General features: G+C 43.9%; 2 protein-coding genes and 1 pseudogene across 6 annotated transcripts; 1 reads left to right on the plus strand and 2 right to left on the minus strand.

Moving 5' to 3' along the window:
• Positions 1-24,561: 24,561 nt before the first annotated feature.
• On the plus strand, positions 24,562-115,455 carry ABCA1 (ATP binding cassette subfamily A member 1). 3 transcript variants are annotated; one of them, XM_051777408.1, is made up of 50 exons: positions 24,562-24,660; positions 39,709-39,853; positions 45,962-46,055; positions 49,812-49,953; positions 50,819-50,940; positions 68,643-68,764; positions 72,875-73,066; positions 80,101-80,187; positions 84,681-84,921; positions 85,494-85,633; positions 85,872-85,988; positions 88,893-89,081; positions 89,933-90,138; positions 90,231-90,407; positions 90,938-91,160; positions 91,517-91,738; positions 92,336-92,540; positions 93,078-93,191; positions 93,660-93,831; positions 94,373-94,504; positions 95,031-95,170; positions 96,166-96,303; positions 96,846-97,066; positions 97,422-97,494; positions 98,016-98,218; positions 98,696-98,744; positions 99,413-99,526; positions 99,851-100,002; positions 100,484-100,608; positions 100,985-101,083; positions 102,100-102,289; positions 102,434-102,528; positions 102,904-102,936; positions 103,505-103,610; positions 104,320-104,394; positions 104,774-104,943; positions 105,864-106,041; positions 106,577-106,692; positions 106,780-106,924; positions 108,285-108,408; positions 109,020-109,149; positions 109,285-109,405; positions 109,577-109,639; positions 110,082-110,188; positions 110,621-110,762; positions 111,978-112,112; positions 112,823-112,926; positions 113,054-113,146; positions 113,329-113,572; positions 113,774-115,455. In XM_051777408.1, the coding sequence occupies exons 2-50, from the start codon at positions 39,788-39,790 to the stop codon at positions 113,912-113,914; spliced, it is 6,789 nt and encodes a 2,262-aa protein (XP_051633368.1). In that variant the 5' UTR covers positions 24,562-24,660; positions 39,709-39,787; the 3' UTR covers positions 113,915-115,455. The 3 variants fall into 3 exon arrangements, with proteins under 3 accessions (XP_051633368.1, XP_051633367.1, XP_051633369.1); XM_051777407.1 differs by lacking the exon at positions 24,562-24,660 and adding an exon at positions 33,096-33,950; XM_051777409.1 differs by lacking the exon at positions 24,562-24,660 and adding an exon at positions 33,144-33,950 and having other exon boundaries at positions 99,854-100,002.
• Positions 115,418-116,126, minus strand: LOC127466553 (nudC domain-containing protein 2-like; annotated as a pseudogene). Its single transcript, XR_007902778.1, has one exon. The product of XR_007902778.1 is annotated as a nudC domain-containing protein 2-like (transcript).
• Positions 116,127-120,456: 4,330 nt separating this feature from the next.
• Positions 120,457-129,545, minus strand: NIPSNAP3A (nipsnap homolog 3A). 2 transcript variants are annotated; one of them, XM_051777434.1, is made up of 6 exons: positions 129,381-129,545; positions 127,101-127,302; positions 123,294-123,455; positions 122,025-122,174; positions 121,552-121,638; positions 120,457-121,440 (listed from the first exon to the last, which is right to left on the minus strand). In XM_051777434.1, the coding sequence occupies exons 1-6, from the start codon at positions 129,453-129,455 to the stop codon at positions 121,364-121,366; spliced, it is 753 nt and encodes a 250-aa protein (XP_051633394.1). In that variant the 5' UTR covers positions 129,456-129,545; the 3' UTR covers positions 120,457-121,363. The 2 variants fall into 2 exon arrangements, with proteins under 2 accessions (XP_051633394.1, XP_051633395.1); XM_051777435.1 differs by lacking the exon at positions 129,381-129,545 and adding an exon at positions 127,422-129,262.
• Positions 129,546-142,344: the final 12,799 nt, after the last annotated feature.

The following is a 142,344-nucleotide window of genomic DNA, read 5'->3' on the forward strand; positions in this document are numbered from 1 at the left end:
ACAGATTTCCCATTGCAGTTCAATCCCCACTGAGCAACAGACAGCTGCACAGTTGGAGGCATGTGGAAAAGCTGTACCCTCGCTTCCCATGATGCAGTGAGCAGAGTTCAACAGGGGATGAGGATCTGGGCCTAAAATCTAGCACTTTCAAGTTGTCAGATGTGAACTGAAGCCTGAATAACATTTCCATTTTGTGAGTCTCTTGCACACTTACCTTCCTTTCTCGTGCTTTTTCAAATATTCTTCTGTGGCTTCCTGGCTCAGTTGTCAACACGGAGGACAGGAGGCACGTGAGTGTAGATCACCCTTACAGTCAAGGGGCCTTTTAAGAGTCAAAAGAGCGAGAGAAGTCATAGCAGGAAGAGGTTAGTTTGACAGAAGGCAAAATCAGCAGCACAACACTTAAGCAGCTGCAGTGAGGTGTGATCCATCTCAAGGTCCTGAAAACAAAGCTCTGCTTTAACTAAACATACTTAATGGAGGGTCTGATTTTAATGGGAGAGATCAGGCCAGGCTTTCGGTGTGCATGAGGGATAACAGATCCTAACAGTAAAGTCAGGCAGCAACTTTACTGATATCCAACTGGTGAAGTTCAATTCCTAATAACTGAGATTTTCAACAGTAACTTGGGCCAGATCAACTTGTCTCTCACTGGCCTCAGTAAACATTTAACCATGCATTTAGGAAGCAAAGCAAGGTGGACACTTGGAGAATTGGCTGCCCAACTTTTTTTTGTAAAATCAACACTGAATCAGCATCCTGAAATGAAATGCTAAAATGTCTGCCATTTACCACTTCGGACTGAATTTAACATGGCCTGTTCCAGTGTTAGGAAAATGCATTGTAAACACTTGAAGCCAGAACTTATTTTCAAATTGTACTGTGAGGAATCTAGTATTTCTGAAGGTGCTGTAAAACAGAAATGGTAAGCTTTTAGGAATGCCATTGTCCGACTGCCTGGACAAACATGAGGGGTTTTGAAATAATACATTCTTCTCTGCACACTTTGAAGGTTCATACCAACTTTATCTTTCCTTCTCTACTGAAATATACTTGCGGCCTCTCTGTGCTGTTCTCTGGGGCAGTTGTGTTTTGTTTCAGCATGTTCAAGTCGTGGGAGAGCAGTTTGTTCTCTGAGGTTAAATACTTTTAATACTATTTTAATATTATTTATGTTCCTTAGGACTGGGCCACGCAGTATCTGGAACAATTGTTTGTGAAGCATTTGTGGAGAATACCAGTAGACCTAGGAAAGAGTAAAGCCAAGTGTACAGGGAGCTTTCATTTTAGAAGAAACATGGCCATTTCAGTCTTGGAAAAAATGTAGACAATCTCTCTACACTTAAAACAGAAAACAGAAGAAATTCGCACCGATGTAACTGAAACACAGGTTTAGCAACCCATTGTATTGAGCAATGGTATGATGTTTCCTACGGTCACCACACCTACTCAGTTTAAGACAGTTAAATCAAGCAATAGTCTCACATTCAGTCAAATGCGCATTTTGAGGTGAAATCTGCCACAGGAGCTCTTTTACATTATGTTTACAAAAGGCAGAAGAGGTGATCTAGGAAGAACCCACCAAGGTTTTCACTCATATAGCTTTATCATAGAATCATAGAATTGATTGGGTTGTAAAAGACCTCCGAGATCATCGAGTCCAACCCTTGGTCCAAATTCAGTCCATTTACTAGATCATGGCACTCAGTGCCACGTCCAATCTGCGTTTAAAAATCTCCAGGGATGGTGAATCCACCACCTCTCTGGGCAGCCCATTATGTACAGCTGTAAAGCACCTGCAGACTTTCTGGCACTGCAGGGTTTTTTGGTTGTAATAATCACCATTGCCTATCTCCCAATATACTCAACCTCGAGAAATACTAAACACCAGTGCTCTTTGTGCTCTGTAAACTGTAGTACAATTTGAAGCTTGCAATAGCTGCAGCATGTTATTCACAGTTTGTAGGAATTAAATTCCAGAGGAGGCAGAGGAGATGAACACAGACTGTGACACAGACTGTGCAGTGCTGCAAGCCTCTCTATTACAGCATCTGTGCCGTGCCATTCTTGACATTAAACACCCTCCTTCTAACGTTTTCCAGAACAAATGCCCCCCTGCAGCGCTGCGCGAAGGAAGAAAGCTAGAAAGCTGGGGATTTATTGGCTTCCCCGTGGGACTCCAGGTTCCTCGTGCGGCTGTTTATAAAACAGGCAGCTTCCCAGCTGGAGCGCGCCGGTCCTGCCGCGGGCAGATGGAGCATCGCACCGGTCACACCTCTGCTGGCTGGCCCTGCGGCGGCACGGCAGCTGGCCCGGGGCAACCCTCGGCCCACGATGGTTTTCGGTCCTTAACCACAGTCCACCCGGAAGCTGCTTAGGACCATAAAGTCTAGCACCTGTAGATGCTGCTGATACACATAATCATATGTAGACACACTATACATGTATATGAGGGTTGATGACTCTTTTCACACGCTGGAAACTAACACTGCGGTCAGAGCCTGTCTGGCTCGGCAGCAGCGTGAATTACCCAAACCTCCTTAAAGGAGATCATAAACAACTAAAAAGTAAGCCTAAAGTGAAGCCATTTCTGTTCTTGTCTTCGTCACCTTCGAGACGAAAATCTGTTCCCACGCCGATAATTTGTTAAAGCTACTGAACACAGCCTTGCTGTTGGCAAATAAGGGTCCACAAGGAGTAACCCGTGCGGGAAAGGCGGCGGCAGCTGGTGCCAGGCTCGGTGCGGTGCGCGGCCGCCCGCGGGCTGGGTCTGGGGCTGGGGCTGGGTTTGTTTTGAACGGCAGCAGCACATGCGACCAAAGCTCGACTTGTGTCTGTGTGGGACGTGGCAGCACCCAACAATCGGGCAGCCCGGACCAGAGAGCGGCTCTGCCGGGGAGCGGGGCGTTGGTAGGCAGTGGGTGGAAGCAGAGCAGCGCTTCCCTCTGCACCCCTCACCCCCCCCGCCAGCAGCTCGGGGAAGGCTGGGGGCAGGAAAGGGAACGGGGGAGAGGGGGCGGCCCCCCCTTCCTTCTTGCCAGCACACGCACGTACCAACTTTTTTTTCCCGGTGGACGAAGCTGATTTAAAAGTGATTTCCAACCTATTTTTAATTCTATAAAGTATGCATTTTAATTGAAATAGGCCGTTGCATGTCCTCTGCGTTTGCTCTGAGAGAAAAAGCAGAATGGTGTGTAATTAAAACTGGATTTTGATTGACGGAACGTCACGATGAGCTAAATGATACCACCAGGATGTCATTCCGAGCAATACGGACTGAGCAGAAATGGACAGAAGCAGGGGGCACTCGCTGCTTTCTGCCACGTTACCAGCACCCCCACGCCCTTCTCCGCCTGTACTCTCCCCCGGTTCTGTCTATACTCCCCCCATCCCCGCGTTTCCTGCCCCATCCCGGGCAGCCCCCCCGTGCCCGGCCGGGCGGGGCGGGGGAAGCGCTTCCCGCGGCTGCGCGCGGCCCTTCCCGAGGGCGATGACTCCCGGTTACTCCTCACCTACTTGGCGGCGGCGCTGCCGGCGGGGTTACTGCCGGTCATCCCGCCCCGCTCCCGCTGCCCGCTCCCTCGGGCACAGCGCTCCCGGCACCTCGGCCTTTTCCCCCCCTCCGGGAGGTGTCAGTGCCGGCCGGGCAGCGGGAGCCGCTGCGCCCTGTGTTTGTCAGCTCCCCCTCCCCTCCTCACACCAACACCGCCGCCGCCGCCGCCTCCTGTTTCGCAGCCGAAGGGTTTTATGTGCTTTGCAGGGCTCTCGCACTGCGGATGCTCCAGAGCTTGCTCATCCCGAGCGCTGGCGAGGGCCGCGCGTGTTTTCGGCGCTCGCCCAGGGTGTCGGAGCGCGGGGTTACTGCCGGTCACAGCCCTCCGCGGGGAACGGGGGAAGGGGGGGGGAGTGGGTGTGTTTGTGTTGTGCCTCCGAACGCGTAAACCCTACTTCTGCCTTGCCTTTAAACGCCGCTGGCGAAATTGTAACGCGAGCCGGTCCTGCGCCACAATTACCTCGCGAGTAGGTAATTTTCAGTAGTCCCAGCGGTGACGCTGCCTCTGAATGAGTCTTCTGTTGGGCACAAAGATTAGACCAGTACTGTATGGATTTTAGCATGAAAGGCTTACTTCTGCTGAGAATTTTGATCTTGGATCAACCGTAAGTGCTCAAAAGGGACTTACAAAACGCCCAGGCCAACACGAAACCATTCTTTCTGAGCTGGAAGTCTTAAATGGAGAAAACAGTGTGTGTGGGGGGGGAATTCTGAGGTCTTTTTTAGCAGCAAACTGAAATCTTTGCTCGCTCTGTAAGAGCTGGGTATCTCTACAGTGTTAAAACCACAGTGGTCAGGCATGCACAGCAATTTTTAAAAGAGCTAAAATAAGTATGTTGTAGATGTGACATGTGAATCCTGCAGCTGGGTTGAATTCTGTGCTTGGAGAGGCTTAAATACATACTCCCTCTATGTAAAATTTACTCAGTCTCAATTTGGTCTCTTGTATTAATTCCATAAATTTACTCTGTGATCATCAGAAAAATCAGGTGAGGAGTTTGTTCCTCAGTGTTGTGTGTAGTTACAACGCCACTGTTCCTACATTTCAAGGACAGTGCTGTAAAGGGTAGTAAAGATGACCCTAAGTGGCCTCTGAACTGAAGACTTGGATTATCCCTGGGGACTCCTAGCTCAGTTTCAGGAATGAGTGTAGATATTTCTGACACTGTAATCACTTTTTTCTTTTTAGCTGTCTTAACAAAAGGGTAAGCTCTCAAAGCACTACACAAAAGTCCTCCTTTGGTTTAGAAGAGGCCAAAACTGAAAGAAATTTAACACACTAAAAATTTGTAATATGATACACATCCAGAGTTTTTGTATATGGCTCCATGAGAGGAATGTAAGTACAGCTGAACACTCATTAAACAGATGCAAAAGAGATGAACAAATTTTTTTATTCTTTCATGAGCACAGATTGCTCCTATTTAGATACTTAAGCTGTGGCATACACTCACACAAACCACGACAGCAATGTAAAATTAGGCAATAAAAAATTTAGGAAGAATGTCTCCTTACTTTTAGAAGCAGCTTTGTGATTTGTTATAGAATTAAATGCTTCCATTGTTTTCCCTCCCCCTTGTGCTTTTGGGGTTTTTTTTTAAATGTTTTTCACTGGAATCCCACCCATTGTCCCCTTACAGGTTTTCTTCTCTCCACTTCTAAAGCATTGATAGGCTTTTCTCTCTGTCTCTCCCTCCTAGTACTCTGTTGATACCAGGCTGCTAAATAAAGTTGTTTACTGGTCATCCCAATGCTGCAAAAAGGCACAAATAATTTGAGGGGGAAATATTTAGATTTGCTGTAGGAAATGGAGGGAGGTGGTAGGAAACTAACCATATTATCACTTTTACAGCCTTTGAAGTTATTTTCCCTTCCCCCTCCCGTTGCATTGCCCACAGCTGTTGATGTAGATTTTCCACCTGCATTTGTTTTCTTTCTCTTCAGGGATATTTAAGAGAAACTGCACAATTGCTGTTTACTAACTGCTGAACCGTCTGGGGGCCCATTCAGCATAAAAGTGAATCTTCAGACTTCCTCATGAATACAAAGTTTACCAAAGTAACTTTTTTTCATTTAACATTCCCTAGTGGGATGATGAGTGTATCTTATTTACAATTATTCACACGATTTTATTGTCTCATGAATTTTGTATTAGCTGTGGACTTCCCTGCACACCAGTGAAGAAACAGTTTTTATACTTTAAAAGAAGCATTAGCATACTTGGCAGGACAGAATTACGAGCTTAAATGGGTGTAGATAAAACAATCTTTTGAAGAGTAGCATAGCAGAGCTAGTATTGCAGTCCCTTCCAAAAGATTCTGCCTTTTCCATGGACTGTCTTCTGGATCTGTTCTTGTGAGTGCTTACACTTTTTGTGCTTCTTTTCCATTCTTCCTTGTCATCTGTCCTTACTGTAGAAACCTATGTCCCTCCTTGTGTCACTTCAACGGTGACTCAGAGTTGCAGCCAGAAATCTCAGACTGCAGCACTGGAAAATGTTGTGCTTCAGGCAAGGGCAACTCCTCATCTGTCTCACAGTGATCATTTTTAAGAAGCAGATAGACACACAGCATTTTCAAACAGCATTCCTGTCCTACTGTATTTCATGATGGTTTTACATTTCTAATTTGGGTGGCTTAAACTGTAGGAGAGCTGTTCTTGAAAAGGATACTTTCTACCCCAGGGTAGAAAGCTCATGCACCTATGGTATTTCTGACAAGACTGGATGTGTCTCCTCAGCTTGGAAACTCAGCCAGTTGAGCTGGAATTCTATTGTAAACTGTATTGTCTTTAAAATTAGCACAGATTTCCAATTCAGTTTCCTTGCAAGTGTAATTGGAGCCCTTTTTAATGGAATATTCATTATCTGGCCTACAAAGGCAAGAACTCCAATTATATCTCATGTTGAAGTCCTGCACAGTAATCTCAGAAGTTAGGATCCTTAAGTGTTCATTTTCACCTTCCCTCTTGGAATTAGGAATTTAGCATTAGGAACTAGGATGACACACTTCTATCTCAAATGTGGGAATTGTTTGGTCAGAGTTTTTTCCCCATTAGCAGGGATATCCTGATTAGCCTCTTTAGGCCTAAATTAAGACTTCAGCCATGTAATTGTGATTTCATAAATAAATTCATAAATTTCTGAAATTATTTAATGAAATACATGAGGCTGGGTATGGAAATAAAGAGACAATTTTTTATGAGGCGTTCACAGATTGCAAGTGCAGTGCTTCAGGTATGTGAAAAATGCTAATATGCTGCAATAACTGTCTTCATATTTGGTGTTCATACAGTGCCTGATTACTAGATGGAAGTCTTATCCATTACGAGAGTACAAACAATAAAACGTGTTGTGAGAATTATCATGTGTGATAAATGAAATGATAAATGCTTTTGCATTAGGCTGGAGGTAAAATGATAAAGGAAAATGTCATGAAAAATCAAAAAGAGTATAAGTGTAAGTTAATTATGTTGTAACATAAGCTTTCCTCAGAAAAATGGAGTTCTCTGTTTCTTTGTTTTCAAATGGGCATCCAACATATGATGAAACTAAGTGGTGAACATTTCTCTATATGTGCAAGAAATCTGAATATTTTTCATCAGCTGAGCTCCCTTTAAATTTTCTTTAAATGCTCACTGTGTCTCACAGTGTACACCCAGATGCTTCAGACTGAGAGCCTGCAAACATACATGTGTTGGCATTTGATTGAAAGAGCAGAGCTTTCAAACAATGTCTTTTAGTCATGCCCAGCTACTGTTCGAGGTTTGTCAGCACAATCATTAGCACTGCACAGGTCTGAAATAACAGTGAACTGCGGAAGCTTGGCTATGAAAGTGTTGTACCTTTTAAATAATTATTCTATTAATACTGTGCAGCTTTTCTTTTTTCATGCCAAAATGGTAACAAACACTGATGAGCACAATGAACAAGCTAAATTCTCTGGCACGAACTGTTCCTTACAGCTTACAGATCTACGCTGTCTAAACAGCCTTGTGCTTTGAACAAAAGCCCTCCTATTGGAGAAGTAACTCCCTTTGACTTCAAAAACTCTGTTGAACTCAATAATCTCTTCCTGTTCTATGGCTGAGGAATTGAGAGGTTTAATACTGAAGGAAAACAAAACAAAACAAATCTCTAGCATAACACTTTAAAAACACGTAGTTCAGTATCAAAAGAAATGGTGGGGATGAGCCCTGTACTTAGGGAAGCAAACACATTCATTTTTATTACAGTAAAAGCAAGATTATTGCTTTACATCATATACTCGCTGTTTAACTTTTCCTTCAGAGCCTGTAACATGCACTGGGCACTATGTAAATAACAACTCCTTCTGTGGAAAAGAAGTGCTGTTCTCTTTTTATATGTAGTTACCTGCTAGCAATAACTTCAAGCCTTTGCCTGGGTCTGAGACCTAGCTTTACAACCCTGGCAGATTGAGAAGACTAATTATTAAACAGACAATAAATGAAGCCATCTAGGACTTAGAAATGCTTGGGGTATGCCTGGTAATTTTCTTTCTTCTGATTGCCATTAAAAAGTATAAATTGGACATTTTAGTGTTGAACTGAATAAAACTCTGAATCATTTGGCTGAACCCCTGCTCTTCGAATTCATCCCAGAGCCTGCAATACAACATAAACTTCATCAAGCAGTCTCGAGCCTTATCTTTGTTTCCTTGATTTCAGTCATCTTGACACCAGTGCTCATCACTGTTTGCCATATCTCACCAGGATTTGTATTAGTTCAGCTATTCCTAAAGGAAATAGTGGATAGATGAAATGGAGGCAGAGTGCTCGTCCCACAGAAGCACCGTTTGAATTTTTCAGATGTGTGGGTTTAATGTGTCCTCCTCCTTTTTCTATTCAGTTGTCAAGGAAGGGGGCTACACATTTTTTTCTGCCTTTACCTTACTTCATTGTATGACATATAAATCTTAAATGTGGTGCTTGATATAATTCAAATGCAGGATGTGGATCTTGCCCAGGAGAATTGTCTTATGTGCTGATGTGAGTGCCATTAAAAGAAAGGTGCAATATATAAATTTTTCCAGGCCTGATATTAATAATAACTAAGATATGAACCCCATGAAAATGGATGCAAGGAGTCAGTATTTGGCTGCTGAACTGCACACACACTTGTGACCCTATTTGATAAACAATGCAGGAGTTCTCTTTTCATGAGTGATTTTTGGCATTCTCGTCTGAATTGGCCTCTAACATGCTAAGAAGTGTTGCAGTGAAGTACAGGAGCAGCCTTCACAGCTGTGTCCCCCTTGGAGTCATTGGGAGCTCTGCAGAATGCAGGGCAAAATCCTTTTCCTGGAAAGAAAAAAAAAAGGGAAGAGTGTTGTGGAGATGTTTTGGTACCAGTATAACTTGTCTTAACTGAACATGTCTGATGCTTTCTCTGCTGATTTCTCCACCTAAAGAGGGATATTGACTTCTGGCTGGGGATATGGGAATAGTGGTTACAAAGGTTATCTGGATGATTCTTCACTGCCAGAAGGATTTATTTCTGTTTCAGTAGTAGCCATACACACTTTAAAAGAGAAATTCTGTCCAGTTTTATGTCCTAGGGACACTTGAATTAAGTGATGCCCAAACTTTTGGTGGCAGTTATGTTTTCCATGACATTTTTTGCTCCTTACATACACCAAAGAAAAGCAATTAATTTCCTTTGCTTTGCATGTCTTTGCCTATTGTAGGAAGCACTCAACACACTTCTGCTCAGGCACTGTCAGAAAAACAACAAAAAAGGCTGCCAAAAATAAGCAAAACATCCTACACAAGAACAGCAGCATCTTCAACTTTGTCTGCTCTGGTGGAGCCTTTACTGTGCTCTGAGTACTGTAGTGCACACATGAAATCCCTGGGAGAAGGAAAAAAGGACCTACAACTACAAACTCCCAATGGCACCTCCTCCACCTTCAAAAGCAATGGCCTTTTGCAAGGTTGAAAATTTTATGTGCAGATCCAGTAAAAGGGAGATAATGTCCTTTCACTTCTTTATGTAAGTTATTTGCAAGTTTCTCTTCACATTATTTTTAATAATTTCCCTTGTTTAGCCCAGGCAAAGTGTGTGGGGGTTTGTGAGTAGTAAGGGTGTAGGGGAGTGAGAGTCTTTGTAAAGGATAGACCTAAAACCCATCTTCTCTTACACAGTGTTGAGGGATCTGCACTATGCATGGGGCTCAACCTGTACATAGCTTTCCTGGAAGAAGAAATCAGATTGTGTTCATTCTAACTTATGCCAGGCAAATTGCTCTGTCTTCTTGCATCTGAGTGCACATGCAAATCCCAGAATCACAGGGGCTCTGTATGAGGCTCTTTAAGACTTTGTATTAGTCACAATCTAGTGTTGACAAGGGTGCTCAAGCTGTATCCTTTATTGCTTACAGATCACTCAGAAAGGCAGCCCTGTGTGCAACATGTTTATGAAATCTGAGTCTACACACTTGAAGCCATCAGACCATTGTCCTCATGATTCCAAATCTCTATTTTAAAAAGCAATAATTGAGGCCCTTATATATATATAAAAATAGGATTAATGTAACTCAAAGTGTTTTTTATCTATTTCAAGTTGACCACCTCAGCAGCTTAGCTAGGATTGGAACGAGCCTCTTCACTTGTGGTGTCTACACAGTGACCAAAAAAGTGAAGTCAAAGTTCATGCTAATTTGGCATATCCATGTCTCAGTAATGTATGTGTTTCTCTGGGTAAGAATCTTCCCTGTAACCCATACAACCAGAAGAGGGATATGCTCAGACCATGCTGCCACGTCTTGAAATTATCCCCTTCCCACTGAGTATAGCTCTTATTCTGCAGTGTTGCTTCAGGAAGATTTAACTGCCTACCTTAGTGTTTAGGCAGAAAGGAGAGGATGTCAAATTGGACAGAGGGAGAGAGTAGGGGAGGAGAGGGGAGGAAGAGAGAGAGGAGAGCTAATGGGAACAGTTAAGCTGAAAATAGAAGAGCCAGACAGGTAAGAAGTGTTTGGCTGACAAAGAACTCCTGATAGGAGTTTTAGGAAAGAGAAAGACAGAAGGACAAAGGATTTTGCAGCACAGCATGGAAGAGGAAATGAAGCATCAGGAAAGTTTCTTTTGAAAAGGTAATAGTTCTGTTAACAACTGTCTGACTAACAGCGGAATCCACCTCAAGTGTACCTGTTTGTGTGTGATTTAGCAAGAGCCTTTGCCCAGGCTGCTTAGGAGTTAACTTTCAAGCAGTTAACCTGCCATCTGTTTGGCAAGCTGCAGAGGCATATCAAGAATGGATTGCTATTGGTAATAAACACACCTTTGCAGGAACGTTATGGTTTTCTTCTAGCTTTGTTCATCACGGTTTGTTTTTTTTTGTTTGTTTTTTTTGTTTGTTTGTTTGTTTTTTTTTTGTTTTTGTTTTTTGTTTTTTTTTTTTTTTTTTTTTTTTTTTTAAAACGGTATATTTCAGTATGTTCAGCTTATTTGTCTTGACTAGGTCTCACAAGTCTGATCTACACTGAACTGTATAGTCTTCAGGGATTAAATCCCAAGCATATATTCTCTTAAAGCTTGAATGAGCAGTAGTTTATTTTGTACGTACTGAATATGCCCACAGAAGAATAGTCCTCAGCTGTAAATTAAATTTCTTCGTTACTAAGAAGTAGCTTCCTTTTGTAGATAAGCTCTAAGTCAGTTTGTGTTTAAACCAGCGATATAATGGTCTGTGAAGATGGAGGAATGTCTGCCAGTAATTAAGACATATTTGCAGCATGTCCCAGCAATTCAGCAATTTGCTGACTTGAAAAAGCAAACTTCCCGTGTAACTAAGCCAGGCTTTTGCAGTGGTCTGGAATGGTGTGATGGAGCTGAGGGCACTGGAGGTACACCCTTGTTTATCCTTTCACAGAGTCCGGCTCTGTGTGCTGCAATTAACTAGTGAGGGATGTTTGTGTAGGCTGGGGACAGGGACAAATGAAGTTCATTTCGTAGGGAAGAAGGCAGGAGGGTGAGGTCTGAACTGGCATAGACACTAAATCACATTAGTTATTCTGTAAAGTTAATTCACTCTGTCCACTTGTTGATATTTGCTTTTGTACTACATTTTTCCTCAGAATAAATATGGATTAGATGGTTTAGAAACCAGTCTTGTCAAAGATAAAACAGATAAAGCAGTGTGCTCCAAGTAGATTTTCACCCGTGGATAATTTGAATAGTTGCAATAACACCAATGGATGAGGATTCATCCATTTATTTAAAGCTCATTAAAGATGTAAGTAATTAACTAAGCTTGTGAAAATTTAAAAAGCACAAACTTTGCTATAAGAGACTCAGTTTTGCCCATCACTGATGTCAGGCAGCCACAGACACGCAGGATTTGGATGCCATTTTTATGTGGCAGAAGGAATCTTTTCACTTAGTTTGGTTTGACAGAAAAGTTTGTAAAGATTTTCCCTTTAATATGTGTATGTGAGGCCCAGGTTTTCTAACGCAGATCCGTATAAACCAGTTGTGGTCTTGTAGCTGATGAAACTTAGCTACTTAGCAGAGTAACAGTTCTTGATCCATAAATGTATGAAAGGCTAAATGAAGTTTACCAGCAGTTTACGAAATGAACTGGTTTTGTAGGAAAGATAAGGGCTGATTTTTTCGTTTCCATGAGTGGGGCTTCTCCTTTATTTTGTGTTTATGTACAGCTGAGCACAACTCTGCTTGGGCTGTAGCTGGTCTCCCCCGATATCACAGAATCACTCCTCTGATTCAGAACAGCAGGGGGGAACTTGACTCAGAGGTGAGTGACAGTGATTTGTGGTATTGCCAGGAGTGGGGTAGCATTGTGTGCTGCTCCACAGCCTCTCTGTCTCCTGCACCATTATCCGGATGCAGTGTTGCATTCAGTCTCTGCTTCGTGGCCATACACGGATCCAAGTCAGCTGGTGCATCTTAAAGAAAGGAGAAAAGCCTGCCATCTGCTCTGCACCGCTGCTGCCAAACCCCTACAGGATGCTAACGGCAAGGCAAAGCTTGGCTGCCGGCAGATTCCATCCGTCCAAGAGGTGCCAGGGAGCGCAGGGGGAAAAAAACATGCAAATGCAAAAACTGGCTGTCTGCAAATCAGTCCCAGGACAAAAAAAAGGCTGGAAGAACCAGGTTTTGAGATTCTCAGGAAAGCATAGGTAAGATAAATGTATGTGAGATTTGCATGCAGTTGTGAGAACTCGGTGTGTGTAAAGGAACACGTAGTTAAGTGCAATGTATATTACTATTGATATTTGAAGACACAGGTTAAAACTAGAGCTTTATTGCTGTTTCTCACAAAACTAGCCTTGCTTTTTCTTCGCCACAGTTTTCTTCAGCAAATGATTTAGGCATGCAAGACCACATGTTCTCAAATCTTGGACACAATGCCAGGAAATTGGTCAGTGAGGATGGTCTCTAAAATTGTAATCTAAGTGGCAAAGAGGTATGTTTAACTTCTATTGCTTGCTATACCAAACAGGTGAATTCCATCTTTTTTTGTGCATGGTAGGCAAACTATCAAAACAGCAAGAGCATCTATGTACAGCGTGGGGTCATTCAAGCCTCCAGAATCAGTTCCTGTTGGTGTGGGAGCCAGTAACTCCTGTACTGCTGGAAAATTTTGACCTGAAACGCAGAGGCTTGCATAAAGCTCTGGTAGCAGTGACAGCATGCAGTAGATTTACTTGGACATTCCCAAGGTGGCAAATACTGTGCGAAAGGAGGAGGTGCCTCAAAACTCCTGACTGCTGGTCCTCCTCCAAGCACTTACAGCATAGTAGTTTGGGGTTTTTTTTACTACATGTTTTTCTGTGAGAACAGGGCGTCCAGCCATGGCACTGTAGTTGGTTTGACACCTTCTCCACCTCCTCTGTGGCAGTCTGTGCAGCTCAGCGTGTTTGTGATATAGCAGTGTGCAGGTGTATTTTATATTATGCTCTCTTCCTTTGTAGGGATAGTAACATGGAAAAACAGGGTGGGAAGATCCCTTAAGAAGTAATTTTTTTTTTTCCCATCATGTTTTCCCAAATTAGGATCAACTAAACTTGAACTTTTCCTGACAGAATAGCTGGTCAGATTTTCTGAGAGTACAGGGTGAAAAATTGCCATGGGTTGACACACTGAGGGAATGAAAGATCCATCAATGTAAAACGTAATAGCATAAATCAAGATGGATTCCTGCATCTTATTGTCATTCTATGGTAGGTTGCAGTCCATTTTTCAGTATATAAGAAGGGTTATAATCCAGCTGTAGCCTTCAGGGACACACCTGCACTAGGGCAAAGATGCTCAATGCATAGGGGATGCTCAGTTCTCTTTGAAAAATGACCCAAAGAAACTCTGGTAAAAACCAGAACTTTTTCTTTTTTTTTCCTCTGGAAGTAATTTGTTCTTGTGTAGTCAGGGTCACACTGCATCTACCAATCACTGCTGTTTCTATTTGTCCACATGCAACAAGTTAATGAAGAACAAGGTAATCAGACAGAACTGATAGCAGACATTGGTAATTGTTCTCTGAAAGCTCTCATTTGTGGTTGACACAAAAAAAAAAAAAAAAAAAAAAAAGAAAAGTTTGTGCTGCTTAATGCATTTCCTGTTTGCTGTCTCATATTTGTTTCCAGCTCTTCTTAGCTTTTCTTTTTTTATTAAATCCCATTGAAACTGGCAGCAAGGGCAATGGAAGGAAAGGACAAAGAAGGTGGAGAAGGTGAAGTCCTTTTTATACTTGAGTTTAGGGTAAGAAAATTTTTTTTTTTTTATTCTGTAGACAGCAGATATTTTTTTCATTCTTTGCTCGAAAACCCGTCTTCCGTTTTTAAAGGCTGATTCTGGGGACAGGAAAACCTCAGTGAATTTCCCAGTTAGTTCTACAATCCAGTAGCTCCATCCATGCAGTCTGAGAGTTCCCAGCTGTAATATCCTACAGCTCACATTGCTACATATGATCATATACACAGGAACCTGTTCAGGGCACAGTATCACCTTATTTACGTGCTTATATGTCTAAACTGTAATTGCACAGGGAGGAATTTTGCATAAGCTTCCTGCTATCAGGGATTTATTTATCATGAATACTGGAGCATGTATAATCATTTATCATTAATATTATCAATCAATATCTTTAATATCAATATCAGTCAATATCATTAATATTATCTTTAAAGAGCACTCTAATCAATGTTCAGAAGTAAAAGATGAAAGCAGTTGAGACTTTGTGGCTCCAGAGCTGTCACTCTAGAGTGTCCCAAAGAAATTCTAGCAATTGTTAGTAGCTTCAAAAATACTCTTCTGTGAGAAGTTCACAGAGTCGTTCATTGGAAATGAAAACAACCTAGGAAAACGAAACCCGAATGTCCAAACTTAAACATTTCCAAAGCAGTCTTGGAAAGCAAGAATGAAATTCTAAACCTGTACCTCTGAGTGTCTTTGTTGAAGTGGCAGAAATTGGGACCAACACTTCTCGCTTAACTGAGGACTAAAATCACTGGGCAGCATTTAAAATCCAGCCTTAATTTAATTTTCGGAGTCAGTGAACTACTTTACCTTTATGCACTAAAGGGACTGCAGAACTTGCAAATGACCTGCATAGACTCTTTCTGTCCTGAGAGAAACATACTAAGCCCAATGAGTGGCAGGTTGAATCTGAAAAGGATTGAACTTCTCCAGCAGAAAACGTTCATGTATGATAAACATTTATTGTAAACGAGAACCCTTCTGTATGTTTACAGGAATTGATGTAGTTTCTTGTCTTATTGAGACCAAAATGTCATAATGGAATGGGGGAAAAAAAATCAATTAACCACATGGGCCTGGTTCAACGTGAAATATTCTCTATGAAGAAACTCTAGATCTGAAGCTGAGCTACTGAAGTAACACCCATTTAATCAGATCAACACATGTTTAGAAGGAATAAAATCCTGCAGGAATGGATGAGACCCAAAGTCCAACTAATTTATTTGTAAGAGCGATCACAACCACATGTGTTACATGTGTGTGAACGCTGAAATTATATTAAAAGCTATATTAACTATATATTAAATATATAGTTAATATATTTATTAATATATATTAATATATATAACTAATATATAGTTATATTAACTATAATATATTAACTATATTAACTCCTATCTCCCTAAGATTAGCACAACGTATGCTGTATGAAGCACTAAAAGCAGTAATGGAAAAAAATGTTTTTACAGAAATGAGATTTACAGGTTTCCTATATAGTTTTCTTGACCATAGCTTCTTATGAGGTAACACTGTTACTGGCACCTGGACTCCAAGAATTTGTCAAGGTAATATTTCATTGATTTTAACGAAGAAAGTGAAATATGCCAAAACCTAAAGTGCATGTTTAGCTTTATATGATAGCATAGAAATAAAACTTGTTTTGCATCTATCTGTATCCCCTGCATCCCCTCCTCTTAACATTATATACCCAGTTTTCTTGTGCCTTCCCTTTTTTTATATATCTCTTTCGAGAACAGTTTTGGGACGACTGCTAGGAATCATTTTCACTGCAGATTTCTTCCTGGCAGGCTGCAGTGATTCAGTAGCTGCCCCATCATCAAAGAGAAGTCCTGGAAATCGTGGTCAAAAAGGTTGTCCCTGATCATGTCTTCCATTAGAAAGATATGAAAGTCAACACTGATGGGAAGAAACCTGGACAGAGATCACAGGATACAGCAATTGTAATAAAATTCTTTCCTGAATGTGCAATAAAAAGGTGGACCAGTTTTTACAGCTATCAAGAAAATCAAATAAGTATCTCATTGCCGTATAATTCTGATGGGGCTAATGCTGAAGACAATGCTTTCCTCAAGGAAAAGAAAATGTTTTAATGGCTACCTGGGAAAGGCCTGATCTAGTGGATCCTGACTTGGGGAAAAAAAAATGACCAGAGTGTTTTTTCCCTTTTAAGGTAGTAGAGTCAGTAAAGCCAGCTAATTCCTGTACATTTATGTGTAATACTCTGATGCTTAAGAAATTGAGGAAACAGCTAACAGGAGAAATAAGAAGGCCCAGAATTATTACTTTTTGTGGAAGGCCTGTCTTGCATGTGCAGGAGCATGTGCAGCAGGATAGAATGCCTGTGTAGACTTGAGGACAGAGAAATGGAGGTTGGTTTTATTGTCCTTCTCCAAACCGGGGCAAGGTGGGAATACGCTGAAGTGGAAGCACCCAAGTCAGAAGAAGGTCTTCTAAGCTGGAAGGAAACAGAAAGAACCTCTTCCAAAGGAGAGGAAGGATCTGGATACTGAAGTCAGTGAGCTTTGATGCTGAACAAGCAAGAGACGGTATTTCACACTTGGGCATGTCATGTGGGGATAAAGAGGGAAACTGGCCAAAAATTATATGGGCATAGCTTAAGTACTGAAGCCTCTGTGGAAGTGCAAAGGTAGATTGTGAATCCCCAGAGAGATTGCTGATATCTTGACCAGTGGCTGCACAGACTCTGGCAACAACACTGGAGGATGGTTAAAGGCAGCAACAGGATTAGTGTCTCCAACTACCTAATGAGATAACACAGCAATGGATGGGAAGGGATGAAGGTGCATCAGGGAAGGTTAAACTCAACTTTGTCCTTTAGCTGCAGGTGCTGGGGCAATAATTAACAGACAGATAGATACAGACACAGAAAGATACCTGTTCTTCAGATTAACACAAAATGAGCAGAAGCAGGAACTGGTCCACCCTGAAGCCAAGAAGGGGATGGTGTCTGCAGAGCAAGCTGGCTACAGCCTAGATCCAGCCCCGGATGCCTGCAAGCAGCTAAAGAATGTAGAGGTCAAACTTGCTGCCTTGATAAAAGCGCTGGAAATATTAGAAAGTGAAGATAGTTCAACAGGGCAAAATGTAACAGCTGGCAGAACTCAAAAGCTGACTAATTTTTTATGTAGAAGGACAGTGCAAAGAAAACCCCAAACTCAGAAACCAAGTGAGAGGAAAACAAGTTAGGCTTTACAAAGGAGACTGCAGTGTCTCTAAGTGTGGAAATTTGGCTGGCTAAGCAGCTCTGGAAAGATTTGGTTTTGAATAGGCATCCTTCATTCTGCAGTATGAATTTGTCTTGATGTTTGGGGAAACTAAGGATTTGAAGAGACATCTCTAATATTCACTTTCTTAAGGTGCTTCTCCAGCTACATAAAGAGAACAAAAGCAAAACTTGGTCTCAATCCTGTCTCTGGAAAAGGCCACTCCTGGAAAAGGAATTGTAAAAGAGGTGTTTCTTGCCTCCTGTAAAGCAAGTCCTTGTATGACAGCATGGATGTAGAAAAGCTCACTAATGCAGAGTATCCATGAGCTCAGTAGAGGCCAGGATGGGAAAAGAGAAGGAAGTGGTTCCGACAACCACAACAAAAAGTGTGACTCTTTCTTTGAGGGCACTGTAGCTTAGCTGGACAAGAGCCTATATCCTCCCTTCTCATAAAAGTGGGCACAGGTTTCACAGAGAGGTTGCAGAGTCCTTCTCTGGAGGTTTTCAGAAGTCATCTGAACACAGTCCTGAATGACATGCTCTAGGACACCCTGCTTGAGCAAGGGAGGTTGGACTAGATGACCTCCAGTAGTCTCCCAAGCTGACCCACTCTACAATTGTGTGAGATGCTGTCAGGAGAAGGAAGGACTGAGGCAGTCTTCAAGCCCCATGCTGGAGGTTTCATGGATACAGTGTGATCTGGGGGAAGCTGCTGGAGAGCCTAAAAGCACAGCTTTGCTTGTATGAAGGCCACAGCTCTCCACTGACTGCGTATTGCAGTGAGGCTGAGTAAATGAAACCTTTCAGGGCCTGAGGATGGCTTGCTCTGAGTCTAACCTTTGAGAGGGGAGGTGAGGGACAGCATACTTTCCTCCATGGCCTCTGGTCATGCTGACCCTGAAGCAGGCAATAAACTTGTAGAGTAGTTCCGTCCTCTTTTTCCTTCTGGTTCACGGGCTGGTTTTGAACACTTGATGGTGCATTTCCTTCCCTTCTGCAGTGTCATTATCTAGTGAAGGAAAATCATCACTTCCTAAAACTTATCCCCTTGCCACTAAGATTTGCACTAAATGTTGTTGTCTGCACTTCTAAAACTGTGGGTTAAAGAAGTTTTGTTAATCAGGGACTGGCTGTATTTACATTTAAATCTACAGCCAGCATATGCAGTCTAAGTCCCAGGTGCACATCTCCACTGACTTAATGGAGCTACTCAAATATATGCTGTCTTTGTAAAAGGCTGAAGCTTTTGTAGTAACAAGCCCATTGTAGAAGTCCTTACTCAGGCAAAAGTCGCATTGAGTTTCCTGAGGACTGACTGAATAAGGACCTTAAACAGGCAATTTTTGATCTTTATTTAAAAAAAAAAAAGTTTAAGAAACTAGAGTACTGCAACTGATGTGGTTGTGGTATTGGGCTGACCACAAGGAAATTTTGGTAATTAACCATGTTGTGCCAAAGTTGTTGATAGAATTTCTTGTGAAAATAAGCTTAATTGGTAGCAGAAGGGTTCAGAAATAACAACTGAATCAGAGTATACATACTGCGAGTTATTCAGTTATTACCGTTAGCAAAAATGGGGGGAAGAAGTGAGTTTGCATCCCAGTCATGGATTTTGTTATCTTTTAAAGATCCTGCGACTGGCAGTGTCTGTCATTTTCAAGCTGTGTAAAAATGTGCTGTTTGTATTTCTGGAGCTTGATAAATCCCATTTGTATATTTTTTCATATATCCTCATCTAATTAAGATTGCATTTAAAAACTTTGCAAAGCCAGCAGTTGGAAGCTCTAATAAACATTAAGAAGGTAGAAATATGTATAATAGCTATTTCTAATTCACAGTATCATATATTATTCAAATTGACGTAAGATCAGTCTAATTGAAGTTAAATAGATTAATAATAGTCAATGTTGCATCAAGTAATGATGCCTAGGGAATGACTGAAGTTGCAAATTGGAAGCGTGTGCTTTTAATTACCAATTGTCTAGTTCCACCAGGAGGTGAACATTATGTACATTTTGAAAAACCATAGCTCATTGTTTAAAAAACATATTTGTAAATCCATCCAAGGAACAAAAATTACTCCTAACTCAGTGCTGTTTCTTTTCAAATTAGGCAACCTACATCATTAAATTTTCTACTCTGTGAAGTTTTTTTTATGGATGCATCTTAAAGAGAGGATTCCAAATGTTTTCTTTGTTCTAAATAGCAAATCTTGACAACACTCTCAGGCACATGGTGTGGTTCTTGGGGTGTCCTGCACAGGGACAGGAGTTGGAGTCGATGATCCTGATGGGTCCCTTCCAACTCAGCATATTCTGTGAGTCTATGATTTCAAATTACATCTCAAGGGCTGAATTTGGAGAAGCTTACATCCTGGTTGGTCCATGAAGGTTTGTCCATCAGTACCTGAAATGAGGTTAGACAAAAGCAAATTGCATCCTTTTATTTGGCTTTCTTTGCATTTGATGAGGTTCTGTGTGTCCTAAGCTTCATTTCTGTATTGTGATGAAGTTTTGCTTCCCTATCCCATGCACGGGGGGGGGGGGTGTTACTAGGATATGCATTTATCAAGGGAGATGAAGTGCAGAATTTTTGAAGCATGGCCTTTGTTCACATTGAATTTCAATATTCTGCATATCTACCCATCCAGTCCCATGGCTTGCACAGAAACCTTGGCTCATGCAGGCCAGTCTATCCCTGTAAAAGTTGTCTGGCAATGCATATGTAATGCACACCAAAATATTTCTGCTGAAGTCCTGTTTTAGGCTAATTTTTAGGAGATAGACAATTGCACAGAGGAAGGTTGAAATGTTAAAAATACATTCATGCTGCAGGTCGTTATAAAGAATACCTCTGGGGAATCTGAGAAAGGAAAAAAATTCATATAAAATTAAAATTGCTATCTTATATAAACTTCCAGTATTTTAACTGCAATTTTCTTGGCCCTTAAAACTATAGGTTAGATCCATGGTTGGGAAAATCAGCTTATTTCAGGCAAAGTAAAGGAATTTTTACCACCTACGTATTTGGCTGCATGTATATTTTACATCCAAAAAATAGTAATTTTGTTAACAGTGAGCTTCACAGCACCCCGGTTTATATAGATAACTGCAAATGCAATTTTAATTATATTTAATGTTAAGTGTTTGTGAGAAATTACAAGAAACTACAAGAAGTTACGAGAAATTACAATTAGCTTGTAACCATGGTCTCTCTTCTTAAAACAACATCCATCATTTGGCAACTAACCCTCATGAGAGATGGCTTTAAAATCACTCTTCTTAAACACAAGATAAGATTAAGAAGTGCTACTCAGAACTGCTTAAATCGTGGCTTGCTTGCGTCTGAGCTACAATATATTTATCCTTTATTTAAAGGACTTAGAAGTATCTTATTAATGACTGCAGCCAGTCTGAAGTCTGTGTTTATCTTGAAAGATGGAGATGATGAGCACAAACACTTCTGTCCCCAGCAGACACTGGGACAGGCTTGCAATGTTCTTTGATTGGAGAGCAGTAACTTCCCAGATCCACTTCTTCACATGGCACAGATAAACACTTCAAAGCTTCCCCACTGCAGGGCACAGTGGAGGATGTATTCAAACCTTTTGTTTGTTTCCAGGTGTAATAACTCAGCAACAGCAACTCTGTTACCTATTTTTGTCTGTAAATAGAAGGATGGGAAGAAAAGTGAGGGTGGCAGGTTGGAGTAAGCAGTGTGATGTAGTCACTTGTTCTCACTGGGCTGTAAACAAGGCTAGAGTGACTAACACTCCCATTTAAAGTAATATAAATTGAAGCTAGGATGTTCAATGAGAGCTTGGGTTTCTAAAAAATAGTAACAATGCAATTATTTCTTATTAAAAACTAGGAGGCTCCTTCCTGGAAGACTTATGAAAGCTGTCACCATCCTCTGACTCAGATATTTCAAGTCAATGGAAAGTAAACCAAGACAGAACAGATGCTCGAAATACAGATTAACCTTTAATGTGTGTCCCAAGATAAAACAGTGAAGGGTCTTGAAGCTATGGTTTTACAAGAATGATAAGCAATAGAAAAGAGGTGAGAAAAACTCTTTGAAAAGTAATTTTCTGAATGGAAGGATTGCTAATCTGCCCTTTCCTGCTTTCTGAACTTGATCCAAACTAGGTCATCTAGAGCTAAAAAGAGCTTGGATTTCCAGAGGAAATACCTCAACAACTGGCTGCAAAATGTGTATTAAACTGTGGCTTTCTTTATTGCTGAGACCTGCCATAGATATCTTTGGTTTATACTAAGGTGTTTCTTGATGTGCTTGTCTAAGCCCATGGTCTTCTTGTGTCTCCACACTAAGAACCATCAATCTTGCAGGGTTAACAATGCTGTGTTTTGCCTTTGTAGAAGTTACAAGTACAAAGAAACAACTTCCTCCTCACTTCCTCCTGTGAGAACACAGCGTGTTTTCCTATTTTCAGTTCCACCCCTTCATTCCACTACATGATGTCTTTTCCATGAACAGCAATTTACGTGTCCTCTGACCCCTCAGTATCTGTGCAGCTAACAGTCCATTTGCAGCTCTGTAGCTCTTCCCTTCCACCCAGCCTTGGACCTTAGTGTGGGCTGCTTGTTCATACTTGCAAAAGGCCATTGTAGCGAAGGAATGGGTTGAAGAGGAAGACTAGCCTTCGGAAAAGAAGAAGGGATCAGGCCTTATCTGAAAGTGCATGCCATGGGAACTGCGCACTGTGTGTGACTGGCAGGCTTTTACTTCTGGGAACTGCAAGGGAGGAGGCCATGAACTCCTCTGTGAGGATTTCCCACCATCCTACAGGTATTTTAACGGAATAAATTAAATCAAATGCTCCATTTGCTTCTCATGACCAGCTGTATGTTAGCTGTCTTATTGGAAAATGTTGTTCAAATGCTTTAACAGCTGGCACCAACTTCCAGAATTTAAAAAACCCAGCCTTTTGATGATATTGCAAAAAGTCACACTTTTCTTAGAGGAACCTAGGTTTAAATAGACACCAGCGGCAGGGCAATTTTCAGCTCTTCTGCGTTAACCTAGCTCTGTTTCCACTGAAATTAAATCACCAATTCTTTTTAAAATCCCATCCAGTATAAACTGCTCTCTTTCGAACTCCCTTTTGTGTGAACCGAGCCATAACACTCTGCTTATTGTAAATTAAATGTGCTCTTTCTCCCTGAGTAACCATGCTGAAATTCTTTATTTTAGAATTTAAAACTGCAATCCAGTAAATGTTTGGAAATGTGTAAAGACGGAAAACTCTAGTATATGGTGAAGAACACACAGCTGCATTTATACATTAAAGACCTAATTTTTATTTCAGCTTTACAGCCAAGTGAAGGTACAAAAGAGGCAATCGGCTGCAGTCAGTGTTGTTATGTAGCAGCTACACTGGGGAGACCATGATCAGGATCAGGAGCCTTTTCATTTGTTCAGCCCTGAGCCCATCTGTGAGATGCTGACACACAGGGACTAAGGGAAGAAGCTGGGATCACTGACAAAATGGATGAGCCGGCTTTTTTCAGTGTAGAAGGGTCTGCATTATTAATTTGAATATTTATTGCTGTCTGTGATACTCCAGTGCATTATTTCAGATTACAATCAGTCTGAACTCTCTGCTTTCAGGTGTTTGTATTTCTGTGCCACTCAAAGAATACCGTGGTGGCAGTCTGAGCATGGAAATAAAAGCCAGGAAACTCGAAGATACGGTTCCCTCAGTAACCATGTATCATCAAGATGGCTCATAATAAGGCAAAGCATTAACAATATGAACGATAACATCAACCCCTTCACTGCAGAAGAGCAATGGCAGTGCATTATGTCTGTAGAGTGAACCATAATTTAGAGTTGCCTGTCTTTCGTGCATTATTTCTTTTCAGTCACAGAGCATTTTATGCACTGAAAATGCACTGCTACACTTTCACAGGCTGCACTGCATGATTTTACAGTGTTCCTGCCATGTAACAAGCAAAAAATTTGGAAGGGTGATGTTTCTAGGGGAGGGCCCCATTTGGGAGGACACCTTCAGCCATCAGACACAGGCCATTTTTCCAGTAGATAAAACACATTATTATTTATGGATTTTGTATCTGGAGAAAGTCAGGTTGGTCACTGTGAACTGTTAAAAATAAATTAAGATTTGTTTTTATTAAAGTTGTGATTAGTTGTCAGTTTCTCCAGGAACTGGCACAACTAAATCCAGCATTATTTCTGGGTACCTATCCAAGTGTTGGCTTTTACATTTCCTTGCCTTTCCATTGCCGTAAGTGACAGGGAGGACAGCACATCTGGTCCTGTTGAATGTGTTCATTACTGACTGACTCCTTTCAGGCCAACACACTTGGTGCACTCAGTGTGCTCTGTAGCTGTACAGCGGAGGTTGTACCTGTGCTCAGCTTGTGCCGACTCAGCCCCGAGGGTGCGGGGAGCAGTGCGGGCCTGGCGCCGTGGGCGGCTGGAGTACAGTGACCTCGCTGGTAACTCCGCGACCGGGTTCCTGCTCTTCCTTTTTACGGTTCTCAGGAAGAGTCGGCCGAGGGGTGCGTGCAGGAGCCAGATGCGAAGGGCTGGGATGCTTCTCACGCACCTGGGACGGCGGAGTTTCACTCAAAGCAGCGAGTGCAGCTACACCACGGACCCCTGGCTCGCCGTGCGAGGACGGAGCGGACATACCCAGCCACGAAGTTTGTTTTTGGCTGCACGGTGCACGCCCACATGCAAATCGCCGCGTCCCCGCCCCCTCCAACAGCAGCCGCAGAGCAGGGAAAATAAAATAAAAAAAAAAAAAAAAAGAAAAAAGGCGTGGGGGGGGGGGGTGGGGAGGGGGACAGGAGAGGGGGGGAAAGAAGGACAAAGAAGAAGGGGAAGAGCAGACAGAAAAGGCGAAAAGGAAAGAAGACCTCAGAGGGTGGGGAAAAGCACGGCTCCTGGGCGGCCCCGAGCAGGGAAGGGGCGGGCGGCGCTCCGAGGAGGGGAGAGCGGCCGCCCTATAAGAGGCACTGCGGGGCGGGGGTGCCTGGCAGCGGCAGCGGGGCCGGAGCGCGGTCGGGGCCGGAGGGGTGCGAGGAGGAGGAGGCGGCGGCGGCTCCCTCGGGACCGACGGCGGCTGCCGGCCGGGGAGGTAGGAGGTGGGGGAGCCTTGCGGGACGGGGGGGAAACGCGTCGCGGGCGGCTGACGGGGAGGCTTCCCTCTTGTCCCCGCTCCGCCCGGAGCCAGCGGCACAAAGCGAGAGGAAAAAAAAAAAAACAACGAGTAGGATGGTTGGGGTGGGTTTTTTTATTGTTTTGGTTGGGGGGGGGAGGAGGTATATTGTTTTGAGGGTTTGTTTTTTTTTGTCTTCCGACGTGGTGGCACTCGCTGTGCCCAGCGTGTCGGGAGCGCGGCTCGGAGGATGGTTTTTCGGCGTAGCGGCGGATCGGAAAGGGGCTGATAGTGCATGTGTGCGAGTTGTGCGTGCTTTTTTCTTATCCTGAGCCAGGCGACTCTGACTTGGCAGCACTCGCTCACCTTACTGCCACCTCTCCCTGCCCCGGTGGGCTCTAGAAGATAACGGGAGGGTTTTCATCCCCTTCACCCCTACGTGAATCCTATAAAGTCGCGGGGGTGGGATAAGGGGACGGCCGTGGGATGAGGGGGCGTGTAAAAATAATAAAAAAAATATCTATCTGGCCGCTTTTACGATGGGCAGGAGGCTCAGTTGCATGCAACAAATCATGCTGCTGCGTGCCAGACTGTTGTGAAGTCTGGACTGCTACACTGCAATCTATTATCAGGCTGTTGTTACAAAAGACTGGAGCTGCACGGCAGCCCAGATGCTTAAAACGTGCCTGGAAAGATACTCTGATTCTAAATTCAAAGTTCATATTAAACGTCATTTTTGCTTGTTTTTAACCAGGGGTGCCCCATCTCCCCCAGCTGTTGACCTTGGATATTTTAAAGGCTGTACAAATAACATATTTGAAGGATATGGATTAACACATTAAAATGTATTTTGGAGGTGCTTTTGGAAATGAGTTGGTGCTTGTACTGCAGAAAACAGCAGTGTCTTGGGGATGTTCCATTGGCAACAGATGGTCAAGCCTGCTGTCGAAAGGGTATTGTAATTGAGCAGTCTTGCTCAGTTTTGAAAGGGGGTCATGGTAGTAAACATTCTGTGCAAATGCTTTTTGTTCTTCGCCCTTGTGGCACAGCTTGCCTCCCTAACAAGTGGGAATGACAGTGTATGCTCAGACTTTCCCGTAACACAAATCAGTGTGTGATGCCCCAGCTGGCCATTAAGCTAAATGGGTAGTACCTGGGACTCTGCGGTGTCTTACTGATGTAATAGATAAAAATAGGGTTGGTGGGTCTTCACAGTTCATGCTGCCAATTTAAAGTTCAGTTTATGTAAGAGTTGTGTGATAGAGTCTGTATCTGGTATGGTCTGGACAAGTAAGGAGTTTGGTGCCTTCACTCATGACATGGAGCACCTTGTTTCCCATGTAATCATAGCTTGGTAGGGCTGATTATGGTAAAAATTAAAGTCAGCTCTTAACAAAAAAAGTGTGGGTCACATGAAACACAAGTGTTGCATGATAGAATTTAAGTTGAAACTGTGAAGTTGAGAATACTTAGCATTAAATAATAAAGTCTGATTGTTTTTTGTTTGTTTTTTTTTTTTTATGCTCACTTTAGGTGTTCTAAGGTGTTACCAACTGGCCTCTGGACTGCAAGAGATGACAGCTTGCTGTAATTTGGGGTTAGAATGGGATAATTCAACAGCTAGCCCAAACTATTCACAATAACTGTCCCCTGACAAGTTGCTGCAGAAGGACATGTAGCTGTGTGATAGGTGAAATAAACACCTTGGGTGCAGCTATATATAAGGTTCTGGCATTTCCAGGAGTCATGGTAGTCTTCTGGATGTTTGTTCAAAATTTCTTCTGAATAGAGCTGCTTAGCAGTGCAAGCAGGTACATCGAATGTTTCTTAGTGGTCTCTTCATTGAGGCACATTTATAAATCAGTTTGCCACAGGCAACGGCTGGCAAACCTTTTTTGTACTGCTAAATATTTTTCAAACCCAAGTCTCATTCAGTGGTGTGATCAGAGGCTTGATCTGGCACCAAATTCGGCATGTACCATCATGGTGTATATAAAGAGTAGCTCCTGGCCAAATGCTGAACTACAGAAGATGGAACACCACGAGCTTAAAAAAGGGTCAGTGAACTTATTTTGGCCTTTGTTCCTGGAGTGGCCTTTTTTCTGGCATTCCTTAGGCTGAACTTCTCCCTGGCTGTGTGTGGGTAGACCAGGCTTCTGTGATTCAGGAATAAGCCTTAGTGGCTTTGGGAAAGTGACAGCAGGTCTTCTGTGCAGGATCTGGGTTGGAGCATTCTCACCTGTTAATCAAGTGTAATACATTTCAGAAAGCAAGTCCTCCCTTGCCTTCACCTCTGCCAGCCTGGTATCTCACCAACGAGTTCACCTGGCAGAATCAGACCCACAAAGACAGAGCAGGAGGAGGATTGGTACTAACTCATCCATATGTGGCTAAATATGATCAGCTCTGCTAGTGTTTGTTATGTGCATTGCACCATGCAGGCACAATATTTCTTAGGGTGTGGTGTCTTCAGAACTTTAATCCAGAGTAATTGAAGGTTACCAGTGAACTAGTACTGGACCTGCTTTATTTTCCCTGGTCTACTTGTTCTTTTTTTCTCTCCCCGTCTATTTCATCCTTTGTGCTGGCACTGGAGTTCACCAGCCCAGGGTGAGTAATTGAGAACAAACTCTTCTTTTTGTTTGGTGATTTTTTTTATTTTTTTTTTTTTCCCCAGCATCCTGTGCTCAACATCTTCTCTTGGCTTTGTGAGCACTGGTGCCTGCACAAAGATGATGACAGAAGGGGAGCAGAAAGGGAACCAGACTACCACTTTGTTTAAGAAACCTTGAAACAAGCACCCATGATGTTTATATAGATCTTCTAGGCTGGGCAACATACCAAATCTTGGAATGAGTCCAGAGGCCATGGCTGACTAAACACCAGCATGTTTTGATTAGGCTGGTTATTCCTGATGATTCCTGTGAGAGGGGCTAGAGTAAGAACCTAATGTTTAGTAAAATACATTTCATACATAAAATATATTTTTCTTGATCATCTGAGGCTGCTAGGGACTTTGCCCACTTTCTCCATGTCTGATGTGTTAGAAATTAAATCTCTCTGTGATTATCTCATATTTATGCCAGCTGAGGATTTTAATTATGAATAGTTGAAAGTGTTTTGTGTAATTGATGAGCATGCACGTCTGCAGTTACTTGTATTATGAGTATAGACAAAAATATACTGTGGTCAGGCTCTGCTTGTAGTGTTCAAAAGATGATCACCACGAAAAAAGAAGTTTCACATTCTGAAGCGGCATGTTTTGCTTCTGTTGATTGTACAAAAATCATACAGATCCACTCAGAAGAACTACCATGACTAAAACTACTGAATGGACTACCTGGCATACACTGTTTTCTTTTTTAAAATTGGTGGCAGCAAAGCTAGTCCTGTCTTTTTTAGCATTTGTAGTTGGGAGGAAAAGCATGTGAGCTCGACTCAGACTGAGAGCAAGACAGAGTAGGATGGAAAACTGTAGGATGCAGCCTTCCTGACACAGCAGGCTAACATGGTAGGAAAAATGGGAGCATTCAGGTCTTTATTCATTGGGTTATTAGCAAAAAAGCTTAATCATAGATAATAAAGATGCCTGCTGGTTTGAATGGCATAAATATTCACATACAAGCTGACCTTTTTCCTCTTCTGTTATTTTCTGGAGGAGTGTTGCCTAGCAGAGCTCTGTCTTATTCAGTGAGATTGGTTTGTCTTATGCTGACTTTGTTAGAGAACAATTGGAGTTAGACAGGAAAAAGGAGAGCAAAAGAGCCTTTACAAGACTGTTCTGGTTTGGGCTAGATAGCAAGGTTATTCTCTGTGAAAGAACAAAGTCCAAGCCTTTGACCGCACAGTTCAGAGATAATTCTGGGGATCTGGTTTCCTTTGTAGCAAATTTAGCCAGGGCTGTGTGGACGAGGATAGAGGTGGCCAAGACCTGTTACCACTCTGCTTGCTTGACTCTCTGAAACACTTTGCAGTTTTCCTAGCCCAATTCCAAGTGGAATGGTTGTTCCTGGGAGCAAGCAAGCAAACCGTGCAACAGATATTTATTAGCGCAGTAGTTTGTTGTTAGCTTAGTAAAATTCAAAATTAAGCCACGTGGAAGGTCTCAGAGCAGCAGTTTTGGTGGTGTAGGTGACAAGAGCAGGGCTGGGGACCAGGAGAACCTGGATCTCAGACCTGTACCCATCTTTTAATGACTTGATGCATTTCCTCTTATCTGCTTTCAGCATTATTATAATAATGGCATGACCAAAGTTTATACTCTCTATGGTAGAAGTGAAAGCATGTTTGTTTTGTTTTTTCTCACCAGCAGCAGGTAATACTTCTTAAAGACTATGGGCCGTGTTGCTAATGTCAGCAACCTGGGTTTAAGTCCAAGGTTTTCAGAGTTATGACTGCTTATTTACAGGTGGATTTTTTTTGTGCCTTAAAATGAAACAAGCAAGTTACCATAAGTGTTCTTTTTGGCTGAGAGTTGTATTTATGAGGAATATATTGATATTTTGGGGATCTATTGGTGGGGTTTTTTTCTCTTCCCCTTATCTTAATTATGCTCCCATAACAAGAATTTGGCTATGACTGACAGTAGAAGCAGAGTATGGACCAAATTTGGATGGATGAAAAAAAAATCTAAATTCTCCTCATCCAAACAATAAAGCAGCACTGACTTTTTCTGAGTGCAGATGCATGGGCATTTCATTCTGGTTCAGTACAGGAGTCAAAATTCAAAACCTACTCCTCCCCTGAATGCAGTGTTCCTATTTAATAAACTAAATTGATCCCTCAATTGTATTTTTGTTCTTCCAAAGGTGCTTTTAATCTAATTTATTTGTTTTAAAGTATTTTAGATATTTAATTATTCTTTACCTTATTAAATCAGAGTAGCAATTCTTACTGTGTTGTTTCCCAGCTCTCTCAAACTTGTATTTAAATATTCATTGTAAAGTAAGCAAAAGGAGTTTTTCCTACTGTCTTTGGAGAGATCTGGACTTGCTTCCTTCTTCTAGCAGACTGATACCATCACCTGTACACCCTCTGTTTTCAGGCTTTTTCAGATGTTATTTTTCCCAGTACTTTTTTCATTCTCCTGGTTACCAAGTCTCCCTGTTCTTGTGACATAGTCTTAATATTCCACATCACTATATGTATCCTCCCAGTTGTGTTTATATATAAACCCAGACACAATTGCAAAACTAGGTTGTCTGACAGAGCGTGCTTTGGTTCCAGTGGAACTTTCCCAGCACAGTTAAGGATATTTAAACTCAACATAAAAAATATGTTTTGAATCCTGTATCCATTTAAAAACTTGCAAAGCTTCTTTTTGCTCACCTAGCTCTCCTGCAAGGTTATTTCTTTTCCCTTTAGCATTTCATGCTACTTCTGCACTTGCCTGAAGTGTTTTCTGTTCCAAGCCATTTGGCTGAAATTTAGTCGAACACCTCTGTGAGTGGTCTGTTGAACCTTTGGGAGAAAACTGATGGAACTCTGTCCTGAATCTTTCTGCGTCTTGAAACGTACCTTAGGACACGAACAAATTCTGTCATCCTTCTTTCCTGGATATGTGTGTGTGTGATGTTAAATTAGGCGTGCACCAGCCTGCTCTGTGTGCCTGCTAAGTGCCATGCTGGCCCTAGGGACTGAGGCTCCAGCAGCGGGGTATGGGCTGTACGGCTGGAGCTGGAGAGTAGAAAGTGTGTGGAACAGCTGTTTGCTCCGTGGATCAGGCAAAACGGGAAGATTGGCACACACGTCCTGGCAGTGTGCCCAGCTAACTGCGCTGTGCCACACCTGACACAGCAGGTATTCAGGCTGCCTTATCATGTGCCCGCTATTTTCATATTCTTCTATGAATAACTTTAGAGATAAGTGGTTATTAAAGTCTGCATGGGTTGCCGAGATTGATCAGAAATTCGTTCCTTGTCATAGCTGACACTCACTGCTTTTGAAAGTACTTGGACATCTCTTTATCACTTCAATGAATTACCAGCTTCTGTATCAGCACTGTTGGATGGTAGCCATGTGGGAGCCGAGGTCCTGTTGTGGCCCTATCTGTTGTAGGCTTTGTAGACTCAACTCTGCTCAAGCTGACAGTGGCTGCTAAATACTGACTTTGCCAGTTTATTGCTTTCTTTTGTCAGTGTCATTTCCTTGCATTGTGCTAGAGGCTTTTTCTTGGCTGCTGTTTTTCTGCATCGTGCAGGGTTATTTTTGTTTCATTTACTGTTACTTAAAGCTGGGGCACAGATATCAGTGCAACTGTGTAGATATCCAGCTTAACAGACAGCTTATTCTTTATGCTTATGAATCTCAAGGGTACCACTGGGATGTTTATGACATTATAGGCCATGTTGTTTTCTGCTCTGTTACTGAATACATGCACTGTTTTTTGGCATGATGTTCCCAGATAGCAAAGATGGAAAGGAAAGTAAAGGTACAACTTCTTTTGATGTTTCAGGACAGGCATACAGCTCAAACTGCAGCTCAAACTGCAGCTTAATCTTGTACTGGACACAGTTTGTGTCCTTCTCTTCTCCCGAGATGAAGGAACAAGTTACAAACACAAGATGCAGGAGAAGACACTCCTTTCCAAAACAGTCCTAAAGAATGTGATGGGAAAGCTGCAAGACTTGATATCTTTGCTCAGTAGAAGATAGAAGTGATGCTCCAGCGACTCTGCAGTAGGATGGTGGAGCACCTGTCAGCACTGCACTTTGTTAAACCAGATCTGTGGCTGATTAGTGTAAATGACTCAGTGACCAGGAAGGGGTGTGGAAGGGGTGGTGGTCAAAAGTGTTTCTGTCCTAACGCCATCCGAGCTTGTGGATTTCTTTTGGGAAAAGCTGCTTTCTTGGGGAAGCTGTGCCTTTTCCCCTTTGAGGTTGCTGCCAAGCAGAAAAGTACCTTTTGCAATGTGAAATTCTTTACCCTTTCTCCTAGTTGCAGATGTAATGTCCTTAAACAGGATGTGCCAACAGCTGGAAAAAGTGACTGAGGCTGTGTAACACAGCTTTTTGCAGAGTGTGTACTGACAATACTATACTTGCTCAGAGATCAAAGCTTAATGGCATGAATTGTGCTCGGATGTCGCAATTATTATTTTAGCAGGATGTTCTGTTATTTCTAAAGCCCACTAGAAAAGAGCCATTCTTTGAGAGCCCAGGGAAAAAAAAAATCATCTGCTAATATGGACTATGGATTTTTGGACATTGGCCGTGATAAAGTAAATCACATTTTGTGTTTGTTTTTGCCAAGGAATGGACTAGATTTTTGCCTTTTTATTTATTTTTTTTTTTCCTCCCGTGGGGAAAGTAGAGGACATTCAGTGTAATGTTTAAAGTTGAAATGCTTCACGTATTTCACAACCTTCCAATTTTTTTAGCTATTCGAAGCTATTTTTTTTTTTTTGGTAAAATAGATGACTGGATTTCATCTTGCGTCTTATACTTGACACTTAAGCAATTCCTCTTGCCTAAGTGCATGCCACATCCCCTTGCATGTGCATTCCTTTAGGTCAGTCCAGCTGTGGTGCATGCAAACTAGACACCTTCCACTGTGTTGGGGCTGTGCTTGTTTTCATCAACGAGCCTTTTAAGCATGCTAGAAGTAATGAGAACCGGCTGTTTTGGTGATTCTGGGAAGCTGAGCTGTGACAGGTTCTTCAGAATGACTTGGCGTGCTGTGTCAAAAGGAAACGTTATAGAACAGCAACCATTTTTGAAAATATGTATCCGTGTAAATGTGTAAGGAGGCACTGAGGACTCTGGAAAAGGTAGTCAGGCTTGTATTTATGGAGTACTTTAACTGGTGCTGACTCTGGAGGGAATTGTCCCATATGGCTTGTTTCTGATTGGTAAGGGTAGGCCCACCAGTGTCCCAGAAATACATCTTGGGAGTCTGGCTTTGACAGGAGAGGCAGGTTAAGTACTCTGAAGAGTTTAGGGCCAGGAATGTCAGTGCTTGTTGTGTTAAATCTAGGCGAGGTCTTTAAAAAAATATCATCTGCTCATGTGTTCATAGTGGAGCATTCAAAAGGTCTCAGCACACAAAATACTGACTTGTGAAAAATCAGTTTTCTCAGTTCTCATGCCAAGGCTAAATACCTTTAGAAACCACTTGCCATTTTGCCTAAAGAGTTGGGAAGTCAGGTTCCTGCTCCTAACGTGGCATTATGTTAAGTCCAAGTCTTGTCTGAGCGAGATCCAAGCTCACTTCAATGTGTGGTACCTCATCCAGCAAGCGGAACCCGATATAGGGCTTGTTTTTTGTCTCTAGTTGCTTTAGTAAAGCAGTTCAAGCAGGTTGTGAATAAGTATTTTATTGTCGGCCTGTTGCTAAAATTATTTCTTTTCCACTGATTGCTTCCAATTTTCTGTGAGGTTGGAGCCCCCTTAAATAATGAAGTAATTTACTTAGTGTTTTATAGCTGTGTGCGTGCTGCCTTAAGGATCCTGTGGATGAGTGGGAGGCTCTGTGTCTTGGACCAGAGGTGGCAGGTTGCTGGAAGTGTTCCATGAGACTCTTCCATCAGCTTCCTGATATTTTGGCTTTGTTCTTTAAATCGTGGTTTTATGAAATTTGACAGGCTCCTCAAGGAGGGAAAATGAGTTCAACTGGTTGTGAATTTATCACAAAGATGGATCCTTAAAATTGTGCCTGTCATACAAATCACTGTTATTTAGAGGGCTGATGTGGATGGCCATGTTGAAAGCAATATATTAGTTGCCTTCAGTATTGGTAAGCACTGGAGAACAAGGCCAGCTTACTACCTAACCTAAGAGCAGATAGTCAGTGTGTGAACTGAAGTAAACTAGTTGGGGATCTTGCCAAGAATTGCCACTAAAATGCTGTTGTTTGTTGTCCTAATTCTTGCCTGCTGACCCAGGAGCTCTCCAGTCACATTCTTAGGAACAAGGAGTTGGTGTAAACTCTGTGACATGACCTAGGTGATTTTTGAAGAGGAAAGCACTTCTCTGTGAATGACTCTTTAAACGGAATAGGAAACTTTGTGTCCTGTATTCATTTGGCAAATAGGAGAGAAATGTCCTCTGTGAGGAGATTATGAAAGACCTGCTTTTAGTGTTTGTGTGGCTCCACTGATAATGATCCTGTGTCCCAGGCAGAAGGCTCTAGGTTCAAAGCTCACACCTCCACTGCTGATCCTGCATTGGTTGTGATTGCTACAGAGTCCAGCCGTGCTTAACACAGGAGATGGACGTGTGAGATCTGCAGGTTTTATTCTAATCTCTGCTTTTGTGTGCTTGTGGCCCCAGGTGAGTTGCTTGAACTCTGTGCTGCTAATGCTTTATATGGCACCTCTTTGTAACCTAGTTCAGGCTCTTCGGCTTAAAACATTAAAAGGTCAATACTGTCATTTATATGAAACTATCATTATTTAGGTGGCAGTTTCCTCTCTTTCCAAGAGCCCCAGTAGGTGCCGTTAAGTTTTTTGACTGCTCGAAAGTTTTAGAGATGGGAATGTCAGATTTGTTCCTTTGGGTTTTGCAAGCTTTGTGTGAGTTTTGATCACGATGGACATTACTTCTGGTTCTTTATGCATTTCCTTTTTTTTTTTCCTATGGATATTAGCTCCAACTAGATGATTAGCAACAGGATAAAAAATTATTTGCATTTGTCCACAGCTGTTCTTTATCTGGCCTAATCTTAACAGAATGTGGATTAATACTGTTTTTTCCTCTTCCTTTAGTCTCATTTGAAGTTGCATCTATGCAAAGTACTTTCTGGGAATTGAGGAAGTAACAATGAAAACATCTTCCCAATACTTATGCCTTGAGAGCTTTTTATGGCCTTGCACAGTTTTAAGTTCTACAAAGTGGATGCAGTTGTGTAAGAGTAATTCTCTTGGTTACAGCTGCTGTGCTGGAAGAAGGGAAATCCTGGTGTTTGGCAGAGAAGTGGCCAAGACACTAGACCTTGATTTGGGAGATGGGGATTTGATTCTGGACTCTTGGCTTAATCTGTACCTCTGTTACACTAATCCCCATCCAGGCTGCTAGTTTCTTTGGTGATTTGTCTTATGAGAGTCAGAATGTCAGTTCATAAGGGAGACAATTCCATCCTGTCTTGGTGTATACAGCCCTCGTGGGGACCTGATCTCAACTGATGGCATATGGATCACTGGACTTTGCAGAATTCACATGGCTCATGATCCTGTTTCCTTCACAAAACATCCTGACACTACCTAAAAGAAATCGAATGATAAGACATCTATCAGCATTCACAAAGAGGACTGTATTTCTGCTGAAGTATGATGTTTGTGCCTTAGTTGCTTCTTTTCTTTGAAAGTGGGTCTCATTAGACAAGATCTGTTGGAGTTAAGCAGATGTACAACTTTTTGTCTGGGGCAGAAAACCTGAAGTACCAGGTCATGTCTGCTTGTGGCAGAGGAAAGCACTGGCTCTAGGAGCTCAAACCTGTGCTGTGTCCAGCAAATAATGCCTATTTTGCCCTCATAAAGGCAAAAATCATATGTAGGCATCAGATTGGCACTCTCCATGGCCGCTTGATCTGTGGAGAGTTGCCAGTGGTGGTAGTTTCTGTGATGTGGAAAATCTGAGAGGACAGAGGCTGCTAACTGATTTCACAGAGGCCACTGAACCTTCTTCGACTAATAAAAGCTTTTTAACTCTGCTGACAAGGACTTAGTTAAAGTTGTCCATAGTCTCTTGCCAGAATCATGAAATGTTCCAGTCTCAAAGTTCATTAAGATCGTTTTGTTCCCTCTTGAAATAATGATTTTTAAAAAAAAAAAAAATTTTTTCTCCAGGGGAAAGAGTTTTTTGCCCCCCCCCCCCCCAAGAAAGCAAACAGCTGCATTGTTTGCAGAAAGCTGCTTTTGAAGGCCATTTTATGTTTACTTAGTTCAGACACCAGGCATGGGGGTGGAGAACGGATTCTCTGCCACTTGAGGTTTTTCCTCTCTAAATCTACAGCTGTAAAAATACATTTCTTTGTATTTAAGGTGGATTAGATCTGGAGACTCTTGGTGTAGCAGCTAATGGACTTTTCCACAGCCATTTTATTTCTAAGTGGTGGATAGCACTGCTCTAGAAATAAAGGGTTGGCCAAAGACTGTGTTTCTCTGTCATTGTTTTCAGAGGTTGCCCTGCAGCCTAAATTTCTTTTGAGAGCAATTTTCTGAATTGCACACTGAGTTGAAATAGGTCTGGAGGCTGTGCAGGTTTTTTGCAGCAGGGCAAAATGTCGTGTGCAGGGAGTTTTCTGCAAAGGCAGACCATGGGACAAGTGTGTGGAATCATTGCTTTAATTGTGCCAGTCCGTGTTGTACTGTGGTACTTTAGACCGCAGAAAAGTGTGGGGATGATTTCTTGAAGCTTTTCTTACCTTAGACAGAAACAGTATTTCTGCTTCAGATAGTTCTGGGTGAGCGTCAGGAGTGATCACTGATAGTTACTGTTGGCTCAAAATTTTATGTAGGTGAGGCACAAAAGAATGAACTGGAAACAAGCTGTGTTTTGGCACTGCAGTGCTAACTGGCAAGTTGGATTTCCCAGCGGTGTTGAACTTATCAGGCTGGTCTGAAACGGAGATCAAGATGGACTTCAGCTCTAACTGAGCTGGAAGTGTTGAGTCTGTCACTTTTTTCTGCATTTCTGTCTTACAGTTCTTGCCTGTTGTGAGCTGGATGAACATCTGAAAGGGTGCTAACCCATTTTGCTCTGATATTCTTAGTTTGCAGAGCGCTTTCTGATGGATTAGTAATTCAGTGGACCTAGTTAACTTGTGTCAGCAGTGAACCAAATATGTCAGCCTTTGTGGATGAAAATCAGAGGCGGCTCTAGGCATTAACAAACCTGTGTTACCCAGTTTGTAACAGATACTGGGGCACACAGTGTCATTGCAGCTGTCATCCAGCATGGCTGGAAGAAGAACTGGATATGCTTCAGGTTCAGGTGTTGTGCTCTTGGTGGTTAGTCCAGTGTTAGGCTCCATGGCCTGGTTTAATGCAGGGACTTAGCTGGTATGCCTCCAACTGGGCAGTCCTTAAAAGTCAGTATTTTTACATCATATGAAACCTTCATCCAGGCAAACTGGTCTTATTTGAAGGCCAGGACATTTGCTTTGTTCTCAGTAAAGTCTAGCCCAACTCCAGAGAGCTGAAGTTCAAGCAGAGGCGGCACAGCTGAGTCTTCCTGGCTGTGCAGGCTTCTGCTCATCAGCTGAGACAAGCTGATTGATCAAATACTTGCCCTCTCTCACTGCAGTCTGCTAGTGTGATGGGAATGCTACAACCTCTATAAAGCAGTATTTCCGTGTTCTGGATCCCGTGGGCTGACTGCGACTGCGAGGGATAAATATTTGGATTTTCACTGATAGGCATTAAATCGACTGCCCTGACATTTGCTCAAACATCCCACAGACCGCTTCAACTTTTATTTTGCCTCTGTGCAGAGTATTAAGGTGCAGGAGTAGGGCCTAGTTCCACTGAGGAGAATGCCAAAGGCCTCTTTGACTCCCAGTGGGATCCTTCTCATACTCTTCCTGTGGCACGTCATACGCAGGGATTTTGGTGTTTGTCTTTAGTTGTTGGAAAGCATTGGAAGTCAGAAGTCAGCTTATTGCAGAGAGTTAACAATATTGGGAGGCTGGGGTTGAAATATAGAGTGGGTACTCTGAAACACACTTCTGAAGATTAAAAAAAAACCCTGTTACATAAATACCACTGATTGTAGAAGGCCGTACAGTGGCTTCCTGTCCTCTACTCCTGTATGCCAAACTTTTGCAGTGGCCACAGGATCAGATGCAGGAAGAAAGGATTATGTCTCGTGGCATGTTGGACAGCACAGCAAACCAGTACCAGCACCCTTGTGGAAAAATGCTTGAAAAGATTAATTCTCCCAGGGTTTTGTAAAGTGATTTTGCACCAAGTTAGTGGTTGCAGCGTGCCTGTGTACTATGTGAGTAGCAATCCAGGTTTCTCAGTAGTGTGAGTAAAAGTGTTGCCAAATCCCCCAAATCCTAAGCAGAAATGGGACAGTGGAGGAGGTACAAAGAAGAGGTGATAATATTCCCTGCTTGGTTCTGTTGCTAGGTTACATGTTAATTGCAGCTTGAAGTGTGTAGCACTGACATGCAGAGGAGGTGCTGCAGCCCTTCCAAACCTGTAAGCAAAGGTGTGCTTTGGGTCCACGAGCATGTGTGCAGTCATCACCAGCCAGGGTTTGTCCTCTGAGATTTCCCCACAAAGAGCAGGGTCTTTTTCCCTGCTGTGGGCTGTCAAGTGCCTCACTCTAAGCATGTCTGAGAATTCTATCAGCCAGATGTGCATGCAGCTGGAACGTGTTACTGTCAGGGTGCTCCAGCCAGCAGCAAGCACTGTGCAGGGAAGGATGGCTCTCCTGCCAGATTAGTTTTGGGCATCCCTCTGTGAAGAAGCATCTGTAGAGGTCATGTCAGTGAGTTACAGCAGCACGTAGCAGAAGTTAATGAGCCCATGCTGACTGTGCCCTCAGCTGCCTGCGTGCTGACATGAGGTTCAATTTGTAGGGTTTTGTAGGCATCTGTTATTGTTCTTTGGTTCTCTGTGCTGGCATTAGGAAGCACTGTTGTCTTGTTGTGATACTATAGTGTAATTATCTGTAGAACTCAGTGTAATGGGTTTAATTTATTTTGTTAGTCATGTTAAGGAAATATTTTTGTGACACGGGCCTGTATTATTAAGGGAAGTTTTCATCCCACAAGTCATTGTAATAATGGAATTTACTTTTGGATGAGACTTAAAGATCACAAATTGTTCATCAAAGCTCAAAGCTCCCATCCAGAATTGCCATTTAACATATAATCTTAACTCCAGTGTAGGGCTGGTCAGAGCATTTCCCGAGGAAGTGTTACGTTCCTAGTACATTTATGAACTTTGGGAACCTTCTCAAAGCAGTTTGCAGTCAGGGAGGCAACTCTGAATCATAGCACTAGGGTACTGGTATGTGGGACACCAAAATCAAAAGGATGTGTGTTCCCAGTTTAACAGGTGTTTGAAGGAATGATTCTCTTGCTGTGTTTTTGGATCAACCGCTAGTTGTCTTGTTAACACAGAGTCTGTCAACAGAGTATATTCAGGTACATAAATCAGAATTAATTTAATGTGGATTAACTGAATTCTCATGTGAACACTTAGTCAGAATTAAACTACTCTTGATTTGAAGTGGTCTTAAACTCAGAAGTAAATTAAACTATGCCAAAATGATTCTGGAAAGAAAGGTTTAATGACATTTAACTAATGTGTTATAAGCTCACCTTTCCGTATGATTGAGTTTTCCTGGAAGGAAACTGTGTACCCAAGCCTATGCCATGCTATTATTAATAGCTACCAAAGAGATTAATGTATTTTTTAACCCTTTATACTCTCATACTCTAACAAGATACATGCTTAATGCACCTAATTCTCAGTAGTGCTGGAGGCCAGGTGTTCACAAAAGCTGAACACTGACTCAACAGCAATTTTCCATTCATTTTATCCAGATATTAACAAGTCTGGGGTCATTCTTAGTCAATTATCTCCAAGGAAATGAGCATTTCTGCCTTGCTTGTTAAATGCAAAACACTTTCTCCTACAAGTGGTGGTGTTGGCTGGACTTCAAAACAAAGGCTTTGCTAATTTGGCAGCGGGCTTTTCACCGTTATAAAAGTAAATATGGAAAGAAGCATTTAGAAAAAGGGTTGAAATGTATGATTCTGTCTCATTCAGAGGGGTCTTTAAATCAGCTTTCAAATAGTAGTATTTTTCTTATTCTGGGCTATTCTTGCTTTTGGAAGAAAATTGTCTTGCAGAGTGGTGCTTTGGAGCTCTGAGGTAAGAGACAGCATGTCTAGATCTAAGCCTGCTGAGACCCATGAGATTTGGCTGGAGTGCACAGGAGAAGAAGGCAGCGGGGAGTGCCATGTGGGGGCTCTAAGGTCACAGAGTGCAACCTCTTGTCTTTCCCTGTCTTGTTGCCTTTTCTCTTGTGACTCCCTTTCAGCATTTTTCCTGTTTTTGTTTTCTATCCTTAGTTAATGCCTGGCCACAAACATCTGTGCTGTGTACTGCTGCTGCTGCACAAAGGAAGCTTCTAGGCTTTATTTAGAGAAGATGGCTTTCTGGACGCAGCTGGGATTGCTGCTATGGAAGAACTTCACCTACAGAAGAAGACAGACTGTAAGTATTAACCAAAGGGTGTTTTGAGACCTTAAGCTGTAGCCTTTTAGCTTACTTTTCAAGCAAAGTGGGGAAACATCCTGTATTTTACTTACTGTCTTTCCTCTGAAGGTCCCTGGCTGAGCCAACTGGTCTGGCTTTGGAAAGACCCAGTTCAAACTGAAGAGAGTGATGGGTGTACAAAAACCAGAGGGCTTGAAGGAGCTCAAGACTTCTGTCCTGAATTCCAGTGTGGGAGAGTGCTGGAGTACTGAACCACTCATGTCAGATCAGGCAGAGAGGGTATATGACTGCTGTGTGCAGCAAGGAAGATGTGAAATAAAAACCTGTGCTGTGACCCACTCCACTCTGGGCGAGGCATTCCCAGGCTGTGGGGATGTACCGATGAGTCTAAAAGCTTTGGAATATTGCAAGCTGCAACAACAGCAGCAAAATTCTGCCATTTCCTAATGGCAGAAATGGTGGAGACAATAGCAGGCATCCCCACTTACTTTTTAACCAGGGAGAGAATCCCAAACCCGTTATGTAACTTTACAACAGGAGATATAGATTGAGTCAGGGCATGAAGCATGTTCTTGTATTGGCATGGGGATAAGCCTAGGCAACTGATATTTTTCTACTAAGGTGTGTTCTGAGTAGTTTTAAGTGCTAGCCTCACCATCTGTTAACTGTGTGGAAATGTACCTGTTCAGATAGGCAGTACCTAAGAAGAGCTTCTCCTTGCAATAACAAGGGCACTGGAGTGTGAATCCAGCATGGTGTTCTTAAAATTCTTTTGCCTTTAGGTTAATGAGACCTCATAGAATGCTGTAACTCTTGCAGACAGCTAAAAGCCAGAGAAGACATGCTACTGGACATAGGCATTTAGGGAATAGCTGTGTTGGATAAGGGCACGTCCTGTGCAATAGGCTTGTTCAGAGGATCCAGAATGTTAGATCTGACCTTGAGGAGACATGAGTAGGGAACGTGAAAGGAACATGAGGCACTGAGGTGGTGAGTGGAAAAGTGGTCTCTCTGATAAGCTTTCTGAACCCTCCAAATGTCAGGGTGCTTGCCAGCTGGTTGGGTTGGGTTGTTTGAGAAACTCAGTGTCACAAGGGAGGGGAAGCTATCATATTCACCATGGGGGACAGTGACAGTCCTGAAAGTCTTCACTCAGGTGTCTGAGGCTTGTTCTTATTGGACCTGTGGGGTCATTTTAGTACTGGAATTAGTCCATTCTTAAATAAAACAAAGGTGCCTCATGGCATCTTTGACTTTTCCTGTATACCTCTGTGGTTAGGGAGCTGACAGTGAGGACCAAGTTTTTGTTTTGCGTGTTTTTTCCCTTGCTTCACGAGTCTTGGTCTCCCAGGACAGAACTGCCCCCCCAGAGAGGTCTTGGACTGTATCATCTGCAAGGATGAGGTTATCTGCTCTCTGGATGCCTAGGCTGGCATCCTGACCTTGTGAACAGCCTCTTAGTTTATAAAAAAGTTACAAATGAGCTGGGGAAAGCAGCCTGGAAATTTGCTATAGCCCCTTAAGATTGGCTCTTCTCAGCTATTGCCTATGTAACCTAGGCTCTTGGAGCTAAAAATGTCCTTCCTCCCTTGCTACTAGAGGTCTTACTCTTGACTCCTCCAAAGCTGCCTTTAGAATGTAGGGGAACTCTAGGATGTTGTGGGATTTTTCTGGAGCAATGCTTAAACCAGGAGGATATTTCAGAGGAGCTGAGTTTTACACTGAGGATGATGGCTTTTTTTGTGTCAGGATCTTCTGAAAATAATACAGTCACAGAATCATTAAGGTTGGGAAAGACCTCCAAGATCATCAAGTTCAGCCTTTGGCCAAATACCACCATGCCAACTAAACTATAGCACCAAGTGCCACGTCCAGTCATTTCTTGAACTCCTCCAGGGACAGTGACTTCACCACCTCCCTGGGCAGCCCGTTCCAGTGCATGACCACCCTTTCAGTGAAAAAATTATTCCTGATGTCCAACCTGACCCCTAGCACAGCTTGAGACTATGTCCTCTTGTCCTCTTACTAGTTTCTTGGGAGAGGAGAACAACCTCCATCTTGCTACAACCCCCTCTCACATAGTTGTAAAGAGTTGTTCTCCCCGAGCCTCCTTTTCTCCAGGCTAAATAGCCCCAGTCTTGCATCAGGTTTGAAGGTTTCTTGAAGAGGTCTGAGTTTAGCGTGGATGTCATGTCAAGGTAGGTGTAGGCCAGCTTACTGGGCAGCAGAGGTGCATTTGTATCCTTTGGTGATGCCACAAAAGCGCATCAGAATGGCTAACCATTCTGGATCTGCTCAGCTGTACCTTGGTACCTTCCAGCAGCTTCGGTACCAGTTTCCCATCAAGTACCCCAGAGGGCCTGAAACTGTATTCCACCCTGCTGCTGTTAGTAATTTCACAGTGAAGGTCTAGGACGTGGCTTGTTTCCTTGGGATTCCTCGTATTTGTGGGGGTTTTCTCATTAACAGTTCCCATTTGAGCTTTACCTGAAAATGTCAGGAGGGGAAGGCCACTTAACAGGAAATTGCAGAAAAGCAACAGAACACCTTTTCTCGCTGTGCTGTTGTGATATCTGCACAGTTGTTCATCTGTTTGTTTTCCTGTTAGGACACCATTGTCCTTGAGCTGGGTGTGCTGATGAAGGCTCTCTCCCATTTGTACTTAGTGAAGATGTAGCCCAGAAGTGGTTTGATCCTTGCCCTTCTTCCCACACGCTAGCCTTGGCTTCCCCCTGAACCCCCTTGCTGGCTGCTGTGAGTTTGGGCTGCGTTGCGAAAGCTGGGTTCAAAGCTCAGCCTGACGTGTGCAGTTCAAGTGTTACTTTGTACGGGATAACTTCCAGCACCACCGGAGTGGGGGGAGGGAGCCTACAGGGGGTGGGAGAGAGAGAATGAGAGAGAGAGGAAAGAAAAATCGTGTTCAGGGATCGTTGTTTTGAAAACGTTTCTTTCCCTGCTTTTTTTTTTGCAAATGAGGGGACACTTCAAACTTGCATGGAAAGACTGGTCAGCTGCTGGTAGCTCCCTGCATTTGAAACTGGACCATAAAGGTGGCGAGGGGGGTTGGCAGTAAATGGGGTCACAGCTTAGTTAGTTCTTGCTCAACAGATTTCCTGTTGACACAGTGTAGAGCTCAATATTTGATGGCATCCTACATCATCAGGCAACTGGTATAAATTTGGTGTGCTTCAGGGATTAGCCTCGGTAAAATAAGGAGCAGTTTGTTCTTGGCTGAGTGTTGCTGCTGAATTCACCTGCTATGTGCAAATGAAATGTTCCTCCTTCAACTCCCAATGGAGCAGGGATAACAGAGGGGTTGGGCGCTTGAAGATTGATTTCAGTATTAACCAGGATTCTCTAGTAGTTGCAGCACAAAAGTCGGTGAGGAGGCTTGGCTTTTCACTATCTACTTAGTGTGAACATCAGTGAGATATGTCCCCTTTAGTATCTTTGTGTCCTCATCTGCAAAGGCCACAGTAGATGAAAAGTGCTGTCACAGCAAGATCAGGAAGGAACCTGCTGACTTTTGCAAGCAAAGGAAGGTAATTCGGTTTTTGTTCAACAGCACAAAAGGCTGGACAAGGAGTCTCTGAGATGCTGCTGACACTCTGAGCTTGGCTCTGTGCAAGCCTCTGGTGCAGCAGTTGCCAGCTCCTTGTCATTAAGTAGCACTTTGGTCTCTGCCATGATTCAGCAGCCTTCAGCTGTAGAGGTGCAACTTGGTCAGTCCAAGCTGCACCCCTCCTTTCTCTGTCCTCTCTGAGCCTGTCAGGTTAGGCATGTTGTGTGTGGGGAGGCACACAGCCCTGAGCATGCAGCCCACATGTGGTTACCTTCGTGACTCTGTAGTTACCCATAACCAGGCAGGCAGCAGGAGCTGCGTGTACAGGTGGCCAGTTCCCCCTTCAGCAGCAGGGCCATTTGGGCACTACTGTCCCACCCCTGTGTGGTGTGGCTGAGGTTGGTACTTCTCTGAGCAAGCCAGGGCTTGAACCCAAGGGCAGTATTTTCTCACTGGTTCTGTAGCAGTTGCAGGGCTGAGAGAAGCTCTCTGGCTTCATTGGTCACCCCCAGAAGCCCCCAAAAGCCCAGCTGACACTGCCCTTCCCCAAACAGTGTAGTGGCAGTTGCTTGGGGTACACGCTGCTCACCTACAACCAGGGTGGCAGAGGGCTCTTACTTGTGCCAGGGCGTGGCCATTGATGCTGGTGGGCTTGTCTTGGTTTCACAGCCACCCTTCTGTCAAGAGGAGGAAAAGTCCTGCTACACCATCCTGGAAGCAGCTGTAAGGGGATCCTGAAAACAGAAGGCGTAGACAAGTTGTCAGTGCCCTAGCTCTGAGCATCTTTGATCTCTAGGGGCCAGAGCACTGTTTAATGTGGAACAAATCAGGCTGTCCATGTTAATGGATGAGTGTGTGCTGCCACTACATTGCATATTGTAATAGGACAGACCAAAGATGCTGAGACATCTTCCTGGCACCTTCGTTAGTGTGGTCTCTTTCTTACTCAGTAGTCATACAGTGTGTGCATGAAAATAACAGATCACAGAATATTTTGAGTTCAGATGACCCAAAGGGATCATCAAGTCCAAACCTTAAGCGAATGGCCCATACGGGGATAGAATCTGCAACATTGTGATACTAGTACCATGCCCTAACCAATTGAGCTAATCTCAAGGTCCAGTGGGTAACATTATCTCAAAATTATCTTGCAGAGACTGGCGCTGTTATCAGGAGTGCCTGGGAGACTCTGATGCTCAATTTTTGCCTTTCAGATAGAGTTGCTGTTTGGTTTGATGTTAGCCATCAGGGGTATCTATGAAAAGCTACCCTACATAGCTTCCTCTGCTGGATCAAGTGGCCTTTTTTTGAATGGTCTGTTTTTACAATGTGAGCTTATTTTGAGGTACAATAGTCACCTAGAAGCCTCACCTCAATGTTTGCATGGAGTGCCTTGTGCTGAGTGCCAAGAGTCCAATTTTAGCTGTTAATGATGGAACATGGGAAAACATGTTTGTGTGGGGGATTCTGTCTCCTAGGGGGGTGCAGGTCTGGCTCTTAAGGAGAATGATGTAGACCTCTTATTAGAAAAGACGGAGTTTTCCAGGAAAGAAAAGGAAAAGAATTTTCTTTACTTGACCAAGAAAACACTGTTTTCCTACTTCCAGTGACTGAAAAGTATAAGAAGTGGCAGCATAAAAAGCTTTTGGTTTTTCCTTGTCTCATGGCTTTCTGAAAATCCATGTTTGGGCAGTCTTTCTAGAGTGGGAAAAGATGGGTGTGGCTGGGGAAGCTCAAGTCTGGGAAGCCTCAGCTTGTATCTCAGAAGCTCTAGGCCGAAGAGTTGCTTTGTCCACGTGGTTCTGTGGGATGTGACACATCTCGGTGAATTTTTCTGCACTTCAATTCTCTGTTTAAAAAATGCTATGCACTTAATATCAGGCCTTTCTTTTTCTTGTCCAGTTCCTCTAAATTACTGAGTTATTTCTTTATTTACCTGACACTCCCTGCCTGTCTGTAGATAACCTGGACCAGTGGGTGCCTACCTTGGGCAACAAAGGTACATACATTAGGACAAAACAATAACTAGATATGAGCTTAAGTTTAATAGTTTTTCTTTCCTGATACCAATATACTTCTGCAGCACTGAAAGATTTGGCATAGCTGTGCATCAGCACAGTTTCCATGCCTGATGTGTTAGAGTAGAAGCTTGGTGGTTTATTATGAGAAGGGCATATAAGTACCTCCCACTACCTCAAAATTATGAGGCAAAAAATTCAGCTTATTGCTGGGAAGATTCATTGGAAAGTTTTTTTCAGTCAGGGGACGAAAAGAACTATAAAAAGAAGCCAAAAATAGGCCTTTAAGCATATATCTAGTTTAGTCCAATAACGGCACATTTTAATGAGGAAAGCCTGTAATTCTTTGCAGATTATCCTCTGAAGCTGGAGGAACAAACTTCTTGATCCTGGAATGCATAGGCAAATCAAAATGAGACAGTGCTTACAAAACTATTCTGGCTTACAAATGGATTGTCCTGGAACCTCTGTTCTGACCTGTATTTTGAATATGATGTCTTAATACTTTGCCTTTATTGTTTCCAGTTCCAGCTGCTGATCGAAGTTGCCTGGCCCCTGTTTATCTTCTTCATCCTGATCTCTGTAAGACTTTCATATCCGCCCTACGAGCAGCATGAATGTAAGTACCAAACACAGCAGCTGCACCCAGAATGGCTGTTGTTTCATGGCTAGAAGGTAATAATAATGCAGCTGGCAAGATGCAAAGAGCAGTGATTCTCTACTTCAGTTAGAAATCCGTAGGGAGGTCTTAATAGCTCCTTTGCTTCCCCCTCGAGGACTGCAGTGTCTTCTGACATGTTAATGTTGCTCCAGGACTGTACTTTTTGCTACTCTTTTTCTTGCTGTTTCTTATTTTTTCCATTTATAATGAATTACCTGAGAATTTGCTGTAGAACTGTGACAAATCTGTAAAACCCACACAGAACACAAATCTTATTTTTCACTGTTGATCTGTATGTGACTTAGCATGAAAGAATGCAGTGTTCTGATCTCTAAGAAAGCAATCTCATTTCCAGGCAGTAATGTGCATTAATGTATTATAAAAAGCACAAGTGCAATTCCATTCCATCTAACCATTAGGGTGTCAGCTCTGCATTTAGCAGATTCAGCAGTCACACATTGCTGAGGAAAAAATTGTTCTACTTTTTTCTTTATACCATAAATGGACACAATTCTGCTTTTCTTTCAAAGGGTGCTTGTTCTTTATAAATGACAATCTGTAGGCTTATTTGGTTGGCATTTGATTTAGGGAGCACGACTTGTTTATTGGGAACATGCTTTGTTCTACTGTGTTTGGTGACAGCTTCATACTGCAATTAGCTGACTCTGGAAGAGCTCTTTGTTTATCTTTCCTTGGCCTGATTGCTGCAAGGTAAGGTTTAAGGGTCAGCAAAACATGTTTCTGAAGGGCACTCTGAAGCATTTTGTTCTTAAAACAGGGCATTCTGTGCTGTTTGCTAGATGTTCAAGCTAGTAAGGGTCCTTTTAAAGCTGAGGTGTTAGTGTGTGCAGTTTCCCATTACACTTCAGACTCTGCTGGTCCCATGTACTGCCTAACTCACTTTCTTCAGTGCTCAGCAGGGTAATTGAACCTTCCCTAAATTGAATCTCGTACTTTACATAACATTTGAATTGCCTCTTCTGACTGAATGTTACAGTGACATTAGGAGAGGTACCTGTAATATAGACATGAAGCTGAAGAGAAGCAATAAGCAGTCTACTCAGCTGGTATAAAAAACGAGCAGCTTTTATAGTAGTTCAACTGTGGCAGTGCTGTATATAAACTCAAACCTAGCAAGAGCTGCAATTTCACAGAGCTATTTAGATTGATCTTGTTAGTCATAGCCTCCTTGTAAATCATTTGCTCTGGCACCCTGGTGTCACAAGCAGAGTTTTGAGTCTTCCACCTGCACCCCTTTTTCCTTCCCATTTATTTAGAGTGTTATTGCTTTGTCTGCTTTCTTAGTGTCCCCAGGAATTGTAGAGTATAGGACATCTGCTAACTTTTTAATTAACTTTTATGATTAGCTCCTCTTAATTTTTCTAAAAGGTTCTGTGAATAGGTTTTTAAGTTACATTTTTGGCATCTGGATTGGTTTCACTGAACATTCACTCATATGCTGACAAATGTGGATGTGTTGTTGTAAAGTAAACCAATTTTTGCTGAACTGTGAGCAGAGATAGAAAGAAGCTTTGGGTTTGTGGCAAACTCTTTGGCAACTCTGTGGATGCCTTAAGGGAAGTAAGATTGCTATCTGTAGTAGCAGTGCTGTGTGCTGTTATGAAATCACTTGAGGTAATGCCTGGTGATAACAGTAACAGAGCTGCATGCAAGTGCTTTGTAGCCTCCAGACAGCCTCAGTATTTTAATGGTAGCCTTCTCCAACAAACAAGTAAAATTTTCAGTTCTCTTTTCCTATTTGAGAAGAACCAGGATTGGACTTGTTATCTTCTCAGGATTTCTTATTTCTAGCAGCTTGGCTTAGTGTGAGGAACTTTTCTGTGAAAACATGGGGGGAAATTTTGCTAACTTTGAAGTGATAGTTATGTGGCTTTCACCAGATCAGTCAGAGAAGATCTCTCTTAGATTGCTATTGAGCCAGATTGCTGACTTGTGTCTTCTAGAGCTTTTCTGTTCCTGTGACCCCTTAAGGTATTCAAAATGCACTTTACTGGGGGCAGGGGGAGGGACACTGATAAAAAGGGACTTTAATCTCTACTGAAAAGCTAGATGTCTGAAGCAGTGTAATTGAAAATGGTGTGCTGTTGCACTGTGTTTCCTGTGTAACTCATCTGATTTAAAACTGGCAGATTCCTGCTTTACTCTTGGAGAAACTGCTGTCACATGCATCACTATGTGTAAAAAGTTGCCATAAACTCTTGTGCACCATTTCTTTCCATATTGCTCTTAATAGTTTCTTGGAGTTCTTAACCATGTAAAATGAAAGGCATGGAGGAGAGAGAAGGTGATTCTCTGGGAAATTTTACAAAAAAGGTTCTGAAAGTCTTAGGGTTTTTTTTTTTTTGTCCCTCCCACCTCCCTCAGCCAAGAAGAACAAAAAACCAAAACGAAACAAAAACCAGAGAGCTCAGGTAAACAGCTCTTTTATTTTAAACAGAGAACTAGGAACAAGAACTCTCTGAGTACTGGAAAAAATGAACTTTCGATTCCTCCACCTTTCTCCTGGACAGAGTCCTTGGCTTTCTCCCAGGAGGGCTGATAATACTCCCATCTTTCTTCAGCCATGTACATTAATCAGCCTTGCTGTAGTTCAGCAGCTTTGATATTTCTTCCTCCTGGGGCTTTGGTACCTCCACTGAGGCTGTGGAGGTAGGGAGCCAACCCCCTGAGTGATCGAGGCACAGTGGGAGGACGAGATGGGCACCGGGGAGGAGAATGTGCATCAGAGTCTTGAGCTCTGAGATACTGAGGAAGGGGATAACCTTCCTCCAGGCTTCCCCCCCTAGTGTGGGGGTGAGGAAGGGACCTCCTGGCAGAAAGTAGCTGGACAGCTCATCTAAGGTGCAGGATTATACAAGGGAAGCCTTTCTTCCCCTTCACTGGTGGGTGAGGGACTCACAGGTACCTGAGCCACATACTGCTGGAGATCTGCCATGAGTAGGGTATTACTGCTTTGTGCTTAAACAGGCTGTAAACTCTGGCCTATGACTTCAGTAGTTCTGTAGTAGAAAGATTTAGACTTGAGCAAAAAGATTTGAAATATGGCAGGCAGGTGGCTAAACATTTTGGAGACTCTAAAAGTTTTAAGACTATTTGAGAGTCAAGCCAATATGGGACATGCTTATCTCAGGGAAACAGTGTAGGCACCCACCCTTTGTTTGGTCTTTACTCTGTGTGTAATTGGAGTGAGCAGACTTTGAAAACCAAAAGTACTGAATAGAAATACTGTGGATCTTCAGAACCTAGACCCTGGCCAGGGCTGTCCCTGTGGCCTCAAACCAAATCCTTGTGTTAGTTAAAGCTGTAAATCCAGAGCAGCATGGCTGGTTTGGAAGCATGTATGCATGCATGAGCTCACCACTGCCAGTCTTTGAAGTTGCCTGTTGTTAGGCATTAATCAGCAAGAAGTACTTTATTCCCATCAGCACGGCCAAAAACAATGCTGCACAGCTGAGAGCAGCAAAGAGCTTCTTCTACAGGTTTAACAAGGTTTTGTTTTTCAGCTGAGGAGGCTAGAGAAGTGTGGAGAACCTAACATGAGCTCAGCCCTTCTTAGTGTTGGCTGCTCTGCTCTCTCGTGAGCACTTTGGGACAATAGCCAGGACAGAGTTAACACTGCCCTCCAGATTCAATGGTGTGTAGTAGAGGCTTGCATCGTGTGTTTGTTTCCTAACTCCCCTGCTTCTGTTCTAGGTCATTTTCCAAATAAAGCTATGCCTTCAGCAGGCACCTTGCCATGGATACAGGGGATCATCTGCAATGCCAACAACCCTTGTTTCCGCTACCCGACTCCTGGGGAGTCCCCTGGTATTGTTGGAAACTTCAATGCCTCCATGTGAGTCTCTGCTTTTGCCTCAGCTCTGTTCTTGGGGGGAACATAATGAAAAGGGATATTTGGAAGTCACCAACTAGTTGTAAAACCGTACAATATGAAGGGTTTTGCAGTTTCTACCACCACTGAAGTACCAAATTCTTCAGCTACCAAGTTCAGAGGGGCTAGCAGACAGCTGGTAGGTGTGCAGTATCTTCAAGTCCAAGCAGTTGAAGCTCTTGGTGAATGAAAAGCTCTGCCTTGATGAGAACTGAGTCCATTTGCTTATCGGGACTCAGAATTTGGCCCATAAAAAGGTAGGGCTTTTTAAGATGCTCTTTTTTTCAGAGCATCTCTTTCCCTGGTTAATGAACCTCTGAACAATGCAGAGTAAGAGGCAGTTGAAGGACAGGTCTGGGGGATACTCTCTGGCATTTGTCATTTATTACTGGCTAATGTGAAACAGAGTTTATGGCCAGCTTCCCTATACCTTGTCTTACTTTCTACATTAGTACTGTCAGGTGAGTTAGGCTTGATGCAGAGTATAATGTGTCTGCAACCTGGAGAAACATTTGAAAGGAGCAAGGACATACTTAAATTATTGAGCTTCTGAGGAGTAGTTTGCAGGCAGCAGGAGTCCCTCTCTGTCCCAGTCTTAAAAATGCTTTAAAATGCATGGATGTTCCCAATGTAACTTAGTTTGACCTTCCTTTAGCAGACATCTTTTATTAGGGTCATTGGATTGTCCTAGTGGAGACAGGGTTTTTTGTGCTGGAGTGGCATAACTGAAAAAGACTAAAGTTTGGAATTGGTGTGTAAAACTGTGTCTGTGGATGCTGGCTCACAGAGCTGATGACTGCTGCGTGTTTTTCTGTTTTCCCATCCCCAGTGTCTCCCGCCTGTTCTCAGATGCCAAGAGGTTACTGTTGTACAGCCAACAGGACACAAGTATAAAGGATGTCCAGAAGGTCCTGGGAAAACTACGCAAGTTGGGAAACTCCTCTGGCTTAGGTAAGAGAATGGCAAAAAAGAACCACCTACATCTGGCACTTCTGGTCTGGTTAATTCTGCATGTGTGTAAATTTCAGAAAGGTACCGTAATGGGAATGTGCATGATTACAACTTACAGCTCATCAAACCCTTTCCAGTCCTGTAGAAGTACCTTAAGCTTCTCCTGTGTCAGACAAGTTTGTACGCTCCTTAGCTTATTTGGTGGAAGTGAAAAGGGATGGTGTGCAATGCCAAGAACAGCAGCTGTTCTGGATGTGAAATTAAAATCCTCAATGCACTGAAGTTAGTCAAAATGCTGGCTTTCTCAAGGAGAACAAGTAGTGTTTCTTTTTGGAAAGTTATGTTGATATTTTGTCAAGCAGTGCACACAATGTAGCTGCAGTTGAGTGTCCTAACCCCTGAGCTCCAGAGGGAAGTGTGCTGGAAGAACACAGATGATGTTGGCCTCCAGTTTACAAACTTGAAGCTGGTTATTGTCTGACAAAGAAGTATCCCTTTCCCTTCTTGTATTTTGTTTTGGAGGGGTTTTTTTGTTTCTATATGACTGTTTTGGTGTAGTATAGTTCATTCTCTTCTATTGTCTGGCAGGATTTTGAATGGCAAAGTACAGAAGAAAATTTTTTTGTTTTGCACAACCCTATTTACCATGAAAAATTAGAATCCTTATGTTGTGTGAGAAGATCTGGTGTTCCTTCCTGTACTGTGCAGATGAATGAATGACCAGTATGAGATCTCATGGGAAGCTGGCAGCACACCGGGGACATGAAAGAGCTCTGCCCAGTCTTGTGAAATGTGGCAGGTTGCTGGTTGCTTGTTGTTGCCAGAACTCTCTGATGTGGCAATTTGTAAAAGTTTTTTGGGATATTTTTTTCTGAAAGGTTATTTATACTGGCTGCTGTGTTAGTGCTGCACGAGTCTTGTGGAAGTGATGGAAAGTAATGGTTTAGAAGGAAATACAGCAGGAGAATAGAGCAGGGAGAACAACCATTGACTGTCTTCCTCTACAGCATTTATACAGGCATATGGAGCTCTTTGAATGTGGGTAGTATTTTAGTGCCTTGTGTGAAAATTGTCCTTGGTTTTATGCCTCTTGTTCTTCCCAGCTCTTTTCATTTGAGCATGTCTCAGGCAGGCTGCAGGAAGAAAAACATTTGACTTGATGTGATGTGAGTAGTTCCATATAGTCTGATGTGTGCTGAGCACACTTAAAGAAGAGATGGCGTTTTTACATCCTTTCCTGCGTTGCTCAGTACATTGCGGGCCACTTTGAAATAATGTGTATTGTTAGTGGTTGGCAGATAGGTGTTGAATGTATACCATGTCCCCAGGCCTTCTGTCTTTTTCCTCGGAGGACCTGGCAAGTGGCATCCTCACGCTTTTACCGAGACCTGCAGCAGCATTTAGGGGGGAGAGCCTGCAAAGTGAACCCTTTTGCATGGAGATGGATACATAATGAGCACTGCCAAAATGAGCTAAGATGGTTATTTGCTGAGGGGAGGTTTGACACTGTTTTCATGGAGGCCGTCAAAGGCTTGGTTTGATTTGGTCGTCGTGTGGGAACGAGCTCTCTCCATCAGAATGACAGATACTGCTGTTAGTGGATTTTACACTTTGTGCTTGTAGCAGCATCTGCAAGGTAACTCTTCCAAAAAGAGTAGATACCTGTGTTTTGTATTGAAACATACAGTGAACATCAGACATGGACATTTAGAGGGAAACTAGCAAAGCCGTAAGCTGAAGATCTCCTTGCTGGTAAGGTTTGAGGGGGAGTAGTGATTCCAAGAAGCGTTTTACACACAGTATAGTACAAGTTGAAAGTCAGAAGGCTCATGTTTCTCTATACTGTAAAGATTAGCTGACTAAATTGCAAAAACAATACTCAGACCCAGTCATCACAGATCATAATTCTAGAATAAAATATTTCAAATGTGTAATCAGAAAATGAAACCTCTGAGTCATTAGAATGACAGAATGCCCATTGTTGGTAAGGCTTGTGGACAACAAAGCCTGTTTGTCCTTCTTATGGTCATCTACAAAGCCTCCAACTTGGGGGTCCCCGCTGCCCTTTCCTGCTGTGTGATTTGTTCTCTGACAGAATGCATGCATCCTCTAATCTTAGAAGTATTTATGTATTTATACTTAGTATTGCTTAGATTCATGTGCAAGGAAGGTCAGTCAGCCCTTCAGTTGCTGTTGACAGTGAGGTGTGAGAGATGCAAATCCTCTCCACTCTGGGGCGTTTGCTCTAGTGACTGGAAACCTTAGAAGACAGTTGGAGTGGATGTTAGCTGTAAGAACACCCCCAAACCTCAAAGTACCATCTTTATACAGTTGTTTCCCCAATTAGCAGGAGGGCTAATTACCTGATGAGCCTAACTGAAAACATTGTAATACCCTCTGTGTTGTAGCTCTGGCCTGGACCTGAAGTTGTGTCAGTCGGTGGTGCTCAGGGGTGCAGCTTTGCAGCTTCCCCTGTGGAAGGGACTGTGTGCTCCCTGCTGTGTGATGTGGGCTCTGTTGGAGTGTCTGCAGCTCCCTCATCCCCTCACACACTGCTCTCACTAGTGCCTGATGATTTTGAAACAGGTTTCCAGGAGGTGATCTTCTATTGCTGGTGTATAAACTGGAGCTGTGGTACAGATATTTTTTCTAATGCTGGTCATACAGAACATGCGTGTCTGTGTTTGGCTTCTGATGTCTGAATCGGTTCAGAGAGCATTTGCTAAAATCCTTTCACCTGAAGCTTCTTTCAAACAGCCCTCACAAACTAATGTTCAAGCTGTGACTCTTAGAGCCGTCTGATCTGAAATTAGGCATGCACTGAACCCTGGGGAAGGGAGATTTGTTTAATGTGGCAGGTTGCTTGCACAAGTATGTGAAAGTGAATGTCTTGTCTTCATTAAAGACAAGGTAGGTCACTAAGATTTTTGTTCTCATGCCAACATGCTTTGTGTCTCAGGCACTTCTTGATGCAGTGTCAGGTAATCCTTCATTAATAGGGCTGTTTGTGCAGGAGTTTGAAGGGGAGCAGCATGGAAGAGCTCTCTCATGGAGAGAGGGGAAGGTGTTATCCGTAAGGAACAGTCCACTGTTGCTTAGTGTAGCACCTTTTGTGGCCAGGATGAAGTACTAACCGTGGTGTGGGGGAGTTCAGCACAGTTAAATGGCCGCTTTCAGCAAGACCTGAGCAGTGAAATCTACGTGCAGGCACACACATACCTTAACATAATCAATTTTGCAGGCAGGTGCCAGGTGCCCTCTCCGTCCCAGCACTTGTTACATCTCTGTCCAGCAATATCAACAAGGTCTTCTACACTCATGATAAGGGCAGAGTGCAAATCAGAACAGAGAGTCAAAGACCTTAGTGACAGCACTTCCAAGAGCACGACATGGCTGCTGGGATTGCCAGCTGCAGTAGGTTTGGGTCACTGCTTGCAGGCACTGCACTTGCAACTGGCCTCAGTACCACTTTAGCAGATAAAGTGTTTGCAAGAAATAAGCTTTTGTTCTGTTTTGAAAGGTGGAGATACAGCGTGCTGTTGACTCTGAGGCACACTTTCTTTATTTCTTCATTCCCTCTACAGGGTTCCCAAATACTTTGTTCTGCAGTGCCATGGGGTAATAAATCAACAGATATACTTAAAGCCACCTTCTTTGGTTGTTGCTAACAGTTGCACATATAAGCCAGTCTGGCTGGTATTTACTTCATTGCTCTCAGTTTTCAGTGATCCCAAAGGAAATGTTTCCATTTTTCTGGAAAGCAACCCAACCAAACAAAAATGAAGCGATGAAATAGGCAGAAGGAAACAAACATCGCCTAAGAAATTGCATCAGATCTCAGATTATTGTTCCACACGTGCCCTGCCTGTCTCAAGTTGTTTGCTGGATTAGTATTGCTCATGGCAGAGGAGAAACATAACTGGGTGGCATTCTCTGCTTATGTTGCACCTTGCTGCACAGACCGATGCTGAGACTGAAGGAGTTTGCAGCCTGTCTGGTCACTGCTATTAGTGCTTCTTTCATTTAACAGGTAAAGAATGATGGGAGAGCTTGGGCTAAAGAGCAGCCTTGGAGGAGGCTTTCTGGTGGCTCTGTCCTACTGTGTGATTACAGGGTGTTCAGGGAAACAGGATGTTGTACATTGTCTGCTGGGTGACATTAGGTGATGGCTAACTCCCTCTTCAGTGTCGTGTCCCTAACAAAATTGACCCCACACCCTCAAGCTAAACATTTAGATTGAGTCTTATACCTGCCTACGCCTCCCTAATTGAACTGGTCTCCTCCCTGGCTTCCCTTGGGAAGAATCCTAACAAAAGCCACCCAGACTAGAATGAGGACTAGCAAACCATATATATGTTCAGGTGGCCTTCACCCCTGGAAACACCTGCAAGCACCAACTGTGGCAGGGTGGCATTCCTGTTGCTGTACATAAATATACAGCTGTGTTCTCTGAGACTGTGCTCCATAGTGGCATACACATCCTTTAGGCCAGGGGCGGGGGTAAAAACGTTGCCAAAAATGCTGCCCTGTGGTATCAGTAGAGAGATCTTGACTCACAGGGGCAGGTAGGAAGGACACTTTATGTCTCTTACTACAGGTAGTGGACAAAGTCTGTGTGAATCCAATGAGTCCGTTTTTTTTTCTTTCGATTTTATCTTAAACTGAAATTGGGAGGCTGACAGTCAAGAAATATGCAAAGGTAGAAAAGACTTCTAATGGCAGTGTTAGTCCCAGGGTTTTGTTGGGCAGTTAGGTATGTAGCTTTTATTAATGAGGTGGAATGATACTGGCATAATTCAGAAAATATCATAGCATAACTATAATACAACTGCATATGCTGTCACCATTTTCAACAGAGCCTACTTCTGCTTTCCTTAATATTCCGAAGCCAAAGACGAGATTAAACTAATAAAATGATCTTGGTAGAGGTTAAGGTACAAAGGTATGCTGTAGCATTAAATCTGTTCCCAGGAGAGTCATGCTTGTTTCACAGGGGACTGTTCATGAACAGTTTTTACTACATGACTTAGCTTAAAGGTTGAGATGGGTAAATGTATGATTAGATAATGTGTATTGCCATCTTCTGATTCTGTAGAACTGGACTTTGGTGCTTCCTTTTGGTCTTAACATCCTTGCTGCTGAGACACTTTTGAAGTTTAGAATTATGCCAGCTTGGGTTCTAGGTCGGTCTGTATGGATGTGAAAGGGCAAGACTGCAATCTCTTTGAATAGGGAATTAAAAAAAGCCATGCAGAGTTATGTTAAATCTGGGCTTGCTGTAGTGTTTGCACTTTACTAGGTGACACGAGCTTGAGAAAAACATTTCTGAGAATCCTATCACAGAATATTGTGTGAACCCTGTTAAAAACACACAAGTGGAGTAGCAAGTTTGTCAGCATAAGCCTGCACTGACAGTAGGTTACTTTAGGACTGGCTAACCTGATGGTGCCAGCTAATAGCTTGAATTCATGTAAGGAAGTTAGCAGTGCCTGTAACTACAATTAGCAACAGAGCTATTCCAACAGAAACCAAATTGCCCTACTTTAAAGGCACCATCTTTATCTTGCCGTTAATTTGCTTTAGATAAAGACACAATGATAAAGAAAGCAAGAATTGCTTACTGTGCTTGTCAGTAATTAATATTAGTATGTGCTGCAGAAGCAGGACAGTATTAAAAAGTTCTGAGTGCTTTCTTTAGTCTTTAGCTGACTTTTTAGTCTTAACACTGACTTTTATTTTAAACCAGCAAATAAAATGGAGAGTATTACGTGAACAATTACACCTTTTACATTTTGCTATTATCTCCCTCTTTTTGTATGCAGCCTTGTTGGTACACCTTGCCAATACCAGGATTATGTTGCTGAAATTTAAACTGGATTAACTTCAATTTGCATTTTTTTTCTATGTTTTCCACTCTGACAAAATTTCTAGATTTGTTCTCATTAATTTCTAATCTCAGAATTCTCAGTAAATTGCCTGATTTGTGGAAGATTGCAATTGGTTTATTTAAGCTACAGTCTGAAGTTGGTTGAGACAGCAGGGTAGAGACTTTTCACATGGAGCTTGGTGTTCATAGTCCCCTAGGAAATTTGTAACACTGTTATCTGGTGAAAAGTTCAGCTTTCTCGGGGGATTTCCATGGGCCTGAGCTCTCATGAGAGTGGTGATTATGAAATTGTCCCATTTGGAAAAAGCCCTATCCACTTCTGTGTCTGATTGGTATTGAGGCCAGAGTGTGTAATCTGGGTCTGACCTCCAATATCTTTCAAGTTAATATTCAGCTTTGGAGCCATCTCTAGTAATAATACATTTTATCTTCAGCATGCGTTACAAACTCTTATTACCTAATTTTTACAGCATTCCTGTGATCTAAGTAAATAAACAGCTTCTGAGGAATTCTGAATCACAGTGGGATATGGCAGTTTTCAGTGCAGTCAGGATGCAATAAAAGGTGATGGCTTTGAAATGTTGATGCTGAATCAAATTTATTTTTAGACAGGCAAGAGGACAGAGCACTGCTTGACTGAATTTTTTTGAAAATCCATGTCAGTTCAATTTTTGTGGGCAACCTTTTTTGTGGGAAACAGATGCTGTTCTATTTAAATATTTTTAGTCATTAGATGAGCGAGTGTTAATACCAGATCCTGGCTTATTCTACCACCTGTTGCTGAATTTTTTTGCAGTTTCAGCAAACTGCAATATTCTTAACTTCCAGCCCTAGGTTTTTTTTTTTTTTGTTCTGCTGTGTTGTATTGAGTATTGGTTGGGTCTTGTTTGAGATACATTTTTAGTTCACTTTACAGTTTTTATGCTTACACTTTGCATATGTTTTGTTTCCAAAATTGTGGGAAAATCCTTTGAAATTAATTGCAACAGCTGCAGATTTAAAAAGCGCACATCCTTATGTATTTACTAAGTGTTAATAATTAACTGAGTTTGTAAAAACTGCATATTGCTTAGGCCTGTGTGGAATCAAATCCTCAGCTGATGAAAAAATGGTGTAGCTCTGAAAATTTATTGGAATGTAGCTCATCTGTATTAGCTGAAGATCTTGCCCTAGCTTTTTTTTTTTTTTTTTTTTATGCTGATCTGGCAGGTTTCTTATGTGCTATATGTGGAGGAGATTCAGCCTGTTCTGTGACACACATCCTCTGGAAACAGCCAGAGTTTCCTTCCCTTTCTAATTTAGCCTTAGTTTTAAGGATGGTGCAATAAAAGACTCTATTAAGGAATTTTAAATAAGACCTTTTGCTGTGAGTTTTGATGTTTTGTGGTGGGTATCGTCCCCTCCCTGAACCCTTCTGTTCTTCTGAACATAGCTTTTTAGAGGCAAATATTATCTGAGTTAGTACTTACATGTATTTTTGCTGGACACTGTCAGAAGTTTTGTGTGACCTCCCAGGAGGTCCTTTCCTTGTGCTTCTCAATCTATTTTAATAAGTGTGGCTGAAACATAACTGGGCCCTATCTGAGGCTGACTGAGCATACACGTGTGCCAGAAGGAGATTTGCTGATGGGACAAAGCTTACTGCAAAGATAGCAATATCTGAAGTCTGAGTGCTTGTTCTGGCTTGTGCCAGCCAGCTCCTTAGGAAAGCAGCAGCTGCTGCCTACCCACCAAAAAGTGCTATTTTAGAACAGTAGGGGGAAAAAAAAGTGCTTTGCCACTTGAGACAAGATGTGGACATCAAAGTTCTTTGTCCCAACAACTTTTGTTACAGCAAAGGCACAACTGTGTGACAACATGGTCGGCAACCATGGCATATATTATTATCCTGCTCTGTTCACATGCCCACTGCCTAGCAGGTGGAGAAAAGTGTGCTGTAAAGCCAGAGAACACAAATCAAGACAGTGAAATAGCCCTTCAAGACCACAAGTGTCTTTGCATGCTTGGTCTCTTTCCTTCTTTTTCATGTTATCTCTGCTTCTGCCTTAAAGTGCAAAGAATTTTACCAGTGTATCCATAGAAATAATGCAGAACCTGGTACACAGAACCAGGTTCCTAAAGTACCAGGAGGCACTGCTGTTCTGTGTCTGGTAGTAATGTTCCAGTCCTCTGTGTGAGACACAGTGGTGCAAATACTTCGTGTATTTTCAGCTTGCAAGTTATGTCAGTACTGAAGGGAAGGGATGGCTAGTATATTGACAGTCCAGAAGAAAACCAACCTGAAGTGTGAGCTCCTGAGACTACCAAGGCAGGGGCTGTTGGGAGCATCCTGATGTGAACAGCAGTGTAGCGTCGCACTTAGGATAAAAGAGACATGATCTCCAGCCAAGCCATTGTGTCAATTTAGGCAATCCTTATCTATTAAGCATCTGTTTTTCAGTCTTTCCCAAAGACTCAAAAAAGTTCTTCAGCTATTTTGAAGTGGTGTTTGCTCAACAGTCTGTTTTATAGTAGTGAAGGGTTTGAGTGGTCGCAAAGGTTGCCCTAAACTAGGCAGAGAAACCATAATCTTTTCTTTTAGTGCTTAAGCTTGAGGGTTTTTTCCTTTCTGTTGACCTTGAGACTCAAAACCCAAATTACTATCCATAAGGGTAACTTTGCAGTGACCAGCTAAACTGAAATGTAAAAAGCAATCATGGGAGATTGAAATAATCTAGATGTAGGTTTATTTTCAGTGGACATAAAGAGTTGTTCTGGTTAAACTAGTTGCACTATAATAATTTGCTTATTGTTGTTAATCTTTAGCATTTTTCGGATTGGTTTGACTCTTTGTTCTGGAGGTGGCTTCTACTGTAGTGTGCTAGATAAGGAGCATTAGGACTTGGCACTTAGTCTGGAAGTGACAGGTCTTCCTGAAGATAGGAAAAGCAAGAGCCACTATGATCTGCTCACTGCAGGCTTGATATCTTGTTAAACTTTAGAATATGTCAGGTGTGAGTCAGGTTCCCCAAATTTGTGGCAAGTGAGAGGAAGGGATATCTGGCAGGATGAGTTTTCACACCCGAGGGAGGGGTGGCTTTTTCACTTCTTGTCAGCCTTTCTGTGTAAGGAGGGGCAAACACAAGCACAGCATGGTCAGGGAGCTTCAGTCCTGGGAAGCTCTGCCTGCCATTTTGCTTCAGGTTCACCATGACCATGCCAGTTTCATGGGGGAAGCTCTTCCAACTGTACAGCTGGTGCTGTGATATGTTCCAAGGAGGAGGATACTGCTGGGTTGGTTCTGCCTGCTTGTTTAGGGGACTCGGAATGGTTCTGATATAAGTGTCTTCTGTTTACATTTGAACCAGCAATCTCCCAGATGCATGCTTACATAAACAGCTTTCAAAAACACTTCTGCTGTTAATAATGGTCATTTGATTAAAGTGTCCAGCCCTGCTTTTTCCTGTTACTTGAATTTCCACTAAATTTAAGGTCACTTGTTCAAGTACAAGGAATTCTGGACAGGGTCCTCCTTGGTCATAGCTTATTCTTTCAACTTCTATTTAGCTGCATGCTTTTTTAATGGCATAATGCCATTGCTTACATGCTCACACCAGTGCTTGCCATTAGAGTAGCAGTATGTGCCTGGATGTAACCATGGCATTTGGTTTTCAGTCTGTCTGTTGATTTTTATTTTTTTTCCCCAATGTATTTTACTGTATGAGTTTATGTTTTGAAACACCTAAAAGCTGCATATTATCTAGGGCATAATACTCCTAGTACAATGAAAATCCAATCCTAACAGCAAAGCCTTACTTTCTGCCTCTTTACCAGGATCTATCTTGCCCTGAGATGGATTTGACCTTTAGAGGACCTTCTCTGCAGCCTGTACCATCCCTAAATGTGTTCTGTTTACCACTCCTGGAAATAATTTTGTTGAAATAATGAAGTATTGTATCTGGTCACATCTGTGGTCTGCCATCTCTGCGACTGACAAGCCAGTTCAGAGGCTGAGAAGTTTGCAGTTTGTCCTTATTTTGTGAAAATTAGTGTGAGAATTTTCAGCCAGTTATAGCACGATTTGGAGCTCTGCTCAGGACTTGCTTCTGAAGTGATAGAATGAATGTACCTAAGGTGTTTCCTTGAAGCCTGTTTCATTTTTTGCACTGGTAGAAGCCTGCATAATTTTTTTTCCTGCTTTTTTCGTTGGCAAGCTGTATTTCACAGTTGTCTGTGCTGATAACAGAATTTGGCTTGCAGCAGGGAAAGCCACGAGAATATCTCTTCTGTGGCATTACATGGGGCTTAGGGAGGTGGTTGGGTGTGCCCCTCCATAGGCAGGAGGTCTGCAGGCTGTGTTTGCTGGCAGGGCTGCTGGTGCCCAACCTGCAGCTTTTGCTTCTGGGCTTTGTGTCTTGGTTTTCTGATGCAGAGTCTTTCTGTCATCATGTGTGTCATACTGGAGGAGGGCCTGATGGCTTTTGGGACTTAAATAACTGCACAAAGGGAGGTATGAGCCTTGTGGTGGCTGCTGGCTTTCCATGGAGGGCAGAGGTGGGATCTCAGCTGGCTTAAATGGGCTCTACATCCTTGAAGTCACCCCCAGTGAAGGCTAACTGAGGATTGTGTTGTGTATGTGACTAGTGTAGGCTGTGAGCTGTGCTTTCGCCAGAGTCATTGTGCTGGCCACGAGATTTAAAGCTCTTCTAAGCAGAAATAGTGACTTATAGAGGACTGGAGGTGGTCCCAATGTTTGCACTCCCAAGATGAGAGAGAAGACCTGGGCCTGTTTCCCTTTCTCTCAGGAGAGATCCCAGCTGCTGGAGATGGATGGCAAGGCTGCCTCCTCTCTACTCAGATCACCATTTGGCATGGCAAATATATATGAAGACAATGGGCTCTGGTTAAGGGGGTGCTCATTTAAGGGGGTGCTCACTTTGGTGTTATCTAATGTCTGCAGAGGCAACCCTGTTGGATATCTGATGGCCTCGGAGCAGAGAGCTGCAGCCCACTGTAAAAACAGGGCAAGCCATGGCTGCACAAAGAGCAGCACTTTGACTGTGAGCAAATTAGGCTTGTATTTTCCCACTAGTCAATCCTGCACAACAGGCCTGCTGAGCTGCTTGATTTCTTCTCAGCAAATCAGGGTATGGCTGTCCAACTTTTTCAGAGCGCAGTTTTAGCTCTTGCCAGCATCAGTAGGTACAGAGGCAGCTCTGAGAGCTGTTCCCACCACACAGGGGGAAGGCTGCCCTAGAAGAAAAGAGCAATTAAAACGTAGTAATTGCTTAAAAAAGAAAAAAGCCAACCTAAGAAATGTTACTTTATCATGCTCTCTGGATGTGTTGTCCAAGGTTAGGAGTATGATGAAGGCGGGTGAAACTGTTCCACCTGAAAGGTTTCCTTTTTTCATTGTCAGTTGGGGTCATTGGCTCACTAGGGTACAATGCAGTAACATGGTTCACTGTTAAAAGATTGTTGTGTCCTCTGGATGGTTGTCAGTTTACTGCAGATGATTGTCAATTTACAAGTTCAGTTTTTGGTTCTCCTGTTGAAGTTGTTTGAAAGCCTTTTTTTTTTTTTTTTTTTTTTTCCAATGGGAAGCAGCTTCAGACTGTAGATCTTCTGTCTACAAATCAGTGTTGGGTAATGAGTGTGACAATCAGTCCAGGTGTTCAAGTGCACCCATCACCTATGCATGAGGAATACTTCTCAGATAATGAAAGTTAATACAAAATTCCAGTGTACAAGGTAACTGTGTGACAGCGTTTGGGTTGCTTGCCCTGGTCCTGTCACCGGGTGAGGGTTTGCTGAAAGGTAAGGCACGTTTCTAGCCAGAGACTTTGTGGTGGTCAAGTGTGCTACCAGTAAATGCTCTCAGCTGCTGGAGCTGGAGCTTCAGCTCTTGCTCTTGGCTTCAGCCTCTTCATGTGCTTGCAAAAACTGTTGCTGGAAGTGTGACTAGTGAACAAGCAATGCCCTGGGTGAAGCAGGCCTGTGTGACCAGGCTGCCTCGTGACCTAGTTCTTCAGTTGTGCCTGGGCACTGTGGAATAGTTTTGCACAAGCCTGACGGCCAGCTGTGTGATCAGGCTGGGCCTTCCCTTGCTGTGGAAGCATGGCTTTACCTGAGTGGGGAACTGTGAATATGAACTCTTTAAAAAGGGAGAAGAAACTGCAGGTGCCTCTGACTGTGCTGTGCTGGGAACCCACTTCTCTTTTTTTGTCTCCTTTGGGCACTAGCTGAAACCTGCTGACTCTAAAGAATGAAACTAAAGCTTCTTGTGCCTCATCCTGTCTCGCTTTTCATCTTGCTGTGATGCCTTCATGTTGCTTTTACAAAAATGATTGGGTTACCCTATGGTCAGTCTCTGTGGTGAGAAACAAGGGGCAGAATTTAACATCAGCTTCTCTGTTGCCTTGATACTTGGCTATTATGAATACAGGTTTAGCCAAAGGAATGAATATAAAGAAAATAACATAGCTGTTTTCAGCCTTGCATGTTCCATCAGTAGAAAGTGAAATCCCCTGATGACAAATTGTCGTGTCTGTAGATCAGACACACTGCCCTGCTTTCCTCTTGGCTGTTGAATTATCTTTCGGCATGAAGCCCCTTTTCCTGCACCCAGTTCTTCATAGGAAGTCAAGATATATGAGGCTGTGAAGATTTGACTGTCACAGCGTTTTCACTGAGCTTGTTAGCTTTAAACTGTCTGAAAGTTGGTATATTGCAGATTACGGGCGCAAACCCTTTGGGCAGAAACCCCACAAATTAAAGTCAGACCTGGTGAGCTTTGTACTCAAAGCGGACTGAGATATGTTGAAATAACACTTGCATGCCTTTTATTTTTAGAAGGCAGTGTTCAGGATATGAAAAACGTAGCCACAATTTCCGTGGGGTTTTGTTTTTCCACCCTATTGTTTCATCATGACAGACAGTGCACCATTAAGTTTCTGGAGGAAGGTATGGGCCTTCTCTACTTTCAAGTGAAGCAGCAAAGAATGAGAGAGAAGTTTGAGGAGAAAGGTCTTGTTCTGTAACCTGCCTCTAGAGGCTTTTTTTGTTCTGCTTGCTTGTGGATCTTCCCAGTATTGTTGGAAATTGTCACTGCTTACTGTGGGACCTGTTACAGTCATCCTTGCAGTAAGATCAGCAAATCAAAACTTGTTCCTAACTGTGGTTTCTCTTGCTCCTTGAGCCACCTTTTGAGCTTGCAGAAGTAACTAGGGAGGTGTTTCTGGAACGAGGACACTAAAAACGTGTGGCTTTTGGACCACAGATACTTCACTGCACAGTCAGTGCTTCAGTTCTGGTCTGCATGGAACAGAGACCTCACGTAGCACTGACTTGCTGTTTTTCTATAATGCACATTTTTGTTTTGATGTTCCCTGTAATCAATAATTTAGCAAGCATAGAGGTTGTTTTTCTTCACTAATTCATGTGACTATCTTGAGCTGCTTGAGCAGGTTTTTTTTGTTTCTTTTTTTCTATTGTCACAAAGTTTTGGTTCTCAAGCAGAGACTGATTGGCCTACCATTGTGCTCAGGAATGAAGGTGCTGGAAAAAATTAGACTGTCAGAAAAATGTAAATCTTAAAAATATTTAAAACAGTGTTACAGTCCCGTAGGAGATGCTCTGCAGTCTGAAAGTCCAAGAGTTTCTAGTTTCAATGCCCAGAATGCAGCCCCCAAGGTTCTTTTGAACTGTGTGGAAATGAAGGACAGCTGTGCCTTTCACAAAGACAATATCTGTGAAATGCTGCCATGTGTGATTCTCTAATCTTGACCAGTGACTTTAGGGAGGAAGGAAGGTTTTGTGGTTAAAAGGCACAAGACCTCCAGAATCTAACAACTCTCGATTCTGCTGGAAGCTTCCTTATGTGACCATATGAAGGATCTTTCTCCCTGCCCTGCATGGGAATTGGACTTCCTTCTGCTTGTTTCATGTGAATAGGGACAGTTTACTGTTGTGTTGCCACACTGTGCCCAAACTAGTTAGAACAAAAGCACTTCATCCCTGCCAGACCTGCTGGCATTGGGGGTTATTTGCATGATTTATATGCAAAGTCTCTGCTTTACTATCTTTGTTCTGCTGTTGCTCCCTTAGTGTCAGGACTGAAACTGTAAAAGTAATCTGCCATGGGGAAAAGCTGTCTCAGTATTACTTCTGCAGACATTTATCCCACCACTGAATAAGCCTGATGGTTCACATCAGATCTGACAGTCCTGGAGTGTGTTTGTTCAGTCTGACCTGAGGTTCATCTCCACACTTATGCCTGGGGCTTGGCTTGCTTGCTGGGACCTGTGGTTACAGCCACAGGCCATACTCTGCTGCAGGACTGCAGCTCCTTTGGTTTTGCCTTGAAGATGAAGGCGAGAGGGAAGGAAAGGCTGCATGTCTTTGTCGGGAGGCCTGTGGAGAGACTGCTCTCTGATGTGCTGCCTGGATGCTGCAGCTGCATTTTTATGTGCCCACCAGCTTGCAAGGGCTGACCATAAGGATGCTCTTGGGGAGATGTGTGAGTTAAAACGTGTTTGAGCTGACATATTTTGCCTCACGTTTGAGTTACTTGATAGGGTGTCTGAACTTTTTTGGCAGGAAAATACTGCCGTAGTAGGCTCATGGTGGTAAAATGAGTTCTTCCACTCAAGGTGTTTGCATTATTAGGTAAGCTTGCTATTAGCCTTCAAAAAACTCGCCTGTTTCTTTTGTTTCTAATTTTTGAGGAGTTCTTTTAAATAACCCTCTTTCCTCAAGTCTTGGTGGGCAGGCGGTTGCGTCAGGGGGGAATGGCTGTTTTCAAGAGGAAGCCTTTATTAACTCTTGACTTTTTGAGTTATCCTGGGAAGGAATTTAGATATTGCAGAGCTCGGTGCTCTTCTGTGGTTTCATGTGCTTCCGTTTTGCGTGCCTCTGTGATGGAGACGGGTTGCGTAAGACACTGACCCACAAGTCCTGGAAAGTAGGACCACATGGGATGGGGGAGGAAAATGCATGGTAAGAAAAGGCTAGCTGTTTGCTTAGGGCACTGCAGCCAGGATCGTGGTGTTGGGATTTAGCTCCTTGGTCTCACAGAGCTTTCGTGTGTGGCCTTGGGTTAGTGAGCACGGGTTCGTGATCAGCTGGCTGGAGTCCAAGCATTGTCCCACAGTTTTGGTAACTTCATGTTCTGTTTCCTTCGTGTTTTCCTCCAAATGATGATGAAAACTCCTTCAGATGTTTGTAGGCGTTCCTTGGAAGGCAGCTTTGATTTTCAGCAAATTCTAATGTTGAGCAAGTCTGAAAATGCTAGGCATGACAAAAAAGGCAGGGGATAAGTGCTGTGTTAATGCTGGGCTGGTTAATTATAACTGTGGAAGATGGCAGGCTCTTTGTTACTCCTCCTTATGATTATAGACCGACCAGCAGGAATCTCAGTGTAGTTCAGGTTGCTCTCCTGCAATTGCCTATAGAATATGTCCCCGACCAAGAAAATCCTGCTTTCATATGGCAAAAAAAACCAAACCCACAAACAAAATAGCCTCGGCAAACCCCAAAGCAGCAAAACACTGTGGAAACAGAAAAGTGGGGGAATCATTGCCTTTTTTTTTTTTTTAAAAAAAAAAAAAAAAGGTGTGTGGCCCTTTAAGAGAAGGTTGAAAAATATCTTAAATGGGGACAGATTAAATGAAAAAACTTGCAAACATCTGATCTCTGCATGCCAGTGTGCTTTCAGCCAGCCACCCCTTTGTCCATCTGAGTTTCTGAACAGTAGATGATCTCACCAAAAAATAAACAAGCTGCAGAAGTGCTTAGGGAGTTTGGCGCATTTAGGAATTAACCAAGGAATCGGGGTGTGTGGGGGGGGAATTTTTCCTCCAGCTACGGCGAAGCAGGGTGCTTCAGCTGGAAAGAAAAGGACGTTTTTGTTATTGCAGGAGCCGGCTCTTTTACCAGCCTTTCCCCGGGCTGGGAGTGGGGGGTGATGGTTGATTATTTTTTTTTTTTGGGGTGGGCTCAGTGGGGCGTCTGCACGGCACGTTCACGAGTGGGTCCTGCTCCGTGGGGAGAGAGAGAGAGAGAGAGAGAGGAGAGGGCGAGGGAGGAACTTTTTCGCCCCAGAGTAACCTCCGCGCCGCCTCAGCAGAGGCGGGTGATTTACTTTTTTTTTCGCCGTGGAACAAAAAAAGGCAGCGGGGAATTTGTAACTGGATATGTGGATGAGGGAGCAATGACCGTCAGTAACCCCGCGCGCTTCGTGCCGCGGGAGCGGAGCGTGTGGATTCATTCCTTGGATTCGTTCCTCCCCCCGACGGCTGCTCCGCCCGGCTCCGGCCGGGAAGCAGAAGTGGCACCCGAACCACCGGTCCCCCTGCTACAGCTGTTCTCTGTAGGACGAGGGGGGAAGTGCAAACTCTTAGTTCTCCCGTGTCATTACTTTCTCTTTAGGGCTGGCTCGTTGTTTCCCCACTGTTTGCTCTGGGCTGCTTTCCTAGAGTGGTAAAAAAACCCAACCAACCAAACAAAAAAAAACCAACAAAAAAACAACCTTGCTGGTTTTGTCTTAGCTCAGCCTGGAAATCTTCACCCTGGTAAATCCTGTGGTGCTTGCTCTCTCTGCCTCCTCCTGGCAGAGCTGCTTTGCTCATCGCTGCTTGTTTGCAGAATCACAGAATATTCTGAGTTGAAAGGGACCCGCAGGGATCATCATGTCCAGCTCTTAAGTGAGGCCCATAGGGGGGTCAAGCCTACTGTCTTGGTTTTATTAGCACCATCATGAAGGTAATAGTGTCCTCTCTCTCCTAAAGAAAATAAAACCAAAACATAAAAAACAAAAAGAAAGAAAAAAATCCCCACAAAAAGCCCCAAACAAAAAACCACACACACACCCCAAAAAGAAAAACAAACAAAAAACACCAACAAAAACCCCAAAACCCAACAAAGAAACACCCCCCCCAAATAAACAAAAAACCAAAACTACCCCTCTCCCCCCAACTGAAAAAAGTAACCAAACCCAAACCGCAAGACAAAAATCCAGAACAGTGTTTGAGGGTCAGTTTCTTAAGATCCAGGTTTGTGACTTCAGTAGTGTGCTTGGATTACAATTTCCCTGTGGTTCCCCTCTTCTGTGGTGAAGATACGAATTTGCTTTAAAGCCAGGAGGTGAAACACCAATGGCTTGAGAAGGTGTGAAGCTTTTGGGAGAGAAATTGGAAAAAATCCTGCAAATGTTTTTTTTTTTTTAATTCCAAGTGGTTAAGATCATTTGCTAGATCTTTGTGCAATTCTATATTATACCTGTGTGTCTGCATATGTCAGACTTCGAAATTTGTGGTAGAGTACATTTACTATTAACACAATTGACTGCAGGACGGTAAATCCCTTGGTGGTCCATGCACCAGCTCAGTCTCATGTTCTGTAGCAACACAGGGATTAAGTGCTAATGCTGGGTTTCAGCCCAGATCAGGGGAAAGCTTGGTGTGTCTTGCTTCTGTGTACATATGTGCAAATTGAGCTGAACTAATGGTGTTAAAGGGAGCTGTTCTTAAAGGTGGGTTGTTGGGGTTTTTTTGTTGAAGTTTTGATTTTTGCTGGGGTTTTTTTGTTTGTTTTTTTTTTTTTTTTAATTGGGGGGTGGGGGGACGGGGTTGAGGTCATGACATCATGGATTGACATTTCTGAAGTCTGCAAAGCTTCACAACGCTTTGCCAGCAGCTCCTCTTTTCCCTTTGTGCCATGGTTTGTGTGATTCCCTATCCTCCATTCGTCAGCTTTGCTTTTCCTGTTCAGAGCTCTCACATGAGTTTCCTTTTGGCTTTGCCCTGACCAGAATGTTGCTTGTTTTGTCACTTTCCAGACTTGAAACTTCGGGATTTCCTGGTTGACAATGAGACGTTCTCAGACTTCCTCCACCATAACGTGTCCATGCCATCATCTGCAGTAGAGGAGTTACTGAATGCAGGGGTCAACCTCCAGCAGGTAAAGAGCACTTTCAACCACTAACATAATGCTTGTCTGTTGTTTGTTTAGCCATAGTGCCAAGATCCACAGTGCAGAAACCCTCTGAGATAGATGTTGTACAAACACAGAGGAAAACGTATTCCCTGCTTCTCTCTTCCATCCTGCCCTCTCAATTTACTGTCTTATTTGATTGTAAGCTGTAAAAGGACACTGGGAACACATGGGCAAATGTTTTGGTCTGCCTGAGATCTCAGGCTAAACTGAATTTCTTCTTTCCTTTTTTTTTTTAGTGTAAGTAAAACATTAATTAGGTTGCTTGTGCTGTTCTAGCTGTTCGGTCACTTAGCTTGGACTGGAGCAGGGTTTCTGTGTGCTGCTCTGCCTTATAGTCCTGTGCAGCAGAAGGAGGTGTGCTTTTAGGTTTGTGGCCAACTCTTCAAGACAGACACATTGTATATTATGTACTACAGGAGTCCTGATATCAAATGAGATTCCTGAGCACTCCCATGGAGCCGTAAATACAGCCAGTGGTGACACTGGACTAGAGCTCCTGTCTTATGATGGCTGTCTGCCATTGTCAGGTTCATAACATGTTTTTTGCTAGGCTTGATGCATTAGTCCACCAGCATCCTTTCCAATGCAGAAGTCAGAAGAGACTTCAAAGAAGACCCATGGTTCTCTTGAGGCAGTGCAAAAGATGATATGCAAAAGGAGAAGGAAATCCATTCTGCCTCCCAACTCCGTATCAGATCTTTTCATTGAAGTGGGATGGATTAATAGTCCTTTTAGTCTTTGTTTTCATGTAGTTACAGATACTGTGCTGCTTTGCACAAGTTGTGTTGTTCTTCAGTAAATTCTACCAAGCCATCTGTTTTAGTGCAGTTTGATAGTTAATCCTCTAAGTTAAGGATATGTTCTACTAAAAAAAAATGTGGAAAAAATTTCTTACTCATTTTAGGGTGCAAGTTTTGTTTTATTTGAAACTAATTTGTCTGAATTTCAAGCTAGATTAAGACAGAATCATGGTACGGATGGTTCTGGAAGGATAGCTGGAAGACTTCAGCAACAGCAACATAGTCATTCTTCCTAAGCTGGTGTGGAGAGGCTTTTAAAACATGCAAAAAATCCAGCTCTCACACTTACGTTGTGTGGCTGCCACGTTGTATCGGTTGTGCAGGGCAAAGCCAGTGGAAGGCGAAAAAAGCTTAGCTTTCATCTATATAACATGTCTGAAGGGCAGTCAGGGGGTGATTGGTCATCTAGTTCTTCCTTGAATGATTTAAGCTGCGTTCTTGTTTATGTAATTCTTGAACTCGTTCTGCTAGGGCACTGGGAGTGAGGCTGTTAAATCTTAACAGTGTTTCGTGCTCAGGGAGGCAGGGAGAGCTGACAGGGCAAGAGGGCAGTAAGCTGCAGAGCAGTGGCCCACCAGATTTTCTTTGAGCACTTTTCTAACACAGACGGTAACCAGAGATGTAGAGCTCTCTCCTCCTGCAGAATGACTTTATCTGAGTCACAAAATGGACCCCTTTGATTTTGTGGGAGGTCTGGGTTGGAGATCTGACCTCGCTGCTGAGCTGACTTCGGTATTAATAGGCAGTAGTTATTAGGTCTCTGTATGGGTGGGTCATATAGAAGGGCCTATGCAGAGTATGCAAACCTCTCACAGGAAATATAGCTGCCTTCTGTGGTCTGTTTGTGTCCTAGGGTTGTTCAACAAGGCAGGAAGTTATGATATGCTAGCAAGTAAGGAACTGAAGTCAGCAAGGAGATGGGACTGTTCACTGGTGTTACTGTGATGATAGTGCTCCAATGTGCCAAGCTGGGTTGTGTGTCCAGCATGATGAAATAAGTGCAAATAGATAAAAGCCACCAAAACCTTCTCTTGATGGGCATGTTGCTTCCTGGGGCAGAGTGGCTCAACACTGTTTCTCCATTACTGGCAGCTGAGGGATTTGGAAGGCTCCTGGATCAGCAGTGGGCAGGCAACTGTCTAACCAAGTCTAATATGCTGCTGTTGTCCAGGTGTGGCCACACAGCTCTTAATGTGGCTTGGAGGCAGGAGTAGGTCCTGTCCCTCCAAAAGTTGGAGGCACAGTGAGGTCCTGGGCCAGAGCTGCAGCATGATGTATTGAATAGCAGTGAGGAGTGAATAACAATGGCCAGTGCATATTCTGCTTGGAGCAAATCTCCCTGTTTCATATGAAGCAGGTGCAGTCCTAGGAGAGAATGATGTGACCTGTGAACACGACCCTGGCATTTTGAGAGTCCTTAGGGGACTTAGTCTGTCACTTAGGATGTATTTTTGCCTGTTGAAGATGCTATGAGTTCAGATGACTGCAGATGGTTAGAGAACCGGCTGGCTTAGCGTGACTGGGTGTTTTAGTTTGGGATGGATGGGCAGAGCCTTAGATTTAAGGTCTTGTGCTGTGGACCTCGGCATTTGGAAGGGGCAGCTTCTCTCCAAAAGAGTTTAAAATCTGAGTGAAAATAGTTGGGCATGCTCAGGATGGTGGAAGGGTTGGTCACCTTCAGTGTTTGTGGGTAACACTGAGACACTAGGAGACACTGGTTTTCTATCTGTCCATGCAGGGAAGCTGGTTTAGACTAATTCCAGGTCTCTGGAGTGTTATTTCCATACCCCATGAATATCTCCTTTTCAACATGGCTATAACACTGGTAGTATGTCTGCTGTCCAAAAAAAAAAAAAAAAAACAAAAAAAACCCAACAACAACAACAACAACAAAAAAACAAAACAAAACAACAACAACAGCAAAAAAAGAAAAAAAAATCCCCCCAAAAAACCTCCAAAATTTTTCAAAAGTCCAGCCTTTTTGATGAGAGAGAGCTGATTTATTCAGCAGAGTGTGCAGCACTGAAATATCCTATTTTTGGCATATGGACCCAGACCAGAGTTAAATGTTTGCACAAGTGTTGCGTTAAAAATCTTTTGCCTCTCCTGTCAGTTCCATTTGCTTGTTTTCTGAACATAATGTGCTTTTTCCCCTAGATGGTTGATACCCCTTTGGTTTTGAAAGATGAGAAAGTTTTCAGACTTACCAGCACTGTTCAGGAGCTGGTAACTCTTCTGGGATGTAGATCAATCCTCCTGAGTTGTTACTGGAAACTGGGCAATGCATGCCAGGTATTATTAAAGAATAGAAAGAAGAAATGAAGTCTAAAGCTATTGTTACCTGTGCATTTACAATAAAATTGTTCCTTCTGTCTAGCCCCATGGCAACCAAAAAGTCTTGCCAGCAGTAGATTCTGCATTTTCCTTGTTTATCACCTTTCTGAAATGTGCAGCTTTTTTGACATGGACCTGTTTGTTGTTCAGCAAGCCTAAATTCTGTAACTAACCTGATTAGAAGAATCTAGGCTGTAAGGTCTGAAAGGGTCTGATGGTAATACAGAGGGATTTTATCAATTTCTTTCATTAATAAGGTGGTTACTTGTGGGTTAAGAAACATTATCGACAAGCAAACCATTACCTTAAGTAGAATTTGCCTGTGAGGGAAGACTCTAGAATCTTATCTCGTCTGTTGCAGCCAGTAAGATAACTTTTTTTCATTGATATGTTATCTGCTCAAAAACACTGCAAAAGGTTTGTCTCAGCACTTAGTGAAGAGATATTTCAGAGCTAAGGGAGAAGATGGTTCTGATCCAGAACTACACAGCAAATGTGGCTGGCAGATACGTCTGAGGAGTTTGGGACATAGGTCTTTTGCCCTTTGCATACATTTGCCAGACTTGTGTCTAGTCACAACCCTTGTTTTTGTCTCTGTGGCTCAGTTCCCAGAAGACTGAAGGTTAGGCAATGCATGTACCCTTGGTTGGAGGAAATGGCTGCTGTGGAGGACAGGATCACTGCTGCTCTGTGCATGTTTGTGGAGAAGTGAAGAGAGACCTTCCTCCCCCAGGACTTCTCTCCCATGTTCTTCAGTGGGGAAACGTTTTTCTTGGAACTGAGTTGTGTATGAGTCAGGGCTGCTCAACCTGTAGAGAAGAATGCCCTCTTACCTCTATCTGGAAATGTTATGAGTGTTTTCTTTTGTCTAGGCAATAACCAGTTTTTTGCTTGGAGTCTTATTTGAAGGGAGACTGACATGCCTTCCTCACTTTTCTAGGTCATTGTGTCTGGTTATCGAATGCGATTGAGAGATCTCTGCAATAACTCAACGTCATCCGAGTATCTTAAAATCCAAAATCAGACGGTGGCCATGGACTCTGAAGCCTTAATTTGCACCTTGTCAAAGGAAAAACTCCATGCAGCTGAGCAAGCCTTCCGTGCTAACCTGAATCCTTTGAAGCCCCTTCAGGTGAGTTCACTGGTCCTACCTGTGAGAGTCTGTCACTGACACAGTGGCATTTTCCAGAGCTTTCAGTCTAGGAACTCATTCGTATGTTTCCAGAGTGAACTGTTCATTGGCAGTAAGAAAGAAGATTGTCTTTATTACTGGAGTGTGAAGAGCATTGCTTCTTCCTGTCATTCTTGCCCTTCCTGTTGCAGTCTGCTACTTGTGGAGCATAAATGTGTGTGGTCTGCAGTTCAGTTTGTCAAGAGGAAAGTGTTTATGCTGCATAGTAACAAACAGGCTCTTGGTTGTCCCTGTGTTTTAGTCAGATATTGTGTCTTGACTGGAATGGGCCCGGATATTAGACCATTTTGTGCTGAGTGCTAAAACCATCACCCTCTGTCCTTAGCGTGAGGCCACTGAGAGTAGAAGTTTCCAGCCACTGATAAGCCACAACCTTTAAACAGGTTCAATTCGTACAAACTAGAGTCAAGTTTAAAAGTCCTGTTTCAAAAATTGACCGACTGAATGGGTTCTGGATCAAGAATTCGTTGAGCTTCAAGAAAATACATTATTTACAGGGTAATTGGAGGCTGGAGCAGACTTGATCTGGGAAAATCTAGTGATGTTTTGCTACAGATCCACAATATCTGTGAAAATACAGAAGTCTGAGGAATTCAGTGCTGGAAACAACAGTAGAGTGAAGAACAGACCACAGAACCCACTTTGTTACCCACTAAAACAAACATTCTGTTGTCCGCTGTGGAAGAAATAAACACTTCGGCTGTGTGAGTTTTCAGATTTGATGAGCCTTTCAGGACTGAGAGTCATGTACCCCTTGCTTGGCTTTGTCCCCAGTCAAAGAGGGTCATTATCGAGTACTGGAATCATGTGAGTCTTCTGTGCAGCATGTAGTGGTCAGTGACTTCTCTCCACAACTCATCTTCTGTTTTCCATGTGTCCTCCATCTGCATTTTTTCTTTCCTTCTGGAAGAATAAGATAATCATAAGCATGAAAAGATGAGGTAACAGCACTAAAACTGTCCCCATAACAAAGATGGGCTCTTTGGAGAGGAATGGCTGTATGCAGTTTCTTGTCTTCAGTTATATGTATGTGTGCACATCTATACATATATTGCTTTAAGCCATTCAATGATGCTAGAATTTCAGGGTCTGAAGAGGATGAAAACAGCCAGCTGTTGTAATACTTAGTATTGGCTTTCTGGGCCCTGTGGAGACTCAGTTTTGCTTTTCTCATTTATGGAAGTTCCTGCAAGATTGCTGACAGAAGTGGGTACTGAGTGTGTCTGTGCCATTAGGTCTGTGTTGGTTGCTGGTGAGATAAAGCAGTCATAAACCACTCTGTGCCACTTGGCAACAGCAATATAGATTTAAGACATTTATGTGCAATTGTAGGGGACTTCTGAGAAGCTGGCTCATTATCTTGTCTACAAAGGGGAAAAAAAGCTGGAGGACAGAGGCCAGCAGTTCTAAACCTGCTGTGTGTTACTGTCTGGTAAAGGCCCACAGTTTTTCCTTAGAAAAATGTCACAGCGTACCATCCAGTTAAACTGCTGTAATGCATCAGTGAGTGAAATAAAAACTAACTGGCTTCAATGTGTCGGGGCAAAGCGAATAAATTAACTCTAGGATCACGACCAACACGTTCGAAACTTGTGTCTCTAAAGACCAAAAAGTGCGCTGACCTGCAGTAACATCCTTGAACAAAGAGAGAACTTTCTGTTCGTGAACAAAGGACGCTTTTGACACAGCTTATTGAAAGCACTGTGTGTCAAATCTTGGACGTGCACACTGAAGACAGCTTGTACCATATCTACTATAGAGTCTGTAAACCAATAACAACAGTTTGCCCAGAGATTAATTTTTTTTTTTTCCCCTTAATCTCTTTGATGTACTTCACAGCAAGTCATTTCAGTAAGTAGAGTAAGAGCCAAGTCAGGTGCAGCTACAACAGCAATTTGGAGGCAGGTTTTTAGTTTGTGTAATGGGACCTGGGCTTCACTGGTTGCTCCATTTTGTGACTTATGGAGTGGCAGCATCTTAGTGCAAGTAGGGTAGTACAGGGACTGGAAGCTGTGTGCAGGAACTGTGTAAATTCAACACCAAGGGCTCGAATAGTAAACCAGGAGTTTGAGCCCCTCAGATATCTGCGCAGTAAAGTGGCTGTGGTTTCTTGAACTGTCCTAATCCTGAAGACTTCAACTCCTCCTTGTTTCTGTCCCTGTGCTTTCCTGTTGTTATTCCATCTACAAGATGATGGCAGTAAATTACATCATGGAATTGATCCAAGAGGCACCTGACTGGGTGCTTACACAAACATTTGTGCTGAAATATGAAGAGGAGGGTGCAGTATTGAGATAAGGGAGTGTGTGTGTGGCCTGTGACCCTGATGATGACTCCTGCTGGCTTAAAGTGTGTGTGCATTTGAAGCCTCAGAGAAACTACAGGTGTTCTAGGTAACTCTTGAAAAACTCAGTAATTATTAACAAATTATGGCTTTAAAAAAGAAAAGTGCTTGCTTGGTGAATTGCTTGAGCTGTAAATGCCACAGCACTGTTAAGGACTTTTTTTTAAAAAGAAAGGCAAAAAATAAGCACTTTATATACCTGCTCATCAGTTCTATCCAGAACACCTTGAATGTTGCCCAAAGTGCAGTAGTACAGTTAAAACAAAGAACTTCTAATTAAAATTTTCCACTAGGATTTCTAGCTCTGTCACTCATCCTTTGTATTACTTCGATTTAGCCTTCTCTGCGGGATGAGGAAACAGATCCAAGCACATAGAGGCATAATAGGAGGGTTAAAGGGTGTCTCCTTATTCATTTTTTTATGTAAGAACCTATTTGAGACAGGCTGTTTAGATCAAAACCCAGCAAAATATCTGGAAGTGATCACAGGGCAGCAAGGCAGAGGATCAGCTCTCCTTCTTCTCTGGGTGTTTCAAAAAGTCAAATTCCTTTTTCCAGGACCCACGTCTTAGTCTGCGTTCATTCTCTGAAGAGAATGGTCTTTTGACCAACAATAAATACTGTGGGATAGGGGACATGTTGTACAAGATGCAGACACATCTTCTCTTTTTGGGGTTTGCCTTGTGCGCTGGGTGTGGTGAGTGGGACTGAGGTAGGAGAAGCAGGTTTGAGAACAACAGTGAAGCAGTAAGGTTGCAAGCACTCCAAATTTCCTTTCCCTCTTTCTCCCAGTGGTAGGCCAGCAGCTGTCCCATGGAAGAACTACACAGTTTGGGAAAGATTTGCAGGAGCAATGGCATTAAGTCCCCACCCATCCCAACACAGTCTGGTGGGACACCTCTGACTGTCTTATATAATAGAAATACCTGTTTAGACTTGCCTCTGCAAGTTCTCCTCAGTTTAGAATATGATTTGAGGGGGAGGGGAAGGTTTAATGACAATTCAAATTCGTCCTGTAGGATTTCATCTCTGCAGCACTGCCTAAGAAGGGCTTTGCCACACTCAATTCCAGTGAGTAATAAGCCATAAATATGTTGTGGCTTGTGTACTGTAGTGGTCCTTGAAAGAGTGTGGGTGAGCACATGAAAATCCAGTTGTTTTTTCTCCCTTCGTAATATGGGTGGTATTTTGTCAAAAGGTTAGCATGAACTAAGTGTTAGATAATAAATGGCTTTTAGAAAAGGTCTCTTAATGTAAATATGTGCTGCAACTGAACTTGTGGCTTTCCTTGCTCTTTTGAGAGCGTTTTCAGTCAAGCACAGTGATATCATCCTTTTAAGCAGCAGTAGTTTGGGACTTCTGGGAAACAAAAGCAGAAGCTTAAAGCACATGATTTTTCTGCAGAGGCCAGTAAAAAGTTTCTGCTGAGATCAGTATGGAGTTGCAATAACTATTTCAAAGCAGATGTGGCAGAGTGGTCTTTATGAAGCAGAAACAGTTAGCTGTATGATGCAGACTGAATTTTGGTGGAATTTTGTTATGACTTTTCAACACTTTAAACACATGCACTCTCATGTATGTTAGTGAATTGGATTTTTCCATCCCCAGTAAGTCTCAGGTGGATTTATTCAAGGCTTGTCTTGATTGTGCAGTCAACTCCTGTCATCTCAAGTATTTTTCACTATTTAAATCCTGTAACATGCACATACGAGCACACAAAGTCCCCTCAGAGCACTCTGTGCCTCAAGAGTATTATGATGTTGGCTGCCCCAGAAGACAAGTCTAGTGACTTGCTAGACACTAACACAGTAATCATACAGGGCAGTTGTGCTCAAAACCTGCTAGAACTTTGTCTTTCCACGGTGTGCCTGGAATGGACAGTCGATGTTTTTGCAGCGCTTCACCAGAACAGCCCCAGGATGTAGTGCAGACACCTGCTAAAGCCAGCCTCACAGTAGGACCAGTCTTACTGAAGCTGCCCTGCACCATCTAGAGGTTTCTTATTTATGGACTGATCTACTTAATGAGCCCCTACAAAGTTTTATGTTGCAGGGAAATCAGTGACATGCTCATCTGTTCGAAGAAGACTGGCCTCTGTGACTGATTTTTGTCATTGTCTCTGGAGATGACTTGTGAGAGGCTACCTGAGTGGGCTTTAGCATGCAAGAGGTGGTAAAGAAAATAAAATTTCCTCCATGTCAATGATACCATTGCAAGTTATGGTGAGAAATGAACTTGAAGTGACATGAATTTGTTAGGGAAGAAAAATCAGGGTACTGTGGTGTGAAAGGATAGGTTGGCTGCTCCTCATGTTTCAGAGTAAGGTTTGCAAGCTCCTTGAATCTCCTAAGACTGACATACTGAGTCAGGACAAAGTCTGGTTAAGCTCAGTGTCATTGAGTGATAGCCCTTAATGGAGGCATGTGACAGAATGCAGCCATGGGGCAAATATGTAATATTTCCTCAGTATAAAGTCCTGTTCTTCAGTAGCTTGTAACTCAGACTTTGTCAGCTACTGCTAGGATCTTGGTGTTCAATAGCATTTGGTAAGATTTTTATGTTTAATGAGTTCTTTTAAGCCTTTCTCAAACTCACAATACCCTCAGGATTGCATAATAGCTACTGATATTTTTTTTCCATTTTGACTAAGTTGCATATGCAGAAGCTTCTTTTGGTTTTGTTTTAGACTAGTCATTTCACTGGAAGTCCTCCAGTCCTGTAATGTGAGGCACAGTGAACAATCATCCCCAGTTTCCATTCTCCATCCCACTTGTAATTCCACAGACCTCTCATAACCTGTGTTTGTCCTTACAGATCCCATTGGAAGACTTGTGGTCTATTGTTCTTCCAACGAAAACCGTTTTTGCCTTGAGTCACACTTGTGGCCTTTGCTCCTTCAGAGATGGAGAACCCAAAGTTGCACGTAGTTCTTGAGAACCAGGACTGCAGTGTGGATTTATATTGATGTTGATCTGTTTTATCACAGTAATTTTAAGATCTCCCTTTCTGAGTGGCACTAGCTCATTCAGAGTTATAGAAGTGTATCTTAAGGTTCTTCTCCCTTATGTACTTTACTTTGCAGTACTGAATTTTGTTTGGCACTTTGTAACAGTGTGTCAGCATGAAGTTGTTCACTAATCCTTTGCAATTGGATTTTGACTCTTCACTGCTCTGAACCAGTTAGTGTCATCAGAAAACTCTTCCTCATCCACGCTGTCCTCTGAATGCAGTAAGCAACACAAAACTATGTAGATTGAGGTATATGGAGCAGAATAAGCACATCTATTGTTATGCAGGAACCTAGGACCTTCCAAGTCGTTGCTAAAGTGGTAGAGCAGATAATGTAGCTTTGGTATCTGCTAACTGAATTTCTTTAAATGTGTCTTGAAGGTCTAAGCCTGTGGGAATTTTGAATTGCTTTTCTCCTACACCAGTGATGTGGGTTTTATTTGTCCAAACTTTAAGGCTCCAAAGCAACTGGCTTTGGAGCGAACACCAACTGTGCACTCAGAAAAATTATCTAAGTCTTAAATGTCCCAGCAGATCAGCAGAGCAGTGCCCATTTACACCAGCTGATGCTGACCAGGTCTTAGCAGCCTCCAGCAGATCAACTAGAATAAGTGAAAGCCTCCAGGCTTTGTTTCCAGGAGTGACTCCAGGAAAGATGTGAAAAGGAAAAGATTCAGCTCAAAAGTCGTGTGCTGGAATCAAGGGCTTGGCTGTTCAATGTGTCACAATGTAACTTCAGTATGCTTTCAGATGCCACAACATGTAGCTACTAATGGGAAATCTTAAGAAATTACTTTAATCTTCATTCCCTTGAAACAAAGATTGCGTCCAAATGTTTCTATGCATGATAATACAGATATGTGAACAGAAGGGCAAAAGAACCCCACAGCCCAAAATCCAGGCCTGCTAGTTACATGTAGAGCAACTGGAAACAAGGAGTTGTCTTCAGTGTAACTCCCTGCTAGAGCAAATAATTTCCTAAAAGCTATGCCTTCCACTTCCAGAAACCTGTCATCTTGCTCTTGGTGAATGGTGCATGTCAGCTGTTTCCTGGAAACTGGTTGTTTTTAAATAGGCCACTGGTTTAGATAAAAAACATCAAGGCCTGATGGGGGGACTTGAATAGTGCTGATATACACTGTAGTAAGGAGTTCTTTCTATGTGAGCTGGTATCTGTGTAGTCTCACTGAAAACTTGTGCCTACCAAATCACTTTGACAATATCCTCCGTTGTACTGACTTTGTACATCCCCTTCTTAGTACTGGCTTGCAGGATTTCAGGTCTGTCCACGTGCTGTGCTTGCTTTGTGGCCTGGAATGCAAGTCATCCTTTGCACTGTTAAGTGTGTGTGCATGCATATAACATTTTATTGGTATGGTTCTGGTTATGGCATCTGTACCTAAACCCGTGAGGAGGGAAAGGAGTGATCCTATCACATTGCAGGGTGCAGATGCCCGAGGTATTTTAAGTTCAAGGTTGCACAGAAAGCCAGCTCTGCCTTCCCCATCAAGAAAGTTGCTGTGTAAGCAGTCCTTACTACTGTATACAAGAATGTTTGTAAGAGTTTAATAATCTTGGTGCCTCGCAGTAACTTTTAGTTTCTTTTTCTGTCTTCCTGCAGAGACAACTTTCTTTCAATTCCTCCTTGTGGGATCTATCAGAAACTGTGGAAACTTTGAGAGAAAGCTTTGGGAAGCTTGTGAAAGAGGTAAGGAGAACTTTTGTGTCACAACACATTACCATTGTGATGAAGTTACTGTCTTAGCCTGCCATGGAGCACAGAGGCACGGGTGTCCTTAGAGCAACTCTTCAGTCAAATCCCTGGCTTGTTTTGAAAACTTTGCCCATCCTACAGCCGTGTCAGTGCAGGCAGCGCTCTCTTTGCAACCCCTTGGCACTCCCAAGTTACAAACACCATAGCAGGAGTTCAGATGTTTTCTGTAGTGTTTTGCCTTCTCAGCAGTGGCACAACTGTTGCCCTTGCAGTACATCTGCTGCCTAGCAGTGCCTTACGAGCTGTATGTGGAGGCTTTTCACTGTTTTTCTTCACTCAGCTGCCAACCATGTCAGGGTTATTACTTGGTTGTATCTACTGTTTTTTGGGTGCGGTTAGGGTATGGCATGTGGAAAAGATGTTGTGGCTGTTCTAATCTAAAATAGTAGCTGTAGGCTACTGTTGCCTCTTTGTCTAACTAGCTTTTTGGGGTAGAGACTGTTTTCCAGTCTTGAGGGGCACTCGGCACAACGACATGACAACACTAAACATTAACAGAGATTTGCAGAGCCAAATTGACATTCTCGAGACTGCAAGTATTTGTTTTTGCAGGTGAAACGATGGATCAAGAAAAAAAAGCCCCGCGTACCTTAGTGTGAGTCAGAAGTCCAAATCTGGCGGGGTGGGGGGTGCTGAGCCAGAAACTTATCCTAGTTTTTTTGCCTGACTCTGACTTTGAAGTGCTGCTGTTAGTCAAAAACATTCTCTCCCTGGAGCAGAAATCACAACCATCTAAGCTAAACAATGCCGCCGCCTCCATGTAAGCTAAACAATGCCGCCGCCTCCTCCTCCCCTTCGCTAGTCTTCCGTCTTCTGCATCAGAGCAGGAGAGCTCAGCGGCCGTGAACGGCAGTAACCTCTGAGAGCAAGCACAAGAGCGGGTCACTTCAGGTTAGCAAGCGCCTCACTCCCACGGAGGGGCAGCTGCCGGGAGCCTGCGCCCTGCCAGCCAACAATTCCTGGCACGCATCCTTCCCCGAGTCCTCCAACCTGCCGCTGAGTCCCATTTGCATTGAAATTAAGACTATTCCAGGATCAGCTTCAGCTAGGACCGACCATGGCAGAGCTTTTGCTGCCACCAGGGAGGCTGCCCTTCAGAGTTTGATTACAGCTGTTTCCTGTTACGTCACTTCAGCTTGCGTTTTTTTCCTTGTCTGGGATAAAAGTAATTGAAACCATGTGATACTCAGTTTGCTGATGTGGACGAAAACGTCCCACAGTAACGTGCCTTTTGCTTGGCAGCTGCTTTGGGTAGGACTACCTTTTATTTTGCCCTACTGCTCTGCAAACAAAGGCAGCTTTTTGCCCTGTGTACAATATGAGCTGCTCCAGATGGCTTGACCGAAAGTTACTTCTTATTGTCTGTCAGGCGGATTTCTGTGTGAAAAGGAGGGACTTGCTCCCTTGTTTCAAAGGGCAGCAGCTTGAGGGGGTTGAGAGAACTATTGTTTGTGCCATGTCTAGGAGCCTTTCTAGCAGGGAATTTTAATTAGAAAATGGTCTGAACAAAATATTTGTCTTGGAGTGTGGGGGTTGATTGGGTATGTGTCCTTGAACTCTTCAAATCAAGGTCCAGGAAGGCAGATTAGACGCCAAGAGCAAGGGCAACTATTAAGAAACACTTACGGGGCCAGGTCTGATGTCTGGGAAAAGAAACAGCTTAGTAACCCTTCATGCATGAGATGCTTGTTTCCAGTGGTGTAAAAAGAGCAACTCTGCATGTAAATTGTGAAGTTGCTGGTGCCAAAGATGAAACAAAGCTCCTTGCTCAGGCTGTTTTAAAATTATATGTAAAAATGTATTTGCCAATGCACTCCCTCTGTAAGATGATTAAAACTTCATGTGTTCATGGGAATTAACTGCACTTCCTATTTGTGCACCTTTGCTCCTCCTATTTTGGAGTTTGTGGTACTTAGCTAAAGCAGCTGACTTTTTGCTGAGCTAAAATGAGCTGTTTTGCTTAAAGTATCAGTACTCCTTAAGGGGTCTCTTTGAATTGTACCCTGAAACTGTAACACGTCTGAAATGCAGCCTTGGCCTCTTGGGTAGGGAATCATCAAATCGGAAAGGCCACATGAGCGTGTGTAACAAACAAAGGCTGTTATGTGACACTTTTTTTCCATCAGTGTCCCATGATGCTAGGGTCCTGTCAGTCACCCTGAACCTGTGGAGTCAGGTTGAGTGGCACCAGGGTGCAGACAAAGGCAGCAGTGAGGAAATGAAAGCACACTTGAACCAGTCACTCTGGACACACGTACTGAATCCTCAGGCTTTAGCTGTTCTCACAGCTGTCTTCCATCAGATCAGTGTGTCATGTGTTTTTAGGCAGCTAAAAATAGAGGCTCCTCGTGTAGATGACACATAGTAGCTGTAGTTTAGCATAAAAGAATTTTTGTCCAGATGTTGGCCCATCCAGAGGATGCACAGCCCTGCAGATGAACACAAAGGGTCAGGTTTGCTTCCCACTGTAAGGCCAGAGACTCTTGAGTGCACTTTCATTGGGTGATCTTGGACTGAGTTGTTCTAGCACACTGCTGCTTTTCAGCATTGTTGCTGGCTGGCTTTACCAGCTGTCTTAGACTTGGGTTACCTGCATTTTAAACAAAGGTGACAGAACCAATACACAGTGAGCAAAATTGGCAAATGGTCTTTGATTGACTCCGTCCCGTTTTCAGAGACGGTAACAGTTGGACCACAGCATCTAAAGTTTGTTTCTAAAATGCAGCTTGATGAGCAGTTACAAATAGGTGTCTCAGCAGCTCTCCTTGCCTTTATTAGTGCATGTGGCTGTTTTGGGCAGCATGGTAAAAACATCCAAGTTGATGTCACCTGATATTTCATAGCAGTCAAGAAATCAATTTAAATGCCGGAAAACATTTAAAATGGGATAGAGAACCATGTAGGCTTTTACCGTTTGATAGGGAACACAGATGTAGGCCCTTAATCTCCAAAAAAGGATATCAGAATTGGAAAAAACATTCAGAAAAGGGCAGTCAGGACATTTAGAAGTGGAATGACTTGCAGGCAAAGAACAAGGGAATAGGCTAAGACTGGACAGCTTGGAAAAGAGACGAGCTGGGGATGTGGCAGAGGCCTATGAAGTTGTGTGGCACATGAAAGAGATAGGAATGGAATGTTAACTGTCTCTTCCAGTAAAACAAACAAAACAAACAAAACACACAAAGAAGACACCAAAGGGAGCTAACCATAGCCAAATTAAGGAAGGGGAGAGAAGGTTCTTTGGAGTGATACGGTGATGTGTTGGGTGTTAAACACTTGTGGATGTTCAAAACTCCAGGAGCTGATCATGGAAGAAATTCATTGAGGGTTAGGAAATAAAAGTTCCTGGAGCTGAAAATAAATGGAAGGTGGAAGGTTACTTGGGGGAAGTATCCTACATTCTTGCCTTTTTCTTGTTTTTTCATAACATCCACTTACTGTCACCATCACAGAGGTGTTGTTCTTGCGTCTTGAGACAAGGAGTCTGAGAGCAATGCTCCAGTGTAGCATGAAGTACCCAGGGAAGTGGGTTGCTTTTCCTCTTGTGGTGAGCTTAGCCATACCCAAGTATGGCCACATTAATGCAGTGAGTGTCTCAGACTGAGGGCCTGGTGCTTTTATTCATGACACATTGCAGACACATTGTCTGGCTTATGCCAGACAAATGAGTCTGGAGGTACCAATTTTCCTGGCTGGTTGTATGTTGTCACCCAAAGCCTGGTGCCAGATCAGCTGGGCAGAAGACTCCTTGCTGTGGCTGGCTGCATGCACAGCTTGCGCTGTAATCAGGCTCCAGGCTGCAGCAGGTCTTGTTTTCAACAGCATTTTCTGGGAATGCTGTTGACGATGGGACAGGAAGTTTCTGGGGCAGGGATAAGCGATACCAATCTGAGTGGTCGAACTGGCTGCCAGGTGTAAATCAGTGGAGGCTTGCTGACCTCTATGGAATTGTGCCAGGTGACACTGCCGTGGCCTGCAGCTCACCCAGCCTGTGTCTCCTGAGCTGCACTCACTGTGTGTTGTTCCTTTAATCCCTGTTCTGACTCAATGCACCCCACCCCACCAGTCCTTGTGAGGGGACTCCACTGGAACGTGAGCCATTGTGCAACCGGGAGGAGAAGCAGCTTCCACATGAGAGGACAGGGAGGGCAGGAACCACCCAAAGCACTGGAGGAGAAAACTCTAGAGTAAAGAACTTGGCAAGGATACATTCCAAGTGCTTGCACAGAAGAGACTTCCTTCTATATTCTCCTGCTGTAGAAGGGGGGGAATGTTATCCCTGGTCCTTACCCTTGATGTTGTGTTCAAGGGCATTCTCGTCTGTTCAAAACCAGATGTGTGATTTGAAGGAGCACGGCAAGACCTTCTCCTTTCATTAATCCTGTTCTGTACTTGCTTCCATTCTTTTCTACCCTCTTCCCCTCCAGTTGCTGACTATGAGGAGCTGGAGTGACATGAGGCAAGAGGTGATGTTCCTGACCAATGTGAATGCCTCAGACTCCTCTACACAGATCTACCAGGCTGTGTCACGCATCGTGTGCGGCCACCCTGAAGGTGGAGGGCTCAAAATTAAATCCCTTAACTGGTATGAGGACAACAATTACAAAGCACTATTTGGAGGCAACAACACTGAAGATGATGTAATTAACTTCTATGATAACTCCACAAGTAAGTGTAACCCTGGCATGGCCCACGGTCCCGTCTACTTCATGGTTGTCACCACTGGTGTTTCCCAAACTTCCACAGATGAAAGCAGGTGGTCCTGAGGGACAGTATACTCTGTTGTTTCAGAAAGGCACATGCATGTCATCCTGCACATGCCCTTAAGTTCAGTGAAGGTGCCAACATGCAGAAATTCCCAAGGCCCTTCTGGAGAGTCCACAGAAAGCTGTGCAGTGGGCTTCCTTCATGGGGAGAGGGAGCACAGTCATGTGCAGCCTTTGGAAATCTGTCCTTTTTGGGACAGATTTTGCTTGTGTGGTGCAGTGGGGTTGTTGAGAGCATTGCAGAACTACTGCTGTGGCTCTTGATGGAGGCGAGCTGGTTGCTCCGTGTTCACTGGGCAGGCTTGGGCTGAAAGGGGCTTTTTGCAGAGCTTTGTAGTAGAGGAGGGGTTTTGTGTCTGAAAAATGCTGTGCTTTCAGTTGTGACTGTCCTTGAAGCCCACGCTAGTGGGGTTTATGCCTTCTGCAGTTGTCACTGTGCTCTGCAGCCACTCACTCTTGTGCTCTCTTAATCAGCACCCTACTGCAATGAGCTAATGAAGAACCTGGAATCCAGCCCACTTTCCAGGATTATCTGGAGGGCTTTGAAACCCTTGCTGATTGGGAAGATCTTGTACACTCCAGACACACCAGCTGTAAGGAAGGTCATGTCTGAGGTAACTATAGCCCTGTCCTCTGATATGTAGCACAAACTATGTCCTCTGGCTGTGCAGCTGATCTGGTCTAGTTATATTGGACCCAAACACAAGCCTAGAAAGGATTGGCTGCAAAAGCAGAGCCTCCTTAGCCTCTCACCTCCCATGCACTCACTCTTGAAGGCTCAATGCACCCTCTCAGCCCACAGTGGGTCTCTGCCAGATTTTGGAAATAAACTTCCTCTCCTCTTTGTGACAGGTGAACAGGACATTCCAGGAGCTGGGTGTGTTTCGTGACCTCGGGGGAATGTGGGAGGAGATAAGCCCAAAGATTTGGACATTTATGGAAAGTAGTCAGGAAATGGATCTCGTTCGGGTCAGTATGCTGTCCTTGCCAGAACCACTACTGTTGTTTTTTGCAATAAGTGATGAAATATTTATTTTAGATGGTGCTTCATGGTCCTTCAGAGCTGGATTGGGCAGATAAATAGTATGGATGGGACCGCTTCTCGAAGCAGGTTGTGATTGTACTAATCCTGCATTATGCTTGACATTCCTTCCTTCATGTAACAATCTCCTGCAAATGGGAGTAGTGGACGTTTAAAACCTGTTTCTAATCTGCCTCTGTTGGGAAATGGATTGTTTCATCCACAGCATTGCCCTAACAAGTTATAAGTACATCACCATGGTTCCTCACGTGCAGCTCTGAGGGGTGGAGCTTTGCACCCTGTGCTGATGTCTTTGGAAGCACAGCAATGTAAAACTGGGGTCGAGCAACTGAGGGACAACTGTAGAGGAGCTTTTCCAGTGGTCTCTGCGAGGCAGCTGGTTGGGTATCACTGTGCAGCTGTTTGTGTACAGAGACCTCCCCAGGTCTTAAAAGCCTTGAAATTCTTTCCTTTTTTTACTCCAGTGTAATGCTGTGCTGAATAATCTATGACCTGTCCTGTTGTACTTTCCCATCAACATGACATACTGGAGTGTCAGCCTCCTGTACCTCTCTTGGCTTTATGAAAGTTAGTGCTGTAGATGGGTAGCATTGGAGGTGAGAACTGTGGCCACTAACTGTAAACTGAACAGTTTGTTGCAGAGTTCAGGTGGAAAGTCAAGGTCCAAAACTTTGATTTGCAGTCATGTCCTGGGAAAAATGAATGTTTGTGGGGTTTTTTGTTTGTTTGGGTGTTTTTTTTAATGGGCCCTGTGCTTTTCTGGTTTCCTGTTTTGTGTTGCTTGTTAACTCTGCTGTCTCTGGTAGTTAATTCTTGATCTTCCTAGCAATCTCTCTTCTGTATTGGTGTAGGAGTTCCTTTGTTGTCACCTATTGATGATCACACAAGCAAGAGTACTTCACTGTCAGTGCCCAGGCAGCTCCCAGACAGCATCCCACTCAGTTTAGAGGTGCAGCATGGATCATTTGCACCTTGAGGACATGGAGGTGCTGGAGCATTTCCCAGGAAGGGCAACAGAGCTGATGAAGGGACTGGAGCACAAGTCTTGTGAGGACCAGCTGAGCAAGCTGGGGTTGTTTATTCTGGAGCAAAGGAGGCTTGGGGAGACCTTATTGCTCTCTGCAACTACCTGAAAGAAAGTTGGAACTGGGTGGAGGCTGGTCTCTTCTCCCAGGTAGTAAGAATGAGAGAAAAGGACTTCAAGTTGTGCCATGAAAGGTTTAGATTAAATATCAGGAAAAATTTCTTCACTGAAAGAGTGGTCAGGTATCAGAACATGCTGTCCAGGTGGTGGAATCACCATCCCTAGAAGTGTTCAAAAGGCACTTGGCTGTGGTACTTGAGAACATCACTTAGTGGTGGGCTTGGCAGCGCTGGGTTAACATTTGATCTCAGTGATCTTAGAGATGTTTTCCAGATTTAACAAGTGAATAAACTGAAACACAGTTGCCTGTTTGTGGGTGCTTTCAAGAGGGAGGTAGGTCCTTTGCTGGTTTTTAGCCACTGAGGGTGCTATGCTGCTGGGTTGACCAGTCACCATCTTCCAACTTTCTGGGTTGTACAATCTCTTTGGCATATTTCTTCCTGCTGAAGTACAGGAATGTGCTTTGCTTGCCCATCTCTGCCACTTCTAACTTGATGCTAATGTGGCTGCTCACTTCAGGAAGGACAATATGTGCCCTTAGAGTTAAGGAGCTTTTATGTGGGCACTGAATGAGATGAGGCTGAGCCACTTCCCTGCAGGCGTGGTGTCCTTTCTGCTGGGGATGGTGGCATAAGCTAACCTTGGGAGGCCAAGTGAGAAGAGAGAGAGCATATCCAATCCCTGTTTGCTTGGATTTCCCTTTTGTGTGTTTTCCTTTGCTAGCTTGGTCTGTTCTGTTTCTCCAGTTTGCAGTGCTGTTTTTATAAGTGTGTGACCCACTACTTTCTGGTTTGCGGGTAACAGCAGAGAATGGGGAAGCTCTCCCTGCTTGATTTTTTTTCTTGGGGCAGAAAATCCATTTCCTGTTTTTATTCATATGGATTTTTGCAGTTTTTTCTCTTGTGCAGGCTTTTTTTAATTTTTTTTTTCCTCATCTCCCTGACTTCAGTTCAACTATGTCCTTTGCAATTAATGCTCCCTTCCTGCCTGGTCATATATTGTCTACCCAGTGGACTGGTGTCTGCTTCAGTGACAGGCTGGAATTGCACTTGTGTGAGGCCTTGAGCATACAATAGCCTGTCCTCAGAAAACTAAAGTTAAACGAGATGAAAAAAGCACTGTCCCAGCCAGGAGAACAAAGGCAGTACCTCATGGCTGTACAGGACTGCTTCAGCCAGCCCTGGTGACACAATAGCAAAATATATAAGAAAATCACCTGGCCTCTGGTGCTGGTATTTCTGCTCAGCACCGTGACAGTTGAACCTTCTTCCATGCCCTAGTCCCTCTCCATCCCAGCTAGGAGCAGAAGCTTGGCAACCAGCATAAGCTGAGTGGGTTTCTGCTGAGCACGCGCCTCCCTCTTCCCTGGTTTGCATTTGTAGGGTGCAGAGCTGTGCACGGCTCTCTGCTGCCCTCTCCTTGGGAGAGGGGTGGCAGGACATGGAGGCAGCCAACCAGCCTGCAAAGCACACCCGATGCTGCAGCTATACCTGGGGAGGCATGTCCTTCACAATGGGAGGGTGAGAGGAAGGACCCCACTGTGCTGATCCTCCCAGTATGACAGGGGGCCTCTCCCTGCACCTTTTTAACAGGTGTTTCCCATGGTAGCACGTGTTTTCATTATGAGAGAGGAGACCTAACATTAATTCTCATAAGTGCTTCTCCTTTGAAAACGAAATATTTGCAGACGCTGCTGAAAGGCAGAGCCCTCTGGGACCTGCACTTGCCAGCGTCCAACTGGACAGTGGAGGACATTGCCCGTTTCCTGTCAAACCATCCGGAGGACTTGGGGGCAGAAGATGGCTCCGTGTATACCTGGGTGGATGCCTTCAATGAGACAGACCGGGCTATCCAGACCATCTCCCGCTTCATGGAGGTGAGATCCTGCTGCTGTGAGAAAGAAGCTGGGGGGATGGCAGGAGCTTGATCTCCGCCCGTGCAGTGGGGTGTTCTGGAAGGGGAAGTTCCTCAGTCCATTTTCTGGGCGCTACCAGGCGTTAGCAGGGCTCAGTACACAGCATATGAGAAAGTTATCATTTATTCAGGTGCCTAATTTAGATGTAGGGACCTAGCTGTAGGCCTTGTTCTTGAAGCTTTTGCTTTGGCTCCTGTGTGTGGTTTCCTGCCCTCCTGTTATTGGGTGACTGAGAGTTGCTGCTGTCTCTGGCAGTGTAACAGTTCCTGTTTTGGTCTGGGGTTTAGCTGGGGACCACAGTGAAGCCAGCAGCTGCTCTAAACTGAGGGAAGACAGCAAGTAACAAAATTAGTTCTGCTTGTTGCCTGATCATCCTGGGAGATGAGTGCAAACAGAAACAGGCCATGGTCTGTCAGGGACCTGGTCCAAAGCCTTCAGATCTCTCCATGATATTTAGAGGCTTTGAATGACTGGTTTATTGGTAGAAGAGGAACTAAGACTGTGTATGGAAACTGATACTTGGATGAGGTCCTGTAGGTAGTGCTGCTAGTGCTACCTAACCTCTTGTACAGAAAATACCTTTGCTGGGGTATCTATCACTAATAGGTGACCATCAAGCAGGCAGAAGTGACATCTTTTGCAACTTACTGGGCTACTATAACCCATAGCAAAGTAGTCCAATGCTGTCTCTTCCTTGGGCATGGAATTACCATTACAGAGTTCTCCTTTTTTCCTCCATCCCAAATGTAAACAAAGTACATTCTGGTTTAGTAATGTATCCAGTAAATGCTTCCAATTCTACTCCTGTCTAGTGTGTCAACTTGGACAAACTGGAGCCTGTGGCCACAGAAGTCCGGCTTATAAACAAGTCCTTGGAACTTCTGGATCAAAGGAGGTTCTGGGCTGGCATAGTCTTCAATGAAATAGCTCCTGACAGCACAGACCTCCCTCAACATGTGAAATACAAGATACGCATGGACATCGATAATGTGGAAAGGACCAACAAGATCAAGGATGGGTGAGCCCTGACATCCTGCCCGATGGATGATTTCTTATGGCAGATGTGGTGATGAAGATTTCTCATGGAAAGGTCTTGTTCCCTTGGTGCAGGTACTGGGATCCTGGTCCCCGTGCTGACCCCTTTGAGGACATGCGCTATGTCTGGGGAGGCTTTGCCTATCTGCAGGATGTGGTGGAGCAGGCTATCATCAGGGTGCAGACAGGCACGGAGAAGAAGACAGGAGTTTATGTGCAGCAGATGCCCTACCCGTGTTATGTGGATGACATGTATGTATGCAGGCTGCTTCGAAACCTCCCAGGGGGGAGCAGTTTGGGAGGCATGGGCTCTTGTCACTCCTCAGGCATGGTTTATGTCCCTATTATCAGTGAGGAGGCATTCTCCATAGTGTTCCTAATCCCTGGAATTAGGGCGTACAAAGTACGTTCCTGAGGTGTGACCATATCCCCGCACCTGATGCAAACAAAAATAGCCCTGGGGAAAAAAGCAGACACATATGCACAGGAGAGTGGAAAGAGGACACTTGAGAGCAGTCCCCAGGCAAGGCAGGTCTTTGCACCCACTCTTCCACCTGGTGATAGCTGTAGCTCCAGCTCCCACTCCTAACTAGCAATGTGCTCCAAACCCATCAGCCTCACCTCATGGTGATCACACTGATCCTGTGTCAGGCTCTGCACATCAGCTGCTGTGTGCAGTGAAGCCCTGGCTGTCACCATGCTCTCATAGCCCTTGAGTGATACTGCAGTTCCAGTGATGTTTCTCACTGTGCTCTCCTGGCCCTTTTCCTTCACTTTCTCAGATTTCTGCGTGTCATGAGCCGCTCCATGCCCCTCTTCATGACACTAGCCTGGATCTATTCAGTGGCTGTGATAATTAAGGGCATTGTGTATGAGAAGGAAGCCCGGCTGAAAGAGACGATGAGGATTATGGGACTTGACAATGGCATCCTTTGGTTAAGCTGGTTCATTAGCAGCCTAGTCCCTCTCCTGATGAGTGCAGGACTGCTGGTGCTGATCCTGAAGGTGAGTTGTCTGGTTTTTCCTGTGGCAGCAGACCCTAGAGCCTTTAGAGCCTGCTTAAGCAGTGGTCTGCACTGACATGCTGGGGAGGAGTTAATGGTGTGTGTCGACCAGTCACTTTTTGGGAACAATGTTCTGGAGCAAAACAGGACTGAGTGGCTGAAAACAGCAGGAGGGGGTGTAGTAGATTCAGTGCTCTTGAAAAGATGCCTCTGGTACTGCCCCACTTCTGGGAAAGCTGTTGTGCAAATTGCAGGAAGCCCAGCTTCTCCTGAGCAGCAGCTTTGCAGGCTTGCTTATAATAAAGCTGCCTTGGAGAGCCCTTTTAAAGCCTAATGCACTTGTTGTTCTCCTGCCAGATGGGGAATCTGCTGCCTTACAGCGACCCTAGTGTGGTGTTTGTTTTCCTCTCGATCTTCGCCGTTGTGACCATCCTGCAGTGCTTCCTCATCAGCACAGTGTTCTCCAGGGCCAACCTGGCAGCTGCCTGTGGGGGCATTGTCTATTTCACCCTGTATTTGCCTTACGTGCTGTGTGTTGCCTGGCAGGACCACATCAGCTTCTCACTCAAGATTTTTGCGGTAAGTCTTGATGAAACAATCCTGAGTACTGGGCCTCCACCAGTACGACACTCAGCAGCTCTCTAGCTGGACTCTGTTTGAAGGGGGAAAGTGGCAATGGGAGGATAATTTCCAGCGTAAGAGACTACCAGGGCTGGGCTTGATGAAGCAGTTCACTGAACCTGCTGGAAGGTTCTGGGAGGGTTTTGTTGGCTTTGGTTGTAGAAGCAATGTGGCTGGACTAAGTTGCCTTGATCTCTGTATGCTGTGATGCTGTACCACCAGATATGCAGGCTGAAGGAACCAGCTGCCTTTCCTCTGCACAGCACTTCTTACCTGTCTGGAGAAGGTGACTGTCAGTGACCTGAGGAAGGGAGGAAGAGGAAGGGAAAGAAGAGAGGGAAACAATCAGTTCTGGAGGGAGGTCTAGCAGAGATTTCAGGACTTGCTGGAACCAAGACCAAATATGCCATTCCCTCTCTGCAAATACAGTGATGCTCCTTGGAACTTTGACTTTTCACAGGGATGATGTCCCTTAGCCGTGTACTAGAACTGAGCTGCCTAGTTGGAGAGTGGATGTGAAAAACTCAAATGCGTGTTTGTGCTTCCCATTTGCAGAGCCTGCTGTCTCCAGTAGCCTTTGGTTTTGGTTGTGAGTACTTTGCACTGTTTGAGGAGCAGGGTGTTGGTGTTCAGTGGGACAACTTCTTTGAGAGCCCACTGGAAGAAGATGGCTTTAGCATCACCACATCTGCCGTCATGATGCTCTTTGATACGTTCCTATATGGAGTCATGACCTGGTACATCGAATCTGTCTTCCCAGGTGAGGTGTGCTTCTGAGGTTGAGTCATGTCTTCAGGCTTTTAAATAAATCCTTCCACCCTACTCGCTTGCTAAGGTGCAGATTTGGCCCGTTTTTAAGCAGAGCTGCAGAAAGGTCATGGAGGAAAACTACAGACCAGCATCACAGCAAAGCTGTTGCTTGCTGTTAGTGGTGAATGTTGCTCACCACTGAAGTGTGGCCCCATTGTGGCCACAGCTGAGCTAACCCCAGGAGCTTTGCTGTACTTCAGCTGTTCCCTTCACTGAACTGCTGAGTCCACAGACCCTGCTGCAAGGGAGAATTTAAGAGTGCCACATGTGCCACTTAGCACCTTCCAACACAGCACACTTTAACCCTAAAGTGAAGTTAGGTGTCTCTTACCCACAGTCTGTCAGTGTCTTCATCAAGAAAGATCTCTTCTTAGCCTTGCCTCACCTAGAGGCTTACTGGGGGTGGAGTACTTCCCTTCTTGTCCTGAAAGCTAATAAAAGAAAAGGGACAGATGCGGTCAGGTTCATGTAATGCTTTTCTTTTTAGGCCAGTATGGGATTCCCAGACCCTGGTACTTTCCTTTCACAAAGTCGTATTGGTTTGGTGAGGAACCACAGGACAGGCAGCAGCCTCATCCTGATCAGAAGGGGTCTTCAGAGGGTAAGTGGCTGGACAGAGAGACTTTCTGCAGTGAAGTGTTATGGTCTGCCTTTTTTAAATGAGTCTGAGGACAGCAGGACTGGCATGGCTAAGGTGAAATTGATTGTCATTTTGTTATCACAGTTTGGGTACACTGATCAGGTGGGTGTATCCAGATAAACCCAAAGTACTTTGCCCACTTGAGTGCAGATGTGCACTCGAGCCTCATGGAGTTGCAAAGTCCCCTCCCACCTTTGCTGACCCTGATAACAGTGGAGATCTCCAGATCTCAGATGAGACTAGGAAAGAGAAAAGACTAAAGGACAATTTCTGTGGAAGGTTCCTGTTCCTGAGGAAGAAATGTGGTCAATTCTTCATATAGGTCATTTCTTCTTTGAACTCCACAGTCTGGGGGGAATGTGATAGCTGTTAGAACTCCCATGCAGTTCCTGTTAAAACCTGTCTTTCTACTGCTGTGTTTTCTTCCAGTCTGCAAGGAGGAAGAGCCAGTGCATTTGAGTCTTGGTGTTTCCATCCAGAACCTGGTCAAGGTTTATCGTGATGGCAAGAAAGTTGCTGTAGATGGTCTCACACTGAACTTCTATGAAGGACAAATCACCTCCTTTCTGGGACATAATGGAGCAGGGAAAACCACTACCATGTAAGAACAAAATAATCCTTTAGGACAGTGGAGGAAGCGACTGCATAGTGCAGTTCCTACCCATATGGTGGAAGTAGCCATACAGCTGCAGTGTGCAAGCTGGTGCAGACTAGTGTGCTTCTGCTGGTTTAGTCCAGTTGTGAGCTGCCTCAGAAGACTTACAGGGGACTGAAACTAGAGGAAGTTCAGGTAGAGAATGGGTCGAATGAATCTGGAGAAAGCATTTTATAGTAACACCATTTGTGATTCTGACTTACCAGTGTAAGGAAGAAAGTTGGGACTGAAAGAATGAGAAGCTCTTAGAAGAAAAAATTTTTCCTTCAAGCAACCATGTGGGTGTTCTTTGATCGCTGTTAAAACCATTGGAGATGATTTTATTTTTTTTTTTTAATCCATTATTGAGATGTTTTTCAGACTACTTTCTTGATGTGGGAGTTCCCCAGGGCTTCCACCCACTCTTAGTTCAGCCATCCTGGCATGCACAGCAGCTAATTCCTGGTGGAACCTAGGAACCTGCTAATCTGTTCTGTTTGTCCTTCAGGTCCATCTTGACTGGCTTGTTCCCCCCAACTTCGGGTACAGCCTTCATCCTGGGCAAAGATATCCGCTCTGAGCTCAGCGCCATCAGGCAGAACCTGGGTGTATGTCCACAACACAATGTGCTGTTTGACTTGTGAGTAGCATCTGTGAGGCACAGAACTGGTGTTATCCAACAGACGTTTGGGTTCTTAGGAATACAGTAGTGGGCTTTCAGCTTTGATGGTCATTTCTTTTAACGTGTGCACGGTGTGACACAGTGGGGTGGTGTGAGGTTGGTACAGGAACGCTTTGTTTACTAGCACGTTCCTATGTGCCTGTGAATGATCAGCAAGAGCCTACACTTTCATCTGTCGTGTCTCGTAATAATCTATTCCACTGAACTCCACTAGGCCAAGTGCTTCCCTGGTGCTTAGTGATTTGGGATGTTTGGGCTACTCTGTCAAGCGCCCTTAAAGGAGGATTATTTACATGGGTGGTGAATAGAGCCACACCCTGAAGTCAGGCCCAAGCAGAGCACTCCCAGTCTGTAGCTCCCTCCTGAGACCTCAGCCTTAGAAGATGTTTTTCTGAGCAAACATATGCCTGTGTAATGCTAATGTAAGCGATGAATCCCAGCATGGTGCTTTCAACCATTCCCTGAGGCTGCTCCTGTTCCGTAGGCTGACTGTGGAGGAGCACATCTGGTTCTATGCTCGGCTCAAAGGGCTGCCGGAAAAGAAGGTGAAAGAGGAGATGGAGCAGATGGCAACAGATGTTGGTTTGCCTCACAAATTGAAAGCCAGGACAAGCAGACTCTCTGGTAAGGTTCAGCTCCGTTACATTCCTTCCCTCCAGAAATGCTCTGTTGGCTTTCTGAGGCTGCATTATGAACCTTGATTGGATCCTGTAATTAGATACAGACTGCTATACAATTAAGCATGTAAGGAAATCAGTTGTTTATTAAGTACCTAATCAGTGTGTCTTAGTAAACTTTAAAATCTTGCACTGTCTCAAGCTATCTAATGGCCATAAAAAAATATCTCACTTTTTCTGAGTATTTTGTACTTGTTTCCATCATGATGTAGTCCAGCTGCACATGATATCTGTTCTTCTACAGCTTATGAGTTTCATGAGTTTAGGTGAGAGTGGTTTAGACCATAATGTCCAAGTCCCTTGCTGTTTCCAAACTGTATGTGCATTCCTTATGCTGACTTGTGCTTCTTCAGTTGGTGACTTGGAGTGTTCTTCTCATTGTTTCAAGAGGAGCTGGATTCCTGTATCATTCTGTACCAGATAGTTGAGAGACTGAGGTGCCTTTGTCTTACTCAACTATCAGTACAGACTGCACGTTTGAGTTTGGGAAGGGAGAGCAGATGACCACAGTTGGCTTTAGTATTGAAGAGTGCAGTGTAATTCCTCACTTCTGCCTCTGGAACGCCTCCATGAGGTCTCATGGGGACCTAATTCTGCGGCTCAAGCTCTGGAGACCTGTGCTCCAGATCCCCAGATATGGTTAGGCCTCCAAGCTGGTGACTTGCTCAGCTTGTGCTGAGATAGATGATTCACTTATGGAAGGGCATGCAAGGCGTGGTTTCCTGCAGCAGGAGGAGAGTTACATCCACTGAGGGAAGACCACCCAGACCAGTTATCCACTGTGGAGAAGCTGGTTGGGACCCTGAAGGCCTGAGACAGTAGCAGTACTTGTTCTTCTCAGTCTGTTTTATTTCAGAGAGCTCATTATCCACTGTGCTGCAAGTATTGCTGTTCCACTTGTCACTACATCAGCCTGAACACCTTTCTTCTTGTGCCTGACAGGTGGCATGCAGAGGAAGCTCTCTGTTGCCTTAGCGTTTGTTGGTGGTTCCAAGGTTGTCATTCTGGATGAGCCTACAGCTGGGGTGGATCCTTATTCTCGCAGAGGGATATGGGAACTGCTTCTGAAGTATCGGCAAGGTAAGTACATGTCTTTTTCTTGACTCTTAATGAATGTGTTGTGGAAGGCAAAAGAAAATCAGTCAGTTTCATGACTGTTCTCAAAATAGCCATGTGTCTCTGCAAATCTATTGTTGCCTGCACTGAGGAATGAACAAAGATAACGCAGGACAAGGTTGTTCTGATCTCTCACCTGTCCTCCTCCCTCATCCTATTCATCCTATTCATGTCAGAGCTCAGAACAAAGTTCTTTACTGGGTCATGAGGGCGCTTAAAGTCTAAAAGTCACCCTTGGTGTTCAGCAGTGTTCTGTTCTGCTCTGTGCAGCCAGCCTTGCTGACGTGAAATTAAACCTGCCTTTGCTGAGCACGACAAAGGTCAGCAGAATAAGCGCGTGACAGCAGTTGTGAACCTTTTCCATACTGCTAGTCTTGTTCAAAGGAACCAAGCTCGTGGCATCAACCTCCCATCCAACTTCATGGCAAGATGCAGATGGCTGTGGCTTTGGCGTGGGAACGTGGGTTTGTTTGACTTACAGCAACATCTCCCTTGGTGTCTTTCAGGTCGCACTATCATTCTCTCCACACACCACATGGATGAGGCAGACATTTTGGGGGACCGGATTGCCATCATTTCTCATGGCAAGCTCTGCTGTGTTGGCTCTTCTCTCTTCCTGAAGAACCACCTGGGAACAGGCTATTACTTGACCCTGGTCAAGAAGGATGTGGATTCCTCTCTGAGCTCCTGCAGAAACAGCAGCAGCACAGTGTCCTATCTGAAAAAGGTACAGCTGACCCTTTCTGCTTATGTTTATTTTTTTCTTTATGGAATCTCAGGCCTATTAGAAGCAGCAGACGTGTTACACATTTGATAGATACTATACCAGACCATGTCTGGTTAAATTGTTGCATGGGGTGTACATCTATGCTGTAGTTTGTTTCAATGTCCGTGGTCCAAACCTGGTCTGAGGGATACAGAATAGATGAAGTGCATGCTTTTGTAACTCTCACTTCTATACCTATGACCTCTTACTTTTATTTTAGCCCTTTGCAGTGGTACGTCACCGTCTGCAGCATCTAGTGGGCCCTGTTTTGATTAAACAGGAGGAAATAATGTTTGTCTTCTCTTTTTGTGACCAGGATGACAGTGTTTCCCAGAGCAGCTCTGATGCTGGCCTTGGCAGTGACCATGAAAGTGACACACTTACAATAGGTGAGGCTTGAAAGAGAATTTAAGATTCAGTCCCAGTGCTGACATTGCTCTACAGTTCAGCTTGGACAGCCGTCTTAACCTTGTGCCCCTATGTAGCTACAGTCTTGGGGCAATTATTAAATTTACAGAGATGGTATTTTTAAAGTTGTAAATATTGGAATGTTTTTCTTGAGTGAGCCATTTCGAATTCAAGCTCTCCTGAGAGTTAATAAGCAAAGATTATGTAGTTGCTAGGGCTGTAATGCTGGTGGACTGTACGTCAATGACTTGCAGATCTTCCAGTAGCATGTAAAAGCTCTCCCAGATTCTGCATGTAAAAAGTTACAGCTAGGCTTGGGTCCAGGCTTCCATCCATTGTTAAATGTAAAAAGAAACAAGACTTTCCATGGAAATGAGCTGCTTTTCAGAGATGTCCTCTTTTCCCTCCTTTCCTTCTGGCAAGATTTTTCAGACTGAGCTCTTCTTTCCACGTAATGAGTAGTAACCAGAAGAAAACTGTCTTTTATGTTTGTTTTTTCTAGATGTCTCTGCAATTTCAAATCTCATTACAAAACATGTTTCTGAGGCCAGACTAGTGGAGGACATTGGCCATGAATTAACCTATGTCTTGCCATACAAGGCTGCTAAAGAGGGAGCTTTTGTGGAGCTGTTCCATGAAATTGATGACCGTCTTTCTGATCTTGGCATTTCCAGCTATGGCATCTCTGAAACTACCCTGGAAGAGGTTAGTGAGTTGACAATTTTCTTCTATCTTAAACTAGGCAAAATTAATTATGTCACAACTAAGAATGAGATGCAGTCTTACCTCTTCCTGTAAAAGTTTATTATGGAACAGGCTGCTTTGCATTCCCCTCCAAAATGGATTGTCTTCTGCCCTGTTGAAGTGTGTGCTCATAGAGGGGTGCCCTAAAAACTAGGTCTGTTTCTGAGACATGGGAAAGAGCTCAGGTTCGAGATGCACTGAGAACTGCCATTGGAAAGGGGGAACAGCTGGTATGTGGTAACAGGCTGGCTCCTGAAAACTGGAGAGAAGCCACAAAGTCCATGTCCCTGTCATGCAGGGGATAAACTATATCCTCTGTTTTCTTTTTGCACCTGTCAGTCTTTTGTTCTCTCATGGCATCTCCTGAAGCAATCCCCACATTGTTGTTCCTTCTTTGATTTTTTTTTTTTTTCACTGACACTTACCATTGCTTTTCAGATCTTCCTGAAAGTGGCTGATGATAGTGGTGTGGATGCAGAAACCTCAGGTGGGTCTAGTTGTCACCTGCAGGAGTGACACATCCCCTGCAGGTGTGACAGACCCTGTTTGAGACTGGACAGGAGCTCTGGTGTGCTAGTATTTTTAATGATTTAAAATAGCTGTCTTAGTATACTTAATGCATGCTTTTATATACTGTAATCTTCAATTGACTCAGTGGTAGCATATTTATTTTGGAATAGTGAAGAATTTCTACTGTTTGAGTGTATTGAAAATTATTTGACTGACACAACTGTCTACTCTGAGGAACTCTTGAAAGGGTCAGACCAAATGAGTTTCTGAGAGCGGATCACTGCACTAAGTGCTTATAACAACATTTCCTGATAAATGAGTGCTAGCAAATAGCACTTGTAGTCATGTACATATCAAGTGAGAATTTTATTATAATGCTGTTTCCCTGCCTACATGGAAAAAAAAGTGTCCAGTGCACTAGAAGTTGTTTCTGGAACATCACACAAGATATGATGCATAAAACATGACCCTTTGCAGAGTGAGGGTCTTGGTTTTACTTTTACCTGCACTGGAGTCACTCCAGATCGGCTCCTTGTTTTGCAAATAGAAGACATGTAAAATGAAAATGATATTACTGCAGTTTTTCTGGGGCTAATTGGAGATTACCTGAAGCAGCTCAGCTAACCATAACTGCGTTATTTTCAGATGGGACATTGCCAGCCAGAAGGAACAGACGTGTGTTTGGAGATAGACAGAGCTGCCTTCGTCCATTTACAGAAGATGATGCATTTGATCCTAATGATTCAGACATAGATCCAGGTATTGCTGTGTCTTAAGCCTGTTCTTTTCTGTTATACATACTGCAGGTCTGAAGGCTGAGGCTGCAAAAGGCGTGGTGGCATATTTGCCTTTAGGAATAGTGACCAGTGCAGGATCCACAACCTGTTCAGTCCTCTCATCAAGGCTCAGAGAGATAAGGGAGAAAATACATTCATGTAAATTTCTGTTATCTCTGCTCACCGTGCACTTTCTTTCTTTTTTGGATGGGTGAGAGTAGCTGCTCCAGCCATCACCTTTTGCCTCCAGCACAGAAGTACCCAGAGAGCATCTCTGAACTTCTGAATGAGGGTCATTTCTTCTTAGCAGAATCCAGAGAGACAGACCTTCTTAGTGGCATGGATGGGAAAGGCTCCTACCAAATGAAGGGCTGGAAGCTCACCCAGCAGCAGTTCATGGCTCTGTTGTGGAAGAGGATGCTTATTGCCAGGAGAAGCCGGAAGGGCTTCTTTGCCCAGGTGAGAGCACCCAACGTGAGCAGAGTCCCTCAGCAGGGACAGCTCTGCACTGTGTGTTGTAGTCTGAGGGGGTGGCAGGCTGAAAACCTCAAGGGAATGCGAATAACCAAAACTGGTCTTCAGCTGTGAACTGCACACTGCACCTGTGAACAAAGGGAGGCCTGTGCAAGTGAGAGGAATTGTGTGATAACCAGGTGGTTACAGTATTCTTGCACAGCGAGGATGCAGCTGAGGTTCAAATCTAAATTTGGCCTTGAGAGCAGCATTTGCAGGCTGAATCCTCTGAGTCCCAAGTCAGTGCCCTGGTTAAATGCCAAGATAAGTCTTGCATTGGTGTCTATCACTGCTTTGGTGAAAACAGCAAAGACATTCCTGGGAAAACTTGAAAAAGTTGTAATCCAGTAAGTTATTCACATGTAACTTCTGATGCCTCTGGGAATATTTGCTTAAAAAGGGACTTGCTCTTTCCTTGTACTTTCAGATTGTGCTGCCAGCTGTCTTTGTGTGTATTGCTCTCATGTTCAGCCTGATCGTTCCTCCTTTTGGGAAGTATCCCAGCCTGGAATTACAACCCTGGATGTACGATGAGCAGTACACTTTTATTAGGTATGTTTCTTGTGGCCTACAAATTCTGTTCTTTTCAGACTTGTGTTACTGAGTTCCTTAACAGGTTATTTAAATTTGGGGTTTGTGCTTATCTCAGAAGCACATTTTAAAGAGAGTACTGTTATTTTCTTCTTGGACCTTTAAATGCCAACTCCGAACTACTGGCAAGGCCGTACCCCTTTTTGAATGGTGTTATGACTCTAACAGTTCTGTGTACAGAGACTGGAAGTGTGTGTGTGCTCTAGGCCAAGCATTCTTCAAAGGCAAATCCCCACCCATTATCCTTTCACTGTGTTCTTGGCCTTGCTCTGCTGCTGCTTTTGCTGTCTGCCTGTTAACACACTGACCCAACAGTGGTTTTCTGCTGTACCCATAGCAATGATGCTCCTGAAGATGCAGGCACTCAGAAGCTTTTGGATGCCCTTCTTGATAAGCCTGGTTTTGGGACACGCTGTATGCAGGGACATTCCATCCCGTAAGTAGAACTCTGGTCTGGGAAGAGGAAGTCCACCCCCAGATTCTGGTCACTAGTAGATTTAGTTAGCTTTAGGGAATTATAGTACTGTGTGGCCAGAGCAGGATTTAAGCCAGGAGAGTTGCAATTACATTCAGTTTTTCTGCTGAGAACCTTTTAAATAGTTGCCAGCCCTCAGCATGGTGAGGGAGTGAGGTTTGAGTGCAAGTCCTTGCTGATGGAGATGAAAAGGAGAGAGTAGTCTCTTCCCCCAGATTTACTGTTTGGTCCTGAACGTGGTGAAGAACCTGGTTACGTTGCTCTGTGTTGTCAACTGTAGGTATTCCCTACAGAGTGTACATCAGTCTGAGATGGTTGTCTTTAGCCTGGAAGAACTGCAGCTGATGTTCACGGGATGATAGGGAGAGAGGCAAGGTGTCCAATATGCTGGCTAGGGGTGGAAATTAAGCTACATCCTTTATAACAGACATGGGAGCTGCATTACTCCACCAATGGGGCATGGGGAGAAAGCTACCCACTGATGCTGCCGAGGGGGGAAAAATAGTCTTTTGGTGCCCCAAAGGTAGAAATGTCATTGAGAAAGTGAGTGTCTACTGTGATCTTAGAATCATAGGATATCTTGAGTTGAAAGAGGCCCATGGGAATAGAGTCCAAGTACCTGCCCCTCACAGGGCTACTTAGAACTAAACCATATGACTAAGAGCATTGTCCTTGAACTCTGGACACTGTGCATGCTAAGACTGACTGAAATAAAGAGCTTAATTATAATACAAAGAAGGGAGTGTCTGACACTACTCAGTGTTGGCCAGCCTCAGTCTCTTTGGCACTGGGATGTCTTAAAAGCTGCAGAGCCAGGTTTGTCACTCTGAGCTGTTTGTCTCAGTGAGGTCGAGCTCCTTTGAGAAACACTCTGCCTCTTCTGAGGGCTGTGACGTTTGATCTTTAAATGGCTTGTAAGCAAAGGCCATCATAGTTGGTTTTAAAACTGCATTTTTCTTCCCTCTTTCCTGACACAGAGACACTCCTTGCACTGTGGGGCAGAAGGAATGGACCACTGCTTTGGTCCCAGAGTCAGTCCAGGACATCTTCTTGAAAGGCAACTGGAGCATGGAGAACCCTTCCCCATCTTGTGAGTGCAGCAACGAGAAGATCAAGAAGATGCTGCCTGTGTGCCCCCCTGGTGCAGGCGGGCTGCCACCACCACAGGTAGGAGGGAGCTCAGTGGCACTGCAATCAGGAGCAGAGTGGCTGGGTGTGATTCTTGTGTGCAAAGCATTGCACAAGATTTGTTTGGCTCGGCGTCTGTGCCTTCTGACGAGTGTTTATCTGTGTTTTCACCGGTGGCACCAGCGAGAGCAAGACACTGCTGACATCCTCCAGAATCTGACAGGCCGCAATATATCAGACTACCTAGTGAAGACCTACGCACAGATCATCGGGAAAAGGTAGCTGTTAAACACACTCTCTCCATTCCCTCCCCACCAAATGTTACTCGCTCTATGGGGGGTGCACAGATCAGGCAAATAAGCCTGGGCAGCCCAAATTCTTCAGCAGCAAGCCAAATCCACATACCCCTGATCCTGAGCTCAAGTGGTGTTTTTGCTTTATTAGTGATGCTGTGTCCTGACCCTTGTAGGCAGAGTATGGGAAAAGTCTGGGTACCAACCCTAGGGATTACACTGCAGAGGAACGGTGGGACATGTGACAGATGCAAGAGGCTGTTGCACTCTTTTCCCTGGCCATGTGCCTGCAACAGTGATGGGTCTGTCTCTTCTCTTGTTCTATATATTATACATCAACTCTCTTTTCTGTCTCTACAGCTTAAAGAATAAGGTCTGGGTGAATGAGTTCAGGTGAGTTACTGCCTTTTCTTTAGCTTGTATGTGTCCACTAACCCTTGAGCACTGTATTAAGCCTGACACATCCACCCCACTTTGCAGTTTGTTTTATGACTCTTAGCTGCCAGATGTTGAGGGAAGATGTTGAAGGATAAACTGGGAGACAACCCCAGAGTACTGAAAATCATATCTGCCTTATACAGAGTGCATTATTGGCTTGAAAAGATTTGCATGACCAGCCTGCTGGTACGCTGTCCTGGGAGGTGCTATCCTTCCAACCAAGGGCAGCAGGGAGATATCCTGCTTTGTCTGCACTTGCAGGAGAGGATAACTGCATTTATTAAATGGGCAGCATGCTCAGCATTCATAATATGGGTATTTAACCCAAGAAACAAAGAGCAGAAGACACCACGGCTAAGCAGCCATGTAGGAAAATCAAAGTCATCCTTTCCTGTACTAGTGGAGACACTTGTGTTGGATGTAGTGCAGGAAGAGGAGGCATCTGGAGAGGGAGGAGGAGCGGTATTTTCTGGATGTCAATGAATAGTCAGGTCTCAGCATCACTTTCTGTCTGAACTTTCAGGTATGGTGGCTTTTCCTTGGGAGCCAGCAGTTCCCTCGTGCTTCCTCCAAGCCATGAAGTCACCGATGCCATTAAACAGGTGAAGAAAATCTTTGAGCTAGCACAGGTAAGCAACGTCCCCCATAAACCCAGGATGTACTAATATCAGTCTTGTTTCTTGGGAGAGGACTTGGAAGCCATAAAACGAGGGGGGTGTGTATGTTAGCTGTGTCCAGTGGCTTCTCCCCACTGTCTCTGAGCTGGGATCTCCCAGGCAGTTGTCTGGGAGTGGCAGGAGGCTTGGAGAGATGCTCAGCTGAAGTTCATGTAGCCCACATTGCTGATGTGGGTTCTGCCCAACACAGTTGCAAGCTGGTGGGGATTGCAGACACCTCTGAGTGTTTTGTGGCAGGACAGGCTGGGCTGTCTCAGGGAATTAACAAGGGGTTGCTGTCTTCTTTCAGCACCCCAGTTTAGCCCTCCTGTACTGAGTCTGCCTTGGCTCAGAAGAGAATTTGGGCCCTGGTTTTCCTCTGAGACTGCTTGCCTGTGGGCTGCAATGTCTCTGAAGGTTGCCTGCAACCTTGTTTAATACATTTTATTGGGAAAAAAACAGGCATGAAGCTGACCTCTTACCGATGAGACCCCAGAAAGGAAAGGGTGGAGGAAAGCTGAAGTTTCTCAGCCTTCTTACCACCTCCACCTTGGTGGATAGAGGCTTTTGAATGAGAAGAAAATTGTCAGAGCTGTGAAAAACATTGTGTAACCCCTGCTAGACCCCAGGACGTAAATAAGAATACTCTCAGAAGGGAAGTAACTGTCTTTACCATTTGCAGGGAAGTTCTGGAGATCGATTTCTCAACAGCTTGTCAAGTTTCATGAAAGGCCTGGATACAAAGAACAATGTGAAGGTAAATTAACCAATCCTCACTGCTGTGCCTGCTGTTTGAAGCTCTGGTGACCTGGTGTCACAGCAGTTTGCCATGGTCAACTGTGCAGAACAGAGTTCCCTGTGGGAACACGAGTAGTTTGCATTCTCGTGTGGGTTTCCTCAAAATCTGTTTCTTCGAAGTCCTGAAAGGAGTTCAGTGCTGGATCATTGCTGTCTTCCAGCAGCCTTTTGTACTTACTGATTAAACCCTGTGTTCTGTCCCTGAGCGTGCTAGCTGGAAAGATGAGGAAAGAAATTGTATGGCCTGAATAGAGGAAGGGATGTTCTGCAGGGCTTAGGAGCCTGTTGGGTTGATGATGTACCTGGTGCCTTTCTGATGTCGATGTGGTCTCTCGCAGGTGTGGTTTAACAACAAGGGCTGGCATGCCATTGCATCCTTCCTGAATGTGATCAACAATGCCATCCTTCGAGCCAACCTGCAGCAGGGTGAAAACCCCAGTGCCTACGGGATCACTGCCTTCAATCACCCTCTGAACCTCACCAAGCAGCAGCTCTCTGAAGTAGCCCTGTAAGTCCTGATGTGAACATGGGTGGTTTTGGGCTCATCAGCTGCTGATTACTGGAAACAGGCAACATAGGAGGTTTTAGCCTCGCTGGTGGACACTCAGTGGCCTGTGGCATTTAGGCTGTAACGTGCAGGCCTTATTTTCTCTAGTCTGGGCAGGTGGCAACATGTGCTGCTGAGAACTTGGTGTTGAACAGCAATTCTGTGCCAACTTTCTCTGTCTCTGAGTCCCTGGTAGCTGCAGCTTCTAAGAACCAGTGTGATCTTCAGGTCTTCTGCCACTTAGGAAATTCCTCTCAGCCACCTTCAGAAACGTGTCTCACCATGAATATGGTCATTCTTTTGTCCCAAGGTGACACCATTTGGCTAGGAATCATTGATTACCCACTGTCTCAACCTGGGGGGGCACACAGTAATGTGCAGGGTTCACTTCCCTGAGGCATTGACTAGTCCACCCCTACCACTATCCAAGTCAGGACATGTCTGCAGGTACATCTTCAAACCTGTAAAGCAGTGGCAGATGACAGGCAGGTGTCTCTGAACTTTAAAACAGCACCAAAAAAACCAAAAAGATAAACCCCCAAACAAGCCCAAGAAATGCATTAGGTGAGAAACAAAATGGTGGTGATAAGGAAAGCAGAAAGCAGTCTATTACACTGAAGTTCTAACCAGTCTGCAGGTTGTGGTGTTGTCCTTGAGATGCCAACAGGCTGTGTATGTTCCCTTTGTTATATGGCTGGAGAAGAACTGTGCAGTTAGGACAGCCTGGTGTGGTCATCCCTTACCCTGCAGAATAAGAACAGCAGAAGAAGCAGTTTCTGCTTTGCTCTGAATGAGCTGCTTCATTTCATCTCAAAGGAGCCAGCACCAACATACAAACATTTTGTTTTCTTCCCTTTTTTTTTTTTTTTTTTTTTGTCCAGGATGACCACCTCTGTGGATGTCCTCGTCTCCATCTGTGTGATCTTTGCCATGTCCTTTGTTCCTGCCAGCTTTGTGGTTTTCCTTATTCAAGAACGTGTCAGCAAGGCTAAACACCTGCAGTTCATCAGTGGTGTGAAGCCTGTGATCTACTGGGTGGCCAACTTTGTCTGGGATATGGTAAGGGCTTTGAATGTGCTAAACTGTGCTCTCTTCTGTTTTTGCAGAGTGTCTTGCACTGAAGTGCAAAGTGCAGTTTGGGCCAGCAGGCACCACGTTATTTCAGTGAATAACCACTGTGACCATGACTTTTGTGTTCGCTCTCTTGGGGCAGTGGTTCACTTCAGTAGGGCAAGAAGCACAACAGAGGATGGGAGGACAACCATAGGCTCAGTCATCAGCATTTATTACGTCACGTTAAAGTAATTGCCCCAAAATGTTTGCTGGTGTAGCCCCTTGTTCTGCTTTGTCCAAAGCAGGTTTTTATAACGTGTGTCCAGAACCTCTGAGAGTCTACTGGCTACTTCTAGAGGGACCAAGAAACGTAAATTCATGTGTACTGAGTTGTAGTTCACACATATGACACTTCTAAGAGTCTCATATTGAAAAGAGCTTTGGGAACACAAAAGAGTTCTGAGAACTATTGGATTAGAGCAGGAAGGCACCTTTTTTTGTCATTGGGAAAGAAATCTAAAGTCATGCTTTTCCCTTCAAGTGCAACTACATTGTTCCAGCCACATTAGTCGTCATCATCTTCATCTGCTTCCAGCAGAAGTCCTATGTATCCTCCTCCAACTTGCCTGTGCTGGCTCTCCTTCTGTTTCTCTATGGGTAAGAGATTTCTCTTTAGAGAGTGACTGGGAAGGCTCTTAGACTCAGCAGGTGCTTACCTGATGCTGCTGCTTTTCTTTTTGCCAGGTGGTCCATCACCCCTCTCATGTATCCAGCCTCCTTCGTGTTCAAAATCCCCAGCACAGCATATGTTGTGCTGACCAGTGTGAATCTCTTCATTGGCATCAATGGCAGTGTGGCCACCTTTGTCCTGGAGCTCTTCACCAACAACGTACGTTTCCCCAGAAGCTCCTCACTGTCTTGTGCTGCTGCAATCTGGTTCCATGTTGGTGCCATGCTGCCTTTAGCAGCCAGTTCTCCAGAAAAGCTAGGCCATGGCCTGTACCCATTAGCTTTGGCAGCAGTTTAAACACAGGTTCTGGTGGAAGTGGGTTAAAGCCCAATTCAGCAATGTTCACAGAATGGTTAAGATGGGTAAGGACCTCCTGTGATTGTCTGGTCCGACCTCTGAGCAAGATCAGCTACAGCAGTTTGCTGAGGGCCATCAGATTTTACATTTCCAGGGATGGAGACTCCATAGTCCCTCTGGGCAACCTCTTTTGCTTCTCAAATCACTCTTAGGGTAAAAAAAACCCACAAAAACAAAACAACAAAAAACCCCAAACAAACAAATGAAAACAAAAACAAAACAACAACAACAACAACAACAAAAGACAAACAAAAAAATCTCTCAAACAGTTTTCTTGTGTTCAGATGGAATTGTTTGTATGTTACTAATGAAGGGCAGTTTCCATCTACTAAGGCTGTTGAATCACTCAAGCATTTAGTTGCCCTCAATTTTGCCTCCTGTGGTAGAAACCTCTCTAAATGTGTTGGGAACTGACACTCCTCCATTCAGTTTTTCAGAGCCAGATGCCTACTGGGGAAGGTGCAAGTTCCTCCCCTGCTTGTATACAACACAAGATGTCTTAGCCAGCCCCATTTGACCCACAGTGGTGTGAAGTCTTCCTTGTGGGAGGAAGCTCAGGAGACCCTGTGGGAGTTATTTGTTGATTATACCTCTTCCTGTGGGCATAAGGAGGCAAGGAACCTTGATGGTGGTTCCTTTTGTAACAAAGCCTGTTTCAGCTCAGTAAAAATAAGTACATGCTGGAAGATAAGTGTCTGGCAGAACAGGAACCCCTCCTCAGGCTGCTATCAGTTCAATCTGTGGGCTGAGCCAACTGGAAGACAACAAAGGAGAAGTCTTGGAGCCTCTAATATGGGATAGGGATGAGCTGCCCACAGCCACTGACATAACCAGTTTGTGCAAGCACAACTTCCCCATCTCCTCAACCTGTAGCCCTTTTACATGTTTGCAGACAGTGCCTTTTAGACTGTGAGTGTTTGGAGAAATCTCTCCTTTTGTTGCAGTTTGCTTGTGTTAATAGAATCTTGAGCAACTCGACAACACTGACTGTTCTGAGGAGCCAAGGCACTGGCCCTTGGGACAACATTTCTAATCCTTGAATTTTTGTGGAGTGCAGTGTTGAGGAAGGGAGGGAGGGGTCAGACATAACATGGGTCACCCTTGGCAGTGGTGGCTGCCTTCTTCTCAGGTGGCTCACTGGCATTTGATTTTGTCTTAACAGAAGCTGAAGGACATCAATGACATTCTGAAGTCTGTCTTCCTCATCTTCCCCCACTTCTGCCTGGGGCGGGGACTCATTGACATGGTGAAAAACCAGGCCATGGCTGATGCTCTGGAGAGGTTTGGTGAGTGAAGCTATGTATCACAGGGACAATGGCCCGAAAGGAACAGAGAAATCTCGAATCTGCTCTGGATGAGCTTCTCTAACTTTTCAGGAACTGAAAGGGCACAATTTGCAGCACAGATCTGATCAAAGGTGGCAAGTGTCCACAGCCATCCACTTTAGGTTGTTACAAGGACTGAAGAGAACCTGGCAGACAGAACCCCAGTGTTTTGAGTTAAGGGAATTAAATAAAAATGCATAAAGACAATTGTATGGAGAGGACCACTAGGCCAAGTGTGATGAGTGGCTGAGGTTCTAGAAAGCTGGATTTTTTTTTTTCTGGCATGCAGATGCCAGGCCTGAGTCATAGTCTTCCTGTGCTTCACTAACCTTTTGAAAAGGTGATCCAGCTCTTTGGCAGACTGAATTGTCTGGGCCTAAGTCCCAACTTTGCTACAGTAAGAAATGTGTACACAGCCACAGCTGTCCCCTGTGTGGTCTATCCCTTCCCTCTTGCACCTGGCTGATCACCAGTTGTCCCAGTGCCCAACTTGGTGAACGCTGTGGGAAGAAATGCTAGCCCACTCCCCTTGCTCTGGAAAAGTGATTGTGTGTCTCGTCTCCTTTTGGCAGGAGAGAACCGTTTTGTGTCCCCTCTGTCATGGGACCTGGTGGGAAGGAACCTCTTTGCCATGGCAGTGGAGGGCGTTGTTTTTTTTCTCATCACAGTGCTCATCCAGTACAGGTTCTTCATAAAACCCAGGTAGGTTGTCCTCTCCACTGCTCCGCTATGGGCAGGTGACGTTTTCATTGGTGTCCCTTGTGAAACGGGGAGAATGTTATATCTGTGAAGGCCCTGTCATCTTCTGCTAAGCCTTTGTCACATTGTTCTCTCCAGGCCTGTCTATGCCAAGCTGCCTCCTGTGAATGATGAAGATGAGGATGTAACCAGAGAGAGGCAGAGGATAATTAGTGGAGGGGGACAGAGTGACATCTTGGAAATCAAGGAGCTAACCAAGGTGACAGAGAACTTCTGCATTCCTACTTGTTGACGCAAAACTATGCAGTTCACCATGCCTTATCAGAGGAATTTAGTGGGGTCAAAATTGGATCAAGTATGGAGCGTTAAGTATGTATGGCTGAGAGTTCTTTGGCATTCTCCTTCTCATTCTTTTTTCTTCTGGTTTCAGATTTACAGAATGAAGCGAAAGCCAGCAGTTGATAGGATATGTGTTGGAATCCCCCCTGGAGAGGTAAGCTTATCTGTCAAATGCATTGTTTGGCTATTACTGCAGCATTTTAAGAGCCATGAGACAGCACAGGGTAGAGTAAGGTCAAAACCCAGTGAATGTTCAAATTACATCAGAAGAAACAGGAAATGGAAGCAGTTTCTGATTCTGTGTATCTCTCTGCCTTTGAAGAAAATACTGAACTCTGTTTCTGGGACCAGAGGCCAAGGTTTGGTATGGATACACTGTGGTGACAATGTACCAATGTGTCACCACAGTTCCTTCATTTTCCCAGCCTAAAGGTTTATACTTAGAATAAAAGCCTAGAAAACTTTTTTTGAAAATGCACTGAAGAGTCTCTCCAGCTGTCCTGAGGATCAAGTTTGCTCCTTCCCCTCTTGTCAGTGCTGAAAGTGATGCAGCTGAATCCTGTTCTCAAACACACTGTACTCTTTTATATCCCCAGTGCTTTGGACTCCTGGGAGTAAATGGTGCTGGCAAGTCATCCACTTTTAAGATGCTAACTGGTGATACAGATGTGACAGGAGGAGAAGCTTTCCTCAAAGGAAACAGGTGAAAGACAATGCATCTTTTCTCTGCTTTGTGTGGAAGTAGGTCCTTTACTGCCTTCTCCTCCAGCTTTTGCAGCAGTTGTTCCACTTCCACATCTAAACTCACTTCCACTTTTTCCTTTTACAACTCCTGTCATCTGTTTCAGCCCTTGTTCAAGTCTGGTAAAATACTTCAGTGGCCTTAAGAAAATTGATTTAGTCTGGTAGTCACTTCTGAATACCTGCTCTTTCACATTTAAATGTCCTTTTTTAAAAAAAAAGAACTGGAAGAGTGGGAGAGAGAAAACATGTCTTGGCTGAGATGGACTTTGAGGATCCTGTATTTTTGTTAGTCCAGTGATTCCAAAACTGCTGTTTCACTTTCCTCCTGTTAACATCTAAAATAGCAGCATGTACTCCTGAAATCCTAACAAAGGGTTTTTTTCTTTAACAGTATCCTCTCCAACATTCAAGAAGTCCATCAGAACATGGGCTACTGCCCACAATTTGATGCTGTTAATGAACTGCTGACAGGGCGAGAGCACCTGGAGTTCTTTGCTCTCCTGAGAGGTGTTCCAGAGAAAGAAGTCTGCAAGGTAAATGAAACACCATAGAACTCACCCCAGTAACCAGTTTGCAAGTTGTTGTGTGCGCCCGCACTGCAAGACATAAAATGCCATGATGTGAAAGTGTTGAAGGTACTGTATGGTGAAATCTGCCCCCCTTCCCTTCAAAACAATCCAAAAGTTTTGGTGTTTTTTCAATGTTGGAAGGGCAGATAATTTGGGTCCTGTGTTCTCATAGTGGAAGCCCTTCTCCACTGAATTACTTTCTTTAACAACTTAAGGGCTGTGGAGTTGCAGGTCTTGCAGAACCTCACCTGCTGTCAAGGGTTAGTTCTTCAAAGTCCCAGGAACCAAACTCTACAGCTTAACAGAAGCCTCATGCTGGCTGTTACAGCTTTCCAGTTGATCATGCTTCATCACTGAAGTGCTGCTATTTCAGCATTCAGACGTGGAGTTACACCAATGATCTTTAGGCAATTAATCACAGCTGCCGGTACCATACAGCACTCTTCTTAGCACTGTTTCCTTGAGTTAACAGCAGTTTTCACTGTATGAGACCTGGGTGCTACAAGACAGGAACTGCTGAAGGCAGATGTTATATAGGGTGTGTCCAAGTAGCTTGAGTCCCTCTGTAAGAGTAGGTATGATGGGTGAAAATTGCAAGCTCCTTCTAAGATTGCTGCTGAGTTCTTCTGTTTGATATTCCCACCAGCTCCCATAAAAAAAGGGACCCAGGTCTGCCTATGATTTGAATAGTAGCTGGATCCCTTCCCCATTTAAGTCTGTAGGGCAACAGTGCCTGTCTACTGGCACCATTAGGGATACTCCTGGATAACAGACAGATCCCATCTGTCTGAAGGGCTACGATGCACCACGGTGGGCTTTGCTGTGTGTCAGTAGTGACCATATCCCTGCTGTAAGCCCACAGGAGCAGGAAAGCTCTCTGAAGCTGGTGCTGCTAAGAGCACTAGACCGGTGGTTAATGTGGCTCAGCTGGTGTTAAACTCATGCTCGCTGGCTGATCAGCTGCAGCCATTTGACTTTTCAGGCCTCCCAGGGACAGGATTGCACATATCCTGCTCTAGAGGCGAACAGGGTGCTTCAAAAGCCATATCCGTGCACATCACGTCCTCAGATGAACGGCCCTTCCAAAAACTGCTTTCAAAGCCAAAGCTCATAAGGAAAACCTCCTTGTGTGGATGTTGCTGTGCTTGATTCAAGATGGTGATGTGCTGTCTGTCGCAGGTTGGCGAGTGGGCAATTCGGAAACTGGGCCTTGTGAAATATGGAGAGAAATACGCTGGGAATTACAGCGGGGGGAACAGACGCAAGCTCTCCACGGCCATTGCCCTCATTGGAGGGCCACCTGTGGTGTTCCTGGTGAGTCTGCAACCTTTGCTCATTAGCAGTTTTCTTGCAGAATAGAAAAACCGTCTTCAAACGAAGACTAGCTATTTCATGTCCAACTAATGTTTAACTACATCATTAGTCACTTAAACATGAGCAAATAGCACATGGAAATAAATATTCCCTATGTAGCTGCAAGCTATAAAGTGCCTCCGGGCTTCTGTTTCTGGAAAATCACTGTGAAGTGGGGGGTCTCAAACATGATGCCAAACTGTCAGCAGCTTCAAGATTTCTATACCTACAAAAAACTACAGCCTTCTTGCTAGACATGAACAAATCTGACTGTGTTTTCAATAATCGACTGAAAATTGGAAATAAATATTTTACCATTCCCTAGATTAAAATTGAGGACAGATACTAGAATTACTGAAGTTCAGAGTGCATGAGAAAGTAGACTTGTGCTCTATTTAAACAAGCTAATTGGCTTCAACTTGTCTTAGAACTGGCTATTTCAACATGCTGTAATTGCAGAATAAGCAGTACTTCTCAGTTCTGAAAAGGATGTGTTTGCTAGTTTAAAATCTGGAGCATAAGTTATTTTCTCATTTTAGAAAATGAGTCAAACTTGCTTATTTTCAGTGTTTCCAGTATGCTTAATCAGAATGGACAGGTCATTTCACAGACGAGGTATTTGTCAGTGCAATGTGGCAGCGTAATCTGGTTTTTTTGTACACATATTGCAGGATGAGCCAACGACAGGGATGGATCCCAAAGCACGTCGTTTCTTGTGGAACTGTGCTCTGAGTGTAATCAAGGAGGGCAGATCAGTGGTGCTCACATCTCACAGGTACGTGGCGGCCCACTTGTGTCCTACCCTGGCTTTTGCATCTGCCAGGGCTGGATGCTAAGCTCAGCTTGGCTGCTCTGCCCTCCACTGCTGTTTGCAGTGCTAATGAAGTTACTATTGCCTGCAGCATGGAAGAATGTGAAGCCCTGTGCACTCGAATGGCGATAATGGTCAATGGGCGGTTCAGGTGTCTGGGCAGCGTCCAGCATCTAAAGAACAGGTACCTGTTTTCTTTTCACTTACACCACAGAGTTGTCTGCATTTTTAGGGAGATGACAGTCAGGCTTAATTCCTCGTGCAGCGTTCCCGTTGCTATTCTGACTGTGGGAAATGCTGATGGATTTTAAGCTGTGCTTGTATTTCCCAAGCACTTAAGCCTTGTGCTGGTGTTCTTGTTTGCAGGTTTGGAGATGGTTACACCATAGTGGTGAGAATTGCAGGGGCAAACCCAGACCTGAAGCCTGTTGAGGAGTTCTTTGGGCATGCCTTCCCTGGAAGTGTCCTGAAGGAAAAGCATCGGAATATGCTGCAGTACCAGCTTCCTTCTTCACCATCCTCCCTGGCCAAAATATTCAGTATTCTCTCCCAGAACAAAAAGAGGCTCCACATAGAAGACTACTCCGTTTCTCAGACAACACTTGACCAAGTAAGTTTTTAGTAGCCTGGATGCCAAAAGCTTCTTTGTGCAGAGGTAGGAATAAATCCACTAATTTACTGGACCTTTCTTTTAAGGGCACTTCAACAAAGTAGAGTACTGAGTCCCAAGACTATTTCAGGATGCCCAGTGTTTAAAATGCCCCAAATTAATGAAAATCCAGGTGTGTGACATGCTCTTTTTTTCCTGTAGGTATTTGTAAATTTTGCTAAGGACCAAAGCGACGACGACCATAGCAAGGACCTGTCATTACACAAAAACCAGACTGTGGTAGACATTGCAATCCTTAATTCCTTCCTGCAAGATGAGAAGGTAAAAGAAAGTTGTGTGTGAGCCAATTTCATCAAAGAAATGATGAGCAGAATGCAAACTTCCTTTCCCTGGGATAGGATACTCCCAAAGAAGAAGCTAGAGGAAAAGAAACTGGACACTCTACTGATAACCATTCAATGCAATGCAATTCAATGCAATGAAAACAATTCCTTTACAGGGGCAGTGCCTCATGGAGTCGTCTTGTACTGTTTTCAAGTGAAAGACTTGAACTTAGCTCCTTACAGTATAACTCTGAAGCTGTGGTAAAGCACCCACTAGATGCTGTGGGCTTTAAACCATACTGTATCTTGTTCTGCACAGTATGTTTTTCTTAGGGTTGCTAAAATAATTCACTGAGGAGTCAGGGCCAGTGGTTACTTACAGGTATTTTAGACATGCATGTTTTAGTTTTTAGAACATTCATGTCAGGAGTGGGAATTTGCTGGTGCTACATCCATTGCTGGCAATGAATGTACCAGAACAGTCAGTGGCAAGAAAAGTCACCACCAGTGTTGTAACCTTAGATTGAGAAAACTTACCTGACCAGCTGCTTTTTCTAGACTGGTATAGATCAGTAGTGACAAATCTGAGGCCACAAAGCAGTACTGTGGAGGTGGGATGGCAAGAGATGGGCCATGATAACCATGTATCTTCATCAGCAAGTTGTGATAAGCAGAACTGTGTACCCTCCAAATGCATATGATTGTCCCACCAGCATCACAGTCAATAACACACTCTGACTAGGTATTTGTGTAGTTAAGTACTTTACTGTTCCTTTGAGGTACTGCAGCAGCTGCATGAATATCTAGTGGGAGGAAGTGGGTGAGAAGCAGACCTAGGGTTTGGACCACAGCAGCGAACTCAGTAGTTGTACAAGCTGCTAATGCCAAGAGCAAATTCTAAGTCATGAGCTGTCACTCAGATTTGTAGTATCTGCTCTTTAACCTCTCACAAGTTCCTGCCCGTTCCTCTTGTCCCATTGCTGGGCACCCCCAAGCAGAGCCTGGTCCATCCTCTGACAGACATGGGTGAGGTCCCCTCTCAGTGTCTCTTCTCGAGGCTGAACAGCCCCAGCTCCCTCAGCCTTTCCTCATAAGGAGATGCTCCAGTCCCTTCATCATCTCCACAGCCTCTGCTGGACCTGCTCCAGGAGCTTTCTTTTGTCCTGAGGAGCCCAGACCTGGACGCAGCACTGCAGATGTGCCTCACTAGGGTTGAGCAGAGGGGCAGGATCACCCCCTGACCTGCTGGTAATGCTCTTCCCAATGCACCCCAGGATCCAATTGCCCTTCTTGTCCCCCAGGACACACTGCTGGCTTAGGGACAGCTTGTCCACCAGAACCCCCAGGGCCTTCTTTGCAGAGCTGTTCTCCAGCAGATCAGCCCCAGGCTGTGCTGGTGCCTGGGGCTGTTCCTCCTCAGGTGTAGATAAGCAAGAATAAGATGTATAAAGACAAGTGGTAGATTTATAACTGACCAGTTTACTATGGTGTTTCTAATAAGAAAAAAATACCCAAGCCAAACTGCTCGAAGAGGTTAGTTTTTTTTATGTACACCTTTCTCTATAATTTGTCCCTTAGTATTATAAGGTAATTACAACTTATAAATCAGCTGGTAACATTTTATCTTCATTCTGCTGGAAGAGACCTTTCTCTTCACTGAAGTAATTACTTTTGACAACAATCCATTGAAGAGATCACTGAAGTCTTCACCAGTTACGTGATTCCAGTCCTTAACTGTAACATGTAATTCCTCTAAAAGAACACAGATAAAAAGTTTATTTTTCAAGACTAGAGAAGTCTGGTCCTCCTTTGCTGTAGTTTCCAGAAACTTCTGCCCCACTGAAGTCAAATCCAGGGTTCTCTCTTTGGAATCGCTCCAGTGTAAGCTTCCTGTGCATCTGGTCCTGTACCCAAGGATCAGCAGCGTATTCATTTTCTAACAGAGATGTCCAACAGTTTCCAGCATCTCTATTTGTCTTCGTTAGAACAATTCGTATCAACTACCTGTCTTCTAATGTCCATGTTCCTTCATCAGTTACCGTAGAGTCAGAAGGTTTACTCTGCAGCAGCTCCCGCCCTTGTGTGGCCAGCGTGATGTCGCGGCTGCCCAGGCTGCAGCGCACGTCCTTGGCGTGCACCTCGATGAAAACCTCCTCCAGCGTCTGGTACCAGCGGCCCCACAGCGTCCCACAGGGCACCGCCCCACCGTGCTCCTCGAACGGCACCAACATGGGGCACAGCGGCTCCAGGGGCACGGCTCGGCACACTTTACCTGCTCTTCAGGCCCTTTAAGGGGTACGAGGGGTCTCTCATCAAACTCACCTCCAGGCAGCCCGTGGGCTTTGTCAGCTTCGACAGCTGCTCCGAGGCAGAGGCGGCGAAGAACGCTCTGAACGGCATCCGCTTCGACCCTGAGATCCCCCAGACGCTGCGGCTGGAGTTCGCCAAGGCCAACATCAAGATGGCCAAGAGCAAGCTGGTGGGCACCCCAAATCCCAGCACCCCTTTCCCCACCACCGTACCTCAGTTCATCGCCCGGGAGCCCTATGAGCTCACAGTGCCTGCACTTTACCCCAGTAGCCCTGAAGTGTGGGGGATGTACCCTCTGTACCCAGCGGAATTAGCACCTGCTCTGCCCCCTCCTGCTTTCACCTATCCCGCTTCGCTGCACTCCCCCCAAGGGCTCCCCCATCCCCCCCCTTTTTTTTTCTTTTAATAATAATCACCAGTTTTATTATTAAAAAAATTACAATAGAAAAGTACCCTTAAACCTATTCCCAAAAACGGAAGTTTCTCTCCTCTCCCTGAGACAAAGTACACGAAATAGTTTGTAAACCCCAGGGACTGCCGCCCTCAAACCCCCCACGGCCCCTGCCCCGCTGACAGATTTTATTTTTTTTTTTAAACAGTATTATTTATGACTTTAAATATGTAGGTAGCATAATTAGGGATTGAAAACACTGTCAGCTGATCTCTGTAGCCACACTATTCCTTCACATTATGCCTCAATGCTATGCTCTCTTTCTGTCTATTTGGTGGATAGCTGCATTCATGATGGGGATGATGGAAGACTTCCTGAGGTGCAGGTTTATGGAAAACTTCTGTCTTCTTTAAGCTGACTTCCAACCCAAAAAGCTCAGCAGCCTCTGCAAAGCAGGATGTTAAACGCTGCAGAGCTGCTTCTGTGTGGGCAACAAGGGCGGCGTCATCAGCATAGAGCAGCTCCCGGACAAGATGGTTTAAGGTCTTGGTGTGGGCCTTCGGTCACCTTAGGTTGAAAAGGCTTCCATCAGTACGGTATCGAATGTAGATACCGTCCTGATCATCGAGGTCTGCTGTGGCCCTTTGGAGCATCCTGCTGGAAAAGATTGTGAATAGGTTTGGAGTGAGAACGCAGCCTTGTTTCACACCATTGGTTATTAGAAAGGGCTCAGAAAGTCCATTGCCATATTTGACTTGGCCGTGCTGATCCTCATGGAGTGAGATGATCATTTTAAGGAACTTGGGGGGACAACCTAAACGTTCCAAAATCTGCCACAGACCTTTTCTGCTCACAGTATCAAAAGCCTTGGTGAGGTCAGCAAAGGTTCCATAGACACCTTTGTTCTGTTCCCTACACTTCTCTTGCAGTTGTCTGAGAACAAATACCATGTCTGTGGTGCTCCTGTTGGCTCTGAAACCACATTGGCTTTCAGGTAGGATTCCTTCTGCTATAGGAGGTATTAATCTGTTCAAAAGTATTCTTGCCAGGATTTTGCCAGCAATGGAGAGCAGAGTAATACCACAGTAATTTGAACAGTCTGATTTCATTCCTTTCTTCTTATACAAAGTGATGATGACTGCATCACAAAGGTCTGATGGTAGTTGGCCTAGTTCTCAACAGCACATCACAAACTCGTGAAATTTAGCATGGAGTGCAAGGCCCCCATGTTTCCAGACTTCGGGTGGAATTCCATCAACCCCAGCTGCCTTGCCAGTTTTCACCTGCTGTATGGCCTTAAGAGTTTCTCCCATAGTAGGGGCAATATCCAATTCATTCTTCACCAGTTGTGTGAGGGACTGAATTGCTGAATCTTGGACTATACGACTAGTACTGAAAAGAGTCTGAAAGTGTTCAGACCAAAGATTCAGAATGGAGGTTTTATCTGTCAGAAGTGTTTGACCATCTGGGCTGAGTAGAGAGCTTTGGACCTGATATGTAGGCCCATATGCTGTTTTCAAGGCCTCATAGAATCCTCTGTGATCACCGATATCTGCGCATAATTGAGTTTTTTCTGCTAGATTGATCCACCACTTGTTCTGGATGTCACGGAGTTTCTGTTGGAGCTTGCTGCATGCAAGAGGAAAGGCTGCTTTTCTTACATGACAGGATGGCAGTGCAAGGTGTGCTTTGTGAGCAGATCTCTTCTTCCTCAACAATTCCTGGATCTCTGGATTGTTTTCATCAAACCAGTCCTTGTTCTTCTTGAAGGAGAACCTTAAGAATTCTTCAGAGGACTGCAGGATGCTATTTTTAATATGTTGCCAAAGTGTTTCAGGAGAGGGATCTATAGAATGATTTTCGAGCCTAGTTTGAAGTTTTGCCTTAAATCTGTCTCTTACTGTGGCTGTTTGAAGATTGTTAACTTGGAGTCTCCTCCTTGGGATACGTTATACATGTGACAACTGCTTCAGTAAAAATCCTCTTGGAGAACAAGATAGTTCCAAATAGTAGCACTGCAGTTCATCAATCAATTTTTCAAGTTTTACAAGGCCAGAATAATATTAGAGGGGAAATTTATATAGTGAGAACAACGAATTCTTGTTCACATTGTACAACAGTCATGGGAAAGTATGCTTTCAGGGCCCCTTTGTCTTGCTTTTACATTCAGAAATGGGCTCAGTAATGAGGTTTGAACCTAAGTGCAGTTCCTGGGCTATTCCTTTGTCATGTCTCTGCCTTAAACACCCACATAGTTTCTGCACTAGCTCTTGATGCTACTCCGTGAATCAGTCATGGACCATTTTCTTCTGTGAATGTTCCTAGCAGCCCAGCAAACAATGAAGAGGCTGGCATGAGCCTGAAGAAGGTTGATGGCCTATTTCCAAGTACACTTGGTAGCACTGACCAACTCAGCATTTTTAAAACACAGTTAAACCAAGTTCCCAGTCTCTCCATGTCCTGTCTTGAGGTGAAGTTAGAGCTTACTCCAGGCTCTGCAGAAGTGCCTTTTCCATACCTTTTTTTTTTTAATCTGTATAATACATTGCTAAGGGGATTGAGAAAGGAGTGTAAAGGGGATCGGTATACCTCACTTTAAACATACTTTGTTGTTACCTTTATAGCATCACTCTATGGGGATGAGTACAGGGTGATGAACACATCAGACTTCCAGGTGCGAAAACAGCTGAGTTACAGCCATTGCTCCATAACAGGCTGCAAGTATGTTGCAGTATCATTGAAACAAGTAGCATGTACTGGATGCTTACCACTGCTAAAAACCACTGTTACGAATCAGCATCAAGTCGCTGAAGTGAAGGGCTTAAGTTTTGCACTGCACCAAACTAGTGCATGTAGAACTAGAACGAGTTCTAGGAGGATTTGGATTTTGGTCCTGAAAGGGCTGTGGTTTGCTCTTGGTAGCTGCTCATTTAAATTATTAATTTATCAGGAAACAACACTTACGTCATCCTCTTTCCTTAGCCAAACAAAAAGATTCTTGATTCCTGTTGCCCTGTGATTGTCACGCTTAAAGGGTCTGCTATCTGTGCTAAAACGTTACAGTGGATATTAACCAAACTATTTCACAGCTCTGATCTGCCTTGTTTGTACTGAACAGACAGCATAATGCAACACTGGCATGAAGATTTGTCATGGAGTAAGTTCAGACAGCCACTAATTTACTCGTTCAAGTATGTGTTGGGGAAAAATCACTCTAGAGACACATGCAGTATATGAACCACTCTTGATAATGAAACTGCACTGAGGTGTTAACTTATTTTAAACTGCAGTACTATTGACATGTTGCATCCCTCTTTGTAGTACATTTGTATTTCAGTAAGGAGTTGTTGGATTTTCCCCTTGGTTAAACCACCACTTTGTGCTTATCTTTCCCTCCTGAATTATAGTTGGCCCTTCGTTCCAAGCACTTTATGCTATCTGTAATGGGATCTATTTTTGCACTGGAATATCTGTTAACTTTGCAAAAATCTAGAGAGATTTCACAACTGAAATTTCTAAGTTAAATCCTTAAGTGGACATTTTCATTAAAAGCAAAAAAAAAAGTATATATATTTGTATTTGCTAATATCTGTTATGTGAAGTATTAAAAGGCACTCTGCCTTGTATTAAGTAAAAAATAAAGCTGTTTTAGCACCATTGGTCTTCACAAGTGTCATTTTTACATTTGTTCTTTTGTGGAGCACAGATTTTGTTTTGTTGTGAATTTTGATGCATAACATTCCAGTATCTCTACACCTTAGCATGGAGTACATACTATTCAGGCAAGCAGGGTGGTACAAGATTTGAAAGGTACATGCTTTAAGCTTCTAAACTTAGTAAATAAAGAGGTCTCTAGCAAGTCATGAAAACAGTGTTTGGTTTATTTGTCAAATCCAGCTGCAGAGCATAACAAATTTCTCTGGATGTTTAAATCCCAACTCAAGTACCTGTCTCTGAATTTTCATTACAGAGATGTAAGTTGTACTCTGGACATAAGCATAATTGCCTATGGCTGTTTTATAGTGCTTTCTGTGAGATCTTAATGCACTTTAAGCAAGCAATAATCATTAGGCGAACTGCACAAAGATACCCCAGTAGAGATATTAAATCAATTGCTCGTTGCAGGTCTGTGATGAACGTCTGGAACAGACTCCCAAGTGCTCTGCAGTTTATAGTTAGTACCTATAAATTGCAGAAGAGGGTGCTCCACACCACCTGACCAGCTCCACTGTAGCACCCAAGTCCAAGTCCAGCTACGTTGATGTTTTACTTTGCTCAGAATTAATAGAGTATCCCAATGAGAGGTCTGATTAAAACTTAACTGGGTAAGGTATATGTGGGAGCATTCCTTCTTAAACCAGTATGGAATAACCACGATGTGATAATTATAAGAGGCACCAAAATATGTTAGCAAAGTGATACCACCCCTGACTACAGTGTTGGAAAAGAACACTTAACTTAGTAGGTTTGATAAGGGATCTAGCTATTTGAAAAAGTATTAAGAACTTAGGGGTTAAAATTAAAGACTGGTGAAGTGTGGTTCATGTCATGTGTGATACGGCTCAAGTTCTCTTTCCTGGAGACGTAGGAACAACATCATAAACTTCTTTTTACCAACTGATTTACACTGCTAGTGATCAGCATTTTGCATCCATTTTTTGTCAACTGAAGAACAGCTCAGTTCACTGGGTATGGGGATCCATGTCACTTGCTGACAGCACTTCCACCTTGTCTCTTTTGCCATCAGTTACACCCTTCAGAAGAAGGTTATTTCAGTGGTGAGCACTGCAGAGGAATCAGGAGTGCATTTTGCTGGGACTCCAAGAACCTGACGCTGTCGCGCACTGAAATTAAATGCATGTTTAATTAAGACATAACTTCCAATGAGAAGCAATATTTTTCTCAGCATGCATGCAGGTAACATGAGTGAGTTCTCTGGATGCATCATCTCTTACCAGCTGCTACGACTCTGGCATCTTCATGGGCTCTGTGTCTTCCCGCTGCCCGGTTATCTGCGCTCTCATTCCACCACAACACATGGACTGAGAAAGTACAAATACAGTCAGCTGAATACTGTTATGCTGTAATACAGCATGCACTGTAAGTCCTAGCAATCTGCCTTCATCTGTTAAAAGCCTTGCAGTTAGCAGAAAGAATTCTCCAGGCAAGTCAGTGGTGGGATGATCCTTTACTGAGGTTTTACACAGTTTGACTTTAACATCAGATCTGAGAGACTTTTAAGACTGTGGCAACCAGCTTAAACCTATTAACCCAACAAACAAAGCTGGGTTCAAGGACTGTTTACAGGACTTTAGTGATCCACAGCAACGTTTTCAGCAAGCTGGCCAATCCTGATGCAAGACCAGGGCTTGCCCCTCATCCTCTGCCCCTTCCCCTGCCAAAATCTGTATCAGAAATTGAGTAGTACCTCTGTTAAGTAATCCATATTCTGTATGGAAAACACCAATCAGCTTGGTATAGCCTGTGTTGATGTGAGCATTGATTGCAGCTCGAAATGCTTCACCCCACAATGCTGGCCCACCAGGCTTCATCTGGAAAGTAACCCATTCATATACCCCTAGAAGAGAAGGCAAACACCACCACAGGGAAGGAAATACAAATTAATATGTCAGTTCTGGAACAGTGTGTTATGGCCATGATGTATTTATTGTGAAATGAGTACTGCATTTCCCTGCCATTTGGGGTCAGCAGGAGACTGCCCATTCATGCCAGCACCCGGTGCAAATTTTCAGTGTTGCCTGGAAATTTTGGGAGATTCAGACTACTTTGCAGAAATCACAAGTGCTCATACCCGTCTTCTTTCCATTCAGGTAGTTACTTCAGATCACAATTGCTGACACTGTAATAGAAAGCCAGACACTTGCTATATGTCTGGTCTCATTCTCCAGCAATGGGCTGGAGATGGACTACAACAGGAACAAAGCGTCTGAAAAGTCATCTCTCCAGATTTAGGAGAAAACTGGACTGCTTTCAAATTCAACTATAACAGCATAAAATTCAGAATCCTGGGGAAATAAAGAACGAAGATTACTGTATGTATGCACATGCTGAGGGCTGAAGAAAGGCCTGTTCCATGCCACTTCATGCAACAAATTCTACAAATGTTCATAAACTGGGGAATGGTCAGTACTATTAACACTGCTTTTGCTACAGAGTTAAAATACATAAGGACAGGACTTTGACATCTAACCCATGACTGTAACAAAGTATGGTTGACTTGCGTGCATCTTTAAAAGGTATTATGCAAAAGAATCAAAACAATCAGTAACAAAGCAAATTGATAAAAGAGAAGAATCTCTGTGAAAGAGAGCAATCATTATTCCCAGCATCTCCAGGAAATCCCCTCTCACTGATGGATAGACAAAGGAAGTCTGGGATGACTGCTCTGACCACTACTATGGCACTGCCATTTTGCACGTCCATTTAGCAATTCACAACCCTGACCATCAACAACCTTAACGAGCAAGGCTCTAGTCAGTTCTTGATGTAAGTTAGTGTAAAATCCTTCTTAAAAACTCTGTCCCTTGTCTGTGTTATGTCACCTTTTTCACATGGGTGCACGTACATGACTTTGTTACATAAGGGGTTATAAAACCATGCAACAGCTGGTTTAAACGTTAAACCATTTTTTGTTACTGTCGGTAACTTTAATCACCAGAAGAAAAGATAAGCTCACCCCCCTCTTTTGGAGGCTTTCCAAGTTGACACCAAGGTACCAGATAAGCGACCTCATTGTGCTGCTTCTCCATCAAGGGGAGGGCTGCAGACATAAATTTTCCCTGCCAGTCTTTGTCACTGGCTAGTGCTTGCCGGACTGCTGTTCTATGGGCAAAATTATCTGTAAGAAAGCAAAAGAAAACCCTAGAAAAAAATGCATTTAATGTCACATTAGACTCAATCAAAATGTTTAATTACAAGAAGACAAGCTGCACTTATCTAATTTCAAAACTGGTATTTTTAAACAGAATATTAGCTTGAAGCAGATGTGGTAAGTTTCCTTTAAATTCTGAAAAAAACCACCTTTAAATTCTGCTTTATGTCTCAGACTAAAATGGTTTCAAGCCAAGAAAGTTTACAACATAGTTAAAATCCGCTAACCAATTTTACAGTTAAAGGACATTTACATATGGCATCCACAGGCACTACTGGATGTGGCAACAATTACCAAGGATAAGTAGATTCAGAGAAAGCACAGTGGATAAGGAAGTGAAGTGGAAAAAAAAATTCAAGATAAATAATAGCCTACCAAGAAAAAAAAAATAATAAAAGTATGGGTTTTTTGCTTATATAAAGTGACATTAAAAGTGTAGAAGGAATGTTTGTGTGTTCAGCTATGTAAAAAGTTGTTAAATCCCTAAAAGCTAAACCTTTTCTTCTTTTTTTTCTTAATTAAAACCAAAACTACTTCATTAAGAGTGTCTGAATTTCAACTGGTTAGTCTGCAGTAGCATCTTAAACAATATACTTATGCAGACAGCTTCCAATATTATGCAAGAAAAATCCAGCAACTGAAAAGGGGAAGGAAGAACCTTAAGAAATATCAGTATTTTGGGACTAAGAGGTAAATATACTAATTACTTTTAACTACTAAAAAGGTATAAGCAGGGGTTTGATGAATCAAGGAGAAAGGATGTTGTAACTTAGACATGTAAAACACTGTTACGAAACAAATAAAAAGTACAGGTTTTCCCTTTGTTTTGCACTTTAAAAGTTTCTCACAGATTATTATTTTTTTTTAGTTTAGAGATAATAACAATGGCCAAGGCTAAAAAGTTCTGAGAAGTAGGACAATTTATTCATCATAGATGCAGGTGAACTCAAAATATTCCTGTTGACAGATGCATGCCCTCTTTGGAAGAAAGGGGAGACATGGCTGCCCGGTCATGACAAAGAACTGAGGTCCTCAGTGACCTTTTTTTGCCTTGGTCTGCAGTGGCAAGTGCTCCAGCCAGACCACCCAGGTCACAGAAGGCAAAGGCAGGGACTGGGAGAACAAAGAACCACCCACTGTAGGAAAAGATCAGGTCTGAGACCATTTAAGGAACCTGAAGGTACACAAGCCCATGGGACTCAATAAGATATATCTGTGGGTTCTGAGGGAACCGGCAGCAGAAGTGGCTAAGCCACTATCCATCATGTTTGAGAAGTTATGGCAGTCCATTTTTAAAAAAGGACATAAGGAAGACCTCCCAAACTACAGCCTGGTCAGTTTCACTCACCTCTGTGCCTGGGAAGGTCATGGAGCAGACTCTTCTAGAAACTACGCTAAGGGACATGGAAAACAAGGAGGTGACTGGTGACAGCCAGCATGGTTTCACTAAGGGCAAATCATGCCCGACAAACCTGGTGTTTGGCCTTCTGTGATAGGGTTACAGCATTGGTGGATGAGGGAAGAGTGACTGACACCATCTACCTGGACTTGTGCAGAGCATTTTACACCGTCCCATACAACATCCTACTCTCTAAACTGTAGAGGCACGGATCTGATGGACAGACCACTCAGTGGATAAGGAATTGGCCGGATGGTCGCACTCAAAGACCTGCAATCAACAGCTCAATGTCCAAGTGGTGCCCCTCAGGGCTCAGTACTGGGACCAGTGCTGTTTAACATCTTCCATGGACACAGGAATCGAGTGCACCCTCGGCAAGTTTGCTGATGACACCAAGGTGTGTGGTGCAGTCAGCATTTTGGAGGGAAGGGAAGCCACAGAGGGAACTGGACAGGCTTGAGAGCTGGGCCTATGAAAACCTCATGAAGTTCAACAAGGCAAAGTGCAAGGTTACACATGTGGGTTTAAGCAATCCCAGTTACAGGATCAGGCCAGGATTGAGAGCAACCCTGAGGAGAAGGACTTGGGGGTGCCAGTGGATGAGAAGTTCAGTGTGAATGTGCACTTGCAGCCCAGGAAGCCAATCACATCCCGGTCTCCAGCAAAAGCAGCGTGGCCAGAAGGTCGAGGGAGGTGATTCTGCCCCCAGCATAAGAGGGATATGGACCTGTTGGAGCAATTCCAGAGGAGGAGGCCAGAAAAATGATCCAAGTGCTGAAACATCTATCCTATGAAGACAGGCTGAGAGAGTTGTTCAGCCTGGAAAAGAGAAGGCTCCAGAGGCACCTTAGAGCAGCTTTCCAGTACCTGAAGGGAGCATAGAAGACAGCTGGAGAGGAACTTTTTACAAGGGTATGGAGTGACAGGACAAGAGGAAATGGCTTTAAACTGAAAGAGAGTAGATTCGGAATCATAGAATGGTTTGGGTTGGAAGGGACCTTAAAGATCATCTAGTTCCAACTCCCCTGTCATGGGTAGGGACACCTTTCCTCAGACCAGGTTGCTCAGACCTCCATCCAACCTGGCCTTGAACACCTCCAGGGATCGGGCAAAATTTAGATTAGATATAATGAAGAAATTCTTCACTCTGAGAGTGGCGAGACACTGGAACAGGTTGCCCAGAGAAGCTTCCATCCCTGGAAGTGTTCAAGGCCAGGCTGGATGGGGTCCTGAGCAACATGACTGAGAGAAAGGTGTCCCTGGCGATGGCAGGGAGGACGGAACTATATGATCTTTAAGGTCCTCTCTAATCCAAACTATTCTGAGTCTATGATTCTATGACTCACCCTTCCAAAACAAAAGAGGCAATCCTTTACTCTAAACAGGTACTGTGAACGTGCTGGACTTTGATGAGCACACTGTCTCAATATGCAGATATACCCTGGACTACAGCTGGTATCCAAGGAAATGATATAGGTGTGCCTTCCCACCTCTCCATTATCCAAGTACCAGCTTCCTTTGGTCTCCACAAAAAGCATGGCCAGTGCACCTAGTTTCTGGTGTAAGTGTAGCTTTTCTTGGCTCACCTGCACCTTTCATGTCAGCACCAACTTCAACAACATAAAAAGTTGATTATACTGCAAAAAACCTATTGTTACCAAGGCTAAAGCTGCAAGAAAACACTGTGTGCTTGAGAAGTCAGAACTGGTTGTCTTCCTATCTCAGCATAGGCCAATTGCAGAAGGAGTTTAAGCATGCAAACTGCGTGCTCACTGTTTTAAGGAAGCTAAAATTTGAGAACAATTACACCGAGCGAAAATTTGTGAAAAATTATACACACATACGAACACACATAGAGTGCATATATGTGCATATTTCCTTTTTCTCCATTCATTTTGAAATTCTGAAGGCATTTGTGGAGCTGGCCACAAGTTAAAAATATTTACCATGAACAAAACACTCCACCATTCTTCCTGTATTATAACTGTTTTGAGCAGAGACTGCTGCTTTAGAACGTTTCTAACTCTCTCATCCCAGCACGTCAAAGTTGTCCTGACAGGCTCTGAAGTTGTTCTTTTCACCAATCAGTACAGGAGCGATTTTTGGGGGGGCACCTGTTACAGTAAGAGCAACAAATAAAAGCCAGCACCTTCTTGCCTATGAGACAGGGAACACACAGAGAGCAGAGCAGTGCAAAGGGTTGCTGGTCGTACCGTACTTCCAAATGTGGAACACCTTATTCATCGCTCCCAGCTCCGAGTACCAGAATCCCACCAGCTCTGAGTGAGCTGTGCGAAAGTGAATGTACTTGTTGACCATTTCCAAAAACTCCTTCATCTTCGATGGCTTAATATCATATGTGCGAATTTCGTAGAAAATGCTGGTATCTTGTCTGGGCCCTGTAGCAAGGAGTGCCTGAAAGAAAACAGTCAGAAAAATAAGTAAAACTATTGAAAGCTGTCTTCTAATTTTTTTTTAATTAGTGAGATGCTATAGAAGGATTTTTTACTGCAAGCTGGGAGAGGGGTACTTACTTCATGATGTCCAATTCCAAAAAGTTTCTTGCAACATTTTTCTTTGGAAATAGTTCCCACGAGCATTATTTGCTGCCACTCCTTTCAGCAGTGCAACAGACTGTGATGTGTCTCTTATTTGTTGCACTTAATTGTTTAATTATTAGCTTATAACAAAGCAGCATTTTCCTCTTCTCAATCCCTTCCTCAGGAAGTCAGCAGCAAAGAGTCAAAGCAATAAAAAGATATTTGACTAAACACATTATTCAAAAGCAAGGCTGCCAAGATGCCACCAAAGCAGGAGCAACATCAACATCTGCCTTTGTTGCCCTTACCTAACCAGCTCACACCACTGCACTGTGTTTTCTAATTACAATCTTATATCAGTATTAGCAAATTACATATTGTTGACAAAAGAAAGGAAAAGGTACAAACACTTGGGGAAAGAGTGATTCCTTCCAACACAAGCTTTCTTAAGTCTGCATCCTAGCCTCTTACTGGCTGCTTCCCAAGGGTTGGTCAAGAACAGTTCTTCTATTCATGTAACATAAAACACTTTGAAGGTCCCAGGCTAAGTGTACTTTTGCAACTGTCTCAATAACCTGGAACGTTCCACTCACTTTAGAAATAAAACTTGAAAAAAGAAGGCCAAAACACATCTCTGGCCTTACCCCATATTTGCACAGAGGTGGCTGCAGGATGGATTTTGGACATGTCTTATTTCACAAGCATCTGCAGGCATGCATACCATACAGCTCAAGCCACAGAACAGAACCCTATAGGTTGGAAATGACCTCTAGGATCCTTTTATCTACCATTAACCCAAGAGCGCCATGTCCACCACTAAACCATATCCTCAAGTGCCATACCCACCTGTTTTTTGAACACTTCCAGGGATGGTGGAAACACTTCCCTGGATAGCCTGTTCTGATGCTTTACAAACCCTTACAGTGAAGAAAAATTTTTGCTAATTTCCAATCTAAACATTCCCCGGCACAACCTCTTGCCACTTCCTCACATCCTGTTAGCTGTTACCTGGGAGAAGAGCCCTACCCTCACCTGGCTACGCTCTCCTTTCAGGTGGTTGAATACAGATGGCCAAGACCAAGGGTTCTTGTTCCCCAATGGCCCTCTGCAGCATGACACATCTAGTATTGGTTCCCGTGTGTCACAACTCCTTGGAGCCATTATAAACCCCACGGTATCCCTACTGAGCAGTGAGCCTGCAGCAGTGACCCATCCCACGCTGGATTTCTGCAGGAGAAGAGGAGCCCCAATGCTTTCTGCCGCTCAAGGAGATGCTGGGGTGCTGCAGGACCAGTTCTGTCCAGAGAAGGGCAATGAAGCTGGTGAAGGGTCTGAGGCACAGGTCCTGTGAGGAGCTGCTGAGGGAGCTGGGGGGGCTCAGCCTGGAGAAGAGGCAGCTCGGGGGGGACCTTATGGCTCTCTACGGCCACCTGAGAGGAGGCTGTAGACGGGGGGGGGGGTCGGCCTCTTCTCCCAGGCAACCAGCGACAGGACAAGAGGGCACAGTCTTAAGCTGTGCCAGGGGAGGTTTAGGTTGGACATTAGGAAGAAGTTCCTCACAGAAAGGGTGATTAGACACTGGAATGGGCTGCCCAGGGAGGCGCTGGAGTCACCGTCCCCGGAGGTGTTTAAGGAAAGACTGGACGTGGCACTGAGTGCTGCGGTCTGGCCGACACGAACGATCGTGTTCGGTCACAGGTTGCGGACTCGACGATCTCGGAGGTCGTTTTTTTTTTTCCCCCCAACTTAAAATGACTCCGATTCTCCCGCCCAAACGACGTGCCACAGCCGGCCCGAGTGGATGTCGCGACAGCGACAGCGGGAGACCCGCCCCCCCCCGCCCCGGACCACAACACCACACCACCACGATACACACCCACCCCCGTCCCCGGGGACTCCGCGGGCCCCACGCCCACCCTCTCCCCACTCCCCCGGCGGCGCCCCCGCCGCTACCTGAGGGCCGGCCCGGGCCCGGGCCAGGCGGGCGGCGGCGGCGAGGGCCCGGCGGAGCAGGGCCGGGGGCAGCATGGCGGGCCCGGCGGAGGCGGCGGGCAGGCGGGCAGGGCCGAAGGGACGCGCGGGGCCCGGGACGGAGGGCGGGACGGGGGCGGCCCCGGGGCGGGGCGCGGGAGCCTCCCGGGGGCGGGAGCGCCTCAGCTCAGCCGCCCGGCCCCGCCGGCGGGGTCAGGGCCCAGCCGGCCCCTCACGGGCTCTGAGCGGCGAAGGCGCCGTTGAGGAGAATTACTCGTCCAAAACACCAGGCACCAGTGCCCGAAACGTGTTATCTGTGCCTCTGCCCGTGCGCCGGAACGCAATAAGAGGTATCCCGACTGCTTGAGGAGACCTGGGGCTCTTTGTTCCCCACAGGCTGCACTGGGACAAGTCACTCTCAGGAAATCACACCCCCCGTCCCCCTACCCCGCCGCCCGGGATCGAACTTCAGACTGATCAAACTGATATCATAGAATCATCATAGAATCATAGAATCAGCTGGGTTGGAAGGGACCTCAGAGATCATCAAGTCCAGCCCTTGATCCACTATCGCTGCGGTTACTAGACCATGGCACTGATGCCACATCCAGTCTCTTTTTAAAAATCTCCAGGGACAGAGAATCCACCACTTCCCTGGGCAGCCCGTTCCAATGTCTGACCACCTTCTCTGTAAAGAATTTCTTCCTAATATCCAACCTAAACTTCCCCTGGCACAACTTGAGACCGAGCCCTCCTGTCTTGCTGATGGTTGCCTGGGAAAAGAGACCAACCCCCCCCCGGCTCCCCCTCCTGTCAGGGAGCTGTAGAGAGTGAGGAGGTCTCCCCTGAGCCTCCTCTTCTCCAGGCTGAGCCCCCCCAGCTCCCTCAGCCTCTCCTCATAGGACTTGTGCTTGAGTCCCTTCACCAGCCTTTTTTGCCCTTCTCTGGACCTGCTCCAGGACTTCAATATCCTTCCTGAACTGAGGGGCCCAGAACTGGACACAGCACTCCAGGGGTGGCCTCACCAGCGCTGAGTACAGGGGAAGAATCACTTCCTTGGACCTGCTGGCCACACTCTTCCCGATCCTCCTTTGCGGGCTCAAACTCCGACTTGTGCAGACACAACCTCTCCACCTCTATAAGAAAGCCCCATGGCGTTCCTCTGTGGCATTCCTTTGGGTAAATCCAGGGGTGCTCAGCACCAAGCACTGTCACCCCATCACAGCTCTGTGCCCAAGTGTGTACTTGTTCCTGCCACACAGTTACCAAGGGGTGGGATTATGTGATGGCTGAGACTGTATATCTTTGCAGAGATAATTATTGGCTAAGGCGCATGTAAAGGTAAAATTTCTTCTGGTGTCGGTCCAATCCAGTGTTTGACCAGTGGGAGTCAAATCAGCTCCTAGCAAAGGATAGTTTATGGGGCACTACCTAAACTAACAAGACATCTTTTATGATTCCTCATAATAGGGGCAGCACACACCTTCCTGCACACCAAACTGATGGTCCTGCACACCAAACTGAGGGTCCTGCACACCAAACTGAGGGTCTCTGCGTGGAATTAAATGTGAAGAGGAAAATTATGAATTCATGCCTATGGAGCTTTCATGCTTTTTCTCTTGTTAAGGAAAAATTCAGGAACAAAGACTGTCTTTCCATTAAAACGAGATAGAAAGAGCCGTAACAAACAATTTAAAAGTGTGGTGCGGAAAGAATGAAGCATCTAAACTGCATATGTCATGTCATTTTGCAAATGGTTACATTTGTTATAGCAGCATGAATATTTCGCATAGTTTTTACAGCAGAATCACAGAATCACATGTAGTGTGATTATGGATGCAGTTGCTGCTGGTTTAAAATTGGTTTAACATGGAGTTTTTGTTCACTTATGAGCAAATTGTGCTTCAGCTGAGGGCAGGGAATGAGATGGCATTCTCCATTTAAGGTTCTCTGTTGTTTATCTTATTGTATGGATAAAGTAAGGCTCTTCATAAAGATGTTGTACTGGAATATTCCTTCACATTTGTAAAAGATTTTATTTTTATTGTTTGAACATTTTCTGTGTTTGCTTTCTCATCAGTAATGATCACACGAACCAGGATTTGAATTGAGTAGTCATAAAAAGCAGGTTTTGTTCTTGGTAACCTAAATAGCCAAAAAGAAGCTTTGATTTTATCTTTACTGTTGTGTAGTCAGGGAATAGAAAGGTGAACATGACTTTCATAATTGAGCAAAACAGTTTATGACAGCACGGAGCTTAAATGTCCAAAATTGCATTAGATTTCAGTGAAGGCATGAAATGATTCCCTGAAACAATTCAGCAAATTATTTTATAGAGCAAGTAAATCTGAGAAAACTGCAGTTCAGGAAGTGACTAAGATAAATTTGTTGAGCAGAATGTTCTTTCTGCTCTGCAATTTTGCCTGGAACTGGGGCTCACTTTTACTTCCTGGTATTTTCTCACTCGTGTTCTTCTAGAAGTCTAGAGGTGTCTCTGTCTTTCCACGTGTATGTGGCAGAGAGTGGTGAAGTGAGAGGATTGTACCTCCAATTCTTGCCTGCCACTCGAAGGTCTGCCTACCAATACACAGAACGGTGAACAGGAGCTGTGCTTTATAGACACAGATGGTACTGAACATCTGGGAATGGCAGCGTCGATCTTGTAGAAGAACCCACAGAGAATAGTATCTGTTACAAACGCTTTTTGATGGGAAGCTTTTATTTTGGCACTGAAGTGATGAATTGTATGAAATCTTCAATTTATGTAGCCAAGACTGGCAGAGCTGCCTGAGTACAAGTTGTCTATTAAAAACTGTTCTTACTGTTGGAAGCCAAAGCTCCATGGAGGCAAAAATGTAAGAAGGTGATTTGTGTGCATTAGTCCATTTATGTGTTGTACTCCCTGCATGAAACCTTTTCATCCATTCTCATTTTCCCATGGAACAGGAAACACTTTTAATCTCATCTGCATGTGTCTTGTTAATGTGGGCAAGGACTGGATAGGGTTTTTTTGATTTGCTTTATCCTCTAAGTGAGATGGTGATAATGAAAGAAAGGTAACCATCTATACCAGAAGGTTTAATGCTTTCAAAAGCAGCTTAAACTTCCTTTGTCATATTTGCTTAAACACAGAGACAGTGACTCAGAGTTTTGGAAAAGGAGGAAGAACAGTACCTGTTCCTTTGCTAGGGAGATTTTCCCATTTGTGTACCCCAGCTTTCAGTTTCATATCACATGAATGATAAAACAAGAAATTTTCCTTCTATTTCCTCATAAATCCTTTGGCTTAAATTCTGTCCTCAGAAAGGCAGTTTTCAAAAGTACAGGAGGGTGTAGCTCACCACACATTTTCTTTCAATGGCAGTAGTGTTTCCATTACACAGTGCTGTGCTGTTTATAGGCTTGAGAAAGGTGTGCAACAAGCTCGTTCAGTGAAATTGTTAGACACAAGCTTTCCACTGTTAGGTTTTCACAGATCTCTCATACTGAGTGCTGCCCTTCCTCTGCTGGGTGAGCAAGCAACAAGTGGTTTCCTGCTTTGCACACAAGGCAACATTCCTGAATGTAATGCAGCCTCTTGGTCTGTTCCCAGTAGGCCAGAACATGTAAATATCCTCTCGTTTCCATTCTCTCAGCTGTTCCATATGAAAATCTGGATAACAACTTAGCAAACTTGGTATTTTCTTCCCTGTTTTTTCTCACCAGTTTGCATTCCTCATCTCATTGAAACAATCTGCATCGTGTATAAATATTTATTGTGTAGAACTGATCAGAATGCCTACAAGAACCAGTGTCATCTCTGTGTTTACCAGTGGTAAGAATCACGTCAGTGTCCTTTGTACCTAGAGCCTCCGGACATGGTTGAACCATAGTCATGTTCAGGTGCCCTACCAAGCAGTGAATGAGCTTCAGGAAAATTGGTTCCATGTTTTTGCTTTGCTGGGGAAGGCAGTGGGAGAGCAACATAGCACTTTATCTCTCTGAGAGGCAGGTTTATGTTGTTCACTCTGGATTTACCCACTCCACACCCAAATACGTGCTGACATCTGACGCAGCCCCTGACCATGGAGCCCATTAGCTGATTTGGCCTGGCTGAGAGACTGCCAGCTTCCAAAGCTGCACAGTGGGAAGATAAAGGGCAGAGCAGGTGCTTATGGTTACATGGAAGAGAATTAAAGAGCTGCTTCATACTGCTTGTTTATATTTTAAACACTTAGGCCTGATATTTGACCTAATGGCACCTTGTGTCAGTGCTTATATCAGCCCTTGAAGGAGATAAATTCTACTGCATCAAAATGTTCTCTGCTCATCTTGCAAGTAGCTTTAGCACAAACCTGGTAACAGGCCACTATGTCTGTTTGAATTAAGTTCAAAAGAAAACATTCAGATATGTTCTCTGTTCTTTTTTTAGAAGACCTGTTTCTTAGAATCTTCGTTAATGGATTTTCCTTTCTTTTTTTTTTCCCCCCCTGCAAAATCTGTAATAGTTTAATGATTCCAGAAGAAGGAACATGTTAAAGGTAACACACAGAAACTGAAATCATCAATCGTTTCTGTACAGGAAAATGATTTTATTCAAAAACTCTGAATTAAAAAAAACCAAAAAACAAACACTTTCCTGTCAACAGGCTAGAAATATTACAGTATTTTAAAACTATATAAATTGCTGATATTTTTTACCTGGCCACTGTAATTGCAGTTGTTCCCCTCAAGTATCCACTTGGGCTTTGTGAATTATATTTTTAAAAGTTGAGAGTGAAATACTCCTTTTAGTCAATCCATTTTTAGTTAATTAGGCAAAAAACAAATGCTCTGCCTGCATGTTTTCACAGATGGGGTGACATAAGGTAGCTTCTGACACTGTGGATATTTAAAGCACAATTCAGCTAAGAACTGGGAAGTCAGGGCTACAAAGAGCACGGGAAAGAGACAACATGAGATAGAGGTTTACACAAAGAAGATCTGGGTGGGTTGACTTTTTACTTCACAGGTACTAACTAAAGTAGCTCAATTAACATCTTCCCTAGTAAAAGTAAGACTTGAAAGCATGGTGATAAACTGCCAAGATCCTCTTTCCTCAGTTAAAATTGTCTACAGGCATCTCTTATTTGCTTCTCTTTTAGGCATACGATAAGCTGTCTTCTGGAGGTGGGGAGTGAGATTTTCTCTAGTATTTAGCCAAAGTTGCACTTGTGTTCTTCTTATCCCGAATTTGGGCTTGCTGCCCAGTGTCCAGTGCCAATTTACACACCGACACAAGGTGTTTCTATTTCTTTCTTCCATTTTGCACAAAGTAGGGAGCTGAGTGGTAACCCACAAAGGGCTGTCTCCCCAGCCATCAGAACCTTACACTATTTATACACTTTAACAAACAAATAAATCACTGTTTGTTGACTACAAGTTATGTAGTTCTCTTACTAATTAATATTATATCCTCTACTGGTTAAATGATTTTCTCGCTTCTCATGCTAATTAGTCTGGATGCTCAGTCGTCCTCTTCTTTTGAGTCAGTGGGTTTCTTGAGTCAGTGGTCACAATCTCCCTCTGCCAGAATTACCTTTTATGCTGTTGGAGCTGATTTCAGCACAGTTGCTGAGTTGGCTTTTTCAGTTTCTTCCTTATCTTGAGAGCTCTGCCAAAAGTCGTTGTGGCCTGTAAATTCTGCATTCTTCGTGTCCACTATCAGCAGTACATTCTTCTTCCCAAGCTTTGTTAACTTCCCTCCAGGTCTGAGGTCACTGAAACATGTCAAGCCCTAAACCTTAACAAGGCAATTCTACCGACAAATAACTTATCTTTCTAACACTTGGACATCATTCTGTACCCGTGTTTTCTTGCAGAGAACTGAGTGTAAGATAGCAGCTAAATATTGCTTTGAGGCAGGCTCTAATTTCTCGAGTATGAAAGCAGGTAAAGCCAGGTTGCAGAGATCATTATTTCAGGGACACTCCACCATTCCTTGGGCAGGTATTTTCTATGTTTTCTACTTGGTCTTCTACACACAGACCTGAATATGTTTAACTTGGAAAAATCCTGGATGATTTCAGCTGAGGAACAATACTGTGCCTCCTAACCTCCTAATCTGTCTGAGGCCTTATGTGATAGAGGAGACAAGCAAAAGTACCCATTGCATCAGATTTTTATGAAGGAAGATGGAGTCCAACATAAGGCAGCTAACTGGGAAAAGCATCTTCTTACTTTGCAGTGCCATGCTGGGCCCAGCCCAGAGGTGGAGAAAACACATGGTCCTGTGCAGGCATAAGAGAGGGGGTGGAGGGTGGGGGAGCTGACCCTGCAGTGCCCCAAGTCGAAGGAGAGCACTGCTGGTTTACTGTGGGACTCATTAACTTGGGTGGAGAACCATCAATGCTGGCACATAGCAAACATCTAATTTCTAGGTATTTTGTTCTTTATCTCTTTATCTGTGACCTACTGTAATACCAGTAATACTGCTTATGACATTGACCCACACAGCCTGCAGCCAAAGTCCCAATGGTTATGTTCATGAAAGAAACTCCCTCATGGCTGCCCTTGCCCTCCTTGGGGTTAGAGGCAGCAAGCTGTGTTGCTTTTCAGTTGTAAGCAAGCTCCTCTGCCATAATTCAGTTCCTGATTTGGGCTAAAGTCCTGGAAGATTTTTCAAAAATGAAAAGCCAAAAATAATGAGTGAGATTTCTAAGCAAGGCTTAGTAACTCCAGTAACTCAACTCTCCTAATTATCAATGCATTGCTTAGATAAACATCTCTTTCCTGTAGAAAAACAGTCTTGTCCCAGTTGCCTTGAAAAGTTGTTCCTTCTTCCACTCTCTGTAAATAACTTCTTTCAAAGCTTCCTTTGCCTGGAGTTGCATTGAAATGAGTACTGATAATAGGAGTCTGTTTCTGCCTTGGTTGCTCTTCCCTCAAGCTCTACAAAACTTGCTTTTCTTGGTACTGCAAGATGAGAGGTTCCTCTGTTATACAATGCCTCCTGCCAAAATTCAAGAGGCACTGCTGGTCTTTAGGGAAAGGAGCTGCAGGTCTGTGCTAATCACACAGGGCAGATTTGCAGCAGTACTTGTCAGCTACCTCAGCATTGTCTGGCATGGCATCAGCCCCATCTCTGTCCTTCTGATCTGAATCCTTGTGCAACAAGCACAGCTGAAGGCTGAACTACTTCATCTGCCTGTAAGTGAGCTATGGTTAACACAGGTTGAACGTGCTGAGCAGGGTATAGCTCAGTTAAAGAAACCAAGGGGTTAAGAGGATGGAGACTGGGAGCAGTACAGACAAGTTCTGCCACCTTGCTCCTCGAAGCAATCCCTAGAGTGGTACTAGGCAGAGGAGCTGTGAGATTACACCTCAGCACTCCTGTTACCACATGGGAGTGGTTGTAGTACCCAAATAAACTGCAGGTAGACAGATATGAATTGAGTGGACATGCAATGTGAAGAATGTTTGCAAGGGAGCTTGGCTCACAGGGAGATTGTAACTTACATCAGGACCCACTGTCTTTTACAAAAAATAGAGGCTTCTTCTTCCTTGCTTACATCTACCCGTATGGGACTCATTCTTTCAATAAAGAGTGAAAACAAACAGTACTGGTGTCTTTTAATATGCCCACACTATTTCAGAAAATACTCTGAAATGGTGCTCTCTGTGAATGCTTCCGCAGAGAGAGCTCTCTTAGAATTTAATGCATTAAAACCAGAAAAAACAAATCCTTCTCTTTTTAAGTTAGAAAACCCATAAAGCTATTTACAAAGCTTTGATACAGAGTCTCTTGGCTAACACAACTAAGGGAAGGTGATTTTTTAGAAGGTCCAGCCTAGAGAAAAAGTTTTATCAGTAAGTGTTTGAGTGATTCCATATATATCTCTCCTACAGTGATACAAAAATAAAACCAACAGCCTGAAGTGGAAAGCATCCTGTTACTCATAATCAACTTGTAGGAAGAAGGAATACACCTACTGTAGAGAGAATCCTTTCAGCAGGCTCAGATGGCTTGATATCAGGAAACTTGTGGGTCACAGCAACATTAGGCAAATCAGTTTAATCATTCACTTGGAGGGCTTCAAATGTCAATACTTACACATGGGGTTCCTGGTATTCTGAAGTCCTGCAATTTCCCATGTTTACTTGGGAGCTACTGATATCCCAGAAGTTTGATGTAGTCACTCTTGAAAAACTTTGATTTTTAAAAACACTTGGAATATTTCAGAACAAAATTTTTAAAATAACTTCCAAGAGAGGGCACCTGTTCACATGGAAGACTGTCATAACAGTGAGCTCTTCCACCAGACTTTACAACATCTGCACAATCTCCAACTTTATATTACCTTGGCCATCCTGTGCTAAGTAAAGCAAGCTGCTGTTTCTAGACCTGTTGTTATTTCTAGGGATGTCTGTCAAGAGAAGAAGCTGTGAACTGAGATTCAGTTTGCCCAGGATCAAACAGACTGGCAGCAGCAGAACTTGGGTTTGAATCTAGGTACTCCTAGCTCCATGTCTCAGACATTTATGGCCTACAAGCCCGGAACATTTTCTTCACACTTGGTGACAGGTAGCTGTAGTAATCATCACTCAGTTCTAATGAGAAGGTGGACTGTTGCATTTTTGCTTTATCTGGCTGGTAGACCTGTCTCAAAACAAACAAGTCACACACGCAGCAGGACTTACAAGTAACACTGAACAAAAGCCAGGGTTGTTTTAATTTAGAGAAGAGGCAACTCAGGGGTCATACGATCCTTTTTGATGTAATTACAGGAGTGCTTCAGGAGAAAAAGGTGTAATCTGTTCTCTCTGACCATGGTGGATAAGATAAACGCAGCTGGCTGAAATTACAGGAAGGCAAATTTAGACTGTATGTTTTCCACTTCTTAAGACAGTGAAACATTTGAAAAGAGTGCACGGAAGAAAGTAGAATACCCAGGCTCAAAAATAATAGGGATAGTTCAAATGGTGTTCATGCATTCACACAGCTGGTATGGGCTAAATTAGCATCTTTAACCTGTGACATATGGACCACAGAGTAACAGTCCATAACAAATACAGGGCCCATGCAGCATGCAAGGGCAATGGGAAAACAATCTAAAGATACCTCTGAGTCCACACCCAGCAGGGATGTGGCAGATCTCTGACCCCTGCTCCAATGGATTATTTGACTTGCTGGGGGCAAAAATACCATTTTGTAAAACCTTGGTCAACACCGACCAAATGCTAAGTAATCACATCCCACCTAATTGACTTATGGATACAAAATATTAGGCCCTGAAGGACTAGCAGCCCTTCAACTCAAAGCAACTAAAATCTCAACCACCTTCCACATGGCCCTGATCAAAATATACCTAGGATCCTTTGCCTTATCTATTCTCATCATCATTTTATCAACATACAGAACTAAAAATCACTGCTAATCACCCTCAGATTCTGTAATGCTTAATGGCTTATAGCCTTTTCTTTCCTAATTAAAGAAGGTTGTGACATTTTTGACTACTTGACTTTGCAGGTTCCCTTCAGGCATCTTGTCTAGGATGCTGTCAATTTCTGGGAGAAAGTAACTTTTATTTATTCCTGAAGATTGGCTGATAAGCAGCTTCTGCCAATAGCCAGTCCTTTTCCCCTGAGCCTTATACATTTTGAGTGACTACCAAAATAACCAAGGATGCCTCAGGTTTAAATGTTGCAATGTAGCTCTGCCCCCTACACACCATAGAGAAATTCTTTCTGGGAACGATGCAGACTCAGGAAAGGATGAAGAAGGGTGAATGCCACGTCATAACTTAGCTCTGCTGTTGTTTTCACAACTGCTTCTCTGTCTGTGATGTTGATGCAGCACTCAGGGTGTTCACCAAAGAGCTACCCTTTGGTAATCAGGAGCTCTTCCCTCTGCTAGCAAGGAAAAAGAAAATGAAAATGAAGGACTCCTCTAGTTAGAGCTGCCAGAATTTGAAAGGGACCAACTGTGTAAGTGTTGAATCACCAAGAAAACTATGGCTTTGTTTGCCTCCTAGTAGGGCACATGAATCACAAGGAAGTTCTGCCAATGGTAACAAAAAGTACAATGTTTTGTGTAGTCTCTCTTCCTATAGATTCCCTTTTTGGGGGCATACCTCATGCACTCATATCAGTATTTTCCATCTCCCACTTGTGTCCTGGTGGATACCTCTGGCAGGTTTAAAAACTACCTAGATGAGTGGACCACCTGCCAATGCTGACTGCTGCCCAAAGGGATGTGCTTCTCCCTGTCTTTCTCTTGGAACAAGCATTAATAAAGTGCTGGTTTCCAATAACTTAACTTTCCCTGAGACCTCTGTCCTACTTTTTCTTTAAAAATCAGCTAACTAGTTCAGAAGATTTAATGGGAAGAATACAGATAAACAAACAGATAACACGCAGCATAACCCTGTAAGCTCTTGTTTTCTTAGAGAACTCAGGTAAAACAAGAACTGTTGAATCAAATTGTTGCTGCCTGTGAGTTGGTCAAGTTATGCACTCAAGAGAAAGCCTGCACCTCAAGCAGACTGCTTGAGGAAACACACACAGAATGTCATTACAAAGTATTTCCTTCTAGGGCACCTTTATTAGCCTCCTTGTCATGTGATTCATAGACATTTTAAAAGCTGAATATCAGTTTTTAAAAAAATATCGCTGAGATTTAACTGTGAATTTTCTGAGTAAGAAGCAATGCTTATAAAGCATCTTCCACATTCTGGTTTCTCCCACGGGGTAAGCAGCACTTACATTGACAGTTTTGGGTGGTCTGTACTGTACCTTATTTTCTGCAATATGCTCTAGCCTTTGAAAGCATTCCACTGTGTTCATCTTCAAGATGGCTTTCATTATCCAGTCCACTCCAAGGATATGCATTTTCCCCCATTCAGTCTTTCACTGCAACACCATTTGAATTACACAGTGCCATCCCCTAAGGATGATCACAGATCTCACAGGGAGCTTTTCACTGGTGGCTTGTCTTGCCATCTTTAGAGAAGATCTTGATGGTTCGAGATCCATTAGCTGTAGACATAGTTGTGTGGTGTGCTTACTGTGATCTCCCACACCTTTTATGGGCTCTGATCTATAGGAAAACTTATGTTTGTGGTGGCTGTTAAGACAGATTGTGCCACTCTGTTTAATTCCACTATCTTCCTCTACTAGATTTGTAGCCACACACCTAGGCAAAATGCTGGAGTCTATGCCCAACCCCTGCCAAGTACCCCTTGGGTTCCAGAGCTCTTCTGGCTTTATTCAATTCAAACATGGCTTCCTAAAGAGAAAAAAAAAGGCCTTAAACAATCTCTTTTTGGAAGGTTACCTCAGTGCACATAGCGCAACGAGTCTTTCCATGTGTTTGAATGCTTCATATCCAGAAGAGACCCTTGGTGAGGTACTTGCAAATCCTCAGGCTGCATCAAATGCAGCTGTATGGCTTGAGGCCCATAGCCTCAGTACAGAGATTACCTTTGGGATGTGCATGTTCCATTCAAAAAATGCATTCCCTGCAGGAAATACATAGAGAATGCAGGAAATGCAAAAAGGATCACTGTCATCCCACCAGATGATTGTGGTAGTTTTGTGTCATCATAAGGCTGCAGTATTTGTTTTCTTTAGAAATCAAAGCCATTATTTAAGCAAGCTATTTTAGCAATAATCACATTTCCATTATGGGAAGTAGGAGGGTTTTCCATTCTAGCCTTGGCTGTTACTAATATCCAGTGCAGATCTGTCTGCCTTGCATAGGTGTGTCTAAAGAACTGCTGAATGAATTCTGTGGAAAAACTGAACCTTTGTATTTTACCTACAGAAAACAGTGGTCTTCTGTTGGTATCAAGGAAGCTGCTAACACATTGACAAATACTGACTTGCAAAAAAAGGCAAAAATCTCCCATCTAACTCAGAAAATCCCCTCGAACTCAAATCCAAGATGTGAGTGAGGTTTATTAATCTGAGGTCACTGATTGAAAGGTTTCCCCCATTCAAGTAGGAGAACAAACCTGAGGAACAAACCTGAGTGCCTCAATAATATCATTCTCTTCTTTTTCCACCCAGTTCCAACAGCTCAGGATCAGGCCCTCCTTGATGTCTCAGTTCTGCAGAGCTCACTCCTGAGGCAGCTGGGCTGGCTGGCTATTTTGTGACCACTTTGGATGTAGTAAATGAACTGGAGCTCATGCTTCACCACAGTTCTTGACCAGTGTCTAAAAATGTGTATGTGAATATGTGATATTTTGGTCCTGGTTTTATAAAGTAGTTGTGTGTCTGTCTAATTTCATGTATGTGACTACCTGCAGTGGGACTGAACCACGTGCTTAGCAGGGACTGAGAGGTGCCTGGCTGAGAGACATCTGGTTTATTGCCATGCAAAGAGCAGCCTTTTCATATTAAGTGTAACACTCACTTGCATCCGGGGTTTGATCAGGTCATTTGACTTCTCTACCTCACTTATTTCATCTGAGAAGTCAGATTGCTGGGGCTTGCATTTTTGGCAGGTGGTGTAGGAGGATTAATTCATGAGTGTGTGCCCTGGACTTCAGAGAAGTCTACCCGTATGAAAAACTATAACTAAGAATTGCTTGTCCTGCACTTGAAAACACTTGCACAACGACCTTATCCTGAGCACAGCTGACTGTTTGCCACTACTACTCAAAGCACTGAAGGTTAAATGTGCTCAGCAGGATCACAATCAGACTAAACATTTGCTTGTAAGACAGCCATTGAAAATCCAAAGTTTGGGAAGAACCAAGAGAGACTCCAAAGGCCAAGGGAGACAGTGATAGCTTTCCACGGACTCCAGTAGGCTTTGAATGAAGTTTGTGTCTCCCTCAACTGTCTCAAATAGTTATCCCTTCATCACTATACATACCTCTTCATCTTCTGAAAACAAGAATCCAGCAACTTTTTCAAGCCAGAAGAGAGTATTTCTGACATCAAGGAAAGGGAAGTAAACAGCATGTAGCTTCTGCACCAG

This window comes from Manacus candei, unplaced genomic scaffold, assembly GCF_025592945.1.
Source record: "Manacus candei isolate 608988 ecotype Guabito, Panama unplaced genomic scaffold, ASM2559294v1 h1tg000010l, whole genome shotgun sequence".
In the NCBI taxonomy this organism is placed as follows: domain Eukaryota; kingdom Metazoa; phylum Chordata; class Aves; order Passeriformes; family Pipridae; genus Manacus; species Manacus candei.

Excerpts from the sequence above, each read along its gene's own strand:
- ABCA1 (XM_051777408.1), top strand. The coding sequence starts at position 39,788 with ATGGCTTTCTGGACGCAGCTGGGATTGCTGCTATGGAAGAACTTCACC. Across the intron at positions 85,989-88,892 it reads AGGAAATGGATCTCGTTCGG|ACGCTGCTGAAAGGCAGAGC; the intron begins GTCAGTATGCTG and ends AAATATTTGCAG. Across the intron at positions 109,640-110,081 it reads TTGGAATCCCCCCTGGAGAG|TGCTTTGGACTCCTGGGAGT; the intron begins GTAAGCTTATCT and ends TTATATCCCCAG.
- NIPSNAP3A (XM_051777434.1), bottom strand. The coding sequence starts at position 129,455 with ATGCTGCCCCCGGCCCTGCTCCGCCGGGCCCTCGCCGCCGCCGCCCGC. Across the intron at positions 127,303-129,380 it reads GGGCCCGGGCCGGCCCTCAG|GCACTCCTTGCTACAGGGCC; the intron begins GTAGCGGCGGGG and ends GTTTTCTTTCAG. Across the intron at positions 121,639-122,024 it reads ATATGGATTACTTAACAGAG|TCCATGTGTTGTGGTGGAAT; the intron begins GTACTACTCAAT and ends GTACTTTCTCAG.